Source organism: Cryptomeria japonica, chromosome 1, assembly GCF_030272615.1.
Source record: "Cryptomeria japonica chromosome 1, Sugi_1.0, whole genome shotgun sequence".
NCBI lineage: Eukaryota > Viridiplantae > Streptophyta > Pinopsida > Cupressales > Cupressaceae > Cryptomeria > Cryptomeria japonica.
Window position 1 is genome coordinate 376,795,543 of NC_081405.1, and position 144,179 is coordinate 376,939,721.

Below are 144,179 nucleotides of genomic sequence, written 5' to 3' on the forward strand. Positions count from 1 at the left end.
TGTAAACAAATTATTCTATCATTGCAGTACCTAGGGAGAAGCATCGGGTTTCCTGTAAATCTGTTGACCCTAATGTAGGTGGAGCATGGGTTTTGGATAAACCAACATGCCCACTCTCAAATAATAGCCATGGCTCCTGGGCTAATCTGGTATCTTGTATCTCTTGTTAGTTTAATTATCACTGGGAAAATGAAGGCATCATTAATTATTTTGAAATGAGCATTTGCATTGACTAAAGGGAGTTGGGAATAATATTCCCATACCTTCTTTTGTCCTTCCTCATCCCCTAATTGACCCTCCACCTGTAATCCTGGAAACTTTCCAGCTCTGGTGGCCATCCAAATGACATAAGATGTGAAAAAAAAATTCTTAGTCTAGTGGTCCTGTTTCATTTGTTTGTAGATGTTGTCGGAGAGGATCTGTGGCCAATCAAAATGTTGTTTTCCCACCAGGATAGTGGTCATGAATTGAAACATCCACAGATGGAAGTGTTTACAATCGGCCTTACCAAAGGCCCCACATAGCATAATAATCAGGTGTCTTTGGGGCTCCTTGAAGTCTGCCCTCGCGATATATGTTGCCTTGAGACCTATTTTTCTTTCCTTTGCCAACCAGTTCTCATTCATATTCCTCTTGTTCATTTTAAATTTGTCGTTCCACACCCTAAAGGCTTCATCCTCGGTCAAGAGGAATATCTCATCTCTCGTCGGGATACCAAACATGAATCTCAGCATGTCAGGGGACAAGTCTATAACTATTTTTCCTTGTGTGTCAGTCCATTTTCTAGTATCTGGGTCGTAGAACTGGGCAATTGTCATTATAAACTCAAGTTCTTGGACCAATTATGGAAAGATGGTTGCCTCTACTAGCCCTGATCTTTTAATTCTCCTCTGTGGGGCCTCTAATCTGGGGTTATCCAACTGGGTTCTGATATCTTCTATCTCAATATGTCCAATTTCAGTATCAGTAACCCACCCGATTTGATCTTCCAACTTTAAGGCATAGACCTGTCCTTGATAATGGTATTTCATGGTTGCTGGAAGTCGATCAATATCTTTGCCTCTTTTCTAGAAGATGAATCCATCTAACTGCTTGAACCTGCAAAAAGAAAATGAGGATCAATTCTTTATCAAAAACATTAAAAGTTCATTCACCTCGGGACTTCGGGGTTCTAGAGACCTGGGGTAAGAAGTTTTCCTTTTAAAATAGGGTCCAAAATTTTGGGGTTCCAAGGTTCTGAGCTAGACAACTTCAAAATAGGATTTGGAACTCTGGGGTCTCGGGGTTCCGGTCTGGGCATGCATGGATGAAGTTCGGAACTCCAGGGTTCCGGGGTAGAAAGTTTAAGCTCATCTTAGGACTCCGGCATCCCGAGCCAAAAAAAGATACCCCATAGGATTTAGAAAGGTGAGTTGTAAAGGTGGACCTCGGAACTCTGGGAGCTTGGGGTTCCGGGGTGAGTGGTAGCAATTCCCCAAAAGGGATAATCCAGAACTCTGTGGCTCTGAGGTTCCGAGCCTAACACATAATAAAGGATCGGGAACTCCAGGATTCTGGGGTTCCGAGCTTCTTAAAGGTGGGTTCAACAAAACTCCTAAACTCCGGGGTTCCGGGCCTAACAGATAATAAAGGATCCAGAACTCCAGGATTCTGGGGTTGCGGGCTTCTCAAAGATGGGTTCAACAAAACTCCAAAACTCCGGGGTTCCACGGTAGGAAAGAAGAAGTGAACCTGAAACTTTGGGGAATCGTAAAAATTAAAGCACGAGGGAACAAACAAGAAAAGAAGAAAAAGAAAACAAACAAAAACCCGCGACAAAGAACAAGATCTAATCTGAAAACAACAAAGAGGGCAAAGAAAATCACAAACCTGGTGAAACAAAATGCCCAAGAATGCAAGGGAAGCTCGAAAGTTTGGAGGCTCACAATTGAGGGCAAGGAACCAAGAGCTCTGAAGATGAAATGCACAAATGAGCTTTAAAAATCTTACTATTCATATTTATACCCCCCAAACTTGCCCGTATAAATGTCATAAACAGGACCTCGGGAGTTCAGGGTCTCAAGGTTCTGAGCTCGAAAACAACACCAAACACCTCACCTCGGGACTCTAGGGTTCTGGAGTTTTGAGATGAAGAAAAAGGAAAGAAAGCACACAAGGATCAATTCGGGGTTCTGAGGTTCTAGGATTGATCCACAAAACAAACAACCGAAGACAATGTTGTTCACCAAAAGTGATTAACCCAACATCACCTGCAAATCAATCTATGAGTAAGCCAATCTCAATCAATGAAACACTTCAGGGCTTGGACAACATAACATAGGATCCTAATGATCTTCCTACACTTTAGGTTCTGTAAGACCTAGGGGGGGACACCCTTTGATGCATTGAATCAGATTCATTTACCCGCATATGACAGCATCAACAAAAGCAGATAGATCTCACCAGGGCTTAACAACTAGGAGGTTATTGTAGATGGGTTGGATCCACATTGACATCTCAACTAAGTTGAAGCATGAGATGGATGAAACATTCCCACAGAACATAAAACAAAGAAAGATATCCTGACTTTTGATTTTAAATCTCTGAGAAAACCCCAAAATCTGCAAGATCAATGCCTTATCCAAGGGCAATAGAGTCATACATCAAACTAAAAATGAAAACCTATATTGCAAATCCAAATTATTATGAAAGATATCCCTATATTAATGTCTGACATTAATACATTCTAAACTCAGAGAGAGGATTATACATATCCAGACATTATCCTGAATCCAAAATGATTGCTCATAGAATTTAAACTCTTACTTGAAGAGTACCTAAAAACAACCCTTACACTCCCACTTTGAGAGGATAAACCCAAACTCCCTTGAAGACTGGATTTATTGAAAATAGAGAATGCTTAGAGACAATCCAGTAAATTGTGCATATGCCTTACACATACATGACTTGCAACAAAAACATTTACAGCAAGAAGATACTCTATTACTGAAAGAGAAGCACTGCCCAATATAATCTTGAAGAATCCTCATAATTGGAAGCCATGAAATCTGGAGCACTTCCTCCAAAATTCTGGAACCCTTACAATGAGAAGAAAATGGGAATAAGAAGGATAGGGAAAAACATTAGGTCTGCAACCAAAATTGCCAAGTGTCTTTCTTTCTAACTGAATTTCACTTCCTTCATCTTTCCCATGGAAACTGCTCCCAAAATATCCAAAATTTGTTAAAATTAATTGCATTATTGGATTCCTTATCTCGAGAGCTTTCCGGCAATATATAATACTTGCCATTTTGAATAAAAATAGACCTCTAGCGAATTAAACTTTGAATGTGCACACCATCATTTAAATTTTCATTTTTCCTCAATAGTTTCAACTATATATTTAACTTTAATTTTTCTCAATTTTTGGCCTGATTTTTCATCTGACGCCCTGCCACCTGATAGCCTGTGATTCGCTCACAGGGTCTACTAGTCGCCACGTGTCTGTCGGGTCTACCACGTGTCCGTCCCCTCAGCAGTCTGGTCTCAGTCTTTCGATGGAATTTCTTCTTCGACGAGCGGTCTATAGGTCTCATCGAACAGGCACTTTCATCAAAACCGTCGGGCCCACCATGGACCGCCACCTCAGCAGTCTGGTCTCAGTCTTTTGGCAGAATTTCTTCTTTGGTGAGCGGTCTCAGCAGTCTGGTCTCGATCTTTCGGTGGAATTTCTTCTTCGATGAGCAGTCTATAGGTCTCATCGAACAAGCACTTTCATCAAAACCATCGGGCCCACCACGAACCGCCACCTGAGCATCATGTCACTGCTCTGTCATCACCACCCAGACCTACCACTGGACTGCCACCTAACCAGGACCAGCTTGCTGGACTGCCATCAGACCCGCCACCTATCTTTCGCCATTTCGTGATGGCTAACGAGCTTGCATCTTTGGGTCACGAAGTCACGTCGGTCGTCGATCTTCATGGAACTTGCTCACTCTTTAATCTTTTGCCATTTTGTGATAGGTAACTCTCGATCATCTGGTCACCACTTGTCGGCCTCCTTGGTCACCTCAGGAAGCGTGTCCGTGCGTGTGGAGTCCACTTGGACGCCCATCAGCACCATCCATCAAAAACCTCTTGAGGCTTTGACATATTACTAGTGTGGGGTTTTGGTTATAAATACAAAAATACCTCATCGCCCAACCAATGTGGGATATATATTTTTTCCTATTTCACTGGTTTGTTCACTTGCCTAGAATTTTTAATGGCTTTCTTGCTGCCAATATGCATTTACACTTGCCAATGCAACTTGCTTGAAGCTTTCAAATCCTTTTAAACGCCACACTCTACAGGGAAAATTAGCTTTTCATTTAATTTATGTTTCAAACCCTTCAAACTCCTTCAGGCACATTCTGCGTAGAGAGGAATGTTGGCAAAGTCACGTGGAGCTGGGCAATAGACCTATAGATGCATCTAATTGGAAATCTTTGTTTCTCCTCCACTGCAGTTCACCTCACTCCATAGCCACGTACAAGGAGTTTAGACTTTGGGTGAACACTAACCAATGGCATTAACTTCTGAAATTTAATGCCCATTTACATGCCACGCAGGGAGGAGGATGTTGTTGCTACTCGCACTTTGCTCAGAATTTTATGCTTTACCAGACACCATACCACGTGCCATGCTACAACAGAGAGGGAAATTGCTAAGTCTTCAATGCCTCTCCTCTGAACACCACGAACGTGAAGGGAGGAAAGACTGTTGTTGCATTGTTTGTGGGGGCTTGTAAATACACCTGATGTTTATACTTTGATTTAAAGGTTCCCATGCTGCCCTTGTCACCATGGTGACTACATGTATTGTCTTGGGGTTTTCTACATGCTCACGCAGAGGAAAGGATGAGCCTTTGGCCTGGCAGAAAATTCTTTAAACTTCATTCATATTCTCCTCACTCTCCACATAGAAAGGGGAAGATGGCAGTCTCTTCAATGCCACAGGGAAATGCTTCAGAATGCAACACGTGGGGGCTTTGGACTGTTGTTACATAGTTGAAAGCTTCTGCAGAAATGTGAGAATAATTCCACTCCATTCTAAACAATTTGTCCACCGCCATTGCCTGCAAGTTGCATCGCTTAGAAGTTTCAATGACCTTTCTCAATCTTCCACACCACAATTGATGAGAATCTCTTCCAGACCAGAACATGTACGGTGCAAAACCCGGTCCACATAGCCTGGTCTTCCAAACTAACTTGATCTATATCCAGTGGTAATGTCGCAGTAACAAAAAAGATATTGTGCAGCCAAGGGTACAAAACTCGTAGCAACAGTTGCCAATTTCTTGTCTATACTAAGGCAATTTAATCCATCACCTGCAATTGGCACATAAAAGAAGGATGAATCAATAGATATTGCAACCATGCATGATATCATAAAAAATATGTTCCGCCTCTGAAGGACCTCATCTTGAGGATCAAATAACCTTTTCTCTTTTTTGAACAATTTAAGATCCTCTGGAAAGACTACTCTGGACACTTCATTTACCAATGAACAACCATTTAAAAATTCTGAAATTCTCTTAGTGAACCAAGTCGCCAATAAAATCAATCCGCGAGCATAAGCCAGGTCGGGCCCCAAAGTGGGTCTAACTAAAAAAAAATTCGGTTTCATGCAACTAACCTCTGAAATGCCTTACAAACCTTAAACATACATCTGGCAACGATCGGCACCATTTTCGGATCATCAAATTGAGTTTTGCAACATTTAGGCACTTACGCCACATTTTTGCATTTAATCGCGAAGACGTAATTTTCAAACCAATCAAAACACCTTTCTGGACCTCGCCATCTGACAGGCATGTACTTTGATATACAAGCATGAACTCTACCAAATGGTTTCTCAAAATGAATCCTGAGTGAAGAGATATTAATTGTCAAAAATGACCAACTGGCTTTGTCGACACTGCAGACCTGATGAAGTCAATGTTCAAGCAACACATGATGCCTTTCTTAAAAATATCAAACGACCTCCGTAGACCCTTAAATTTGAGACATAGGTACTTTGAAGTACATATCAAAACTTAGAATTCTCAGTTCGACCAAAATTCTGACTAGGTGCAAATGGTGCGCTCATGAGAACGGCTACTTTAATTGATATAGCACTGAAAGTACGGATAACTGAAACAGATGGCCTAAGAAACCCTTTTGAAAACCAATCAAACAGATTGGCAAGAGCTTGAAACTGGAAACATAGATTATCATTTATACCAATAATATCCTGGAAAAAAAATTTTGACATGACATTCACTGAGGCAACTTTCACACTTATGCAAAATAGGGCTCCGACTAGGTCCTGAAACAGGGACTTGTCAAACCATACAAACTGCAAACGGATTGATCTTTGAAAACTGAGCAAATGGATTCATAAAGACTTGAAAATTTACATGTATACTCACTTTTATGTGTATAATTGAATCCATTTTGAATTTTACAATGATGATCAACAACGAAAAAGATATAAACGCCCAAAGTAGGCTACTTAGTAAAATCTGCATTTGTGCCTAAAATGCACTTTCAGTTCACCCCTTGAAATGGATACCTGATAAACTTATCCAAACTGAATTCTGAAAGTTGTACATCACTGCATAGGCCAAATGAAAGTTGTAGGACACAATTCCCAAGCCTTACCCTTTGAAAATCAACCGGCTCCATTTTACCCTCTCTGACTAGGCCATTCAAACTGACTCACTTGGAAATGTAGAGCAAAATTTGAAATGGGCCTCAAAACTTGACTCAAATTTAATGAGTCCCAACACATAACACACCTCGGTACTTTGGGGTTCCAGAGTTCTAAGGCAAAGAACACAAAACACATAGAAGGAGACCAACCTCGGGACTTCGAGGGTTTGGAGTACCGAGGTGGACAAAGCAAAGAAAACAAAAAGAGAGAGAGACCTCGCAACTCCAGGGTTCCTAGGTAAACGAAACAAAAATGAAAAGAACAAAGCAACATAAAGCAAAAACAAGGGACCCGTATTTCAACACAAGAAAACTAATGGGGAATAGATATGCAAGGCATAACAGGACCATGGTGCATCAACATCAAAAAAGGGATAAAAATGTGCAAATCTTTTTAGGCCTCCCCTAGGATTTTCCACACCTGGAAGCTCTAGTAATAAGTCATCTTCATCTAGCAGCCAAACACAAGGATCCCTAGAACAAGGCCTACAAAATGAAATCGATATGTCAGAAAAGGAAAAAGGGAGGTTGATGTTATTATAGAGGAGAGATGAAATAGACCTTGAAGTTGCCTGCTTATCTGCACAACCAGTATCCCATGTCTCTACTCAGATACATCAGACCAAGCCCATGACTAGAAATTTTTCATACTCACTAATTACTACTTCCACCCCATATGCCTGACAATATAATCAATACACCATGTCAATGACCTCTGCTCCTATTAGCAGCTCTGTCTGTAGACACCTAAAAGTTGCACAACAATTTAAGTGAATTTTATTCATTTAATTATCCCTATTTCTTCCATTTAATAAAAATTAAGATTTAATTAATATCCCTATTTCTCTAAATTAGCCTATTAATCAGATTAAAGATTTGATTAATATTCCCCTTCTTCTATCCTAGTCATTTAATTAAAATCTCCCTCATAGCCATTTAATTAAAGTTCCCCCTCTGGCCATTTTAATTAAATCTACATTTAATTAAAACCCCTTTTACATTTAAATAAATTTAAATCTATTTAAAAATCCCCTCACTTCCAAAATCCTTCAAATGCAAGTTGCAACCAAAATTAAAATAAATTTATTTTATTTTAATTAAATTCTTTTTTCCTTCACCCACTTGCAAAATGCTACATCTCCCACTTGCCTCCTAAACCTCTTCTAGAGCCTTCTAGATTCTTCTAAACCCTTTTGATTATCCTAATCAACTCCTAATCATGTCATTTCCCTAAATTTGAGGAGGTCACTTCTCAAATTTGGAAGAAAGTCTTCTAAATGCATTTAAGATTTTATTTCCTTCAACAAGCTAACTTGTTGAGTTCCCCCAAATTTGGAAGGACTCTTACAAATTTGTCCCCAAAGTCTTCTTAATCATTAATGGTTAACTCAACCTTCCCCTCATGCTTAGAGACTTTCTCTCTAACTTATCCCTTAGCTAACCCAAGGGTCTCATCAAGCACAAGGCTTTGACCCTAGTTGTCCTATTTAACCCTTGCACAAGAGTTTACCCCTTGGGTTAAAGCTTTATCCATTAGTTATCCACTAACCTAGCCATAACCTTACCTCCTAAGGTAACCTCCATGTCTCCTCAGACATTTAATGCCTCTTACACCTCCTCTCAAGCCCTCTCAAGGTGACATTTGTCAACTTGAGATTGGATTGAATCCCTCATATGGATTGATAACTTTCTATCTTAGCCCTTGTTGAGATTATTCAATCTCAACCCTCCATTGCCCTATTTTCCCTATAAATAGAGCTCTCATTCCTCATTCTCCATAATCAAGTCTTTTGTGCATCTAAATTATAGTCACATTGCAGGTTAAGGATCTCTCTTTATTATCAAGAATCCATATCATAAGCATTTTTAGTTTCATTTAGCTTAGATGCATATCCTTTTCTAGCTTAATTAACTCATCTTAGCTTTCAATTTGGAACTCATCTAAATCTTACTCATCTAGTTTTGCATTTCATCTTCATTATCTCATATTAGCATTTCACTAAGATCTTAGTTGCATTTCCATTTAGATCTTAGAATCATCACATATCCCTCATTCTTTTGGTAGTCATCTTATAGATCAAGTTCTCTTCCAAGCTGAGAGCCACCTTGATTTGAAGGATCCTTGGAGATAGAAAAAAATGAGACGCACTTAAGATCTTTATTTTATTTGTTGTTCTAATGATTTTTTATCTCTAACATAATGTCCCATTGGTGTGTTTGTTTTGTTTGCCTCTCTCATGCAGGAACCACAATAAAGGTGATCAATACAACAAGGCAGGTCTCTCAGGTGTGACTATCTCCTAAGGCAGAAGGTCTAGAAGCATATGTCCCAGCTCACGGATCTCCACTAGATGGATCATGTTGTTTCAGCCCCATAATGCCTCTTCTCTCTGTCCTTGCATGACTATGTCCAGATCAAGTGGATGCCACTACAGTGTAGCTAGGAGCTATATGCTCTCAAGGGACCATATCCTCATACAAACACCTATAATAATCAGCCTCCTTAGTTGAGTATTACATCTCTCTCAGTGTGTTCCAAGGCAAAGCACCTGCAGTGGCTCTATCTAACCTATCAGCAAGGGCCTCTACTCAGTCATGATGCTCTAATGTTATATCCCTCTCTACTTGCAGTTGTGCAATCTGTCGTTGCTACGCTAGAACCTGTGCCTACAACTGATGAACCGAAACCTGTAACACCCTAATCTGAGCATCTTGTTGGTAGGTCAATACCCTAATCTGAATAGGTACATGTGTCATGGTCCTATCTGTACCTGTCACTATCTGAGGCATTGGTGGAGGCAGATTGTCAGATCTCCTCCTCTAGGCAGGTCATCGACCACCCTCTATATCACCCTCCATCCCTCCCACAGCAGCTAAGACCACCCCTATCCCCACACTAATCATGAGACTACCTCTACCACCCCCTCCACCTCCATGATGAAGATATGAAACTAGGTCAATTCCAAATTGAAGATTAAATGCTACTAGATGAGTTAATTAAGCTATAAAAGGATATGCAATTAAGCTAAATGAAACTAAAATGCATGAGATGAATGCTTGATGCTTGAAGATAACAAAGAGAGCTCCTTAACCTGCAAAATGACTATAATTTAGATGCACAAAAGACTTGATTATGGTGAATGAGGAATGCGAGCTCTATTTATATGGAAAACAGGGCAATGGAGGGTTGAGATTAAATAATCTCAACAAGGGCCAGGATTGAAAGTTATCAATCCATGTGAGGGATTCAATCCAATCTCAATTTGACAAATGTCACCTTGAGAGGGCTTGAGAGGAGGTATAAGAGGTATTAAATGCCTGAGGAGACATGGAGGTTACCTTAGGAGGCAAGGTTGTGGTTAGGTTAGTGGATAACCAATGGATAAAGCCTTTACCCAAGGGGTAAACTCTTCTGCAAGGGTTAAATAGGACAACTAGGGTCAAAGCCATAAGTGCTTGATGAGACCCTTGGGTTAGTTGAGGGTTAAGTTAGAGAGAAAGTCTCTAACCATCGGGGGAAGGTTGAGTTAACCATTAATGGTTAAGAAGACTTTGGGGACAAATTTGTAAGAGTCCTTCCAAATTTGGGGGAACTCAACAAGTTAGCTTGTTGAAGAAAATATAGTCTTAAATGCATTTAGAAGACTTTCTTCCAAATTTGAGAAGTGACCTCATCAAATTTAGAGAAAGGACATGATTAGGAGTTGATTAGGCTAATTAAAAGGGTTTAGAAGAATCTAGAAGTCTCTAGAAGACATTTAGGAGGCAAGTGGGAGATGTAGGAAAATGCAATTGGGGGAATTTACGATTTTAATTAAAACAAAATTGCTCTATTTTAACCAAAATAGATGCAACTTGCATAAATACATGTGGGGGGATTTAATTAAATGTAAATTTAATTAAAAGGAAGAAAGGAGAATTAATTAAATAAAGTGATTTATTTAATTAAAGGCTAGAAAAGGTTTAGGTGACTTTAATTAAATAAATTGAATAATTTATTTAATCAAATAGATGAAAATGAAGAAGTTAATTAAATAAAATTTAATTAATAGGGGGATAGGGTTAAAATAAATATTAAATATTTATTTAAGAAAGTGGTCAGATTTATATGTCTACATTTTGCCCCTCTTTGAAGTGGCGTGTGTGCACATGTTGATTCAAAGAAAATTATGCTTTCCAAAATTTGATCGATATGATGTTGTGTGCCAAAATGTTCGGTATGATGCCCAAGATGTAGATTTGATGAACGATATTGATGATGCCCCCTCGGGAGATGAATCAAGGGTATGGTGAAAATTTATCAATTTTATAATCATTTTTGAATTGATTGTGATATGAGAATATTGACTGCGTTGGATACACATTATTGATTCATCTCTCGAAAAAATGATGTGGATAAGGTTAATAATGAAAAAGTGGGAGTAAAATACATGCCCCACTTATTAACCCTTTGATTTACCCTATTAAAAGGTAAAAAGTTATTTTGAAAAATCATTTGCACACTTGTCTTCTTGTGTTGTTTAATTAATGTATACTCAAATTGTGGTACCTGCATGAGAGAGGCAAACAACACAAACATGCCAATGGAACATTATGTTAAAGATCAAAAATCATTAGAACAACAAATGAAATAAAGATCTTAAGCACATCTCATTGTTCTCTATCTCCAAGGATCCTTCAAACCAAGGTGGCTCTCAGCTTGGAAGAGCACTTGATCTATAGGATGACTACCAAAAGAACGAGGGATAAGTGATGATTCTAAGATCTAAATGGAAATTCAACTTAAGATCTTAGTGAAATACTAATATGAGATAATGAAGATGAAATGCAAAACTAGATGATTAATATTTAGATGAGTTCCAAATTGAAAGCTAAGATGATACTAGATGAGTTAATTAATCTAGAAAAGGATATGCATCTAAGCTAAATGAAACTAAAAATACTTATGATATGGATGCTTGATAATAAAGAGAGCTTCTTAACCTGCAATGTGACTATAATTTAGATGCACAAAAGACTTGATTATGGAGAATGAGGAATGAGAGCTCTATTTATAGGGAAAATAGGGCAATGGAGGATTGAGATTGAATAAACTCAACAAGGGCTAGGATTGAAAGTTATCAATCCATGTGAGGGATTCAATCCAATCTCAATTTGACAAATGTCACCTTGAGAGGGCTTGAGAGGAGGTATAAGAGGCATTAAATGCCTAAGGAGACATGGAGGTTACCTTAGGAGGCAAGGTTATGGTTAGGTTAGTGGATAACCAATGGATAAAGCCTTTACCCAAGGGGTGAACTCTTCTGCAAGGGTTAAATAGGACAACTAGGGTCAAAGCCATAAGTGCTTGATGAGACCCTTGGGTTAGTTGAGGGTTAAGTTAGAGAGAAAGTCTCTAACCATCGGGGTAAGGTTGAGTTAACCATTAATGGTTAAGAAGACTTTGGGGACAAATTTGTAAGAGTCCTTCCAAATTTGGGGGAACTCAACAAGTTAGCTTGTTGAAGAAAATAAAGTCTTAAATGCATTTAGAAGACTTTCTTCCAAATTTGAGAAGTGACCTCCTCAAATTTAGGGAAAGGATGTGATTGGGAGTTGATTAGGATAATTAAAAGGGTTTAGAAGAATCTAGAAGGCTCTAGAAGAGGTTTAGGAGGCAAGTGGGGGGATTTAGGATTTTAATTAAAATAAAATTGCTTTATTTTAACCAAAATAGATGCAACTTGCATAAATACAAGTGAAGGGATTTAATTAAATGTAATTTTATTTAAAAGGAAGAAAGGGGAATTAATTAAATAAAGTGATTTATTTAATTAAAGGCTAGAAAAGGTTTAGGTGAATTTAATTAAATAAATTTAATAATTTATTTAATCAAATAGATGAAAATGAAGAAATTAATTAAATAAGATTTAATTAATAGGGGGATACGATTAAAATAAATATTAAATATTTATTTAAGAAAGTGGTCAAATTTATATGTCTACACTGTCTATTCAACTTTGATGTCCATACCCTTTGGAACCTGTATAGCCATGAGCCATGGAGGGATAGGCTATAATTCATATAGACCCGGATATTATAATCCCCCTTACAATTTTGTTGGAAACTATCAGAATTATCATAATAATAAAAATTATTATCAGAACTACCAAGTGCCACCACAATATCAATGCCAGTATGAAAGTCAATATCAACATCAGCAAAACACATTCACCAGAGGTCCCATGAATGTGGATAGATACAAGTAGATGGACTTCACAGGAATCTTTGAGTATCCAAATCCCATTAGTGATGAACTTAGGAAGGCAATACCCAAGTTCTCAGAAAGTGGAGAAATGTCAGGAGAAGATCATATAAGGAGTTTTCAAAACACCCTAGATGACTTTGATGTGCGAGATGAAGATGTTTTCATGAGATTGTTCATGCAGTCCCTTATTGAGGATGCTAGATATTTTTATTAAAGCCTACCAAATTCATCAATTCATAATTGGGATGAATTCAAAATAATTTTTATTGAACAATATGGGAGTCACATAGATCCAAAATTTGCTCTACATGAAATTGCAAATATCCAAAAGGGCTACAATGAATCAGTGTCTAGTTTCAACGTGAGGTTCACAAAGTAATTAAATAAATTACCCCCTCATCTTAAGCCCAATGATTTAATGAACCAATCATTTTACATTGATGCTTTTGACCCCATTACAGGATATGAATTGGGAACAAGAAATCCCCCTAATCTATCTGAAGCTTTTAAAACCGCAATAATTATTAAGAGCAACAGGAAGGCTTTTGGTAAGACGGGTAGGAGAGATGATGCAAGATTGTATAATCCAAAAAAAAAAACAAGAAAACCAAGGAGGAAGATAAAATGGACAAGGTCATAAACACCCTAAAAGACCTTAGACATAAAGTCACAAAATAATGATAGGCCACAGTTTCAAAGGAGTGACAGGCCAAGACTACATGACATGTCGTACAAAACCAATTAGAAAGATGGTAGACCCATGGATGAAATAATGAGACTCCTGATCCATTGAAGAAGCAAAAAAATCATTTTGTGGAAGAAACTCCTTGTTGTATGGCATGCAATTTGTCACACTTTCCACTGCAGTGTATTGTGGCTCAGAAATTTCAGTATGATGAAGAAAGGTACCATGAAAGTGGAGTATGACGGAAGCCAAAACATAAATATGTTGTCTGAAACAGGAGGATATGAATATGATGTTTCTTACCAAAGACAAAGTAAGCAATGGCATCACAAAGTGGTATTCTCATATAGTGATGACAATACTAACAAAAAAGCTTGGGGATGAAATGATGTGATATCATTAAGGAGGCTTTTTGAAGAATAAATTAAAGCCCTTACTGTTGTTGTTGTGGAAGAGCCCAAGAGAAATTACAACTTGAGGAATAGAAAAATCAATCAGGATCAAGGTAAGCAAACTAGCATGTTCATAAAGGAGAAGAATCCAAGAAATATTGAGGGGAGGGAGATTAAAAATAAAGGGGTGTAAAAGGTAACAATTACCAAACAAAGCCCAAATGCATTAAAAACCCAATAACCTCAAACAAAGGATTCTCCACAGGTAGAAATCCTTAAATCAGTAACACCATTTGACATAACAAATGTTTTATCACAAATGAAGATATCGGCACCTTTACTTTAAATGATGAAGATCCCAAAATATAAAAGCAGCACCATGACATTAATTTATGAAGTTCCTTCTGGTTTAAGTGGTATAAAGCATGAAAAGAAGAATAAGTCAGTAGATTCAGGAGAAAATAAAGAGGCTCCTGAAATATATTTAGGAACTACTCTTCCCAATGATCCATTTTATTTGACATTGTTGATAAATAACAAGTTGATGAGGAATTTCATGATTGACTTAGGAGCAACTATATATCTGATGCCTTTAGGAGTTATGAAGGAACTTGGGCTATAGGTTGATGATCATTATGGCACCTACTATGTTATGGACAACCGCTCAATCCCTATTGTAAGTCTTGAAAGAAGTGGAAATAAAAATAGCATCATGTCCAAAATCCACTTATAAGATATATATCACAGTCATTGATGTACCCCCTAGCTATGGAATGCTTCTTTCAAGACAATGGATGAGACTAGTACGAGGAAGGATCCAGTTGGACCTAACATATGTCATAGTGCTAGTAAATGGAAAAGAAGTGTGAATTAAGAGGGAACCAAGATCACCCCATATCATTGAATATCCCAATAATGATCCTATGGTGAGCTTTTGTGATACTAAAATGGGGAATTTTACTATGCAAATAACATAACCAGAATTGCAAAAAAGTGATCTGATTATAAATTAAACTCAAAAATATTTTGAAGATCTCTGGTAGATATTCTTTGATAGGGCATGCAGCAAAGATGGAAATGGAGCTAGAGTGATCTTTGTCTCCCCTGAAGGAAAGACATTTAGGTATTCTTTCTTACTATCCGTTGAGTACACAAATAATATTGCAGAATACGAAGCCCTTTTGATAGGATTAAATTTAGCAATCAAACATGGGATAAAGATGTCAACTATTTTTGGAGATTTTGAATTGATTGTCTCACAAGTAAAATCCAAATATCTATAAAAAAATAAGAGGCTCGAGAAATATAAAAATAAAACTCCTTCTTAGTATGTTCTGGTAGCCTTGCAAGTGATTGAAAGTAGTTTGTCACTTTTCATCGAGCATTTCAAGCTCTTGCAATCTTGCGACTTCATAGTCTTCCTCTGATATGATGTGTTTTAAGGAGACTCTTAAAGAAGGTAGTTCTATTTCAATTAGTGGAATTGCTTTTGTACCATAGACTAATGAATAAGGTGATGCTCCTATATGTTTGTGTACTCATGTTTTGTAAGCCCAAAGATCAGGATTTAACTGGAGATGTCAGTCTCTTCCTGCATCAGTGACAACTTTCTTCAGGATCTTCAATATTGTTTTGTTTGTTGCCTCTTCTTGTCCATTACTTTGTGGATAATATGGTGTTGTATCTAGAATTGTTCACATAGTTCTCTCATTTCTTGATTTTTAAATAGATGTCCATTATCGATCACTATACACATCGGAACCCCATATCGGCAGATGATGTAGTTAAGCATGAATTTTGTTACCTGCTTACCAGTGGTGTATGTTAGAGGGATTGCCTCAACCCATTTGGTAAAATATTTGGTAGTCGTTAAGATAAATTTATGCTCATTAGATGAAGTAGGATTGACTTTACCAACAAGATCTAACCCCCACTGTGAAAATGGCCATGGTGATGTGATAGGTTGGAGATCCTACACTAGTGCATGAATAAGGTCTCCATGCACTTGACATTGTCTACATTTTTGTACATATTTGTAGGCATCCTTTTCCATAGTAGGCTAATAGTACCTAATTATCAGTAACTTCTTCGCTAATGCAGGGCTACTTGAATGTGTACCACAAATTCCATCAAGTACCTCTTTTAAGGCAAGTTGTGATTCTTCAAAATTAAGACATCAAAGAAGTGTTCCATCAAGGCTCTTTCTATACAATGTGTTAGGAATAATGGTATGTTTGGATGCTTGATGAATGAGAGTCTTCTTTTGATTTCTTGACAGATCAAAAGACATATACTGATTATGTAAGTATGTGTATATCTCATTATACCATTGGGATTCAGGACCCATAATTACACACACATATTCTGATGAGAGAATCTCATATTCATGTACCATCAGTTTTTATATAATGAACTCAAACTAAGTTTCATTGTTAGGAATGTCTAGGAGAGACCCCACTGTAGCCATGACATCAACTGCCTTGTTATGCATTCTTGGAATTTTCTCAAAAGTGATGTTGCTGAAATGTTGTTTGCAATCTTCTACCATTTGCTTATAAGGCATCAGTTTATCATCTTTTGCATTATAGTCATCATTGACTTGATTGATAATCAGTTGTGAATCACCATACACTTGTAGTTCTTTTATCCTCCACTATATAGCAGAATGAAGTCCTATGATGAGAGCTTTGAATTCAGCTATATTGTTTGTACAAGGAAAATTGATTCTAAATAACTTCGGGATAGAATCACCTTGAGGGGTGATGAAGGTAATCTTAGGGATAGAATCACCTTGAGGGGTGATGAAGATAATCCTGGCTCCTGCTCCATGATTTGTGTAAGAACCCTTAAAGTACAATTTCCAAATGGTGGATGTTGTCAATGTAAACACAAATTCATTAGGAAAATCCACTAGAAGTGAGTGAATGTCTTACAAGGGAGATTCTACCAATTGATCTACTATAATTTGCCCTTTGATTGCCTTTATGTTCATGTATTCTATGCCAAAATCACTTAAAATCATGATCCACTTGGCCAATCTTTCAGTTAATGTTGCCCTTCTCAATAGATACTTGAGATAATCAAAGTGTGCTATAAGTTGAACTTAATGACTCAGCATATAGTGTCTAAGCTTTTGAGATGCAAAGATCACTGCTAGACATGCTCGTTCTATGGGAGTGTAATTAAGCTCGTATCCAATAAGGGTTCTACTTATATAGTAGATTACTCTTTCCTTTCCTTGATCGTCATGTTGTGCAAAAAGAGCTCTCAAAGTTGAGTTTGTTGTTGATGTATACAGTAATAAAGACTTGCCTGGGATAGGTGGAATTAATATTGGAGTAGTCAAAAGATAATCCTTTAAAGCTTGAAAAGATTCTTGACACTGATCTGTCCATTTGAAGGTGACTCTTTTCGTTAGTAAATTTTCTAATGGATGACATCTATCTACTAGCTGTGCTACAAACCTTCTTATGGATTGTAATCTTCCTTGTAATCCCCTTAACTGCTTGAGTGTTGATGGTGGTTGCATATCAATGATTTCTTTGACCTTTGCTGGATCTACCTCAATTCCTCTATTAGAAACAATAAAACCTAGAATTTTTCCGGCTGTGACACCGCACACACACTTCTTTGGATTTAATCTGACATTATATTGTTCTAAGCGATCAAATATCTTAGCAAGGACTTCTAGGTGACCTTCTCTTGTTTTTGATTTAGCTATTAGATCATCAACATAATACTCCATGATACTGTGGATCATGTCATGGAATAATATTATCATAGCTCTTTGATATGTTGCTCCAGCATTCTTAAGACCAAACGACATCCAGTAGTATGTTCCCCATGGATAGGTAAATGCAGTCTTCTATTGATCTTCTGGTGAAATCCTTATTTGGTTGTATCTTGGGAAACCATCCATTAGTGAAATAATTTCATTCCCAGCAGTTAGATCAACTATCATGTCTATGCTGGGTAATGGGAATCATCCTTAGGACATGCCTTGTTTAAATATCAAAAATCTGTGCAAATTCGTATGCCCCCAATGGGTTTGGTCACAGGTGCTAGATTAGATATCCACTTTGCATATTCAATAGATCTAATGAAGCCCACATCTAGAAGTTTCCGCAGTTCCACCTTTACCAATAATGTGGTTTGGGTATGCATCTTTCTAAGTTTTTGCTTGTATGGTTTGATTCCTGGTAACAATGGCAAGTGATGTAATAGCAACTCTAGGTCTATTCCTGGCATGTCTGCATATGACCAAGTGAAATTGATTGGGCATTGTTTGAAGAATTGTATGAACTTGGACTTTTCCTTATGATTTAAGGACTCAGTTAAGTGGATATTGTGTATAATCTCTCCTTCGACTATATTGATTTCTTCAGTCTTTTCCACAAGCAATGCAAAATTTTCTTGTTCAATAGGGAGATTGTCTAACTTGCTTTTCCCATTGGTATCACTTTCATCCCCATATTCTAACATAGAGGAACTTGCCTCCCCAAATTATGTTGTTCTATCCAAGTCTATAGCAAACCATGCCTTATAATCAACATAGGGAAACCCTTCTCTAACACCAAGGAATTCTACAATAGCTTCAACATTTTCAAACAAGTCCATACTTGGTGACTCTTCTTACCCCCAATCAATTAAATGTGAATGTATAAGGGGTGAATCCTTGCTTTCCTCTATTGGAGATTTCTTTGACATCATGCACACCTGGTTATTCCGAACATATTTTACTAATCTTCGGTGAATTTATATATCCTTGTACACAATACCATCATCAATAAGTGGTTGATTGTCATATGTCGTGTCTATTTTTTGTGGGCTACTGTTGTGAAGAGATATAAATTCATAGTCATGAGAATCTATTACACTTTCTATATATGTTTCACTATCTGATGTTGTGTCATTTATCTCATATTGTTCCTTAATGGGTGATAAGGAAACTTCAACTATAGTAATAAATAGTGGGATATGTTCTTGATTTGTGGACCCTCTTTTTGTGCTAGAGACTTCTCTCAATCTTGGTATAAGATGTTCTAGTCTTTCTTCATCTAACTCATTTGGTAGAGCTAGGTTTGTTTCCCTTGGTAGAATTATGGCATCCATTGGTAGAATCCCAGTAGACTTATTTGCAAGTGTTAATCCAGTTTTTGTTACCACGTTTGTAGGTGCTAACCTAGTCTCTATTATCACATTTGCTTATGAAGATCTTTCAGGTACCATACTACTGAATGATGTCACATTAGTTTCTTGTAAAAGGAACTTGAGATCTTCACCATCAGATTCCTCACAAGGGTATGTTTTTGTTTTTTCACTTCTATGAGATGGAGGAAATACCTGCATTGATGAATGACTTTGAGGTTCTTTCTCTGAAGCTAGTCTAGGCCTATTTAATATGTCAAGGAGTGAACCCACAATAGTGGGTTACACTTTTTTGCCAACTTTTACACTGCAATATTCATTTTCAGAAGAAAAAAAAAAAGGATTCAGACACCTATTACTTCTAAACTGTAAGGAATTTGTAGATGATGTGAACTAGTGATTTGTGTCATTTTCTATGTAGACTCTAAAAATATTTTTTTGATCATTTTTGGAATCAATTTGCTTCCATTTTTCTATTTCCCTCAAAAACTAGTTTTTTTCGAAAAACAACATTTTTAAAGAGTGGTACTCACTCTGTATAGCATAATGTTTTTTCTATAATAGATATGAACGTGATTCTTTAAAATTTGGTTTTGTAACATCCATATCTAGTGTTTTCAATTGGTTTTGTGACATTATCTTCAATATTTCATATTTTATTAAGATTTGAAGTTGAGTTAACTATAATTTTGACATATCTCCATTTGATATTACATAACTTGTTGTATATGTAGCGTTTATCAATTTTTTTGTTGTTGTTGGAAAGAGGACTTCAACACCTAGTGCATAAATATTTTTTAGAATTTTTTGGATGACATTTACTATGTTTCCATAAGCATTGAACAAAGAAGTTCATGTTTGGTGAAAACCCTACATTCATAAGAAATAAAATAAAAATATATTAATTAAATTAAATATATTAAAAAATATACTATTTGGAAAGCTTATAATAAGGGCTAAATACTTAAAAAAACAAAACTTCTAAATAAATTCATTTCACCCCCCAAAAGGTAATGTAAAATTGGTTTTCTATCAACATTTGATAGATACAAAGGAGACTCCATTGCAAGTATGATTTAGAAGTAGAGAGGTTATATCCAAGAAATTTTAATCTAAGAGCCTTTGATCTAACTCTCTTCAATTAATTACTTAAAATGGGACCTCTTAAAGCTTAAATTATTATATTTTTTTTAAATGTATGATTTCAGCAAAAATCAGCATGTACGAAAAAGTGGAAACCAACATTGTGAGTTCACCCCGTCGAGTGTTTGTTGTCTTGCCTCTGTTACCTTTGTGATGTGTTTGTATCCTAACCCTTGATTCTTTGGGTTCTCCTGAGGTAAAATAGGTTTTATTCTTCCTTGTTTCTATGATCCCAAGCCTGTGGTACCATCATACCCATGTTTCTATAGCATTTTGAAACCATTGCCATACTAATCTAAGGGTAACTTGGCTATTGTCATGTCATCTTCTTCTTTATATAACCATTCATTGAAACCTTCATCTAGGGATTCCTCCTATAAGTCTCCCCATCTAATGAATGAGCATGAATCTTATTATTTAACTATCTCTTTTCCTTTATCTTGTTTTATTAGAGTAGTCTAAGGTTTCCCAAAAGATTTAGAAGAAAAAGATAGTTGTCTGACATTTCATGTACCTATAATGGAATATTCCCCACATTCAATTTCTTTAATCTGTAAAGAAGGTGTCGCAGGTGTAGCTTTCTATGTTTCTATAATTATCAATGAGTCCATTTGTATGGTGAGTGGGGCTGCTTGATTGATAGGTACTTGGTTATCCACACTTCCCTTTAAGTGATTACTGTTAGAAACTAGAAGGACAACTGAGAGGGGGGGGGGGGGCGGGTGAATCAGTTGTCAGTTAATTTCAACCCAATTATAACTTAATGAAACTTGATACTTAATACCGGTAAACCAAACTTAATGTCGGTTAGCAGATTAACAGTTAAAATCAATACCGGTGAAACTTAATGCATGAAATAGAAAGAGAAACAACATCCACAACACATAACACAAATATTTTTGATGTGGAAACCCAGTAAGGGGAAAACCCACGGTGGGAAACCTTACCCAGAATCAGATGATACTACTGTGGATAGTATGTGTATACAAATGGGGTCTGCACATGCAGAAAGGCCAACCTCCTATAGCACACTTCTCAAATGGGAGTCGCAATGACTACAGTTGGATGGTTAAATCCTAGAATAATGTACTGCTCAAAATAGCATCTCCAATGCTGGATTCAGTACCGGTTAAGCTCTGATAAACACCTTCAAAAACCTTCCTTGAACCTTCTCTATGGTCTGCTCATATGATCTTCAATATTCGCACATGCCATGTTATAATACCATACCATAACCTTACATACCATGTTGTATCTCACAAAAGAGATCTTACATATATACAAAACCTAAGACAAAATGTGTAGGTCAGCTCACTAAGAATATTACAATAAAATCAATTACAAATAAGTCTTGATGCAATGCATCATGTCGGCTCAATACATTTACAACAATATCCAATGACTAAATCATCTACATAACGTGTCGTGTTGATCTGGAATAGATAACGCATACTAGTCTATAACCTAGACCAGTTTGTCGGTAATAGCAAATATGTCGACCCGATTAGACCAATAACCAAAACATCAAAACCAAGTATCCAAACCATGTATTTGACATAATAAAGTGATCTCCAAATGATAACAAATCATCATCAGTACCAGTGAATCATATAACGTGTCGGTGAACAATATATTGGTGACTATGCATAAGTCAGTGAACTTGCCAGTGAACACAATGTGTCGGTTCAATAGTAAACCAATATAACCATAGTGCCAAATCAATAATGTAGATCTCCAAAAGGATAAGTGTTGACATCAATGACAAAACTAATGCAACACATCCATAATACCAACAATTACAATGTTGGAATGGGTTTGGATTACCATGGATGACGATTTTAATGCCATTGTATGGAAATTTAACACATTGGTGGAATGTCAAAGGTATGGCTTGCATGGCATGGATCCATGGGTGACCTAATAACATGTTATATCCCAGCTCTCTATCCAAGACATGAAAGGTAACATCTGTTATGATAGATCCTACTTGTACTAGTAGTGTAACCACACCTTTTGAAGGGCTTTCTTCATCATCATATGCCTTGATGTTTATTTTCTTTGTGGGATCAATGTGAAGTTCAGAATAGCCCAATTCCTTGACCAAATTTAGTGTACAGATGTTAAGAATAGCTCCTCCATCTATGAGTACTCTTTTGACTTTTTTCTTATGTATATAAGCCTCTAGATGTAGTGGATCATTGTGAAAAGGCCTATCACTAGGAACATCTCGCTCTGTGAAAGTAATTCGGGTAGAAGCATCCAAATTCCCTACCATGGATTGAAAAGTATTTTCATCTATGTTCCTGGCAACTACTAAGTCTTGAAGTGCTTTATCTAGGATAGCCCTATGATTTGGTGATATACGCAATAATTCAAAAAGGGATATTGTGTTGGGGTTTTCTTCAGTTGCTTAGCCACATTATAGTTTCCTATTGTTGGTGAATGGGTTGATGGTACCCCTATAAGGTCACTTTTGATTGGGGCGTGATTACTGTGCAAATATATGTCTCTTGGATTTATTGTGATAGTAACAACTATATTATCTCTTGTGAAGGATTTTACTCCTTCAAGATATGTTGTGCTATCAAGGTTTATTTCATATCCCATTTTATAATCATCATGTGAAATTGTGACACCCATGAGTTTTTCTATAACCTCATCTTCTTCAAACCATCCTGAATATGGTGGTTCATCCTACCCCTAGTCTATAAAATAAATATTATCATATTTATCGTACCTTGGTTCTTTTGACATCATACAAACCTAGTTATCATAGTTATTGATCCATTGACTTTTCTCATCATCATTTATCCCATCATCAAATTTATCTATTGGGTCAATTTTTATTGCATCTTCTGCACTAACTGCATGAATGGTATAGTTGTATGAGACCTTTGTATAGATAGCAGTGGTGTCTTGTGTTTGTGATGTTGATGCCTTGTATTTGTCATGTTTGACAAAAGGGTCTTTAAAGATGGTGCGGTATGTGTTTGTCGAACCTTTGTTTGTGTCCATTGTGATATCACCTTGGTCTATCAAATCCTGAATTAGGTTCTTCAACTTATAGCAACTTGTAGTCTTATGAGCCTTTGTGTGATGGTAGTCAAAAAAATCATTATCATTCCACTAGTTTGGTTTGAAAGGATTTGGTTCATACACTCTAATCTCTAGCAAAGTGATCACATTTGTTTGTATCAATTTCTTTAATGCTAATTCAATGGGTTCTCTCAGTCAAGTGTAATTCCTTCTTGGAGTATTCATCCTTGGGAATCTTGTATTTGTAACTGGTGAAGCATTTGTATTTGTTGATAATGTATTGTTTTCAGAATACGGAATTTTATTCCGAAAGGGTAATTGGACAGGTCCTTGTAAGATATAGTTGGTTGAGCCTTGTTCACTATACGAGCGTCCACAACACCGTCATTAGTCACATTCATGTTTCTTGACTAGAACTAAGGTTTATCATTGTTTGTGTTGTTTGTAGCACCATATTTTATAATACCTTGCTCTACAAGACCTTTCTCACATTTTAAGGCTTTTTCCGTGATTTGTTTGAATGAGGTCAAAAATTGCATTTGTATTGGGTATTTAATCTTTGGAATTAAGTTCTCTAAAAAGATGTCAACTTTTTCAGTTTATGGAATATGACTCTAGCATCTTCTATAGAGAGATCTCCATCTTTGTAAAAAGGATGTGAAGGTTTCATTTTCCTTTTGTTTTGTAGCGCAAAGATCAATCAATGTAACTAGGGTATCAATGTTATGTGAGAAATTTGCAATGAATTGTTCAGCTAGTTCACCCCATGACGTGATCTTTGGTGGAAGGTGTGAAAACCATTCCAAAGCAGAACGTCTAAGACTCTTAGGAAACAATATCATCAGATAGGTGTCCTCATGTGTAACCTCTATACATGTAGTAAAAAATTCTCTGATGTGATCCCTAGGATCACCTTTCCCTCGGTATCTATCAAATTTTGGTGTTTCAAAGTGTGGAGGGAAAGTGAGAATGTATAGTGTATGATCAAAGGGATAAGGATGTAAGTCCTACATTATATAACTCTTTTTGTCATTATCGGTTTTCATAATTGTCACTTGTTGTTGGAGATTATGTACTTGTTGGGTTAGAATTTTCGTTTGAGTTAATGGTGCACTTTGTGCGTGTATATTCCCCAGAAAAGGATTAGTGGTAGTGTAAATAGGATCTTGTTGAAATGTACGATAACTATAATTTTGCATGTGACTTCCGCTAGGTGTTGTGAAATAAGAAAATTGTGAACCAATGTTTGGTTGAGTTGTACCCATTATATTAGCAGAACCTAGAGTTGTGTTCTGATGACTATATATGGAACCTATTGAGTGAGATACTGGAGGTTGTGTTGCACTTGTCATATGGGAAACATGTGAGGCTTGTGTTTGACTTGGTGCAGAAGCACTTGATATTGTTGGTGTGGTTTGAGAAGCTATGATAGCCTACATTTGTGTGCTAACATTCATAGTTAAGGATGATGCACTTGCTTGAGAACTTGTGTTTGACACCAAAGTTGCTTGAGTTGATGATGTTGATGCATTTTGGGAGGAAATTGAAGTCATAGCTTGTGTTTGTGTTACATTTGGTACTTGACTGTTGTTTTGACTTAAGGTGATTCCTGGTGGTAGGATCGTTGTGACATCAAAATCTTGAGGTAACTTGGTACCATTCTATAATAACAAAGAAAGATACATCTCTGTCATTATTTATAAGAGCATTTAGAATCATGAGGACATGTGGGTCTTATTGAGCAGCCTCAATCTCTTCACGTGTCAAGTTTTGTTGTAGCTCTTGTATTATTGGCATGACATAAGGATTCAACTATTGATAGTTCTGACTATTTGATAGATCCATGTTTCAAGTAGGGTTAATCAACGGGTCATTATTTGGATCCATTTTACCCTTTTCTTTTTGTGACCTTTTGACAGGTATTTAAGACTACTGTATGAGGACACTAAGACGACCTAGGGTATGAATGCAAGACTTTATAACAAAGAGAAGTTATGTATGCAAAACTAGACCTAACTCAATTGGGGATTAGGACGAGGAACTTGTTGAAGACTTTGTTGAGGTGTTTGTAATGCAAGTCTCTCAAGTTATTGTTGAAGGAGTTCTGCCGCAATTTCTTTATCAATTCTACAAGCAATCTTATATTCTCGATCTAGTTCAAACATAACTCCTATGTATTAAGGTGCGCTTGTCTTTAATTCCCAAGACAAGTTATCTAAGACGTCAAGGATTTGTCATTGACTGTCATTTGGCACCAGATTAGGTTGCCCAAAAGGGAGCAAACCATCACCCGGTAGACCTATTATGACACATGATATGACCTTCTAAGATTATAATGTAAATGGTGGCAGACTGTGATAGACGTATATGGAGCCTAAACAAGGACCAAAATTAAGATTATGATGCTACTAGAATGAATATCTATGTAAAGATCTATGAGGATGCTGATGGGACACAAATGAGGATCTTCTTATGCAAGGATCTATATGAAGATTACAATGACATATATATGAATTCTATGAAGACATAGATGAAGACTATGCAAGGACTGATGTAAATGAGGATGTAAATGAGGACTATAATGAGGACATATGCAAGGACCGATGTAAAGTAAGGACTATAATGAGGACAATAATGAGGATGATGCAAGGACTTATGCAAAGACTGATGTAAAGTAAGGATGTAAATGTGGACTATAATGAGGACTTATGCAAGGACTAATGTAAAGTAGGGACTATCATGAGGACTATAATGACGATGATGCAAGGACTTATGTAAGGACTGATGTAAAGTAAGGATGTAAATGAGGACTATAATGAGGATGATGTAAGGACTTATGCAAGGACTAATGTAAAGTAAGGACGTAAATGAGGACTATAATGAGGATGATACAAGGACTTATGCAAGGACTGATGTAAAGTAAGGACATAAATAAGGACTATAATGAGGACAATAATGAGGATGATGCAAGGATTTATGCAAGGACCAATGTAAAGTAAGGAAATAAATGAGGACTATAATAAGGACGATAATAAGGAAGATGCAAAACCTAAGAACTCTCAGAAAATCTATGGTCACAAGTATATAAGGTGTCTTTATTGTGAAAATTCTAGACTTTTTTGGACTTTTTGATGTTTCAAGATAGACTTTTCTTCAAGTAACTTTGTTTGTGGGACAAGTCCTTTTTCAATAATGAGAACACTATCTCGGGATAAGTATAGCTGGATGAATTGTGTTCTAACAAAATCTGAGAATTTAGAGCTATGCAAGGTAGGGCATAAAATAGCCCAAGATCAATACTAACTCAATATTGGTTTAAAACAACAATAAATACAAAAACATAGCAGACAATCTTAAACTGCATATTGGAAACCATTCAAAGAGGCCTTTACACAATACCGAACCAAGATGAACAACTAGAGAGTCTGGAAACACTGGCTCCACTCTACGGCACACACTTCTCGGGCATGTCAATCTCTCTTACCCCAAATATCCTGAGATCTTATAACCGAGGGATTTTTGTTTCATAATGCAAGGTAGATGAAGGGTATCTATTGGGTACAATCCGCACTCCCAGAATCAATGAATGTGGGATTTGGGCTACTAATTTGGTTCTTATTATAAATTTTGAGGGTCTTTGATCCAATGATGGATTCTCAGAGAAAACCACTTAAGGCTTTAGTTAAGCTTATTAGTGTAGAGAAGGCCTCCACATACATCTAATTCACTCAACACTCTAGCTGCCTGACCAGTATATTTATATAGCGGCTCAAAAACCCACTCAAGAGTATGCTAGGAGAGATGATTTCCCAACACGTCCTAGTTCGAAATACTTATGTGGGGTGATGAAATCCCCAGTCAAAGATATCCTTCAACTACTAAAAGAAAAAAGTGGGTGTCGTTATCCTTTCCCTCTCTCCCAAGACCCCGAAGGTGGGTGGAAAGGTACTTAATGCAACAATGGGTCCACCCAAGACACAAAAAAGTTATTTTTCCCTTATATATCATAATATATGATTTATTCTATTGATAAGGAAGATTCATGTCAATTCTAAAGCCCAAACTGAGGTGTGAGATATGCATGTGCATGTCTATTTTAAACACCAAAGTGAAGTGTGAGATTATGCATGTCAATTTTAATCCCAATATTTATTTTAAGCACCAAGATGAAGTGTGAGATCATGCATGTCAATTTTAAACCCAAAATCCAAAAGTGAGTTAACCCTAAAGGATCTTGCAATCAAATTATTAGTAGTTTCAAAATAGTCTGGGATGATCAAGCCTTCTCTATAATTTCACCACACGCTACAAACAGGGAATCAATAACCAGAAAACCTCATAGAAAACAAGAAAATAGAAAGTCAATTATCTACCAAACGAATGCGGTACAATAAACCTACGAATGCATAAACTTGACTGAATAAATGCAGAATTCTAGCAGGATGATTGTGTAACTCTATCAGGACGATTACGTGATAGTGACAAGATGAATGCGACATAGAAAAAAGAAGAGAATTAAAAACCTAACAGAAAATAAACACAAACCATAAACATGCAAAACTGAATATTAACCCCTAGGTAGATCTCTCATCAACCAGTCTATGTTAATCAAGTTGTATTTCACTGTGTATGATAGAACAAGGTTGTCCAATCTAGAAATAGCCACTTGGTCTTCTAGGTCTTGTATTCTTATTTCCACTTTCAGGATTCACTGGTAATGTCCGACTTGCCTTTTTTGTTTAGTCATTCTTTGAGCACCTGAAATCTTAAACTTCACTTTGTGTGCCATGAGATATTATATTTAAAGAAGCATACAAAGATAAACTCTTCAGATTTGCAGAATTTAATGATGAATTAGACAGAATAGAGAACAAAAAATTGGGAAAACATAATTGATAGCATGTAAAATTAATAACTACGAATGCATAAAACTATTTGGACTAATGCGTAATCATATCTGCACGAATGTGTGATACTACCTAAATGCATGTGTAAATCTATCTATACGAATGTGGTAACATGTCTGAACGAATGCGAAATAATTAGAACCACCTGCGGAATCCATACAAAACCTGCAAAAATTCTCAAAATCCATACAATTCTGCAAAAAACACAAAATAAACATGGAAGGATAATTAGTTGTGATTCACATCGAGTTCACCAAATGTTTATGTGTGAAATTCATCATTATATAACTAAATCAAAAGGAAATCATGAATCCCTATCTAATTAAATTATTCTAAATAAACCAATGAAATATTGCATGCATGACAATAAGGATGTAAAATATCTAATTAAAACTCCCTATTCCATAAATGTAAATGGCTTCCATTGTTCTTCTACTTCTTGTGGTATGATGGCTCTTAAATTGTGCTGCTAACCTGTAAATGACACAATATTTTGAAGTTCGTGAATGTTGAAAATGGAGAATTGATCTTGAATTTATAGAATTTTGAGTGAGATTGAATGAGAGGTGGAACTCGAGTGAGCTCAAAAGTTGATTGATAGTTGAACTGCTGATTTGGAGGTGGAACATAATAGATTGAATAGATAAATGAGTCAACTGATTGAGAAAAAAGTTGATTGAAAGATGAAAAAGAATGATTGGAGGATAATTGAAAAATGATGCAATTAATCAATTAATTGAATTAAAGAATTAAAATAGACTGAATTGTGGAAAAAACCAAAGTGGAAGATATAAATAGAGATTGAAAAGATAATTGATTTAATTAATCAATTAATTGAATTGATTAATTTAGCACATGCTTGAACTTGATTTAGATTTTCAATTTAATCTTTGCATGAGAATTAATTTAAATATTGAATTAATTTTAAATTCAACTTGATCTTTGAATTCATGCAAACTTGACTTAGAAACTCAATTTGATTTTTGAGTGTTAATTGAATTTTGATTTCGAATCATGAAATTGAAATGCACATGTAACTCAAATTAAATGAAATTGGAAGAATGTGAATTTAAATTTGAATTAGAAGAATTAATGAAATTAGATGAAATTAGAATTTGGGGATTTGGAATTGGAATTTGAATTTGAATTAGAGGAATTAATTAGTTAATCAAAATAATTTAAAGAAACTATTTAATTATTTAGAAATAGACTTTAATTAATAATAAAAATTATTTAAATTAAAGGATTAAAATCACAATTAATTAAATAATTATTATTTAATTAATATTTAGAAAAGGGTAAATGATTAAATGGTGAGAAATAGAAATTGAAATAGTTAATAAGATAATGAAGAAATATGAATTTAGAAGTATAAGATTAATTAATTAAATAATTAAAGAATTATTTAATCAATTAGATGAATAATTAGTATGTGATTAATGAGACCTTTTTAGGTGTCTACATTTTTAGGTATTTTGTTAAGCCTCTGTGTCAACTTCTAGGTCGTTCGTGCAATTACGCTCTAACTCTAGAAATTCAAAAGTTTCCCAAGCCTGAAGAATATGATGAGCGACAATTAGTCAATCACAATTGGGGAGACTGGTAATGCCCTCAAAGATTATACAAAGATCGAGTGTATGGATTTTAGGGTGCCCCTCTGCTGTTCCTGAGAACGGTGCCAAATAGAATTGCTTACTTAGAGATTATGAGGCAACTTGCTAAAGCAAGCTCTACACATTTAGGAGCACATAGGAAATAGTCCCTCATGCCTGGATACCTATGTTTTGGAGAATTTACAGTTTTTGCTGCTAAAGTATATGATCTCATCAAAAAAAAGTTGGCCTATTATGGCCTAACACAAGATGAACCTAGGGTTAGTTTCAACCCTGAAGGATTCATGTTGTCACGAACTGTATTTTCGATAATGAGTAATTAGGAGAAATAATGTAGGTTTTTATTTATGAATTGAAATTCAAACAAATATGAACATTCATTTTGATGATAATGCAGTTTGTATGCAAATAATAAGACATGATGTATGCATTTTACTCATGCAATATGCAATTAGATAGCTAGTATTATCTTAATTGGGGATCGTCATTACTAATGAACTATTGAGTACAAGTGATGCAGGGACAGGTGAACGAAGATGAAGGCGAGAACAGGACTCAGGTAGAGTTGTTTTTAGCTTATGACTTTGGTAGACTAGAGGAATCTCACACACCACAATAGAAAAATTGTTTGTATTATGACTTCGTCGATGCGTTATTTTAAATTGAAATGATTTGAGTAAAAAGTAGTCATTACGTTGATTTCATATATAAAAATGACTATTAGTTGAAAAATTAGACTTAATAAATTAGCAACTTAACATTCCTATTAAATATGATTTAGAATGCAAATTTTATGTTGACATGATTGCAATCTTATGAAGTTGATTATTGTTTTAGAAGTTATTTTTCATTTGAAAATGAGAATAATGTCTCGTCGATTTAAGTAATAGTTTATGAGTATAAATTTCATATTTAATTTAATTAAAGCGATCAATATATGTATATGTATTTATATATATATATATATATATATATATATATACATATATATGTGTGTGTATATATATATATATATAGATATATATATGTATATACATATATATATATAGATATATATATATATGTATATACATATATATGTATGTATATACATATATATGTATGTATATACATATATATGTATATACACATATATGTGTATATACATATATATGTGTAGATACACATATATGTGTATATACATATATATATAATTAGTTTATTAATATCATAGAAGATCAAATTAGAATTTAATTCTATTGAACTTTTAATGATTAAAATGTAAGTGTTAATTATAAATATGTTATCATTTATGTTAAGTTAACATTAATGTTTGTTTCACCAAAGGTGGCAGTGGCGGTTTATAGGTCGACTAGTAGAAGTCGACAAAGTCGACTTCCCCACCAAATGGCAATTACTCCCCACGAGCTGCAGATCACTCCACCAAACTGCAAAACGACCATCACTTAATGGCTCATGACCGATGGGGGACAAAGTAAATTGGCACATAGTGCCATGGCATTAAGAAATTGAAGATCTCTCCATTAACCATGGAGGTAGTTGGAAGACTGCAGTCTCCATGGTGATGGTGGAGAAGACCAACCACCTCTTCCATGATCCAAGGCCAATCACTTCAGGAAACATCACTTGGCCTCCCACCACTCCAAAACATGTTGATAAGAGAGACAGATAGACTAGAAATACCTTGGGAAGGAGAAGATGTGGAGTAGTTAAGTAATAGACCTGTCTATAATGCATCCAAGATGACAAAATCATAACAATAATTGAGCCATAGATATAGCAGATTACATAGGAGAAAAATAGTATATATAGAGGCATAGGCTCGATAGAGAGAGGGCAGAAAAGATATAGAGAAAGATAGCAAGTTGGAGCAGAGAGAAATAGAGAGAGAGCCATTTAGAGTAGAGATAGAAGGAAAAATAGAGAGGTGATTAGAGGAAGATCCGATAGAGAACTTTTGAACCATCAATCAAGAAAGAAGTAGGTTGATCTAGAGGAGGCATGCAAGAGTTCACTCCAAGCCAGTATCAATGCGTAAGGAGGTAGGATCTTTATTTCATTTTGGTTATTTTACATTAAGAAATGATTGTGAAATAGTGTTATGGTTGTAGCATAAGATTTTATTTATGATATTCCATGTTTATATTGAATTTTTTATTATTATTCTTTGAATGGTCATAGAGGGAAAACATTGGGTGGTACATGGAATGTAACAGCTAAGAAATGCATTTATATTGTCTAAGAGTGGTAAATAATGCTAATGGGTTAGGATCGATATTCATTTAAAGAATGTGTACTCAAATTTAACTCATTTATATGAAAAGAATCATACGTGCATTACACCTTCTTCTTATTTTTGTACTTAGTTGATTTATTTGATGAAATATGTTTGCTTATCAAAATTATGAAATTGTTATTTTGTGAAAGATTGTTTTTAAATAGGTGAAAGTAATGAAATAGTGCTTTATCTATGAAAGTATTAGGAAAGATGTTAATCCTTTAAGTCAAAATATTGTATTCTTTATGGAAATGTATTCTTGTTTTATGAGAACCAAGCAATATAGGCTTGTGTATGGAAAGTTACCTTCCAAGATAGGTGCCGAATATGGAATCCTAGAGAGAATAGTTGCTTTTTCCAAACTATCTATTTTTGCTATGCATGGCATTATACTCGGTCGATTTATGAATTGAATTATCCATTGAAATAGATGGAATTCTTTTATTTATGCTCTCTACCATATCCTTGATTGATATTGCTTGTTTCTTAAAAGAATTAGAAAAATAAAAATGATTTTATCATCTACGCATGCACCAGATTCCATCTTGTCTTTCGAATTCTTTTGTTAAAGCAATTCGTGCAGGGTTGGGTATTCTTGACTGACCAAGAATTCTAGGGAAGCGTAAGCTTCAAGGTTGGGCAAAAAAAGCACCTGAATCTTGTTCTCATCTTCATTCGATGGACTGAAAAGAAGCGACTTAGATTGGAGATCAATGAATGTATCTCACTTTCTTTATGTTTGTTTAAAACTTAAGGCATTAGAAAGCCAAAGTATGGTATAATGATATGTAATGAGAAATTTGTACCTTCCATTGTATATGAAAATTTTATTTAACTCCTTGATATCTATGATTGTTATAGAAATTTATTAAACTTGGTTTATATTATGTATGAAATAGACTTATTAACTGATTTATGAGTTCATTTATGAATAAAGAGTAGATTATGTCATATAGAGTAATTTATGTCTTTACACATGTGTTCAGCTAAGCAATCACATAAATTACACTCTTATGAGCATGTACCACTTGAATAGGAAGATTTGATTAGAAATTTGGGTGAGCTATAGGCTATGGACAAATTGGAAGCATATGATAAGGTGACTAACACTAAAGAATGGAGAAAAAATCACAACTTATTGGAGTCTAGTGTTTATTTAGACATCCAGGACCCCATTGCTCACATCAATGAAAAAATTGTTCATTTCGATGAAATAATTGGAGTCCCTCTGAGTTTTCTAGACATAGATACAAGGAAGCCTCTAGGAAGAAGTATACAAGTTGTGACACCTCTTATAGATTTATCACCGTAGCCTATCCCCTTAATACAAACTGATACAAAGGACATCCAAAAGCATGATTCATCTCATGTTCCAAGAGGAGAGGAGGTTGTCGCAGAGTCTATAGAAGAAAGAGAGGATATTAGATAGCTCATTGTGAAAATTTTATTTTAGATGATGAATTTATTCACTCTCACGAGTTCAAAACATTCTTGTATAAGTACAAAGGGAAAATGCCTAGACGACAAGTTGGTGAAGTCACACAGGAAAATGAGGGTGAATTGCTTGAAAAATTGCAACAAGATGTTGATAATTAAATTTCCACCATGACCCCTATCAAGGGAAGACATCTTCTATAGGATGTCGATGTACTTATTATGCCTGGATGGGATATGAGTTCTGCTATATTATTTGATAGTTTTGAAAAGAACCATGACATTCAAAAGAAAATGTCACTACAAGATGTTGATAAAATTTACTCTGGTTCTGGTTTCGATCCAGACAAAAAGTTGTTCTTACAATGGGCCTTGTACCCAAGAAATAGTATTCCACCTTAGTAGATATTGATAGATTATTTGGTCATCGTATGGTCTAGAAGGTTGGTGAGACAGACCCATTGGAAATAGCAGACTTGAATGTGTTGGGGAGGTATACTCAAAGAGAGTCAATCCTTTATCGAAGGGCAGTCAAGTGTTGTCCTAGTGGGCTCCCTTATTTTTTCTCTAGTATATCAATCAAATTATACATCTCAACTCTTTAGGAGTTCTCCCAATGAGGAAGTGCTCACTGGTTGCTCAGGCATGGTTGAGATTCACAAGGGTAAATCCAACCTTACACTCTCAACTCTTAACAAATGTTTGTAGGGATTTTAGCAGGTGTCTATGAGGTTTTCCAAGGCCAATCAACTAGTTTTGAGTTTATATTTGATCCATTTCTCCATCGCTCCTTTCTTTCACTATTTTCTAGGCCTAGTAGCCCTAGAGCCCCAATTATCCCTACCTAACCGATTTTTGTGGATTTGTTCACAATTTCCCCAAAAACCCACACAAACTCTTTGGTGAGCCAACTACCCTTTTGGAAGTACTTTACAAATTGTGAAATGAGAAATCTCAGTTTGATCGTACAGGTACGGAACCCAAGAATGGCTTGTTTTAAGGGGTTTTAGGTTTGTTTTGGTCTTTTTCCAAGGGTTTGGTGTCTTCCTTGATCTGCCACAGCTCCAAACTCTCACATATGCTCTACCATACCCCACTTGTTCATAAAAAACACTCTTCAACTCCAACCCTGCTCATCCTTGCAAGAACTTTCATAATTTCATTCATTTCCTAACCGAGCTATGACTGAACTCGCCTAGGAAATGATGGTCATTGGCCTTTCAATGACCTCCAAATGAAAATAAAGACTATTTACACTATAAAAAGGTTCCATGGCTCAATTCCCGAGGGTTATTGAGAAGAACTCAAAGGACTTCAAGTTGGAACCATGTTTGGGCCTCTCAAACCCTTACTCAGGCCAAGAGCTTACAAAATTAAGAACTCAATTCAAACCTGCACCAAAAATAATCAAAATGCTTCTTGAGAACAACCAGAACATGTACAAAACAATGATCAAATAAAATCAATGCAATCAATCCATTAAGTATGGATTGTTGCTCTAATTATTAGAAAACACAAGGTAAAAAGTCAAAAATGGTCCCCAAACTGTATTCAAATCTGCTCCAGGAATTCACCAACCTCATTACATTCATTATCAAGGAATTTATATGCCATTTTTGGCCTAACTAACTCTCCATCGGTTTCGTAACTAACCCTTTGCTCAAAAATGCAAAAAGTTGCTCTACGTTGTAAAAGTTGTCAAGCAACTTTGACAACTTTTGCCAAAAAGTGCATTTTTGCATTACATGCTTTATTTCCTTCTCCAAAACATCTAGGATGACTAAAAACCACTAATTTAACATTTCCCAATGCCAAAAAAGGCTATTCAAGACATTTTACATCAAAATGCAAGATTATGCCATTTTAGGCTTACAAAGGCTTACAAGCCAAAATTGAGCAAATGCATTGTCATATGGACATCCAACCTATCAAAGCATTTAAAAAACATATGAGGACCTATGAGATGACTCTTATTCACCATCCAAAACCAAACTATGAACAAACACACCAAAATGAATAAATTGCACTCAAAACTAGGTGCTCATGCACCATACTTCGCCAATGAAAAGAAGTCAAGTGACTCCTTGAGGCAAAAAAGAAAGGGGAACTCCATGATTAGAGAAGTTTTCCTTAGGTATCCAAGTAGCCTCTGATGTTGGAAGTTTCTTCCATTTGATCAAGTTCTCCATATAGGCGGTATGCCTTGTTTTCTTCAAAACTCTAGAATCTAACACCTTCTCGGTTTGGGGAATGGGTGTAGCTCATAAGTGCATATTTGAAAGTGATTGAGAGACCTCTGAGACTCTACTATCTTATGTTGGAAGTGTTCCCTTATACTGCACCAAATATGCCACACTCAAAATGGGTGATAAAGCCATATCACCGGGTAAGTCTATTTTGTATGCATTGTTGCCATATTTGGCCAAAACTTTGCAAGGACCTATCCTCCTCATCTAAAGCTTGCTAGGGACACCTTTCTGAAGCCTTTCCTTGTTCAAATGAACCATCACTATGTCATCGACAGCAAATTGGATATCCTTTCTTTTCTCATCTACTCTTTTCTTGATCCTTTCAGTAGTGTCCAATAGCGTTGTCTTAACCTGCTCATGAACCTCTTGCAATGATTGAGCCATGTCTAAGGCATGTCCACTCTACTATCCCATCCTTCCCACATCTCTGAGCTCCAAAACTTCTCTAGGATGAATATGATACACAATCTCAAAAGGGCTTTTACCGGTGGACCTATTCACACTATCAATGTAGGCAAACTCAGCTTGATGGATAATCTGATCCCAAGCTTGACCATACTCATTTATCAGGCATCTAAGAAGATTTTCAAGTTTCCTATTGACCACCTTAGATTGGCCATCCATTTGGGGATGATAAGATGAACTGAAAGACAAATTAGTACCTAATATTTTCCACAAAGTCTTCCAAAAATGACCAATAAACTTTGCATCCCTATCTGACACAATGGTGATAGGTAAACTAGGGATTCTAATAACCTCCTTGAAAAACAAGTGAGCAATGTGACTAGCATCATGAGTGACCTTGCATGGAATAAAATGAGCCATCTTACTAAACCTATCTACCACAATATAGATGCTATCAAAACCTGATTTGGTTTTAGGCAAACCAACAACAAAATCCATACTCACACATTCCCATGGCCAGTTGGGAATAGGTAAAGGCTGATAAAGACCAGCATTGGAAGATGTACCCTTAGCTCTTTGACAAACCACATATTGCTCCACATATCTTCTGATATCTCTTTTCATTTTAGGCCAATAGTAGAATCTTTGGACAAGTTCCAAAATCTTGTTCAAACCAAAATATCCACTCAAGCATCCATTGTGCTTCTCTTGCATTAAGTTTTCTCTCATAGACCCTTTAGGCACACATAGTTGTCCTCCTTTGAACAAAAGGCCATCTTGCAAGGTGTAATCTGCATATTCACTATGAAAATGGTTTCCAAACTCTTGGCAAACCTTGTAGGTAGCAGCAAAGTCTTCATCTTCTTCATACAAATTCTTGAAACTATCCACTCCAATGCTTTTGAGTTGCACTTCTTGCACTATTAGTAACCTCCTACTCAATGCATCAGCTACCTTATTACATTATCTTTTCTTGTGTTTAATGGTAAAGGTATATGATGGCAAATACTCTACCTATTTAATATGCCTATGGTTTAACTTTTCTTGAGAATTAAAAAAGCTAAGAGCTTGATTATCAGTGTAAACCACAAATTCCTTAGGCAGCAAATAATGCCTCCATTTCCTAAGAGATTGGAAAAGTGCATACAATTCCAAATCATAGGAGGAATACCTTTTATTTGCATCATTGAGCTTCTCACTGAAAAATGCAACCGGTCTATTGTCTTGGCTCAAAAATCCTCCAACCTCTATGTTGCTTGCATCACTTTCAATGGTGAAGAGCTTGTCAAATCTTGGTAGGATAAGTACCAATTGAGTAGCCACATTTTTCTTCAAGAGATCAAATCCCCTTTGTGCTTCCTTTGTCCAAACAAACTTGTTTCGCATACCTCCCTTGATTGTCTCAAGCATGGGTGCACACATTTCACTAAACCCTCTGATGAACTTTCTATAAAAATGAGCCACGACATGAAAACTTCTTACTTCACTTGTTGTATTAGGTGTAGGCCAGCTGATTATGGCTTCCACCTTAGAGGTATCCATCTTCAAATCACCTCTTGAGACTACAAACCCAAGATACACCAATTCATGTTTCATAAACTCACATTTCTCCAAATTGATGGTTAGTTGCTCATCACATAGTTTATTCAATACAATTTATATATGCTTAAGATGTTCATCTTTAAACTTGCTAAAACTTAAGATGTCATCTAAGTAAACAACAACAAATTTACCAATGTAGTCCTTGAGTACTTCATTCATGAGTCTCATGAATGTGCTAGGAGCATTTGTGAGTCCAAACGACATAACAAGCCATTCATAGAGTCCTTTTGTAGTCTTGAAGGTTGTCTTCCATTCATCACCCTCCTTTATTTTTATTTGGTGGCAACCACTCTTGAGATCTATCTTGGTGAAGTATTCAGCACCTCCCAAACATTTCATCAAGTCTTCAATTCTTGGGATGGGATATATATACCTGATAGTAATCTGGTTTATGGCTCTAGATTCAATGCAAAGTCTCCAGGTACCTCCCTTCTTTGGAGCTAAAATGGTAGGTACTATACATGGGCTGATGCTCTTCCTGATTAGACAATTGTCTAGGAGTTCTTATATTTGGTTGGCTATCTCCTTGTTCTGATCTGGTGTCATTTTGTAAGCTTCCTTATTGGGCAATGAAGCTCCGGGTATAAAAACAATTTGGTGACTTATGGTACGTTGAGGAGGCAATGTAGTTGGTGTTCCATCACTAATGATGTCCTTAAACTGATTTAGGACATGTTGTACTTCTTTAGGAATGTACACTTTCATCTCTTTGTTGTCTTCTTTTGGCTTTACAACAATGGAAAGCCCCACTCCTTCTCCCTCCTTGAGTGTGTTGATGAACTCTTTCTCACCAACTAGCATCACATTAGAACCTTTGGATCTCCCCTCTACTTGATCACCTATGGACTGAATTTTGTAGGTGGTTCCATCCTTTTGAAAGGTATAAGCATTCTTCTCTCCATGGTGTATTGCTTTTCTGTCAAACAGCCATGGCCTACCTAGGAGTAGGTGGCAAGCATCCATGGGTAAGATATCACACAATATTTTGTCCTTGTAGCCTCCTATAGTGAACTCCACCCAATATTTTTCATTCACAAGAACATGTTGCCCCTTGTTGAGCCATGTAACTCTATAGGGATCACTATGTGGTATTGTTGGCAAATTGAGTTTACTCACCGCTTCCTCTAGCACTATGTTGTCTGTGGATCCTAAATCCACCACCACTCTACATACCTTTCCCATGATCTTGCATTTTATTCTAAATAAGGATCTCCTTTGGCTTGGTTCCTCCTTAACCAGTTCTTTAATCAAGACTCTTCTTATCATAAGGTTCTCTCCAACCTCTGAATCCAAACTCACTCATGATGCTTTCATGTTTGTTGCATCCTCTTGAGCATAATTTACTCTCCTCTCACCTCCTTGGGATGAAGAAGACTTTTCAGGGCATCTATAGGTCAAGTGTCCAAGTTGATGGCAATTGTAGCACTTCATGGTGGTAAAATAGGACCCTCTTCCTGATTCACTAGACCTTCCTCTACTAGAGTTGCTAGATCCCCTTCCTCTATAGTGTTAGGCCCAATATGGAAAGCTAATGTACTAAGAGGGGAGCGGTGAATCAGTACTTCAAATCTTTTCTTCAACAATAACTTTAATGTTAAGCATAAACCAAAAATTGTTGTAACATAATATAATGCTAAAACAAATAAATAACAATCATTCATGATTCACTCCATAACACATATATTTTGGTTACGCAGAAACTCTTGGTTAGAGAGAAAAACTGCGGTGGGGATGACACCCACAACTTCACTACTGCAATAATAAAGGTTGCTCGGTTAGAGCTACATGTTTAGCTATTTCTAATAGCTTACCCTATTAGGAGTATCAAGATCTTTAGATCTACCTTGCTAAAGGATTTTACAACACTTATTCTAAAATGTTGCACCTGGTTAAAGGCTTACAATTTATAGACTTTGTTAGAGTCTTTTACCCTGTTAAAGGTTTCTCTTACAACTCAAAATATTACAATCAAAATCTTACAAAATATCTCCAACTTCACATCTGAAATGTTATAGCAGATTCTATGTGCTCAAAATGAAATTATCTTGCTTATAGCATACCTCGGTAACCCATAAATTTACTCGGTAAACCTTTCTGTTTACTTTGTTCCTTGACTGTTCTCTTAAATCCTTCTCAGTGTCCTCTATGTATCTCTATCAATCATAACAGTCATAACACTCAGTGCTTTCCCATGATTTTTCTTTTCACATATGTCTTGCTTCACACACATGTTTGATCCTTAATTCATGTTGTATAAATAGATCTCTTGTAATGGTGATCTTGTTCATCCTTTGATCTTAAAAACATGATTCATTAAATGAATAACCATACAAAATTATTTCATTGGATAGATGTTCTCAAAATCATACAAAATCTTAAGGTGCAATTTCCAATGTGTTAACAGTTTCTTGTTCCTCGATCTTTGTAACACATTTCCCATATGTGTCTAGGTTCAATGAATCTGGTAACACATTTTACTCGGTGTGTATGAGCTCGGTATACCATCTTCGTTGCTCGGTAGTCATAGAACATTACTCGGTAGATAGCTTGGTGTATACTAAACTTTGTGACTCCTTTCTTCTATAACTGACTGCTTTGTGCTTACCGACTTAATATTTCGGTAGTAATAACAGACTAGAGTATATAGAATGACTTTGGACATAAAACTAATGGCAAATTAGTAAATAGTAACATATAGTTTCTCTTGCTATTGGAATCCCCACTTTGCTCAACCAACTTCGATTCCCCCTTCGATTCCCCTTGGGATCTTTGGTCTACACTTATTCCACCAAATCTACCTCTCTGACCTCTACCATCTCTTCCCCTACCTCTGCCTCTGTTGCTTTGTTCTTGTTTCTTCTTCCTCTTTTCCTCCACTTTCAGTGCCAATTGGTAGCACTTATGCATGGTATTAGGGCATAAAAAACTTAATTCCTCTTGAATATTACATCTCAAGCCATTCAAGTATCTGGCTACTTTGATGCTCTCATCCTCTACCACCTTGGATCTCAGACACAACTTCTGAAATTCCTCAGTGTAGCTGCTCACATCCAAGTCTCTTTGTCTCAAATTTTGTCTTCTCTTGTGCAACTAAATCTCATAATCTTCAGGAATGTATGCTTCTTTCACCTTGGCTAACATGCCCTTCCAAGTAGCTATGGAGTTCTTACCCTCTTTTTGCCTCTCTTCTTGGATAAATTTCCACCAAATCAATGTTTCTCCTCTCAATATAGACTTGGTCACCTTCACCTTTTGTGCCTCACTACTTTCATCACATTCAAAGTGATACTCCAATCCCTCTATCCATTCTAGGACTACCTTAGGCTCCATTTTCCACAAAAGAGTGGCACTCCTTCTAGGGATTTTCCTCCTAAGGCTTTGATTTCTTTAAGGAAAGGTTCTTCAAGTAGAATAGGGTCTTGTTTAGGTGTCCTATCCTCTTCTACAACTTCTTTACCCTTCCCTTCATTGACCTTAATTGTCACTTTCTCAGTTTTGTCTTCAACTGCGTCTAGTTTGCTCTCCGGTTGTAGTAATCTTTCTCTGGGGAGCCTATTTTCTTCCTCTTGATCTTCTACCTTCTTGGCTAACTCTGCATTGGTCACCATCCATATACTATTCTCTCCTACTGATTTAGTGGTTGTCATGTACTGGCTTCTTCCCAAATCTTGGAAGCTCTGATACCACTATGATGGGGAGGTATACTCAAAGAGAATCAATCCTTTATCAAAGGGCAGTCAAGTGTTGTCCTAGTGGGATCCCTTCTTTGTTCTTTGGTCTATCAATCAAATTAGACATCTCAACTCTCTAAGAGTGCTCCCAATCAGGAAGTGCTCACTGGTTTCTCAAGCATGGTTGAGATTCACAAGGGTAAATCCAACCTTACACTCTCAACTCTTAACAAATACTTGCAGGGGTTCTAGTAGGCGTCTATGAGGTTTTCCAAGGCCAATCAACTAGTTTTGAGTTTGGGTTTGATCCATTTCTCCATCGCTCCTTCCTTTCACTATTTTCTAGGCCTAGTAGCCCTAGAGCCCCAATTAGCCCTACCTAACTGATTTTTGTGGATTTGTTCACAATTTCCCCCAAAAACCCACACAAAATATTTGGTGATCCAAATACCCTTTTGGAAGTACTTAACAAATTGTGAAATGAGGAATCTTAGTCTAACCGTACAGGTATGAAACCCAAGAATGGCTTGTTTAAAGGGGTTTTAGGCTTGTTTTGGTCTTTTTCCAAGGGTTTGGTGTCTTCCTTGATCTGCCACACCTCCAAACTCTCACATATGCTCTACCACACCCCACTTGTTCATACCAAACACTCTACAACTCCAACCCTGCTCATCCCTGCAAGAACTTGCATAATTTCATTCATTTCCTAATCGGGCTATGACTAAGCTCGCCTAGGAAATGATGCTCATTGGTCTTTCAATGACCTCCAAATGAAAAAAAAGACTATGTACACTATAAAAAGGTTCCATGGCTTGATTCCCAAGGGTTATTGAAAAGAACTCAAAGGACTTCAAGCTGGAACCATGTTTGGGCCTCTCAAACCCTTACTCAGACCAAGAGCTTATATAATTAAGAACTCAATTCAAACCTGCACCAAAACTAATCAAAATTATTCCTGAGCACTACAAGAACATGTACAATATAATTATCAAAGAACAACAATGCAATCAATCCATTAAGTACGGACTGCTACTCTAATTCTTAGAAAACACAAGGTAAAAACTCAAAAATGGTCTCCAAATTGTATTCAAATCTGCTCCAAGCATTCACCAACCTCATTACATTCATGCTCAAGTCATTTATATGCCATTTTTGGCCTTACCAACTCCCATCAGTTTCCTAACTAAGCTTTTGCTCAAAAATGCAAAACGTTGCTCAACGTTGCAAAAAAGTTGTCAAGCAACTTTGACAACTTTTGCCAAAAAGTGCATATTTGCATTACAAGGCTATTCAAGACATTTTACATCAAAATGCAAGATTATGCCATTTTAGGCTTACAAAGGCTTACAAGCCAAAATTGAGCGAATGCATTGTCCTATGAACATCCAACATATCAAATCATTTCAAAAACATATGAGGATCTATGAGAAGACTCTTATTCACCATCCAAAACCAAACTATGAACAAATACACCAAAATGAGGAAATTGCACTCAAAACTAGGTGCTCCTACACCAGAATGTCAATGTGGCGGAGTTTACCAAAGCACAAATCAAACATGTAGTTAAAGAAAGGGATGCATAGAAGGAAAAATATGAGAAACCGAAAGAATAGGTTCATCAGCTTGAGGAGAAATTGAGATTAATCCCTAATAAGGAAGAATTCTCATATGAATGGGCACAATAGATAACTTAAGTGCTTCAAGATACATATTACTAAAGGTACAAGGTAGAAAAGCTTCAGAACACATTGAAGAAAAGGGAGGAGCAAAGGAAAAGAACTACCTATGACATGATAGCGGATTGGTCACCCATGGATTCAGTGAAATGATGCAATATGCAAATGATTATTGGAAGACTTACATAAGAACCTTTAGGGAATTGTAGGAACATGCTAGATTGACAAAAAGAGTAAGGGAGATAGTCGACAAAGCACAGGATCCTGAATCTTCCAAATTTCCTAAGGACATTAGAAAGTTATGGTCAAAACATATAGAGTACAAAGAAGAACTGGAAGATCATATGAGTCGACTAGATATAAAAGACACAGAAAGTCTCCCTTCATTGTTGAATAATGAATATGGTACACCAATTTCCCAGGAGCAATATAAGGAGTTGTTGTCACAAGAACTCCCGCAAGCACTAGATGAGATCAGTGACAAAGATCATATTCTTAATAGCATGAAGATCATCTTGAATAGGCTCTATAGGAAACAATATGTTATAAGTCATTTTGTCTCTAATATTGCTACTTATAAAGAGTAGGTATATGTAGATCACTTAGGGGTTGTTAATTTGTTTCCCTTGAATCGTTAAAAGACTTGATTGGTTAGTTACACTATGTAACTAATGTTTTATTTTCAAAAGACATGATGTTTCATATGTGTTTGATCTTTCCTTATATAAAAGGATGATCATTTATTTTATGCAAAGACGTGATTAAAAAATATATACTATATCTCTGCCAGTAATATAGACTAGCCTGCTTTTATTTCCTATATTGTGATAAGGATTATTGTGGATGATTTTCAATTCGATCTTGTTATTTTGATGTTGAGAAATCAAAGGTTGTTTATGTTTTTCTATATATTGTGGTTGTTTCACTATTTTTTCAGACTACTACATTGTTGTCTAGAGTGAACGAGATAAATTATATTCTTGGATCAATTACTGTATAAGCCTCTTTCTAGGAAAGATTAAAATTGCATGTATGGTAATTGTCAAGGTGAAATTGAATCACTAAGTGTGGAAGGATTAACAATGGATGGTTATTTTAACTATCTAAAAAGGAGAATATAAGAAAAGAAATTCATAAGACTTTGAACCCAATAGGAAAAGAAGGCACCGGTCTAAATCATATATTTATAGTCTCATAATTTCAGTCAATAAGATTTCATTTTCAGTTTCATAGAAGTATAAAGTAGGAGTATAGGTTTCAAGTCATATCAAATCTTCATGCCAATTTGAGACTAACCTTAGGACAATTTTATAATTATAATCTACTTAAGTATCAAAGAGTAAAGATACTTGGTGCTAAGGTATAGCCATCTTGGTTTAGCAGAACCAAAAGAAGTAGGGAATTGACAACCTTGAAGGTTCATTCCATTAGTTGGCCAAAATTCACTGCCTAGCTTTATCATAGAGTCCAACATCCTCTTAGAGTTTGGCAACCTACAATTTTGAGCTCCAACATCTTGGAAAAATGATGATGAACAATGTGAAAATTTTGCTTCGATTCGGACACAAGAGAGATAAGGGCGATGAGGAAAAAGGACACACAAAGAGTCAAAGAAGAGGAGTGTAATAATGAACCTAAGCATTGGCTAAAACCACTTAACAACAAAACTTAGATTTGCATTAATTACAAAATGTGTAAAGTTGAGACATGAACTTTGTGTTTCAAAACCTGAAGTGCAAATTCATTCGATAAAAATATATATCTCAAGTTTTACAACCTGAAATACGTAGGACTTTGAACAATGTTTATTTTGGGTTTTAGAGCCCAAAATACATATTGTATTGTCATAAATTGTCACCAGGCCAATTTACACCTCATGTTTGTGCCCCTACTTTACTGTGTCCCCTCCTCATCACCTATCTAGGTCTATATTATGCCCAAACTCCAGTTCTGATGCCATGTACACCCACTGATGAACTTCCTAAAGGGGTATCCTTCTCTCTAGGGCTTAATTATGGTCCCTTCTAAGAAGGACCATGGCACCCAATGCCTTGGTCCCTCTTAGTTGGGCCCAATTTTGAAATGGGGTGGGGGTCTTATCTCTCTGGCAGGAATTCAATTACGTGGTTGGGCATGACCGTTGGAGGTTGACCTAATTAGTAAATGACCTAGATACCCCTGTATAAACACATTTCATAAAATTAATTTCATCTATCCATCCATCCTATGTCTCGAAGCAATTAAATATGTGCATTCGTGAAGCATTCATTATCAAGCATTTTTAGAAATCTTCAAGGCTACATATTCTTGGTGCAACCATTGTGGAGCAAAATTACATAATTCATATGCAAACATGTGTGTGTGATTATGGTTTTGTCATGTTCATTCCATTTCATACAACATATGTGATTACATTCAAGAAGAAAAGCATCATAATCAACAATTGCAGATCTGAGGTATATCTTTCCATTATTTATTTCAATATAATTCCTAAACTGCGGTTTGACTTAGGAAAACCCCTATTCCCAACAATTTCCCCTTTCTTTCTATGTGTAGGAAATAGGTATAGAGCTGAAATTTTTAGGATCGACATAATTCATAGAGATGAACAGGTTCCTTTTTGGACGACAAAAAAATTCGGAGGACCAAGGCGATCGGCACCCTAGTCCCGACAATTCATATCAACCTTCTAGGAATAGATCCAAACATTCACATATTGCTTAGATCTATGTTTGTGGCTCCATGCGACAATTTTAGCTCATTGTTTATGCTTGATCTCTTCAACATCCACATATTTACCCTAATTTCAACATCTTCAACAAATTTAAATCAAATCAACTCAAGGGAAAGAAGAGGCAGATCTAAAACCCTTGGAATCTGATAAAAATCTAGATCTATTAGGTTTAGATCTATCAAATTCCTATCTTTCCCTAATGTAATTTGTCCATAAGCAACATTAGTGATTTTACTACATCTAGTGGTGGAAACCCTAATTTTCACCACATTACATTTTGGTGAACCTGACTTCTTACACCTTTATTTCTTATTTATGTTCTCAGATTTTATTGTTTATGCATTTTCAAATTCAAATTTACATTTACAAGTTTAATTTTTAATTGAATTACATAAATTTAGAGGTTAAGTTCACACAAAATCTAATTTATAATTCCAAAATTGAACTTGTGGGTTGTCTAATTTGGATTAATTATCGTAGATCTAATTTGGATTAATTATCATAGATCTAATTTGGGAACATTTTCATTTTACATTTTGCATTCATAGATCTTATTTTAATAAAATTACATAAATTTAGAGGTTAAATTTGTAAAAACCTTAATTTATTTATGTTAATTTGATTTGTGGGTTGCATATTTCATAACTTTTATTTTCAAATCTGATTTTAAACATTCATAATGGAAATTAATAGATCTGATTTATTTTCCATTTCACATATCTGATTTATTTTCCATTTCACATATGATTACATTACTTTTCACTTATATTTATCATAATCATGTGTTGGATAATGGTTTCTTTCACTTCACACTACTTCTTTTCAATCATAGCATTTTAGCATATTGCATTTTTAGAATTTCCAAGTTGCTTCCAATAAATCAATTAAATATTCAAGCTTTTATCATAGTGCATATTGCTTTATGGTGATATTTTTAGGAAAATACATTACATATGTAGATCACATAAAATATTTTGTAGATCCTAATCCTAGAAATGTTAATAAAAAACCTAATAGTTGTACCTCTCCCAGGATATCTAATATGAATGAAGAAAGAGCTAATACTCTTATCAATGATCTCTCTAATGGAGAGAAAGCATTGAAGAGAAGCATGGCACCATCTTCTTCTCATACCCTAGTGCAAGAATGACAAGACCAAAATGTTGGTGTTTCAATCTCTCTAGATACCCCTTATTCTCCTAGTGTAATGTCTGCCAAAATACCCTAGAGAAATAATCCAAAATCTACTAATAAATGGAGATAATAAAAAAAAAATTCCTTTAAGCTAACTATCACTTCTATGCTATTTCTTACATTCCATTAATGCAACATTCTACCAATATTCATCAATGCACCATTAACAATTTACATGAATGCATAAATCAACATGAACATATCCATAGAATCATATTACGCAAGCAGAATGACCATTTAATCATTAACACAATCTCTATATAAACTCATACAATGCAAATCTATTCCCTAGGGTATCTGAATGCCACTACTTGACATAAACCTAACACATCACATATCCATCTAGAACATCATATACTATCATTCTACTTAAACATTTACTTCCCATACAACTATGATATATTATTAACACATATGCATAACTCTATCATATTTCATACTCTTTAGATTCATTTTAAGATACCAATCAATTGTTCCTAATACCCATCTTTATTCCTTATTCACTTAACACATCATGAATCTAAATGCATTTATTATTGTCCTATACATGGAACTATATTATTTCCTCAAGCACAACCATTACATAAATCATCAAGATTTCTATCCTTACGCATATGGAAGATTACAACAACTGGAACTTAATCTCTTCCAACTAGGATACCATACTACTAAATCATTTCAAGAATCACATAATGCTATAAGAATAAAGATAATCTAATCATTCAATCCCCTAAATCAATATAGAACCTCAATCCCAACATAATGAACATTTCTTCAATTTGTACCTCATAATAATACATCATCTTATTACATGATCATAGTTTCTACAACATCAAGTACAAATACATAAGAGCACATGGAACAAGCACAAAATATCTTTTGCTATATCACATCCTAATGCTTAATAATAAAATTTATGTAAGTACATATTCTTATTCCACATTTACAGGTCATCATGATTGATAGGGTCTGTCTAGCTTGCTCACACTTCACCTAGTTGGTGTTGCTCAATTCCACCAACCCCTCCAGGTCTAGTTATGCTCCAAGACCTCTAATTCCTTCTCAATCTCTTCTAGGACTTTGTCTTTTCCAATCTCTAGGTGTTTGCAACAAGTGTTTGACTAGGAACCCTACCATTACCAAGTGCCTTCCATATGCTCAATGTTACTATCTTGACAACAACTTGTCAATTTCACCCCCAGACTGTTGTGAGTCATTGTAGAGGTGTAGAGGTTGCATTTACCATGGAGTGAATTAATTTTTGTCCATTTGTGGTTTGTTATTCACTTTCTTCCGTACCGATTTCTCCAATTTTCCTAGAAATAGAGCTACAAGGAATGAGCCCCTATTAGGCCTCCAAAATCTAGTTTTCAAGGGTTTTGAGGGAATTGGTCCAAAAGACCCTGCAACAAGTTTTGTTTTTCTTCAAACACTCACCCAATCCTAAGATATTTTTTTTGTTTTAGTCTTCCAATTCGTCGTATAGTGCCCTAACCCAAAAATGAGGGTTTGTTAGGGTTTCTAGGTCTTTAACCGAGAGTGACTAATCAATTTAGTGAAATGGGCATCTAAAGGTCTTTTCAACACTTATCCTTGTAGTGGAAGCTCTGTATGGACCTCATTAATCTCTCCAAATGATTTGGCTAAGGTTTTGTGTCCACCTCTGCACTATGCATTCAAGTTTCACCTTGTCTTCTCTAGTCGGGTTGCTCCTGGACTCGCCTAGAACAAGGTGGTAGCCATATTAATATCCACTTCCAAAACTCCTCCTTGCATATTTACACTTTAAAATGGGTTTCCTTCCATGTCCCAATAGGTCGTGATGGTATCACAGAGGTATTTTATGGGGCAACCATTTTACATGAAATTTCTATTTACAAGCCAAAACTGGCTGATTGGAAACAAAACAAAGAAAGTACTAACACACACTAACTAAAAAGAATCAAATGAATCAAATGACACTGTAACACACCAAAGAACTACAATCCAAAATTGTATCAATGGATTCAATCCATTAGTGTTCACATTTTAAGAAAAATAAGCCAAAAACAATGATAACAGTCCGAAAATGAGTAGTTTCAGATTGTTAATCATACAAAATCCAACTTCCAACCTTGGTAACCATGAAAGAGGAGGTTTAAATAGTATTCCCCATGTGTGGAGGCATTCTAGGGAATTTTTCTATCCCTAACTCCACCGCTAAGCTCTTTAGGACCAAAGTTGTCATGACAACTTTCATAAGTTGTCATGGCAACTTTTACACCTTTTCACATTTTATGTTTCCAACCTAAGAAACCTATTTCAAGTCATTACTCATGAATTTTTAAACATTCCTAAGACTATTCTAAACCTCTCCAATTCTCATGCCAATTCATGCCTCTTTTGACCATCAAGAAGGCCATTTCAACTACTCAAACTATCACCTACTCACAAAGTGCAAACTTAGGAAGAAAACCAACTCAACTAGGCCTACACTTAAATCAAAACAAACATCACACACACACCTTGGACCCTCCTGGAGTACTTATTAGGAACCTAACTTGTCTAAGGTCAATACAAGCCAAAATTGTAGAAGGACTATGAGCCTAAGTCCTAGGTGCTCCTGCACCATTCTCCCAAACAAAAGAAAACTAAGTCACCTTTGTGGGGATCAGTTTTTGATCAATGCCTAACTTCTTAAACTTTGTCTCAAGCACCCATGTAGCCTTAGCATCATCCATACCCTACCACTTGATTAGGTGCTCCCAATATATTTGGTGCCTTGTCTTCTTAGAGATCCTTGAACTCAATACATTTTCAGCCTTTGGATTTGGTTTTGCTGGTACTTGAAGGTTATTTACATCATCTGATACCTCTAAGTGACTGCAATCTGAACCTTGAATTGGGCCCTTTTTAAGCAACTAAGTTTGCTATGTTGAAAACTGGTGACAGTCCTATGTCACTAGGTAGGTCCACCTTGTATGCATTTTATCCATACTTGGCTAGGATGGCAAATGGACCCAACCTTCTCATCTGCAACTTATTAGGTACTCCTTTTTGTAGCCTTTCTTTGTTTAGATGCACCATGACAACATCTCCTACTTAGAATTGTAGGTTCTTCCTTCTCTCATCAACTTTTTGCTTAATCTTACTTGTGTTCTCCATCAATGCTTGCTTGACTAATTCACGTACCTCTTTCATTGACTGAGCAAAATCTTCAGCATATCCACTTCTTGTTGTTGCATTACCTAAGTCCCTTAGCTCCAATATACCCCTTGGGTGAACACCATAGACCACCTCAAAAGGACTCTTGCCGGTGGTTCTATTTATTGTGTCATAGTAAGCATATTTAGCTTGTGATAGCACTTGATCCTATGTCTGACCATAATCCTTGGTACAGCACCTCAATATGTTTCCCAAGCTCCTATTAACCACTTCGGTCTGCCCATATGTTTGTGGATGGTAGGCTGATCTAAAAGATAGGTTGGTGCCAAGCTTTTGCCAAAGTCTCTTCCAAAAATGATTCATGAACTTTGAGTCCTATCTGAAACAATACTCATGGTTAAACCATGTATCCTTATCACTTCCTTGAAGAACAAATGAGGTATATGGCATGCATCATGAGTAGTCTTGCAAGGTACAAAGTGGGCCATCTTACTAAGATTGTTCACTATGACATAAATGGTGTCAAGTCGCTGCTTTGTCCTTGGTAAACCTACTACAAAGTCCATACTAATGCACTCCCAAGGTCTATTTGGTATGGGAAGAGGTTGGTATAAATTAACATTTGAATAAGTACCCTTGGCCTTTTGACAAACAATACAAGTCTCCACATACTTTTTCACATCTTGACTCATCCTAGGCTAATAATAATACCTTTGAACTAACTCTTGAGTCTTGTTGACTACAAAATGACCACTAAGACTGCCATTATGCTTCTCTTGTATGATATTTTCTCTCATTGACCCTCTAGGCACACAAAGTTGTCCTCCTTTAAACAATAACCCATCTTTCAAGGTAAAATATGAATGCTCACTATGAAAATGATTTTGATACTCTTTGCATACCTTGTAGGCATTTGAGAAGTCTTCATCATCTGGGTATAGGTCTCTAAAACTATCAACACCTATGCTCCTTAACTAAATTTCTTGGACTGTCAAAAGTCTTCTGCTCAATGCATCAGCAACCCAATTTAATTAACTTTTTTTATGCTTGATTGTGAAAGTGTAGCCTTGCATATACTCCACCCACTTCATGTGTTTGTGACTGAGTTTGTCTTGTGAGTTTAGAAAGCTTAAAGCTTGGTTGTCTATGTAGACTACAAATTCATTAGGAAGGAGATAGTGTCTCCACTTCCTCAAAGCCTGCACCAAAGCATATAATTTCAGGTCATATGAGGAGTATTTCCTCTTTGCATCACTTAGCTTCTCACTATGGAAAGCTACTGGTCTTTCTTATTGGCTTAGGATAGCACCTACTACAACATTTCTTGCATCACATTCCACGGTGAAGAGTTTCTCAAAACTAGGCAACACTAACACCGGTTGAGTAGCTATCTTTTCCTTCAAGGTTTCAAAACCTCTATTTGCTTGTTCATTCCACTAAAACTTTGCATTCATTACACCTCTAATAGTGTCCAATATTGGTGCACATATAGCACTGAATTGCCTAATGAACTTCTTGTAATACTGAGTTAGTCCATGGAAGCTTCTCACCTCTGTTACTGACTTAGGAGTGGGCCAATTTACTATGGCTCCAACCTTGTTGGGATCCATCTTGAGGTTTCCTTGATACAACACAAACCCAAGTTAAACCAACTCCTACTTAACAAATTCACACTTGTCCAAGTTCATGGTTAGCTTCTCTTCATACAATTTTTGTAGCACAATTTGCAAATGATTAACATGATCTGCCCTATCCTTACTGAAAATGAGAATATCATCTAAATATACCACCACAAATTTACCTATAAATTCATTCATCACCTCATTCATGAGTCTCATGAAGGTGCTTGGAGCATTAGATAAGCCAAATGGTATTACAAGCCATTCATAAAGACCTTTTGTTGTCTTGAATGATGTTTTCCATTCATCACCCTTCTTAATCCTAATTTGGTGGTATCCACTTTTAAGGTCAATCTTGGTAATGTATTTGGCTTCCCCTAAACAATCCATTAGGTCTTCTATTCTAAGAATTGGAAACCTATATCTAATGTTGATCCTATTTATAGCCCTAGAGTCAATGCACAATCTCCAAGTACCACCTTTCTTTGGGGCTAAAATGGTAGGTACAACACAAGGGCTAATGCTTTCCCTAATCAGGCCTTGGTCTAAAAGCTCTTGGATTTGTTTGGAAATCTCAACATTTTGTTGGGGATTCATCTTGTAAGATACCTTGTTAGGTAAAGATGCTCCAGGAATAAAGTCTATTTGATGGCTTATGGCTCTTTTAGGAGGTAAGGTGGTTGGATGTCCATCACTCACTATTCCCTTAAACTTCTTCAATAGGTCTTGAACCTCTATTAGCAAATCTGGTTGTCCTTTCTTGTCTTCCTCTTTAGGCTTCATTACTAATGCAAACCCTATACCTTCACCTTCCTCAAGTGTCTTCAAGAACTATTTTTCACTCACCAAAAGAACATTAGGACCTGCTGCCCTCTTTTCACCTTCCTTAAGGATAGATTGGATCTTGAATGTGACTCCATCTTTCTTGAATGAGTATGTATTCTTGGCTCCATCATGAATAGCTTGTCTATCAAATTATCATGGTCTTCCTAATAGAAGATGGCATGCATCCATGGGTAGGACATCACATAACACTTTGTCCTTATACCTCCCAATGGTAAAATCCACCCATGCTTGCTCATTGACTAGGACATGTTGGCCTTTGTTAAACCAAGTGACTCTATATGGGTTGTTGTGAGGTATCCTTTGCAATTTAAGCTTACTCACTGCCTCTTCTAACACAATGTTGTATGTTGACCCTGAATCAATGATCACTTTGCAAACTTTGTCCATAATCTTGCATTTGATCCTAAATAATGACCTCCTTTGGCTAGGCTCTTCTCTGACAGGTTCTTTTATCAAAGTTCTTCTTATCATCAAGTTGTCACCTACCTCTGATTCTAAGGCAACCTCTGAAGTTTTTCTGCTTGAAGTCTCTTCTTGAAGATAGTTCACTCTCCTTTCACTACTTTGTGATGATGATCCCTTCTCTAGACACCTATATGCTGGATGACCAAGTTGGTTGCAATGGTAACACTTCATTGAGGCAAAATATGAGGAACCTCTACCTTGTCCACTAGACCTTCCTCTAAAACCATTGTTTGACCCCCTTCCTCTAGTGAATCCTCCTTTACCAGTGCCACTTTCTTGCTACTCAGTGAGTTTAGACTCACCTTGTGTTCTTTTCTCTGAGTTTCTTCCTCCAAAGCCTCCCTTATGGCCTTTATTTTCTTTTCCTCTACCCCTGCCCCTACTACTACTTGAATTATGTTTTATTTATAGTTTTTCTTCCACTTTAAGGGCAAGTTGATAGCTTTGATGAACTATCTTTGGGCTGATTAGACTGAGTTCCTCTTGGATGTTCCACCGTAGTCCATTTAGGTACCTAGAAACTTTGAGACTTTCTTCAACCACCGCATGGGATCTAAGACTAAGTTTTTGAAACTCCTTTGTATAACCACTTACATCAAGGTCTTTTTGTCTTAAGTTTTGTCTTTTCCTATGAATCTGCACTTCATAGTCATCAAGGAGATAGACTTCTTTGATTTTGACTAACATCCCTTTCCAAAAAGAGATGAGTGTTTTACCCATTTTCTTTTTCTCATCTTGCACAAATTTCCACCATGTGAGAGAAGCTCCTCTCATCCTAGACTTGGCCACTTTAACTCTTTGAGCTTCAATTATGCCTTCACACTCAAAATGGTTCTCCATGCCCTCTATCCATTCTAGAACCACTTCTGCCTCCATCTTACCAATAAACAATGGCTATCCTTCCAGTGATTTACCACTTAAGGCCTTCAATGCCTTTAAGAAAGGTTCTTGCTCTAAGACAGGATCAGGTTCAAGTACTTTGTCTACTTTTGACACCTCTTTACCCTTCCCTTCTACTCCTTCAACCTTTACCAACACTTCATCTGCCTTGGTTTCAATCTCACCAAGCTTACTTTCCAATTCAATCACCTTTTCCTTTAGGAGTCTATTCTCTTCCTCCTGATCATCCACTTTCTTTGCCAACTCTACATTGGTCACCATGGTGGTGTCTCCTACAAATTCCACTGAGGACATCTACTCACCTGGCCCAAATCTTATAGGCTCTGATACCAATTTGATAGGGTCTGCCTAGCTTGCTCACACTTCACCTAGTTGGTGTTGCTCAATTCCACCAACCCCTCTAGGTCTAGCTATGCTCCAAGACCTCTAAGTCATTCTCAATCTCTTCTAGGACTTTCTCTTTGCCAATCTCTAGGTGTTTGCAACAAGTGTTTGACTAGAAACCCTACCATTACAAAGTGCCTTCCATATGCTCAATTTTGCTATCTTGACAACAACTTGTCAATTTCACCCCCAGACTATTGTGATTCATTGCAGAGGTGTGGAGGTGGCATTTACCATGGAGTGAATTCATTTTGGTCCATTTTTGGTTTGGCATTCACTTTCTTCCTTACTGATTTCTCCAATTTGCCTAGAAATAGGGCTACAAGGAATCAGCCCCTATTAGGCCTCCAAAATCCGGTTTTCAAGGGTTTTGAGGGAATCAGTCCAAAAGACCCTGCAACAAGTTTTTTTTTTCTTCAAAAACTCACCCAATCCTAAGAGATTTTTTTTTTTTTAGTCTTCCAACTCGTCGTATAGTGCCCTAACCCAAAAATGATTTCTAGGTCTTTAACCGGCAGTGACTGATCAATTTAGTGAAATGGGCATCTAAAGGTCTTATCAAGGATTATCCTTGTAGTGGAAGCTCTATATGGACCTCATAAATCTCTCCAAATTATTTGGCTAAGGTTTTGTGTCCACCTTTGCACTATGCATTCAATTTTCACCCTGTCTTCTCTAGCCAGGTTGCTCCTGGACTCACCTAGAACAAGGTGGTAACCATATTAATCTTCACTTCCAGAACTCCTCCCTACATATTTACACTTTACAATGGGTTGTCTTCCATTTCTCAACAGGTCTTGATGGTAGCACGGAGGGATTTTATGGGGCAACCATTTTACATGAAATTGTTATTTACAAGCCAAAACTGGCTGATTGGAAACAAGACAAAGAAAGTACTAACACACACTAACTAAAAAGCATGAAATGAATCAAATGAAACTAGAACATATAAATTAAATACAATCCAAAATTGGATCAATGGATTCAATCCATTAGTGTTCACATTTTAAGCAAAATAAGCCAAAAACGGTGATAACAATCTGAAAATGAGTAGTTTCAGATTGTTAATCATACAAAATCCAACTTCCAACCTTGGTAACTGTGCAAGATGAGGTTTAAATTATCTTCCCCACATGTGGAGGCATTCTCTGTAATTGTGCTATCCCTAACTCCACCGCTAATCTCTTTAGGACCAAAGTTGTCATGACAACTTTTACAACTTTTCACATTTTGTGTTTCCAACCTAAGCAACCTATTTTAAGTCATTACTCATGACTTTTTAAACATTAATAAGACTATTCTAAATCTCTCCAATGCTCATACCAATTCATGCCTCTTTTGACCATCAAGAAAGCCATTTCAACTACTCAAACTATCACCTACTCACAAAGTGCAAACCTAGGAAGAAAACCAACTCAACTAGGCCTACACTTGACTCAAAACAAACATCAAACACACACCTTAGACCCTCCTAGAGTCATTATTAGGAACCTTACTTGGCTAAGGTCAGTACAAGCCAAAATTATAGAAGGACTATGAGCCTAATTCCTAGGTGCTCCTGCGCCAATGATTCAGTATTATCTCTAATACATAGAAAGCAGCTCCATAGGTCAACCACACATTGAAGAGTCATAGAATCCATACATATCTACAAGATAACCAACATTGGAGATTAACATCTTTCAAATCAATTCATACATGATCGTTAACATATTAACTACCAATCACAAGATATACACAAGACATTGCATTCATATCTCTCAATCATTTAATTCCTTTCTAATCAAGAATTATGTTTATAATTGAATATCCATTTACAACAATCTCATTCAATACAACTCATCCTGAAATCAACTTGCTACAAGACCTATTATATATATTCCCGAAATACTGATTACATAGTCTTCTCTAAAATTGCATCCTTCTTGAGTTACATACCACATCATATCAATTCTAATTTCATATATTATTCTCCAAGATCCATTCATGTGAGGAGATAATATAAAATCATGTCCAAGTACACAAGCATCCAATGAAGAACATTCCAATGGAAGAAGGCATCAAACCACCCGACCATGTGGAACCTAATAGGAACCACCCCTCATGATAGGAGATGGCATAAGGTGCCAACTCACACTCGAGACCTAAGCTGACACCTATCAACCATAGGATACAACATGACATCACAAGACTCCAACATAAGAATACAACATCAAATCACATCACATGGCTAAATCAAAGCAATCAACCTCCGGACGCATGTAGGGAAAGAGTGTCATCACATGCTACCCTCACAAAGAAGGGGTCAAGCCTCACCTTGATAGACATGTGGAACCATCTCAACCTTGGAGTCATTCAAGGGAGATCAGTTTACCACTCTAACAGTCTTCCCAAGCTCATCCCGAGCATACATTGCTTCTAGGACTATGAGGTGGGGCCACAAAAACAATTATTCTCTTGTTTAGTGAATTATTAAATACCGAAACCCACTAATCAATTATTAATATCATCACTTGCATTTACAAGTAAACTCTTCATGTGGTTCCATAGGTCTAGACCCCCTCCTAGAGATCTAATGCTTATGACCTTGGTACTACACATGCAAAAGCCCACTCTCCCAACCATGGACCATAACCATAGGGTAAAACATAACAAGAGACATCATAATAACAACATGAAGCTCATCATAAAATGCATAACAAGGATCATAAATCCAACAACACAAAAGATAACCATCAGCATTCCACAAAGGGCTAAACATCAAGAATCAAGTCATAATCTCATAATACCAAAATGCAACAATAAAGAGAGCCTCAAGAATGTCAAATACACATATATAAGGGAAATACATGAATCCAATAATATAGAATGATCCTCCATAGCGAGGCACAACATATTCTCTCGCTGGAGCTGCAAATAACCTTCCTCAACACTAAGGACAAACTCAACTTGTTGGAGCAACATAATGAAACCTCAACGGACAAGAACAAAACCACTTGCTGAAGCCCAAATGGATTCATACACATCACAAATGAATGGTATAAATCCCAAAAACCATCAAACATGATAGAGAAAGCCTATGGAATGAAAATCAAGCCAAAAAGACCAACCGACGACCTCAAAACTTTGATGCTTTTGCAGCCTAGAGTGGCGCTTTTGCACTTAGTTTTAGCACTTTTGTTTCAGGGATACAACATTCAAAAAATGAGATATAGAGGTGATCAAACTTGCCCAGATTCGGGCACAGTCTCAATCAAGGTCCAAAATCAACCCATACATCATCAAAAGTCAACATGAAATTAGAATAGGGTTTACATAAGATCAATAAGTCCAATCATCCAAGAATTTCAACTTTCATTAGCAGACATATGCACAGGAAGAGTCACAGACAACCACATCTAACCAAACCACGCCAAATGGACACCAGACATCAAAAGATCCTGAAATAGGATAGATAAGAGAAATTAAAGCCTCAACAAAATCCAAACAATGTCTTAGATTACCACATGGGGAATTAATCCAGAGAATAAGACAATCCCCATATCCCTTTCTGGCAATACACAAAATTACAACCATAAATTGCAACATGAATGCATTCCCACTAAATTTTCCTTTCAAATCAATATTATGCAAATAATATTTCCCCAATTTTCCCCAAACATTATTTTGACAAACACCTGCAAACAATCTTTCCTATAAATCAAAACTGAGAATAAGGCAATCATATCCAACCTAGAAAAAGAAGTAATAGAGATGAAATCTGAAGAAGAAAGCTCCACATCCAACAAGCTCCCAAGCACAATTGAATCCAAAACAAAAGACAAATATTTCAAGAAAACTCTCATAACACTCCCGAAAAAACCAACCTCTATGAATGCACACAAAGTCCAAAAATATACTAAAATTAAACTCAAAACTTTATTAAAAGCCACCCAATCAAAATAATCTCCAAAACCATATATTTTACCAACCCTCACATAGTTCGAGGGAAATAATAAATAAATATATTATTTACCTACCTTCCTCCATTCAACCAATTAGATAAAAGGGTAGGTAGTTTCATAATAAATCAAATAAACCAAAGAGGGGTAAAAAGACAATTGATTAAATAATAGTTTGCACACCCCAAGATGAAATATTATTCATGAATAACAATATTATTTATTCACCCAATAAATAATAAACCACAACATAAATTAAATAAATAACCATGGATAATAATATTTATCCATTAATAAAATATTAATTCCTTGTTTAAATAGTATTAATTAATTAAATAACAATAATTAAAAATATAACCATAAATAATAATAATAATAATAATAGAAAATCCAAAAAAGCATCATTACAGTAAATAAAATAAAATAAATATAAAATCCAATAATCAACACTCAATAAAACTCAATTAAAATATAAATGAATAAAAGCTAATTGGCAATAAATAACAATAAACAATAAATAATAATTAAGTTCTCGATAAACAATAAATCAAATGTTAAATCAGTTAAATCAATTAAACAATAAATAAACAATTAATCAAATAAATCAATAATTCAATTAATTATATCTAAACAATAAATTAAATAATCAATTAAACACTAAATCATAAACTGAAGTAAAATAAGATAAACTTCAGAACCCAATAAATAAATAATCAGATAATATTAATATTCCAATCTAGCCACTTAATAAACTATGCAATAGAATCAATTATTAAATTAATTAAACAATCATACTCACAAGACCACATAACAAAGGTCCTAACAACCACAATGCGCCACAAGATAATACTAATATGACTCAACTAACAAGGTGACAACTTAAGTCTAGAGTGTGCGAGGGAAACACATTCCATCTCCAACAACTTTCCATTGGGATAAAGACACGCTCAAACCTGTGAGACCAAGTGGAGTCGATGTCTAGTACCTGCAAACCTGCATCCACCACTCAACACAGCATATACAATGCATATACATCATAATAATCAGACAGGTGATAGAGAATCGCAACGTCACATCATGCTCACTATGAGTGATATGACATCATCTCTACTCACGAAGACAGTCACACAATATAACATCAAAGCATCGCATAAAGTCATGATCATGAAATAGGGTTAGTACCATCATAAGTCATATAGTCCACATGAATAACAAACACATATAGATTCATAAATCATATAGATCCATCCATCATGGTGATTCCATGTGCTAACATCTATAGGAATCATCAAACGGCACATGTCATATAGTATGTCTAGCACCATCAGTCATATAAATCTCCAAACAACATGAGTCATATCAAATAGCATAAATATACATAGAGTAACAAACATCATCGATACCATCTAAGATAGCAGTACAGTCATAAATAACCATCTAAGAATCAACCATATGTCTAAATAAGTCTATCATTATGTAGATAAAATTGCAAGCCTAGTAGGGGCACTACACCTAAAGCCTATCTTAATCATCAAAACATTTGTAGAGAAGATGATGCTATGCATTTCATTCATGATCTATCTCCCCACATAATATTAAGTAACTATGAGGCCTTAGATGATAAGTATATTCCTTTCCAACTCATCAAATAGGATATGCATGATGATAGAAATGAAAATCTCCCTACATAATATATTCCTTCTTCATCTACTTTTCCCTTTGCTCCTTCTAAATGCACTTACACTAAATTTTTTAAAAAGATTCATTATAATGTTCCTCCTTCTCAGTTAAAAAGCTCCTATAGGAGTGGCTATAACATAATATCAAAAGAAGGTTTTAGAGAACAAGGACTTGGAAATTTTGAGCAAGGAATTAGATTCCCTATAAACCCTCCTACACAAATTACTACTGAAGGGCTAGGACAATATCATGATTCACCTATGGATTATCTCCTTAGAATTCAAAACTTTCAGGAATATCTTGCAAGGCATATAACTTATCGTCCATCTAAGGGTGCTTCTTCATCAAACACTCCTTTTTGTTCATAACATCAAACTCATGACCATCATGCTAATGATTGGTTGGATTTTCAAAAAAGTATTCAAGAACTAGTTGATAGTGGAACTATTAAAATCATAGATGACAATCCATCTTCTTCTAACAACCCTTGTCCTAAATTGCAAAAGATAAGACCTACTCCTATTGATGGCCAAGAGAAATTAGCCACTAGAATCTTTTGGAGATTGAAGTATGATAAGAACATTGTTTTTCCTTTCATAAAATTTATCAGTAAGTATAAGGAAGGTAATGAACATTGTATCTTTCATCATTGTTTCTCTCATTCTCTTGAAAAAAGTAAAGCATTTAAAACATTTGTTCAAGACTAATATGATAGGGCTCACATAGCTCTTACAACTGATCTAATATTGTTTCTTAGTGAAGAGGTAGTGCCTTAGCACTCCATTCACCCTTCATGTTTCTCCCCGCCCTATGAAATTAGTGGTTAACTTAATTGGGTGTTCTTTATCATAATAGGCGATTTTTTTTCAATATCAATCATCTTGGGGAAGCAACATAATTCATTCTTGCTTCTATGCTTGGGGGACAAGAATATTATCCTATTTCTTCTCTCTATATGAGGTTTCACTATTCCCTTTAGGGGTTGTATTTTTCATATTTTGATGTCCTTTCTTACATATAATGGTATCTCTTATGATTGATCTCTCCTTTGGGAGTTTGTGATCTTTCATCTAATTCTTTCTTTATCTCTTTGAAGATTACCTCTTATTTAGAGTTGCATTTTACATATATTAATGTCTTTTCTTGCATTGAATATTCCTTCATGTGATTACATTGTGCATTTTTTTATGTCTAAACTCTCATTAGACGTTGTATAATTCTTCTCATTGTCCCTATGCTTAGGGGGCATTAATCTTTCTTATCCTTTCTAAGGAACCATTTTTCCAATGTTGAGTGGTGTTTCTTATGATTTAATGTTATTCCTTATGTGAAGTTGATGTTTTCTCAAGGATTCTCTCTTATTCAAGAGGTGTGTATCCTTTACTATAACCTTTTTTACACTACGCAATGTATATCTATTATAAACTTACCCCTCACTCAAAAGTGTGTCATCCTTCATCAAGAATCCCTTCACCTAGCAATAGGGGGAAAGTAGGCATTCTTGTTCTCATTTTCTTCTTTTGGTAGAAGATATTAAGTTTGTTCAAAGAAAATCCTCTTGGAGGTAGATGTCTTTTGAGAAAAGATCTCTTCTCCTCCAAGGATTCCCTTTACACTTGTTGCAAGACATCTCTTTTTCAACTATCTTATCCTTGCTTAAAAGAGTACTCCCTCTTTAGCTTATTTTTATGAACATTGTTTCCTATAGGATCTCCTTTGTGTTGAAGGTGGGTATCCTTGTTTCTAGCTTCTTTAAGACATCAACATATGGCTACATTGACATATTAAGTGGGGAGGCATACATATCACCCTCTTTGTACTATAGTATATTTTTTGCATGTCTTAAATGGGTTGTTCATTCTCAAAACCAAAGAAAACAAACTCTTACACAAGATGCTTCATGCCTGAACTAGACACAACATTGATATATGTCTTAGATGAGGTGTACATTTTTGAAACTAGAGAAAAAAAACTCTTACACAAGATGTCCTCAAAACCAGGCATATATTTGTCTTACACGAGGTTACACATTCTCAAAACTAGAGGAAACAAACTCTTACATGAGATGTTATCAATACTAGACACACCTTTGAATTTTCATTTTATGTCTTACACAGATTGTTGCATGCTCGAAAATAGAGAAAACAAACTCTTATACACGATGCTTAACACTTGAAACCAAACATAATATGAACACACACACGAGGATGAGTGGAACTATAAAAATACAACTATACTATTCCTACTCTCCTCCCCAACATGGTTCGCCTAGAAAAACACATCTAAAATGTGTATCCATGTCCTCTCTCATTCTTCTTTTCATGGATCACCTAGAAAAATGTAAGGAAGTTAAGTAGCAGAAACAACTTCCTACACTAACCTTGAGAGGAAGGTAATGCAAAACTTTTTCAAATCGTTACAACAGTTACAGAAAAATAGAAATAGATATAATAGCATTCATACCACAACACAGTGATTTACGTGGGGAAAACCCTTTCGGAAGAAAAACCCCACACTCCAAAAGCAACTCAATATTTTATTCAGCAATCAAAAACAGATTACAACATACTTGCAGAGCAAGCTCTTCGCAGGAGTACCACTAATCAGAGATTCAGAGGCAACTAAATAGCTAGAAGACTCTCTTACACCCAACCTCTATCTCACACACCTCATAAATAGGAGATACAATACAAGAAACCATCAAACGGTATTACAAAACCATGGGCTAAAACCACCCAATAAGGTGTAGCCGACCTTATCTCCCTTCTAGATTCCCTATGACATGTTAAAGCACACATAAACACATGTCGCTCCCTTTTACAGCTCATTTATGTATCCGATACAAATTATTTTTCCTATTTCAGGAGTACAAACTTCTGGAGGCCATAACTTGAGAATCGGGTGTCCGATTGACGAACCGTTTGAAGCGTCAGAAAGCTCGCAAAGTGCTCTATCACCTCGTAACCTGCTGCACTGGTTACGGACACTTTTCAGGGCATTTTGGAGCCTCTAAATCCCCCAAAATTAAGTTTAAACATTTTATCGCACCCCTCCAAGACGAAAACTTTAATATCTTCAAAACTAGCTGTGACCTTGCGACGCAACTTTATTGGAATGCTTATCTAGCCAACCAAAAGCTTTAGGGAGAGTTTCGCACCATTTTGTGCTCAAATGAAAACTTACTATAAATAGTAACCTCGCATAAATGCAAGGTTGAGACACCATTTTTCCCAACAAATCTCCCACTTGGTGAACACCTTGCAGGAGCGGAAGGGAATGTCAACACAATGAATCAATTGCTAGGGGCCATAAGGCCCATAGACTCTGAACACCATCTAAACTTCTATGTGCTCACAGCCTTAGTTAAATCATCTGCAACATTCATCAAAGTTTCCACCTTAACCAGCTTCACCCTACCATCTTCGACCATATCTCTAACAAAATGATACTGAACATCAATATGTTTGGTCCGGGCATGAAATGTCGGGTTCTTAGCTAGGCTAATTGCACTTTGACTGTCACAGTAAACTGTCACTATACCTTGTTTTATTCCAATATCCGAACACAGTCTCTTAAGCCAAATGGCCTCTTTACAAGCATGAGTAGCTACCATATACACTGCTTCAGTAGTGGATAAAGCAACCACAGCCTGTCACTTACTCATCCAACTAATTGCACCACCAAACAAAGTAAACATATAAGCACTGGTGGATCTTCTGCTATCAATATCACCTGCCCAATCTGAATCCACATAACCATGGATATCAAGGGAAGTCATGTCTCCAACTGAATTACCATGACAACACAAAGAATACTCTGAAGTACCCTTCAAATATCTGAAGACTCTTTTGACTGCATCCCAATGAACTCTACCAGGATTAGACATATATCTAGAAAGTACTCCCACTACTTGGGCAATGTCTGGTCTAGTACAGACCATAGCATACATCAAGCTTCCAACCGCACTCTGGTAAGGCACTCTGCTCATGTCTTCCATCTCCAATGGGGATGTAGGACAATTTGAAACAGATAGTTTCGTTCCAACTGTAAAAGGAACACTCAATGGTCTACAATTCTGTATGTTGAACCTCTGTAACACTGAATTCACATACTTACTCTGGCCTAGCCATAGATTTTTGTTCACCCTATCTCTTCTAATTTCCATCCCAAGAATGTGCTTTGCTACACCAAGATCTTTCATTTCAAATTTAGCAGCGAGCTAAGACTTCAATTCTGAAATCATACCTTTCCCTTTACCAATGAATAACATATCATCAACATACAATGCAATGAATAAGAAATGATCACCATCAGATTTATAATAAACACAGTGATCTGATTTAGAACGTTCAAATCCCAAACTCAACACATATGTATCAAATTTGTGGTACCACATCCTAGGACTTTGTTTGAGGCCATACAAAGATTTCTTCGATTTACAGACCAAATTACTTTTGCCTTTCACCACATAGTGCTCCGGCTGTGTCATATAAATATCTTCTTCCAAATCACCATGAAGGAAAGCAGTTTTCACATCCATTTGCTCAACCTCTAAATCATAAGCAGTAGCAATAGAAAGCAAAAATCTAATGGACATCATTTTTGCAACAGGAGAAAATATCTCACCGTAATCAACACCCTCAACCTGAGAGTAGCCTTTTGCAACCAACCTTCCTTTATACTTCTCAATGCTTCCATCTGAACCAATCTTTTTCTTGAACACCCATTTACAACCAACAGGTTTTCATCCTTCAGGCAATGGTACAAGATCCCATGTATCATTCTTTTTCAAAGCTGCCATTTCTTCCTCCATAGCAATCTTCCAGGATTCTGCATCATTCATACCTAATGCCTCTTCTATAGATTTCGGTTCATCCACACTAGTATTCAGAGCAAAAATACATCCCCAATCATTAGGTGAATACCTTTCAAGTGGTTGTCTATGTCTTGTAGACCTTCGAACAAGCTGAGTTGGAGGTTCTTCCTCCTCTTCTAAAGATTCAGAGCTAGACGAGCTCTCCTCAACTTCTTGCCTATCTAGGGGTCTCGATTCAACTCTTTCAGGTGTAGAAGGAAGTTGAATCACATCTTCTTTTTTAGTCTGTTTTGGCTGCAATGTAACAGAAGGAGACTTAATTTCTCTAAAAATAACATTTCTACTGTGAATTACCTTTTGTGCAACAGGGTCCCAAAGCTTGTATCCTTTCACACCATAACTATACCCGGTGAAGATACATTTCACAGCCTTGTTCTCCAACTTTGTTCGCTTCTCCTTTGGCACATGTGCATATGCCTCGCAACCAAAAACTCTAAGATGTCTCAATGAAGGCTTGTGACCTGACCATGCTTCCATAGGCATTTTATCAACAAGAGCTGATGTAGGAGACCTGTTAATCAGGTAGCAAGCAGTGGCAACAGCTTCAGCCCAAAACTTTTGTTTGAGACCAGCACCACTCAACATACTCCTAGCCTTCTCCATCAGTGTCCTGTTCATTCTTTCTGCAACTCCATTCTGTTGTGGAGAATATGGAGTTGTCTTCTACCTGTTAATTCCATAGTCTTTACAGAATCTATCAAAATCATTAGAACAAAACTCACCGCCATTATCAGTTCTCAAACATTTTATTTTCTTTCCAGTCTGCAACTCAACCATTGCTTTAAATTCTTTAAAATGACTAAAAACTTCAGATTTACTCTTTAGAAAATAAACCCATGTCCTTCTACTAAAATCATCAATAAATGAAACATAATATGTGGATTTTCCAATCGAAGAGACATCTACTAGACCAAACACATCAGAATGGATAAGATCCAAAACACCACAAGTTTTATGAGAACTCGAGTAAAACTGAACGTGGTTTTGTTTTCCATAAATGCAATGCTCACAAAAATCAAAGTCAAGATTACAATCATTCAAACCTTCAACAAGGTTTTTATTTTTCAAGGTCCTTAGACCCTTTTCTCCAATGTGGCCAAGTCTCTAGTGCCATAACATAGTCTTCTCTGCAGGTAAATTTGCTTCAGACGAAAGAGCACCCTTAGGTACCCAAAAACCATTTCCATCTGCTGAAGGTGAAACCTTCAAATCTTCCAGTGAAGTATCCGCAGATTTACATTTTATAGAAGTGCTATTACACTCAACAGTGTATGCTTCAAGCTTATACAAAGTGCCAAACTTGACACCTCTAGCAACTACCATAGCACCCTTAATCATCTTACATCCTGCTTCAGAAAAGACTACCTGCACACCCGCATCTATCAGTTTGCTCATAGATAACAGGTTTCGTTTTAATCCAGGGATATGCAGCACACCATTAATCCTTTTTATTCTACCATCAGAAAACCTGATTCTAACTTTACCTCGACCAACAATGTCTAGAGGTGAATCATCACCCAAGTACGCCTTACCTCCATTAAATCCTTCATATTCAGAAAACCAATCTCTATTGGAAGTCATATGAAAAGATGCACCTGAGTCAATTAGCCAGGCATCATTACCTGCATGAGTCGCCAAAGCCGCAATAAATGCATCGCCATCTTCCTTGTCGGACTCAGAATCAGAATCGAACTTTTTCTTTTTCTTCTTCTTCTTTTCTTCTTTGCAGTCCTTACGGATGTGACCTGGTTTACCGCAGTTCCAGCAAATGACTTTGGACTTTCCAAGAGATTTCGATCTCCCTTTGGATTTGGACTTGTCGCGCTTCTCATTCTTCTTGCCTTTCTCCTTAGGTCTTCCACGAACGGTTAGGGCTTCCTTTGAATTGATGGATACCTTCCTTCGCATCTCTTCACCGAGTAGGGCACCCACCACGTCTTCGGATTTCAAAACAATAGAAGTACTACCGATAGCCATAACAAGAGAATCCCACGAATCAGGCAAAGAACAAAGCAAGATCTGACATTTCTCCTCCTCGTCTATCTTAACACCGACGGATACTAATTGAGCCACCAACATATTGAATGCTTCCAGGTGGTCTGCAATTCGTCCACCCTCTTCCATCTTCAAGGAATACAATTTCTTTCTTAAGAAAATTTGATTTAATAAAGATTTCGCTTGATACATCTCACCAAGCTTAGTCCATAGCTTCTTTGCAGAGTTCTCTTCATGGACATTGATTAGAACAGAGTCTACGACGCACAGTCTGATTAGACCCTTGGCTTTTCAGTCCATAACATCATACTGAGTTGCCGCAGTAGGATCTGAGGGCCTTTGGACATTCGCATCAATAGCATCCCAAAGATCTCGATCTATTAGCAGATCTTCCATCTTCAGCTTCCACATCTCAAAATTACTTCCATTAAATTTCTCCACCTCTATTCTCCCTGACGAACTCGCCATCTGAATATTCCTGCAACAAGATCAAAAAGCTTCTTCTGCACAAGCTCCCACTCAAATCTAGATTAGTTCAAAAAACCCAACTGCCCACAATTGAAACCAAAGGTGATCAGGCTCTGATACCACTTGTAAGGAAGTTAAGTAGCGAAAACAACTTCCTACACTAACCTTGAGAGGAGGGTAATGCAAAAAAATTTCAGATCATTACAACAGTTACAGAAAAATAGAAATAGATATAATAGCATTCATACCACAACACAATGATTTACGTGGGGAAAACCCTTTCGGGAGAAAAACCCCACACTCCAAAAGTAGCTCAATATTTTATTCAGCAATCAAAAATAGATTACAACATACTTGCAGAGCAAGCTCTTCGCAAGAGTACCACTAATCAGAGATTCAGAGGCAACTCAATAGCCAGAAGACTCTCTTACACCCAACCTCTATCTCACACACCTCATAAATAGGAGATACAATACAAGAAACCGTCAAACGGTATTACAAAACCATGGGCTAAAACCACCCAATAAGGTGTAGCCGACCTTATCTCCCTTCTAGATGCCCTATGACATGTTAAAGCACACATCAACACGTGTCGCTCCCTTTTACAGCTCATTTATGTATCCGATACAAATTATTTTTCCTATTTCAGGAGTACAAACTTCCGGAGGCCATAACTTGAGAACCGGGTGTCCGATTGACGAACCGTTTGAAGCGTCGGAAAGCTTGCGAAGTGCTCTATCACCTCATAAGCCGCTGCACTAGTTATGGCCACTTTTCAAGGTGTTTTGGAGCCTCTAAAGCCCCCAAAATTAAGTTTAAACATTTTATCGCACCCCTCCAAGATGAAAACTTTAATATCTTCAAAACTAGTTGTGACCTTGCGACCAACTTTACTGGAATGCTTATCTAGCCAACCAGAAGCTTTAGGGAGAGTTTCGCACCATTTCGTGCTCAAATGAAAACTTGCTATAAATAGTAACCTCGCATAAATGCAAGGTTGAGACACCATTTTTCCCAACAAAAAACACATCTAGAATGTGCATACATGCTTCCTCTCTTTCTTCTCATGAGCTCATAGCTTTGTTATTTGTAGTTCATGGATGATGTGTCCTCTTTCTATTTGTATATGATCACTTGTGTTCTTATGATAGCATTTTCAAGAATGATATTCGTGGTTGAGAAATTTTGATATCGAGGTCTCTTTGGCTAGTTGACTTGAGATCTTGTTTTAGGTTTTTAGCTTTTGTGTGTTGTGTGTCTTTTTTCCTTTTGTCTTTGTTTGCCTTTGTTTCCCTTTTTTGTTTTGTCTTATTTTGTGTACCCTTGCATGCAATTGACTAAGTTAAGATCCTAAGATTGGGGGCTTGGTTCCTCAAAATTAGTGATGTCTTATACTCCTTGTGATTGCACTCCTAATTTCTCATCTCTTGCATCTACTTTACCACAAGTGTTTGCATAGGCTCATACTCTCATTAAAGTGGGCACTAAATTTTGCATCGTAAATTGTTATTAGACCAATTTACACCTCATGTTTGTGCGCCTACTTTAGCATGTCCCCTCCTCATCACCTATCTAGGTTTGTTTTGTGCCCATACTTCAATTTTGATGCCATGTACACCCACTGATGAACTTTCTAGAGGGGTGTCCTTCTCCCTAGGGCTTGATTATGGTCTCTTTCAGAGAAGGAACATGGCACCTAGTGCCTTGGTCCCTCTTAGTTGGGCCCAATTTTGAAATGAGGCGGGGGTCCCATCTCTCTAGCGGGAATTCAATTTTGTGGCTCCGCATGATTGTTGGAGGTCAACATAATCAGTAAATGGCCCAAATAACCCTAAATAAATATATTTAATCAACTTAATTTCATCTATCCATTTATTCCAAGATTCCAATCAATTAAATCCTTATATCTATGAAGCATTCATTATCAAGCATATGTGATTACATTCAAGAAGCAAAGCATCATCATCAACAATTGCAGATCAAAGGTATATCTTTCCATTATTTATTTTAGTATTTGAATTATTTCATTCAAGTTTAATTCCTAAACTGGGGTTTGACTTAGGCAAACCCCTATTCCCAAAAATTTCCCCTTTCTTTTTATGTGCAAGAAATAGGTTCAAAGCTGTAATTTTCAAGATCAACATAATTCGCAGAGATGAACATGTTCCCTTTTGGATGGCGAAAAGTTCGGAGGACCCGATCCTGAAAATTCAAGTCAACCTTCTGAGAATAGATCTAAACATTCACATATTGCTCATATCCAAACTTGTGGCTCCCTGTGATGATTTTAGCTCTATGTTTATGCTCGATCTCTTCAAAATCCACACATTTACCCAAATTTCAACATCTTCAATGAATTTAAATCAAATCAACTCAAGGGGAAGAAGAGGCACACCTAAAACCCCTAGAATCTGATCAAAATCTAGATCTATTAGGTTTAGATCTATCAAATTCCTATCTTTCCCTAATGTAATTGATCCCTAAGAAAAATTAGTGGTTTTACTACATCTAGTGGTGAAAACCCTAATTTTCACCACATTACACATATCATTGCAAAGGAATGCAATATTGGGGAAAAACCCTAAAATTACACAAAAATAGAATATATTAACTTTACAAAAATGACTTTTTGCAAACTCAAAAGGGACCAAGAAGAGATCCAATTGAAATAACTTTCAAGGGGTTGGACCTACACATTAAAGCAATTGATAGTCATCTCATAAATCATTTCATAGGGTTTATCCCACAATTAAGCAAATAAAAAATCAAGCATAATAACTAGCTCTAACTTGGGAACTTCTTACAATCATTCTCTGAAATGATCGAAGGGAGTAAAATCCTCTTAACTCTAAGTGCCTTCCTCTATCCATTAGGCTACAAAGTTAGGTGGCATAGTCTTTAAAAAGACAAAAAGAAAAAGACAAAAAAAATAATACAACTATGTACAAAACCTATCTGATGCTTCACTAAGTAAATAGCTTCAAATGTTGTGCGTTATGATGTAGTGTAAATGGTGTTCTATCATGGTATGCCAGAATATAACTATATTCATCATAAATTTGATGAATGGTGAAAGGGCCTCTCCATAAAGAGTTAAGCTTTCCATGCATTAGCTTTTGTTCTCTTCTCTTATCCCACGGTAGAACTAGATCTCCAACTTGGAAATCTCGGGATCTTGTTTTTTTGTCAAAGAGTCTCTTCACTCAACTTTGGTGTTTTGCAATGCAATCCACAACCTATATATGATTCTCTTCCAATTCATAAAGGAACATAATGCACTTATCAATCTATGGCCTTAAGCCAATTTTAAAGTAGGCAACTCCAATGTGGTTGGGATTTTTTCGTTCAGGCCATATAAGAGCTAAAATGGATACATGCCAATTGCCCATTTTGGGGTAATATGATCTGCCCATGATACATCATATAATACTGTGTGTGGGAAAAGCAGTTATATGAAACTTAAAATGCAAAAATGCGGTCTCAAAGAGGCTTCTTCACACACCCATGGGACTTCTTGGTGCAAGTTATGGAGTCATGAGGAATGACTCAACTTCCCAAGGTTGGTTCCATGGTTCTCTATCTCACAAGGTCCCTCAAGCCAATGCCTTTGCTCTTAGATCACTGAGAAAAGTGGTTTAGGGATGACGAATGCAAGAACGAGGGATGCTTTATGATTGATTTTAATTATGAAATGCATCCTATCTATGCATGATCCTACAAATGCAATAAACTAGATTATAAGATGACAAGATTAGTAGCAATACTATCCTAACATGATATACTAGTTGATGATTTAAGCTAATGATAAAGGAAATAGTCTAAAGTGCTTATTAGATTAATTCCTATTACAAAGAGAAGCTAGATGTATTGATAAATTTGAGCATAAATGAGATACTAAAAGATTGCATGGATCCTCAAAATGGAGGAATGAGAGCTCTATTTATAGTGAAAATAGGGCAATGGATGGTCAAGATTGAAAGAGTTAATCAAGGGTTAGGATTGAAAGTTATCAATCCATGTTTACAATTTTCACCAGTGAAATGGTGACAATTAACATAAGACTGATTGAGAGGAGATGAAAGAAGCATTAAATGCTTGAGAAGACATGAAGGTTACCTTAGGAGGTAAGGGTTAAGGTTAAGTTAGGGTTATCCAATGGATAAAGCTTTTATCCAAGGGGTAAACTCTTGTGCAAAGGTTAAAGAGATAACCATGGTCAAAGCAATGAATGCTTGATGAGACCCCTAGGTTAGATGGAGGTTGAGTTAGTCAAAAAATCTCTAACCAAGCCACTAAGGGTTAGTTAACCATTAATGGTTTGAAGACTTTGGGGACAAATTTGTAAGAGTCCTTCCAAATTTGGGGGTATTCAACAAGTTAGCTTGTTGAATAGATAAAGGCTTTAATGCCTTTTGAAGACTTTACTCCAAATTTGAGAAGTGGCCTCCTCAAATTTAGGGAAAAGGGATAATGGATGGGTTTGGGTTAATTGATTAGGATTAGATAGATTCTAGAAGAAATTAGGAATAGGGTTTAGGATGCAAGTGGGAGATGTAGGAAAATGCAAGTGGGTGAGGGATAATTTAATTAATTAAAATAAAATGCTTTATTTCAATTTGGTTGCAATTTGGGAAATTGAATAAATTAGATTTATTCAATTTGGCATAAACTATTAATTAAATGTAAATTTAATTAAAAGTAAGAAGAAGGGATTTAATTAAATAAAATGATTTATTTAATTAAATGATGCAAAGGGATTTAGTGAATTTGACTAAATAAATTCAATAATTTATTTAATTAAATAGAAGAATATGCACGATTTAGTTAAATTAATTTTAACTAAATGGAGGAATGGGAATAAAATGAACATTAAATATTCATTTAGGAATATGGTCATTTTTATACATCTACATTTTTCCCCTCTTTGAAGTGACGTGTGTGCACATGTTGATTCAAAGAAAATGATGTGTCGTCATGATTAGTTATGATCAATTTTTATGTTGTTTTGCGATTTTCACATCGTGCCCCAGATTTGATAAACGATGTTGATAATGCCCCCTCGAGAGATGATTCAAATTTTTTGAAAATTTGATTTGATTTAGATAAATTTGATAAATTTTATTGCATTGTAAAATTTTGTCTATGTTGAATGCGGTAATTTGATTCATCTCCCGATATTGACATTTGGTAGGGTTGTAGGGGACACCGCGAGCAATTTACATGTCCCTCCATGTAACCCTAATTTTGATTTACCCTATAAAAGGGAAAAAGTGATCTATTTTGTCTCATTTGTGCTTGTTGACCTTGGAGAAAGTGATTTTTGGAGAGAAGTCAACATGTCGGTTCCTTATGCTTCTCATCAATTCAAGCGCGTTCGAAGGTATCGCAGACCTGTCGCATATGGACCACCAATAAGTCAACCTTTTTGACCCCTTTTGGATTTTTTATTTTGTCATTTTTTATCATGTTTTTCAAATTTTCCATGCGGATTTGTTGGTTTAGTGCGTTAGAGTCAAAGCGTAGCACATACGATAGGTTTCGTAGCGTGTAGGTTTTAATAAAATAGGTAGAGTCCGAAAATTTTAGGGTAGCATGGCGGTAAATTAGGGTAGCGCTTAGTATTCGTTTAGCGCACCGGGATCACAAGGTAGCGCAAATGGAAAAATGGGTAGTGCTTAGGAGATACCTAGCGCATAGGTTTTCTAGGAGGTCGCATTGGTAGGCTTAAGTAGCGCGTAGGTATACCCTAGCGCAGCGAAGAAGGGTTATAGCACAAAAGCCAAGTAGGATAGTGCATAGGATAGGTTTAGTGCTTGGGGTAGGTTAGGTGGCATAGAAATAGAATAGGATAGCGCGTAGGTGCTGGCTAGCGCATAGGATGGATTGGGTAGCACTTTGCGAGGATAGGGTAGTGCATAGTAAGTAGTTTAGCGTGCACACAAGTTTGTTTAGCGCATGGGGAAAATTTTTGGTAAAGGGTGATTTTTGAAGGAAGAAAATTTGTAGGTTGATGCCAGTTCTGTCGAGATAGGTGCAAATTGTCAGTCTGCGTGCCTACTGTCTTTGTTTTGATAAGTTTGTCCAATAGGAGTTTCGATATAACTTGATTGGATTTGCAATGTTTCAAGTTGATATTGATTTGATGTTGATTTGATATAATGTAAGTTTTTTTTTATAGGGATGGTGGATATGAACTTGATTTGATAGGAATTGCTTCAAGTTGATATATATGTTGAACTTGAGTTGTTTTACAAGATGCAATGATTGTGGAACTTGAGTTGTTTTTCAAGTTGATATGGATGAAACTTGAGTTGTTTTACAAGTTGCAATAAATGTGAAACTTGATTTGTGTTACAAGTTGATATGAATGTGAAACTTGATTTGTGTTACAAGCTCATATGAGTTGATATGAAAATAGATTGATTTGATGTGGAACTTGATTAGATTTTCAAAGTTTCAAGTTTTGATATGCATTTGATTTTGATATCTATGTTTTGATGAGGAAACTGATATTGGACTTGTTTTGCTGTGTGACAGGAGCGCATTGGAGTGGTTCAGTCGCGAGAGAGATTTTTGAGACCGTGGTCATTGATACCATGATTGACACAGGTGGATAGAGATATTATTGAGAGGTGTGGCTTGTCTTCGTTTTTAGAGATGCCTCGATTTATCATGAACTGTGGTTTATTGACAGCATTAGCTGAGAGGTGGCACAGTGATACAAACACCTTTCATTTGGCGACAGGCGAGATCACAATCACGCCTGAGGATTGCTATCGGATTCTGCAGATTCCTATGGTAGGGGAGTTATTACCCTATGAGAAGACTGAGGAGGGTGGTACAGAGGCACTTCACCAAATTCTATAGGATGACATAGTTTGCGGATACAAGATCCCTTGGTAGGAGTTCTTAGATTTGGATTACACTCCCCTACCATCAGTGCTGGCGGATTTCATAGGTGGTTTCTTGTGTCCTGACCGTAGGTCGAAGGGACTATAAGTGGGATGGGGGTTAGTTCTAGAGGACATGGTGACGTAGGGTTGCCACTTTGCATGGGGGTTGGCTATGCTAGCCCACTTATACAGGGATTTGCATCAAGTACTATACCTGGGTTATAACAGTTTATCAGCTGGAGTGACACTACTACAAGTATGGGCATGGGAGCATATTCCCGCAGTGAGGCCATTGACAAACAAAGATAGGCCTGTTAGGTGTGCGTACACATATGGATACCGAGGGATAGTTGTCCAGCATAAGCTGGGCAAGCTAGAGCACTGGAGGAGAGTTCTGGATGATATTGATATGGTCGTGTGGGGACCATATACAGGTTGCGAGGTATGGGCAGAGGATGGGATGGAGATGCCTTATGTTTACATGTCCAAGTATCTGATAGGGTGGACGCCCTTTGTTATTGAGAGGTTTCTGCATAGCCGGGTGTTGCGGCAGTATGGTCAACAGCAGGGGATTCCACAGGGAGCATGTCTATATGCTCAACGGAGATAGGACATTCTGGATTGGGGACCTATGATTGATAGCGCGGTAGTCATGGAGGAGTTATTTCATTTAGCCGGCCAGATCTGGGATTATGCCCCTAAGATAGTGGATGTAGGGATGACTGATGAGTTTGTAGCACTCTTTGCAGTGCATGCAGTGGCTAGGATATCGGATCAAACTAAGATGATGCCCATTTTTTATGATGATGAGGATGATCAGCCCGAGAGACTAGGGAGATGGGGAGAGGCGGGTGAGGATGTAGATGAGGGAGGTGGTGATGGAGGAGGAGACAATGGTGGAGATGGTGGAGGAGGTGGCCGAGGTTGGCGTGGGTATAGGGGGAGATTGGATCGGGGAGGAGAGGAGATAAGGGTGAAGATGGTGGTGATAGAGGGATGTGGGTGGAGAGAGCAGTGCGGCAAGCTGTGATGGATAGAGGGAGAGGAGGTTTGGCTATCCGAGCCGAGGGTGAGGAGAGGGTTGGTGAGGTGATAGCGGCAGTGGGAGGGTATGATGACAGACGATCGGCCCAGAGGAGGAGGTCAGATGTTCTACCTCCACCAACACTGAGGGCAGGCAGAGGGATAGGGGGTACCCCTTCATAGGTACCCCTATAGATGTGGATTTCGACGCATCTGGATGATGTGTAGATTAGATCTCTGCAGTTGTCAGTGTAGCATTTGCAGACATAGTTGTTGGCACATCAACGTCAAATCATTCAGCTGACCACAGAGTGTGATACTAAGATAGAGTGGTGAGGTCAAGCAAAGGAGCTCGCAGCAAGTTTGCAGAGAGTGACAGTAGGTGGTCCAATGAGAGACACCTTGAGAGAGCTGGCTTTGAGAGCTAAGGAGGTGGAGTACTACCGGCATCATTATGAGGATGCGGTACCCAGGGAGCGTCGAGTGCAGAGTTTCACAGCATCGAGATCGAGTCGATCTTGAGAGACTGGGTCGAGGACAGAGAGCAGAGGCGTGATAGGGCCTCCTAGACAGGATCCACCTAGAGATCCGGGTGCTGGGACATCTATAGCGAGACCGTCTCCCTCAGGAGATAGTCATACTAGAGAGACGTTGTCTCTATTGTATTTTTGATCATTTTATTATATTGGCACAGACATGACATATTTTGTATATTGATCATTCTTTGAGATATATATATATGACACCATTTTCTTTGATCCTCATGTGATGTGTTATGGATGATGCTTTCTATATGTTTGTGATTATTTTATGATGTTGACAATGCTTAGATGGATGCATGTGATGTGATATGTGATGATGTTGTGAGATGTATGTTGAAAATGAGATGTATGATATGGATATGTTGTGAGATGTATCTTGAAAATAAGATGTATGATAAAGATATGATGTGAGATGTATCTTGAAAATGAGATGTATGATAAAGATATGTTCTGAGATGAATCTTGAAAATGAGATGTATGATAATGATATGCTGTTTATGCAAGATTTTAAAATGATATGTGACTAATTGATTTGATATGCAACTAATTGATTTGATATGTAAAATGATATGCAACTAATTGTAAAATGATATGCAACTAACTGATTTGAGCATCCTCATTTTGCATTCGTCATCCCTATATAGCCACATGTTTGCTTTCTTGATAGGTATCATCATTGAGCATTGATTTATTTTCGGATATGTTGAAAATTTATACAAGCATAATGGTACAATTGAACCATAATGACCTGAGAAAAATTTACATGATTTTTGATTTTGCAAGATAGCACAAGCATCAAGGTATAATTGAACCAGAACGACCTAAGTGCAGAAAGCGTATAAACAGACAAGATTAAACCATTTGTATGCGTAAATTGGAATCATGTCTTCAGTGATATGATGTGAATCACATCTCGAGACAAGTATTTACATAGAACAAATGATCGCCTCACAGACAGAAAACTAACAAAATATTGGAGTCCCCATGACTTTCTCTAGCTTGATGCATTGTTGAGAGAATGTAGAAGATCCAATAGTTCAAAAAGTTCAAGTGCAAGAATATTCAAAAATTTATGCAAGATGCAACATTTGATACTTCAGAAAATCATCCATCATATTGTGTGAATCCCGTTAAGTGATCAATGTGTGGTTTTTGTGATTGTTTGAGTTTTGTTTGTTGGATATGATGTTCAGAGTTTGCGACAAGTTTTTGACGGCTTGAGTGTGCTGCAAGTTGTGATTAATACTACCCCTAGCTGAGTGTTCCTCTTAATGTGGATATGTACAGGGATTACCAAGCCATGGTGAGATGTGGTGAAAGGATATGATGATAAACTAGGATAGTGACTACGCTAAGTATGTTCTGGATGGATATTGTGAAAAAAATGTCGGGCGATGGCCGATAGTGTTTTACTATAGATATAATGGTATGGATATAGATAGAGGAGTTGTCCTCTCACAATAGCACCTATTTGCCAGGTTTTCACCAATTTCTTTTACTGTACCTCTTTATTTGCTTTTTCCTGATGTTTTTGATATGTTTTTTATTTTTTGACTTTTTTGTGCATTAGATTACTCAAGTGTAGTATTTCTTCAGATGGATGATGTTAGTTGGTTCATCAAGCACATCTCCCTCTGAATTTGTTAGCTGATAGGTGCCTGATCCATAGGCTAAATGATGATATAGGGACCTAACCAATTAGGTTCAAATTTCCCTTTCTATTCCTGATCTTGCTAATTCCTAGGATTTTCCTTGAGTACTAGGTCACCAATTTTAAAAATTTTGGGAATGACCTTGTGGTTGTAGCTCCTGCACATGCATTGCTGATATGCTTTGAGATGAGTGTAGGCATGTTGATGTCTTTCATCTAGAAGTTCGAGCTCTTGCAGTCGGTTAACTTGATAGTCTTCATCTGGAATTAGGCCTTTTAAAGAGACTCTGAGAGATGGAATTTCTACCTCTAGGGGTAAAATTGCTTCGGATCCATATACCAATGAATATGGTGTAGCTCCCGTTGGTGTGCGGATGCTAGTTCTGTATGCCCAAAGTGCTGGATTGAGTTGTACATGCCAATCTTTGCCTTCATCATTCACTGTTTTCTTTAGGATTTTCAATATTGTCTTGTTGGATGCTTCTGCTTGACCATTTCCCTGCAGGTAGTAAGGTGTAGAAAAACGATGTTGGATTTTGAATTTTTCACATAGTTCTCGCACATCTTGGTTCTTGAAAGGTCGTCCATTATCTGTGATGATGGAGCTTGGAATGCCATATCTACAAATCAGATAATTAAGGATAAAAGAGGCTATTTGTTTCCTAGTTACTATGGTCATGGGGACCGCTTCAATCCACTTGGTAAATTATTATGTTGCAGTTATAATGAACTTGTGTCTATTTGAGGATGAAGGATGAATTTTTCCAACCAAGTCCAGACCCCACTGGCAAAAGGGCCAGGATGTTGTGAATGGTTTCAGTTCCTGTGCTAGTGCATGTATAAGATTTCCATGGATTTGGCATTTAGGACACATCTTTGCAAAGTGGTAAGAGTCTTTTTCCATTGTCGGCCAGTAATATCCCATTCTTAGAAGCTTTTTAGCAAGAGTAGGACCACTTGAATGTGTGCCACATGATACCTTTGTGAAGCTCTTGTAAAGCGGAGTCAGATTCATTACGATCAAGGAAACGAAGAAGAGTACCATCTAGACCTCGACGATACAAAGTATCAGAAGTAAGAGTATAACGGGCGGCTTGCCGGATAAAGTTGCATTTTTGGTTTCGAGATAGGTCAATGGGTAGGATATTTCTCTTAATATAGTCGTATATTAGTCCATTTAATGGAGAGTCTGAACCGGTCAAGGCATAGATAACGTGGTAATCAGAATGGTCATAGGTTGGGGAGAACAATTGCTCTACCAGAAACTCGTAACGATTCTATTGCTCTGGAATTTGTAGTAGTGAAGCGATAGTAGCCATTGTATTAGCTACTCTGTTATCCAACCTTGGTATTTGCTCAAAGGTGATGTGTACAAAATATTGTTTAAAATCATCCACCATTCGCTTGTATGGTAGCAGCTTGTCGTCCTTTGTCTGATAGTCATTGTTGATTTGATTGATGACTAGTTGTGAATCTTCGTAGACTTTTAATTTTGTGATTTTCCATTCTATGACCATTTTGATGCCTATAACTAGTGCCTCATATTCAGCAACGTTACTTGTGTAGGGAAACATAAGCTGATATGATCTTGGTATGGTGTTCCCTTCAAGAGTGATGAACAGAATGCCAGCCCCTTAGCCATGTTGAGTATAGGATCCATCAAAGTATAGGGTCCATTGTTTGGTAGAGATAGAAAGAATGTTTCTATCTGGAAATTTGATCTCCATAGGTTGTTTTCCAGGTAGGGGTGCTTCAACTAGTTGATCTGCAATTGCTTGTCCTTTGATAGCTCATCGTTCTGTGTAGTGGATATCAAACTCACTAAGAATCGTGACCCATTTAGCCAATATGCCCGTAAGAGTTGCCTTGCTGAGTAAATATTTGAGAGGATCAATTTTTGCAACTAGCTTAATTGTGTGAGCTACCATGTAGTGTCGGAACTTTTGAGAGGCAAATACCACTGTTAGACAAGCCTTCTCAATGAATGTATCGTTGAGTTCATATCCATTCAATGTCTTGTTGATGTAGTATATAGCTCGTTCCTTGCCCTGTTGATCTTCTTGTGCTAACAATGCTCCTAGTGATATATCTGTTGTATGCTAATTGAGCGATGAATTGCCTAATTGATTAGAGTCATCCTTGTAGAGACATGAGTTGACTAATGTTCTTTGGTGGTGGCATCTCCATAATGGCTTGTACCTTTGCTGGATCCACTTCAATACCCTTAGTTGAAACTATGTAGCCTAGTAATTTGCCTGACGTAACCCCAAAGACACACTTCTTAGGGTTGAGCCTGACTTGGAATTTCTCCAATCTGTCAAAAATCTTTTCTAAGATGCTTAAATGATCTATTCTGATGAAGGATTTAGCTAGTAAATCATCCACATAGTCTTCCATGAAGGTATGCATCATGTCATGAAAGATAGTTGTCATAGCTCGTTGATAAGTTGCTCCTGCATTCTTTAAGCCAAAAGGCATGATATTCCAACAATATGTTCCCCAGGGACAGGTAAATGTTGTTCTATCTTGATCCTCTGGGGCTATCTTGATTTGATTATAGCCTGAAAAACCATTCATTAGTGATAGCATTGCATGGCCTACTGTGAGGTCTACAATTATGTCAATATTGGGTAAAGGAAAGTCATCCTTGGGACATGCTTTGTTGATATCTCTAAAATCAATGCATATTCTGATAATGCCATCTGATTTTGATACTGGTACAATGTTGGAAATCCATTCAGCATACTCGATAGGTCGAATGAACCTGACATCTAATAGTTTCTTCAATTCATCTTTAACCATGAGTGCCAAATGTGGATTCATCTTTCACAGTTTTTGCTTGACTGGCTTAGCTCCTAGAGTAATGGATAGGTGATGCATGATCAATTATGGATCAATCCCAGGTATATCTACATATGACCAAGTGAAGTTGATTTTCTTTTCTTTAAAAAAATTGATAAACTCTGATTTTTCTTCATTTGTCAAAGACTCTGCAAGGTGTATAGTTTTGGCTGCTTCTGTAGTACCAATGTTGATTGATTGAGTGGGCTCAATCAATATGGGTGATCGCTCATGATAATTTTGAGGAAGAGTGTCAAGTCTCCCATCCTTAGGTGCCTTAAAAAGGTTTTCACCCTCATATGCATCCTTTGTTTTTACTTTTTTGTGATCTATTGCTTCCATTGAATGGTTTTCAGCAATAGAACTTTTATTTTGTTCATTTTTGTGATTGAGAGACTTGGCACTCCTTTGATTGTAGATGTCGTTACTTTGTTCACTCGTAGAGTCTATCTCTGGGTTAACGGTACATAAGTAATGGATAATGGATTCATCATTTAGGAAAATTGGTATATCATGAGTTTAAGGTTCGTCCCAGTCTATGAGGTCAGGAAAGACAAGTGGTAGGGAGTCGTTTGGTGGATCAAGTTCTACTTATGTAAGTATCAGGATGGAGGTATCATCATGATTGGCCTGGGTGTTAAAGAAGTTAAGGATTTCATCGAGGTCTTCGATGGTATCATCTTCCATATAGACTTGCTCATAATGTCACTGCTTGTTTTCCTTGGCGTCATAGATATTTTGTGGACTAAATTCAAGTGGTCTATATTCTATGCCGCGTTCTTCTTGATAGATGGGTGTATTACTGTCATTTGCACAAATATATTCAGTAACATTAGAACAACTGCCCCATTCATATTCATTGGAATCAGTCTCAGAGGTAGTATACCAAATTCTAGCAGTGTTGTGGATGGGTATGTTGTAGGGTGAGAACAAGTTTTTGATGATTGATACAAGTTTGATAGTTTTCTCTGATTCTGTGTTAGATCCTACTTCCACTCTTCGCATTTGTTCATATACTATCTCTCCTCAGGGAGGAATGATGTTATTGGGAGGTGATTTTTCTTTGTTGGATATTGGTTCTTGAATATGATGTACTTCTGCAGTAGATGTTTCTTTCTTTTGATTGATAGGTTGCCTTTGATATTGCTTTTGTTCTTGATTTTCACGTTCCTTACGTATTGTCTCAGCTGACTCAAATAGTGCCTCCTGCTAGGAGTCTTCTTTGTATTTCTTCTTTGCTTTCCACTGAGGTTTTTGATATTTGTGTGGTGCCCTCTTTGGTAGTAGAGTGAGTTCAAATCCCAATCCCTTTTTGTCTTTACTGAATTGTGAAGGAGGATCCAATGGTTTTGTGAACCCTTCCTGACACTTACCAATAGGTCATTTGCCCTTGTATCCCATTTGTTGCATGATTAAGTAGCCTTTTCCATACAAGTGTGTTGGTATAGCCACCTCCACAGTAGCCGCTATATCTTCTTCTTCATCTTTGTACAACCAACTAAGGATGTCATTTTCCTCTGATTCATGTGCTAGAGTGCCTAGTTGAATAAATGTGCCATTAAAACTTGGTGATGGGCTGGGTTGCTTGATGCGTTGATGTTGTAGGTAATCCATGAGATTTAGGTGATGTTGGTAAGTTGGTCAAACACATGGGTTCCAAAGAGTATTCTCCCATGCCTTGCTCTTTGATTTTCATTTTCTTCTTGAAATCCATAGACAGTGATGTAGACTTTTCTTGCTGAAGATCTGGTGTTGAGTTACTTTGTTTTTCTCTATTATGTAGAACCAAGTTGTCTTGGGCTGCCCCCATAGAATTACAATGTTGAAAAGGATTATGATCTGCTGATATGGAAATCTCTTGTCCATTGTAGGGAAACTTAACACACTGATGATAAGTAGAAGGTACTACTTGCATTTCATGTATCCAAGGTCGACCCAATAAGATATTGTATGTGAGGTCTATGTCCAAGACTTGGCACATAGTGTCCTTTTGTATTGGTCCTACTTGTATTGGCAACATTACTGTTCCTTTAGATGATCTTTCTTCATCATCATATGCTTTAATAGTGATCTTTTTGCATGGATCAATAGATTGCTCAGAGAAGCCTAATGCATGGATAAGTTTTAAGGTATAGATATTGAGTCCAGCTCCCCCATCTATTAATACTCTTTTGACTCGATGCTTGTAGACTAAGACTTCAATGTGGAGTGGAGTATTGTGTGGATGGCTTAATGAGATATTATCATGCTCAAAAAAAGTAAGGTTATGAGGCCCTGTCATATGAGCTACCATGGCTTGGAATTTGTCAGCATCCAGATCTTGAGGTACATCTATTTCTAGTAACTCTTGTTCCAATATATCTTTGTGTTTTGGCAAAAGTCTCAGCAACTCTAGTATAGATATTTGAGCAGGAGTTTGCGCAATTGACTGACTAGATCATATTGAACTTTGGGTGCGGTGTGTGTTGCTGACATATGCCCTTTCAAGACATATTTTTGAGCTCTGGTTGTCACATTGACAGATTCATGTTCAGGCCTATCTTTGATTATGATGATGTTTACTTGATTGTCTTCAGTTGATATATGATTGAAGGTGTTATTGTATATGTGATTGATATGAGCTCCACGTGTATCATTTGAGGTTGAAGCTCCATCCTTGTTGTAGTTTGGAAGAGGATTTTTAAAGGCTCCATGGTCACCATTTGTCTTGAGACCATCGACTGTTAAATCACCTCTATCAATCATGTCTTGAACAATGTTTTCCAGTCTCATGCAATCATTGGTTTGATGACCTTTGTTACGATGAAAATCACAAAAGTGTGAGTCATTCCACCGGGTTGGTTTGATTTGGGGTTCAAAGTTGCTGATTGTCGGTAAGGAGATAATTTTTTTTGCCAGGAGTTCTCTGAATGCTGACTCTAGTGATTGCCCCAGTGGTGTGTAAATGTGTTTTGGAAAGTTGTTTGCATTACCTCGTGAGTTTGGATTAGGTCCTCGATTGGTGTTGTTTGTGTCGAGTTGATCTTGATTGGTATTTGGTGCATAAGTGTTAGTGCCTTGGTTAGCACCTTTGGGATTCTTTGTAGCTTGAGGATCACCTGATAATGTGAGCATAGGTTGCTTTGATTTTGGATCATTTGATTCATTGCCTCCTTCATTTTCATTGTTTTTGTTTCTAGTCCAAAATCTGGATTTGTCTAAGTTGTTGTTGTTTTGGTTGTTGTAATTGGATGAACTTGTTCCTTCTTTGAAGAATTTTAACGTTCCTTTCTTGACACATGCCTCTTCTACTTGGATGCCATTCTCAATCAACTTGGCAAAAGATGGTACGCATTGGAGTTTGAGTCTATAACTCATCTCACTATTCAAGTTGTCGATAAAAAAATTCATCTTTTCCTTTTCAGGCACATCTCGAGGATATCTCGAAACCATACGGCGCCAACATTGAAGGAATACCATGAATGTTTCATTTTTTTCTGCTTGGTATTACAGACATCTAGCATATTGATAGCATGTTGAATGTTATAGGAATATTGAGTTATGAATTTGTTGACTAGTTCATCGAATGATCTGACAGGAGGTGTGGTTTTGGATAACCATTTCATTGTTTTCCCTCCCAAGCTTCTTGGGAATAACCTCATCAAATAGGTGTCATCATGGGAAAATTCAAGACTCATTGTACAGAATTCTCAAACATGATCACGGGGATCACTCTTCCCATCATATTTGTCAAATTTGGGAACATTTGAGTTTGGAGGAAAAGCTAGCATGTTTAACCGTATGTCAAAAGGATAAGGACAAATTTCAGTTAAGGAGTACCATACTATTGTCCCTTGTTGCATGTCTTCCATTTGTCTTTGTAACATTTGCATTTTTTGAGTGAGAGCAATCAAAGGTGCATTATTTTGCCGAGGGAAGAGTTCTTCCCTTGCATTAGTTCTAGGCTGAAATGGTGTGTGAAATGGTATGTTTTGCTCTGGGATGTTTTGCTCGGGGATATTTTGCTCAGGGATATCTTGCTCAGGGTCACATGTTTCTTCCTCTCTTTGTCGTTCTTGATATTCATAATGTCAAGATCTCGTTCTAAAGATGTCTGTGTCCAAATCTCCATGAAGTTTAACTCCTTTGCTTGTAAGCATGAGCAGATATTTTTCGTCATTTTCCATGAGCCTTTCAACAAGCCTTTCAAATGAAGCGCTTTCTTGACACTCTTGAAGGGGTTCCTCAATCATTTCAGTGTCCTCTAGATGCGGACCCTTGAAAGGATTTGATAATCTCTAATTCATGCTAGATTTTGGTTGCATGTCACTTTGTTTGTTTCATTGAGAGCGATTAACAGTGGGCATCTAGTAGAAGCTTTATGTGACAAAAGGAATGAACTCTTCTTCAATGTTTTGTTCAGGGGTTGGTGGTTCAAATCGGGGTATATTATAAGTGATGCACTCTTCGGGAAAGAAGGCTGGATTGATCTTGCCTCCTTGATTTATGTGTTGACTAAATGTTGATTTTTGACAGAATGCCCTACTCCTCAAGGGTTCCTTGTCAAATTTGTTTGTTTTGTTTTGAAGATATAAGCGTATATGACGAAGGAATGTGTGATGAGATTTGAAGAGTTGGCAATTTATGTATAAAAATTTATTTCGTTTGGCAAGTTTCAAATAACTGGGTTGTTGTTTCTTCAACTTAGTGTTATGATAAATAATCTTTCATCTTAGAATATGAGGATTAGTCATGCACAAGCAATCAATGGTTTTCTTTGATTTGTTTTGGATTTGGTTTAGCTTGTTTTGGAAACTCAAGTTTTACTTTATCAAAATGAAGGTTTAGATGCCCCCTCACTACAAAGTGTGTCAAATGATATGGAATACGAGCTTTCCCAATATGGAAACTCGATTTGACAACTTGGAGTTTTAAAACAAGTGTTTTTTGGGATAGAAATTCATTTGATTGAAGGACCTGTTTGATACTTGTGATGATGTTTCCTGATTTTGATAGGAGAGATATGTTTATCCTGCAACTAGTTTCAGAATTTGGACAACTTTGCTTGGAAATTTTGCTTTAGAAATAGCTTTTGATACTCTATTTTTGGTTTTTTGCTTGATGAAGTTCAGGCTGATGAAGGAAAGCTTTCGAAATTGTTTTCAAAATTTTCAAATTTGACCTCTGTTTTCCCCCTATTTTTCCGGTTTTTGCTATGCACTAAAACAGAGATGCAATGTGCTATAGAAAGTGCTCAATGCGCTAGCGGAAAGACTCCACGCGCTACGCTACCCCCTGATACGCGCTAACTGGTTTATTTTGATTTTGCCTTGGTTCAAAAGGTTATGCACCAATATGGGCCACCTATGCGCTAACTATTAAACCCTACGCGCTAAGGTTTGGTTTCCACGTGCTAAGCTGATGCTTCGACGCGCTAAACTGTTTTCAAAACGCGCTACTTGAAAATGCTAGTTTTGGTTTCCTATGAAGCGCTAATGGTTACACTTGATAAGCTAAGTTGAAGGTTTAATGCGCTAAAAGATGGTTTCCACACACTAAGAAGTTGCTCTTACGTGCTAAACTGCCCTGATATTTTGACTTGGTTGTTTTTTTGTGATTCTTGAAATTTTGTTTTGAGTTTTTAGTATTGATAGATGATTTTCTGAAGTAACAAATGAAAGCACGGCACCAAAGATACAACCATTTTTCTTAATCTAAACAATAAGTGTATGTTCTGCGAGGATGTGTTCAAATCCCCAATGTTTTGACAGGATTAGATACAACATGCACTTCAGTCGGACTCTTTATTCAAGGGTCATAAGCAATATCATAGCCCACTAGTCTCGATACTTTGTCAACTCAAACAGCCGTGTCACCCCCTAGGGGGTGCCCTTTTTTTGCCTTTTGTTAGAAATTAACTCAAAGTGAATTGCTTCACAATTGAGTAGTTATCTTGGGAGATATATGGTGAGCGATCTTGGGGGCGGATTCTTCCCCATCCTTGCACTATGATATTGTAAATGTCTGGATACTGACTTGGCTCAAAGTTTCTATGCTAAGGTTTGTAATCAGGCTTCCCATTCGACCATCAGTGATAAAATCCCTCAGGAGGCTTCCCAACCTTTAGAACAAAGGCTTTACGTATCTCAAGGATACTGGGGGAAGGCTAATCGCTGCGTGCAACCGTTGAAAAGGACTTTCATCACTTTCCACTTTTGATTATAGTGGGTTGGAACACTTGGCTTCAAAGTCATTTCCCACTTAGGTCGTTCCCTTCACACCGACCAAAAATGGCTTTAAGAGTCTTTCAACCCCTCGAGAAGGCAGACCTACTAAAGGATTTATTGCTTGAAATAAAGAAAGCTTTAAGAGTGGTTTGGCTTTTTGATCACCTAATTAAGAGGAGAGCATATACCTTCCACTTTCGAGACAAAGCACACAAGTTTTTTTTAGCCTTTTAAAGTAATGATTTTCTAACTCTATATGGAGATGTTGCTCCATGAAAACATGGTGTTCCTTTTAACCTTTCATAGCAATGATTTTCTGATCCACTTAAAAGGGAACTTGGTTAACAAAATAAATGTGATGCTTTGTCAACAAAAGAAAACGATTTGAAAGGGGAAGATCTTCCCTCTTTAGTTGTAAACGACCTTTGGAATTTGTGTGATTCTTTATCTTGCAAGAATTTTAAAATGGATCTTTTTATGCACCAAATGATGGTGAAGTTCTTTTTAAGCCATTTGTTTGCAAAACTTGAAAAAATGAATTGTTGTTTTTAAGATCCAATTTGAAAAATTCTCTCCTAGAAAAGCAAGGAAAAATTGTTTTGTTTTGTGGTTCTTTTCAAAGCCCAAACCATGTGAGTTCAATTTTATCCAACAAAAAATCAAAAAGATTTATATTTTGACTAACTTAACTAAGTTAGTAAAAATTTAAACTATTTGATCCTAGAAATAAAATTAAGCTCCCATCTGCAAGAAACTTGTTAAAAACCCTGCAAGATACCAAGTAAAAATTGTTAGAAAAAATCTATGGGTTCGGTGGACTTCAACAAGTCTAATTTCACATTCGGTTACAGTTTTTAATTTTGCCTCTATCTGTGATGCGCTACAAAAAAGACTATACGCGCTACAACATAGTCAGGATGTGCTATCGGACAGACCCGATGTGTTGAACTCTTTTCCAAATGTGCTACTATGTTATTCTCCCGTGCCAAGACCTACAAGAAAATGTTATTGAGGATGATGCGCTAAGGTATGGTCTACACGCGTTGGGGAATGAGTCCCATGCGCCAAATAGTGAGTCGGATGCGCTGAAAGATCAACCAAATGCGCTAAGGGATGTTCCCTACACGTTGATTCCTATTTCCCACGTACTTGCAAAAGTGTTTATTTTTAAAAACCGATTTGATTAATGGGGTAGTGCCCCACGATGGGCGCCAGAAATGTGTGCAGGAAAAGTGAGTCGATGAAACTTAAAATGCGAAAATGCGGTCTCAAAGAGGCTTGTTCACACACCCACAGGACTTCTTGGTGTAATTTATGGAGTCATGAGGAATGACTCAACTTTCCAAGGTTGGTTCCATGGTTCTCTATCTCACAAGGTCCCTCAAGCCAATGCCTTTGCTCTCAGATCACTGAGCAAAGTGGTTTAGGGATGACGAATGCAAGAACGAGGGATGCTTTATGATTGATTTTAATTATGAAATGCATCCTATCTATGCATGATCCTACAAATGCAATAAACTAGATTATAAGATGACAAGATTAGTAGCAATACTATCCTAACATGATATACTAGTTAATGATTTAAGCTAATGATAAAGGAAATAGTCTAAAGTGCTTATTAGATTAATTCCTATTACAAAAAGAAGCTAGATGTATTGATAAATTTGAGCATAAATGAGATACTAAAAGATTGCATGGATCCTCAAAATGGAGGAATGAGAGCTCTATTTATACTGAAAATAGGAAAATGGATGGTCAAGATTGAAGGAGTTAATCAAGGGTCAGGATTGAAAGTTATCAATCCATGTTTACAATTTTCACCAATGAAATGGTGACAATTGTCAACATAAGACTAATTGAGAGGAGATGAAAGAAGCATTAAATGCTTGAGAAGACATGAAGGTTGCCTTAGGAGGTAAGGGTTAAGGTTAGGTTAGGGTTATCCAATGGATAAAGCTTTTATCAAAGGGGTAAACTCTTGTGCAAAGGTTAAAAATATAACCATGGTCAAAGCAATGAATGCTTGATGAGACTCCTGGGTTAGATGGAGGTTCAGTTAGTCAAACAGTCTCTATCCATGCCACTAAGGGTTAGTTAACCATTAATGGTTTGAAGACTTTGGGGAAAAATTTGTAAGAGTCCTTCCAAATTTGGGGGCATTCAATGATAAAGGCTTTAATGCCTTTTGAAGACTTTACTCCAAATTTGAGAAGTGACCTCCTCAAATTTAGGGAAAAGGGATAATGGATGGGTTTGGGTTAATCGATTAGGATTAGATAGATTCTAGAAGAAATTAGGAATAGGGTTTAGGATGCAAGTGGGAGATGTAGGAAAATGCAAGTGGGTGAGGGATAATTTAATTAATTAAAATAAATTGCTTTATTTCAATTTGGTTGTGTAGACGTATAAAAATGACCATATTCCTAAATGAATATTTTATGTTCATTTCTCTATTTAATTAAATCTAATTTAATTAAATCACCCACATTCTTCTATTTAAATTAAGTAAATTATTCAATTTATTTAAATTAAATTCACTAGTCTTCTTTTTACCATTTAATGAATAAATCATTTTATTCAATTAAATCTCTCCTATCCACTTTTAATTAAATTCAAATTTAATTAAATAGTTATCCTAAATTGAATAAATCAAATTTATTTAATTTCTCCAAATTGCAACCAAATTGAAGAAAATTCATTTTCAATTAAATCCTATTATCCCTCCATCCACTTGCAAAATCCTACATCTCCCACTTGCCTCCTAAATCCTATTCCTAACCCCCTTCTAGACTCTTCTAAACACTTCTAATTAGCCTAACCCATTTACTAAACTTTGTCACATCTCTAAGCAAGGGGAGGTCACTTCTCAAATCCTCAAAGTCTTTGAAAACCTTTAAAGGCTTCAACCACTTAACTTTCCAAGTCTCCCAAACCATTAATGGTTAACTCAACCCTCTAGCATGATTAAAGAATTTTTTCTAACTCAACCTCCATGTAACCCAAGGGTCTCATCAAGCATTCATTGCTTTGACCATGGTTATCCCTTAATCATTTGCACAAGAGTTTATCCTTTGATTAACTCTTAAACCAATGGGTAACCTTAACTTAAGTTTAACCCTTACCCCTAGGATAACCATGAGGTCTTCTCAGGCATTTAATGTCTCCAACCCCTTTTCTCAACCAGTCTTATGTTGACATTTGTCACCATTTCATTGGTGAAAGTTGCAAACATGGATCCCCAACTTTCAAACTTAGCCCTTGATTAACTCTTTCAATCTTGACCATCCATTGCCCTATTTTTGCTATAAATAGAGCTCTCATTCCTCCATTTTAAGGACCAAGCCTTTAGCATCATACTTATGCTCAAATACATTCAAGCTTTCACATATCATTTATGCTCATCATTTAGCCTCTCTTTTAACTAGGAATTAGTCTAAATATGCATGTTTAGAATACTTTCTTTATCATTTAGCTCAATCATAGACTAATATATCATGTTAGGATAGTATTTATACTAACCTTGTCATCTTATAATCTAGTTTATTGCATTTTAAGATCATGCATAGCTTAGGATGCATTTCATTCTAAAATCTATCAAAGCATCCCTCGTTCTCACATTTGTCATCCCTAAACCATTTTGCTCAGTGATCTGAGAGCAAAAACATTGGTTTAAGGGACCTTGTGAGATAGAGAACCATGGAACCAACCTTGGGAAGTTGAGCCATACTTCATGACTCCATAGCTTGCACCAAGAAGTTATGTGGGTGTGTGGACAAGTCTTCCTAGAACTCCATTTTTCACATATTGAGTTCTAACGGCCCGTTTTTCCCGCATACATTTATGGTGCCCACCGTGGGGCATTACCCCATATATCTAATCGGTTTTGAAATATAACCACTTTTGCAAGTTCATGGAAAACGAGACTCAGCACGTGGGAATCATTCCCTAGCGCATCTGGTCAACAGCCTAGCGCATCAAGTTCACTGTTCAGTGCGTGGGGTCTATCATTTAGCACTTCAAGTCCATTTATTAGTGCATAAGAATATTAAAAAATTTCTGTAGGTCTCGACGCTGGAGAAAAATAGAGAAGCGCTTTTGGCACACAGAGTAGCGCATCCCAACAATAGTGTAGCACTTCACCACCTTCTTTTAGCACATCACGGCTATTATGTAGCACATATAGTTTGTTTTGTAGCGCATCAAAAATGAACAAAAATCAAAGTTTCAAAATCTATAACTGGGAATAAAAAAATAGACTTGTTGAAGTCAACCAACCATCTAACATTTTCAACTTGTTTTCTTGCAGGATTCTAACAAATCTGTTGCAGATGGGAGCTTAAAATTTTAAAAATATTAAGATAGTTAGGATTTTCACTAACTTAGTTAAGTTAGTTTAAATTTTTAAACTTCTTCTATTCTTAAAAATTGAACTCACTTATTTCCTTTGGGCTATAAAAAGAATCACTAAACCGAACATTTCTTTCTTTCATAAGAGAAAACCTATTTTTTGGCTCTAAAAAGAACAAGACAAACATTTTTTTTTTGCAAAAATAGAGCTATAAAAGGAACCTCACCATCCTTTGGTGTATAAAAGGATTCATCTTTAATTTTTGTGCAAAGGAAAGAACCTCACCTAAAAAGTTTTGTTGCAATCAAAGAGGGAAGTTATTCCCCTTTTGTTTACCGATTTTTCTTTTGTTGACCAAATCGAACCTTTTACTTTGTTGACTCGGTTATTTCCTTAGATTAAATAATCACTGATTTGGGGAAGTAAAATTAACACCATGCTTTTTTGGAGCAACATCTCCAAGTAGAGGTTAGCAGATCACTGAATTGAAGGCTTAAAAAGAACCTTGTTTGCCTTGTCTCGAAAGTGGAAGGTATATGCTCTCCCCTTAACTGGGTGATCAAAAAGCCAAACCATTCTTAAGCTTTCTGTACTTCAAGCATTTACATCCTTTAGCAGGCCTGCCTTCCCGAGGAGTTGGAATCAACTCTTAAAGCCATTTGTGGCCGGTGTGAAGGGAATGACCTAAGTGGGAAACTGCTTTGACGCCAAGTATTCCAACTCACTATAATCAAAAGTGGAAATTGATGAAAGTCCTTTTCAACGGTTGCGCACAGCGATTAGCCTGCCCCCAGTATCCTCAAGATACATAAAGCCTTTGTTCTAAAGGTTGGGAAGCCTCCTGAGGGAGTTTATCACTGACGACCGAATAGGAAGCCTGATTAAGAGCCATAGAAATAGAAACTTTGAACCGAGTCAGTAACCAGACATTTATAACATCATAGTGCAAGGGTGGGGAAGAATCCGCCCCCAAGATTACTCACCATATATCTCCCAAGATAACTACTCAATTGTGAAGCAATTCACTTTGAGTTAATTTCTGGCAAAAGGAAAAAAAATGGGCACCCTCTAGGGGGTGACACGGTTGTTTGAGCTGACGGAGTATCGAGACTAGTGGGCTATGATGTTATTTATGACCTTTGAATAAAGAGTCTTTCTGAAGTGTATTTTTTGTATCCAAACCTGTTAAAACATTGAGGATTTGAACACATCCTCGCAGAACATACACTTTTTGTTAGATTAAGCAAAAATGGTTGTCTTCTTTGTGTTGTGCTTGCATTTACTACTTCAGAAAATCATCCATCAAGGCTGAAAAACTCACAATCAAATCCGAAAATTGCAAAAAAAAAACCAACCAAAGGAAAAAACAGGGCAGATTAGCGCATGGGAACAACTCCTTAGCGCATAGGGTATTTTTGTTAGCACATCTAAGCATCAAGTTAGCACATTTGTTCAAAACAGTAGCGTTCTATCCAAATTCCAAAATAGTGTTAAACAATTAGCGCATCGGGAAAACAGTCTAGCATGTTGAAGCATCAGCTTAACGCGTGAAAACCAAACTTTAGCACGTAGGGTTGAACCGTTAGCGCATCATAGACCCATACTAGTGCATAGCCTTTCAAAATAGACAGAAAATAAAATTTTAAACAGTCAAAACTTTAGCGTGTGGTTGGGGGTAGCCTAGCGCGTGTGGTCATTCTTTTAGCGCGTAAAGTAAATTTGGTAGTACATCTTGTCTCTGTTTTAGCGCATGACCAAAAGCAAAAAGACAGAGGGCAAAACAGTGAGGAATTTTTTAAAAATTGAAAACATCTTCAGAAGCTTTTTTTCATCAACATCATTTTTCATCAAAGCAGAGCAGCAAAAACAAAACTTTAAAAGCTATTTCTTGAGCAAAGTTTGTGTCAAAACAAACATTGTAAAAATCCAAAATTCATCGCACGGTAAAACATATCTATCCTATCATAATCCGGAAACCTCATCACAAGTATCAAAAGAATCCTTTACCATCTCACGGATTTCATCTCAAAAACACTTGTTAAAAATTTCAGGTTGTCAAATCAAGTTTCCATATCGGGAGACTTTTATCCATATCATTTGACATGCTTTGTCGTGAAGGGGCATCTAAACCTTCACTTTGATAGAGTAAGACTTGAATTTTCAAAACAAGATCAACTAAATCCAAACAAATCGAAGGAAACCATTGAATCACTTATGCATGACTAATCCCCATATTCTGAGAAGAAAGAATCTTTATCGTAACATCACGTTGAAGAAACAACAACCAAGTTTTTCCAAATTCCTCAAAAGAAATAAGTTTTTATACATCAATCGTCAACTTTTCAAATCTCATCGAACATTTCTTCATCACGTTCAACGCTATATCAAGAACAAATCCACTAAATTTGACAGGGAGCCTTTGAAGACTAGAGCATATTGCCAAAAATCCGCATTCAATCAACAAATAAATCATGGAGGAAAGATCAATCCGGCATTCTTACCCGATGAGTGCATCACTTACAACACACCCCAATTTGAACAACCAACCCCGGAACAACATATTGAAGAGGATTTTGTCCCCTTTGTAACAGAAAGCTTCTATTAAGATGCCTGTAACTCACTCTCAACTAAACAAACAAAGCGAAGCAACACCAGAATCAAACATGACTCAAAGGTTATCTAATCCATTTGAAGGACCACATCTAGAAGAACCTAAGATCATGGAAGAACTCCTTCGAGAATGTCAAGAAAGCACTTCCTTTCAAAAACTTGTAGAAAGACTCATGGAAAATGACAAAGAGAAGTATCTACTTATGCTCACAAGTAAAGGCGTTAAACTTCCCTAAGATTTAGATGCAAACATCTTTAGAACCAGATCTCGACAATATGCATATCAAGAACAACAAAGAGAAGAGGAAACTCATAACCTTGAACAACACATACCTGAGCAACACATTCCAGAACAACGTATACCAGAAATGCGTATACCCGAGCTAGAAACTCCAGAGCAAAATATACCATTTAACACACCTTTTTAGCTGAGAACTAATACAAGGGAAGAGTTTCTTCCTCGGCAAAATAATGCACCTTTGGTTGCTCTTACTCAGCAAATGCAAATGTTACAAAGACAAATGCAAGACATGCAACAAGGAACAATAGTGCGGTACTCATTAAATAAAATCTGTCCTTATCCATTTGACAGAAGATTGAACATGGTGTCTTTTCCTCCAAACTCAAACGTTCCTAAATTTGATAAATACGATGGGAAAAGTGATCCTCGAGATCATGTTCAAGAATTTTGCACAATGAGTCTTGATCACTCATGATGACACCTATCTGATGAGGTTATTCCCAAGAAGCTTGGGGGAACAAACAATGGAGTGGTTATCTAAGATCACACCTCCTGTTAGATCATTTGATGAACTAGTCAACAAATTTATAACCAGTATTCCTATAACATTCAACATGCTATCACCATGCTAGATGTCTGTAATACCAAATAGAAAAAAAATGAAACATTCATGGCATTCCTTCAACGTTGGCGCCGTATGGTTTCAAGATATCCTCGCGATATTCCTGAAAAGGAGAAAATGGAAATTTTCATCGACAACTTGAATAGTGAGATGAGTTACAGGCTCAAGCTCCAATGCATACCATCTTTCGCTAAACTGATTGAAAACAGTATTCAAGTGGAAGAAGCATGTGTCAAGAAAGAACACTAAAATTCTTCAAAGAAGGAACAGGTTCATCAAACTACAACAATCAAAACAACAACAACTTAGACAAATCTAGGTTTTGGACTAGAAATAAAAACAATGGAAATGAAGGCCACAATGAACCAAATGATCCAAAATCCAAGTAGCCCGTGCTCACATTATCAGGAAATCCTCAAGCTACAAAAAATCCCAAAGGTGCTAACCCTGACACTAACGCTTGTGCACCTAATATCAATCAACCAAATACCAATAACGCAAACAATACCAACAATAACACAAATCAAGGACCTAACAATAATTCACGGGGTACTACCAACACTTATCAAAAACGCATCTACACACCACTGGGCCATTCATTGGAGTCAGCATTCAGAGAACTCCTGGCAAACAAGATTATTTATTTGCCTGCAATCAGCAACTATGAACCACAAATCAAACCACCTTGGTGGTATGACTCACACTTTTGTGATTTTCATCACAACAAAGGTCATCAAACAAATGATTGCATGAGATTGAAAAACATTGGTCAAGACATGATTGATAGAGGTGATTTAACAGTAGATGGTCTCAAGACAAACGGTGACCATGGAGCGTTCAAGAATCCTCTTCCAAACTATAACAAAGATGGAGCTTCCACTTCAAATGATACCCGTGGAGCACGTATCAGTCACGTTTACAATAACACCATTAATCATATATCAGCTGTCGACAATCATGTAAACGTCATCACAATCCGAGACTAGCATAATCATGAATCAGTCAACGTAACCACCAAAGCTCAAAAATATGTCTTGAAAGGACATATGTCAACAATAAACACTGTACCCAAACTTCAATATGATCTAGTCAACCAACTGTGCAAAACTCCTTCTCAAATATCCATACTAGAGTTGCTAAAACTTTCGCCGAAACACAAAGACATATTGGAACAAGCATTATTAGAAACAAATGTACCTCAAGATCTGGATACTGACAAATTCTAAGCCATGGTCGCTCATATAATGGGGCCTCATAGTCTCACTTTTTCTGAGCATGACAATATCTCATTAAGCCATCCACATAATACTCCTCTCCATATTGAAGTCATTGTCTATAAACATAGAATCACGAGAGTATTAATAGATGGAGGAGCTGGACTCAATATATGTACCTTAAAACTTGTTCATGCATTGGGCTTCTCTGAAGAGTCTATTGATCCCCGTAAAAAGATTACTATAAAGGCATATGATGATGAGGAAAGGTCATCTAAAGGAACTGTGATGTTGCCCATTCAAGTTGGACCAGTGCAAAAAGGTACTATATGTCAGGTCTTAGATATAGATCTTACCTACAATATTTTGTTAGGTCAACCCTGGATACATGAAATGCAAGCAATACCTTCTACGTATCACTAGTGTGTCAAATTTCCTTATAACGGACAAGAGATCTCCATATTTGTTGATCACAATCCATTTCAACATTCTAATGCAATGGGAGCAGCCCAGGACAGTTTGGTTCCCCATAATAGGGAAAAGCAAAGATCCTCAACATCAGATCTACAGACAGCAAAGCCCAAATCATTATCTAGAAATTTCAAACAGCAAATGCAAATCAAAGACCAAGGTATGCGAGAATACTCTTTGGAACCCCTGTGTTTGGCCAAATTACCGACATCACCCAGATCTCATGGATTGCCTACTGCATCAACACATCTAGTAACTCAGCCCATCACGAAATTTGATGGTACCTTCATCCAACTGGGTACTCTAGCACATGAATCAGAAGATAAGGACATTCTTAGCTGGTTATACAAAGATGAGGAAGAAGATAACAGAGCAATTGCTCTAGACATAGTTCTACCGACACACCTATATGGAAAAGGATACTTAATCATGCAGCAAATGGGATATGATGGTAAAGGACCTATTGGAAAATGCAAAGGAGTCACAAAACCCATAGATCTTCCTTCATAGCCCAATAGAGACAAAACTAGATTAGGTTGTAAATTCTCTTTCCTATTAAGAAAGACGCCACACATAACTGCAAAACTTCAATGGAAAGCAAAGAAGAAGTACAAAGAAGAATCCTGGCAGGAAGCACTATTTGAGTTAGCAGAAACAATCTACAAGGCATGTGAACGTCAAGAACAGAAGTTACATCAGGAAAAGCTTCTAAGCCACAAGAAGGCCATATTTGCAGCAGTAGCTCATCTTCAAACACCAATATCTCAAGAACTGATAAAATCATCTCTTGATACCATTATTCCTCCCCAAGGGGGCACAGTTTATGAACAAATACAGAAAGTAGAAGCAGGATCTGACACTGAATCAACAAAAACTACCAAAATGGTATCCATCATCAAAAATCTATTTTCACCATACAACATGCCTATTTACAGCACTGATAGAATCTGGGATGATGCCTCAGAGACTGATTCCAATGAATATGAATGGGGTACTTGCTCAAATACTACTACAGATATCCCTAATAATATTGGCGGCGTACCCCTTTCTCAAGAAGAACATAACGCAAAAGATAGACCTCTTGAATTTGGACCACAGCATATCTATGATGCCAAGGAAAGCGAACAGAAGCATTATGAACAAGTCTATAAGGAAGATAATACCATCAAAGACCTCGATGAAATCCTTGACTTCTTTAAAACCAAGACCAATCACGATGAAACCTCTGTCTTAACACTTAAAGTAGCAGAACTTGATCCACCAAATGATTCCTTACCACTTGTCTTTCGTGACCTCATTGATTGGGACGAACCCGAAATACATGATATACCAATTTTCCCAAATGATAAATCTATTATCCATTACCTATGTACCATTAAACCAGAAACAGGCTTTACCAGTGAACAAAGTAATGATGTCTGCAAACCAGAGAGTGCCAAGTCTCTCAGTCGCAAAAATGAGCCAAGTAAAAGATCTGATGCTGAAAACTAATCAATGGCAGCTCTAGATCACAAAAAAGTAAAAATAAAGGACGCATCTAAGGGTGAAAACCTTTTCAAGGAACCTAAAGATGGGAGACTTGACACTCTTCTAGAGCACTTTCATGAGAGATCACCCATATTGATTGAGCCCACTCAATCAATCAACATTGGTACCACAGAAGCAGTCAAAAACATATACCTGGCAGAATCCCTGACAAAAGAGGAAAGATCGGCATTTATCCTTTTTTTTAAAGAAAAGCAAATTAATTTTGCCTAGTCATATGCCGATATGCCTGGAGTTGATCCACACTTAATCATGCATCACTTATCCATCTCTCCAGGAGTTAAGCCAGTCAAACAAAAGCTACGAAAGATGAATCCACAAGTAGCACTCATGGTCAAAGCTGAACTCAAGAAGTTATTAGATGTCGGATTCATCTGACCCATTGACTATGCAGAATGGATTTCCAATATAGTACCAGTATCAAAACTAGATGGCAGTATCAAAATCTGCACTGATTTCAGAGATGTCAACAAATCTTGTCCAAAAGATGACTTTCCTCTGCCCAGTATCGACATCATTGTAGACCTCACAGCGGGCTATGCAATGCTTTCACTAATGGATGGTTTCTCAGGCTATAATCAAATCAAAGTAGCCCCGGAAGATCAAGACAAAACAACATTCACTTGTCCTTGGGGAATGTATTGTTGGAATGTTATGCCTTTTGGCTTAAAGAATGCAGGGGCTACCTATCAGAGGGCAATGACAACAATCTTTCATGACATGATGCACACATTCATGGAAGACTACGTGGATGATCTATTAGCTAAGTCATTCACTAGAGCAGAACATCTCGACATCCTAACAAAGATCTTTGATCGATTGGAAAAATTTCAAGTTCGGCTCAACCCTAAGAAGTGTGTCTTCGGGGTTACATCAGGAAAGTTACTAGGCTATATTGTCTTAGCTAAAGGTATTGAAGTGAATCCAACAAAGGTAAAAGCCATTATGGAAATGCCACCACCAAAGAATATCAGCCAACTTAGATCTCTACAAGGATGACTTCAATCAATCAGGTGATTCATCGCTCAATTAGCTGATAAAAGTCTACCATTTAATCATTTGCTCCATAAGAATGTACCTTTCCAATGGGAGACCAAGTGTGCAGAATCTTTTTATCAAATCAAACAGTATCTGATGAATCCACCAGTTCTAGTACCACCAGTAGTAGGGAAGCCACTTATTCTCTATATTTCAACAATAGATGTATCACTGGGGGCACTGTTAGCACAAGAAAATCAACAAGGAAAGGAACGGCCTATTTATTACATCAGCAGGACATTAAATGGCTATGAACTCAACTACACATTCATTGAGAAGGCTTGTCTAATAGTGGTCTTCACATCTTAAAAGTTCTGACATTATATGCTAGCACACACAATTAAGCTAGTCCCAAAAATTGATCCTCTCAAATACCTACTCAGCAAAGCAGCTCTTACCGGACAATTGGCTAAATGGGTCATGATTCTTAGTGAATTCGACATCCAATACACAGAAAGAAGAGCCATCAAAGGACAAGTAATTGCAAATCAACTAGCTGAAGCACTGCTACCAGGAAAACAAACTATGGAGATTGAATTTCTGGATAGGGACATTCTTGCTATTTCTACCACACAATAGACTCTATACTTTGATGGATCCTACACCCAACACGGTTCAGTTGTTGGCATTCTTTTCACCACTCCTGAAGGACACACTATACCAAGATCATATAGGCTTATGTTCCCATGCATGAATAATGTGGCTAAATATGGGGCATTGGTTATAGGCATCAAAATGGCCATAGAATGGAAAATCACAGAGTTAATGGTCAATGGAGATTCACAACTAGTCGTCAATCAGATCAACAACGACTATCAAACAAGCTACTACCCTACAAACGAATGGTGGATGACTTCAAACAGTATTTTGTACACATCACCTTCAAGTAGATACCAAGGTTGAACAACAAAGCAGCCGATGCCAAGGCTACTATCGCTTCATTACTACAAATCCCAGAGCAACAAAGTCGTTACGAGTTCCTGGTAGAGCAACTGTTCTCCCTAGCCTACGACCACTCTAAATCCCATGTCGTCTACGCCTTAACTGGTTTGATTCTCCTTTATATGGACCGATATATGATAATCTAAAGAACAATATCTTACCCATTGACCTATCCCATAACCAAAAATGTAATTTTATTCAACAAGTTGCCTGGTATATCCTTACTATTGATACTTTGTACCGTCGAGGTCTAGATGGTACTCTTCTTCATTGCCTTGATCGTAATGATTCTGATTCCGCTTTACACGAGCTTCACGAAGGTATTTGTGGAACACATTCAAGTGGGACTACTCTTGCTAAAAAACTTCTAAGGATGGGATACTACTAGCCTACAACGGAGAAAGATTCTTACCACTTCGCCAAGAAGTGTCCTAAATGCCAAATCCATGGCAATCTGATACATGCACCAGCATAGGAACTGCAACCATTTACAACATCCTGGCCCTTCTGTCAGTGGGGGCTAGACTTGGTTGGAAAAATTCATCCTTCATCTTCAAATGGACACAAATTCATTATAACTGCAACAGAATACTTTGCCAAGTGGATAGAAGCAATCCCAATGACCACAATAACTGGAAAGCAAATTGCGTCTTTTATCCTAAACTATCTGATTTGCAGATATGGTATTCCAAGTTCCATCATTACCGATAATGGATGCCCATTCAAAAACCAAGATGTCCGAGAACTATGTGAACAATTCAAAATACAACATCGGTTCTCTACACCATACTACCCACAGGGGAATGGTCAAGTAGAAGCATCCAACAAAACCATACTGAAGATTCTCAAGAAAACAATAAATGATGTAGGCAAAGATTGGCATATCCAACTCAACCCAGCACTTTGGGCATACAAAACCAGCATTTGTACACCTACAGGAGCAACACCTTTCTCATTGGTCTATGGATCCGAAGCTATTTTACCACTGGAGGTAGAAATTTTGTCTCTTAGAGTCTCTCTAAAAGGCTTAATCCCAGATGAAGAGTATCGGGTCAACCAACTACAAGAACTAGAACTATTAGATGAAAGACGTCAGCATGCTTACACTCATCTCAAAGCATATCAGCAACGCATGTGCAGGAGCTACAATCACAAGGTCATCCCTCACAACTTCAAAGTTGGTGATCTAATCCTTAAAGAAAATCCAAGAAATCAGCAAGATCAAGAAAAGAAAGGGAAGTTTGAACCTAACTAGTTGGGTCCCTATGTCATCATCGCAGTCTATGGATCAGGTGCCTATCAGCTCACAACCTCAGAAGGAGATGTGCTTGAAGAACCAACTAACAGCATTCATCTGAAGAAATACTACACTTGAGTAGTCCAAATGCATGGAAAAAAAAAAAGGTACAATAAAAGCAACTGGTGAAAACCTGGTAACAGGCGCTATTGTGAAAGAACGGTTCCTTCATCTATATCTATAAACTTGCAGTAAAGTACTATCGGCCATTGCCCGACACTTAGCAAATATCCATTCAGGACATACTTAGCGTAGTCACTATCCTGATCTATCCATATATCCTTTTACCACATTCCACCATGGCTTGGTAATCACTGAACGTATCCACATCAAGAGGCACACTCAGCTAGGGGCAACAAATCATCAATACTTGCAACACGTTCAAGACATCAGAACTATTTGCAAAACTCAGAAACATCACATCCAGCGACCAAAACTTCACTCCATCATAGAGCAAAACATTGGATCACTAAAACAAGAATCACAAACATGATAAGATGGATGATATTCTGAAGTACTAAATGTTGCATTATCGTATAAAGTCTTGACTATTTTTGCATTTGAACTTTTTCAATTATTGGATTCTCTACATTTTCTCACTAAATGCTTCAAAGCTAGAGATCATGGGGAAAATCCAATATTTTTCTTAGTCTTCTGTCTGGGAGGCGATCATTTGTACTGTGTAAATACTTGTCTCGAGATGTGATACATCGAATCTCACTGAAGACATGATTCCACTTTACGCATACAAATGGTTTAATCTTGTCTGTTTATACGCAATCCACACTCTGGTTGTCCTGGTTCAATTATACCTTGACGCTTGTGCTATCTTGCAAAATCAAAAATCATGTAAAGTTTTCTCAGGTCATTATGGTTCAATTATACCATTATGCTTGTATAAATTTTCAACATATCCCAAACAAATCAATGCTCAATGATGATACTTATCTTGAAAGCAAATAACATATGGTTACATCAGGATGACAAATGCAGAATGAGGATGCTCCAAAAACATAATTGCCTATCATTTTACACATAGTTGCATATCTTTTTACACATAGTAGCATATCATTTTACAAATAGTTGCAAATCATTTTACAATTAGTTATTAGATACATCTCATATTCAAGATACATCTCATTATCATACATCTTATTTTCAAGATACATCTCATAAATCAAGCATCATAGCACATATTCATCCTACATTTACATCTATCAAAGCATTACATCATCATAGAATAAACAAACAACATATAGAAAGCATGAATCCATAACACATCACATGAAGATCAAGGAAAATGGTGTCGTATATATATATATATATATATATATATATATATATATATATATATATATATATATATATATATCTCCAAAAATGATCACAATACAACATATGTCATGTCTGTCAAAAACAAATACAATGATCAAAATACAACGGAGACAGCATCTCTCAAGTATGACTATCTCCTGATGGAGATGGTCTCGCTACAGAAGTCCCCACCCTTGGATCTCCAGGAGGATCATGTCTCGATGGCCCTGTCACACCTCGGCTCTCTTACCGTGACCCGGTCTCTTGAGATCGACTAGATCTGGACTATGTAAAGCTCTGTACTCAGTGATCCCTAGGTGTCTCAGGGTGTCTCTCATCAAACCACCTACTGCTGCTCTCTGCACACTCGCTGCAAGCTCCTCCGCTCAACCCCGCCACTCTATCTCTATGTCTCGCTCAGTGGTCAGCTGAGCAATCTGTCGCTGATGTGTCAGTAGTTGTGCCTACAGCTACTGTACTGTCATCTTTAGGGTCCTAATCTATGTGTTCTCCACATGAGTAGGGATCTGTACCCGTAGGGGTACCTGTGAAGAGGTATCCCCTCTCCCTCTGCCTATCCTCAGTGTTGGAGGTGGTTGCACATCAGTCCTCCTCCTCTGAACTGGTCATGTCACCTCGTCAGTCCCTCCCACTGCAGTTATCACCTCCCCCACCATCCCCTCACCACCTGCTCTAATGGTCAACCCTCCTCTCCCTCTATCCATCACAGCTCGTCTAACTGCTCTCTCCAACCCTCTATCTCCTCTCCTCCCTCTGTCTCCTCTCCTCGCCCGATCTCCTCTCCCTCGTCGTCCTCCTCCACCATCTCCATCATCCTCATCATCTCCACCTCCCTCGTCCTCATCATCATCAAACGCAGGTCGCATCTCCTTCGGATCTGATATCCTCGCCACCGCCCACGCTGCGAACAATCTGGCGAACTCATCTGTCATCCCAGCATCCAAAATCTCTGGGGCATAATCCCATATCTAGCCCGCTAGGCTAACAAACTCCTTTACAACCGCCGCATTGTCAATAGTCAGACCCCAATCTAGTATGTCCTGCCTCCGGCGCACATACAAGAAGGCCCCCTGTGGTATACCCTACTGCCGACCAAATTGCTGCAAAACTCTAGTGACCACGAATCTCTCAATCACAAACGGGGTCCTCCCTATCAGGTATCGAGTCATAAAAACATAGGGTATCTCCAGCCCGTCCTCCACCCATACCTCGCAACCTGTATACGGTCGCCAAACAACTGTATCAATGTCGTCCAAAACCCTCCTCCAATGCTCCAGTTTGCCCAGCTTCCACTGGACAACTAGACCCCTGTAACCATATGCATAGGAACGTCCAACGGGCCTATCTCTATTTGCTAATGGCCTAGCTGCAGGAATGTGCTCCCAGCACCATACCTGTAGGAGCGTCACGCCAGCTGATAAACTGTCGTAACCCAAGTATACCACCTCATGCAAATCCCTGTACAGATGGGCTAGCATAGTCGATCCCCTCGCGAACCTGCGGCCATGTGTCACCATATCCTCTAGTACCAGCCCCCATCCCACAGATAGTCCCTTCGCCCTGCTGTCAGGACATAGCAAACCACCTATAAACCCTGCCAGTACTGATGGAAGAGGTGCATAATCCAAGTCCAAGAACTCCTGCCAGGGGATCTCATATCCACAAACTATCTCATCCTGGAATATACGGCAAAGTGCCTCTGTCCCGCCCTCCTCCGACTGCTCGTAAGGTAGTAGTGAACCTACTACTGGTATGCGCAGGATCCTGTAACAGTCCTCTGGAGTAACTGTCATCTCCCCAGTGGCAAAATGAAAGGTGTTCGTATCGCTGTGCCACCTCTCTGTGAGCGTTGTAAGTAAACCCCGGTTCATAGTGAACCGAGGCATATCCAATAGGGAAATCAGGCCGCATCTCAATAATGTCAAGGTCAGCCTATGCCAACCATGGTATCGATGTCCAAGGTCTAGGAAACTGCTCGTGCAACTGAACCACTCCCAATCGCTCCTGTCAAAAAGCAAAACAAATCCAATATCAGTTTCCTCATCAAAAAATAGATATAAAAAAAAAATTGAAATCACAAAAACTTGAACACTTGGAAAATCTAATCAAGTTCTACATCATTTCCAATCCATATCAACTTGTAACACAACTCAAGTTTTCAAAAATCATATCGAACTTGTAACACAATTCAAGTTTCCACATCACATCAACTTGTAAAACAACTCAAGTTTCCAATCCATATCAGCTTGTAACACAACTCAAGCTCCACAAATTCATATCAATTTCACATTAATATCTATACATAGCTTGAAATATCACAAATCAAAACAAGTTATATCAACACTCATATTGGACAAACTAACAAACACCATGACCGCAGACATAGCAATGAACAAATTACACCTATCCTGACAAAACTGGCCTTATCCTATCACTTTTTCTCATTCACAAAATCGTCCTATCTCACAAAATTTTTCACGATGCGCTAAAACACATCCACGCACTAAACTTTTTTCTTCACGTGCTATCATATCCACCCTATGCACTAGACTAACTCTACGCACTAACTTATCCTACGGTCGCGCTACTTATTTAACCTTATGTGCTAGACCTAACCTATGCACTACTTCCTCCTACCCATGAGAGTCTCTGTGCAGCCTATGCGCTAGGTTAACCCGATGCGCTAACCTTTTCACTTTGAGCGCTACCCTGTGTCCCTAATGCGCTACTCCAAGACCATGCGCTAACCTAGGAACCCAAGGCGCTAACCTAGAAAACAGATGCGCTACCCTAAAATTTCGGATGCACCCAAAATTTGAACCCCCATGCGCTACAACATTTTTCGTATGCGCTAACCTAAGGCCCCTTTGCGCTAAAACGTTGAAACCGAATTTCCAAAATCAAAAACTGACCAAAAATGACAAAATAAAAAATCAAGAAGGGGTCAAAAAGGTTGACTTACTGGTGGTCCATATGCGGCAGGCCTCCGATACCTCTAAACGCGCTCAAAACGATGCCTGGTATAAGGAATGGGCATTTTGACTTCTCTCCAAAATCTCTTTCTCAAAAGTCAACAATGCACAAATGAATCAAATCAAAGCACTTTTCCCCTTTTATAGGAGAAAAATGAAATTAGGGTTAGGGAAATGGGCATGTAATTTGCTCACGGTCTCCCTTATACCCTAAAACGCGTCAATTATCAACAGATGAATCAATTTACACATTCCACCTAGTCAAATCTTTGCAATGTAAAACAATTATCAAATCTAAAACAAATTTTCTAAAAAAAAAAAATTGATTCATCTCCCGAGGGGGCATTATCTACATCGATTATCAAAACTAGGGCATGGCATATCTCAAAAGGACATAAAAAATTTTATTTGATCATAAATCACAAGGACACATCATTTTCTTTGAATTAACATGTGCACACACGTCACTTCAAAGAGGGGCAAAATGTAGACGTATAAAAATGACCATATTCCTAAATGAATATTTTATGTTCATTTCTCTATTTAATTAAATCACCCACATTCTTCTATTTAAATTAAGTAAATTATTCAATTTATTTAAATTAAATTCACTAGACTTCTTTTTACCATTTAATGAATAAATCATTTTATTCAATTAAATCCCTCCTATCCACTTTTAATTAAATTCAAATTTAATTAAATAGTTATCCTAAATTGAATAAATCAAATTTATTTAATTTCCCCAAATTGCAACCAAATTGAAGAAATTTCATTTTCAATTAAATCCTATTATCCCTCCATCCACTTGCAAAATCCTACATCTCCCACTTGCCTCCTAAATCCTATTCCTAATCCCCTTCTAGACTCTTCTAAACACTTCTAATTAGCCTAACCCATTTACTAAACTTTGTCACATCCCTAAGCAAGGGGAGGTCACTTCTCAAATCCTCAAAGTCTTTGAAAACCTTTAAAGGCTTCAACCACTTAACTTTCCAAGTCTCCCAAACCATTAATGGTTAACTCAACCCTCTAGCATGATTAAAGAATTTCTTCTAACTCAACCTCCATGTAACCCAAGGGTCTCATCAAGCATTCATTGCTTTGACCATGGTTATCCCTTAATCATTTGCACAAGAGTTTATCCTTTGATTAACTCTTAAACCAATGGGTAACCTTAACTTAAGCTTAACCCTTACCCCCTAGGATAACCATGAGGTCTTCTCAGGCATTTAATGTCTCCAACCCCTTTTCTCAACCAGTCTTATGTTGACATTTTTCACCATTTCATTGGTGCAAGTTGCAAACATGGATCCCCAACTTTCAAACTTAGCCCTTGATTAACTCTTTCAATCTTGACCATCCATTGCCTTGTTTTTGCTATAAATAGAGCTCTCATTCCTCAATTTTAAGGACCAAGTCTTTAGCATCATACTTATGCTCAAATACATTCAAGCTTTCACATATCATTTATGCTCAGCATTTAACCTCTCTTTTAACTAGGAATTAGTCTAAATATGCATGTTTAGAATACTTTATTTATCATTTAGCTCAATCATAGACTAATATATCATGTTAGGATAGTATTTATACTAACCTTGTCATCTTATAATCTAGTTTATTGCATTTTAAGATCATGCATAGCTTAGGATGCATTTCATTCTAAAATCTATCAAAGCATCCCTCGTTCTCACATTTGTCATCCCTAAACCATTTTGCTCAGTGATCTGAGAGCAAAAACATTGGTTTAAGGGACCTTCTGAGATAGAGAACCATGGAACCAACCTTGGGAAGCTAAGTCATACTTCATGACTCCATAGCTTGCACCAAGAAGTTCTATGTGTGTGTGGACAAGTCTCCCTAGAACTCCATTTTTCACATATTGAGTTCTATCGGCCCGCTTTTCCCGCATACAGGTTGCAATTTGGGAAATTGAATAAATTAGATTTATTCAATTTGGGATAAACTATTAATTAAATGTAAATTTAATTAAAAGTAAGAAGAAGGGATTTAATTAAATAAAATGATTTATTTAATTAAATGATGCAAAGGGCTTTAGTGAATTTAACTAAATAAATTAAATAGAAGAATGTGGACGATTTAGTTAAATTAATTTTAACTAAATGGAGGAATGGGAATAAAATGAACATTAAATATTCATTTAGGAATACGGTCATTTTTATATGTCTAGAAATACCTTATGCCAGGATCTTTGATTTTCATCCACCAACTTCTTGATTATAGTGACGAAGTTCTTGTTGCTTGATTTTTATTGACCATTCCCTTGGGGGTAATCATCAAAAGAATGAGATATACTCAAAATAAAATTGTGTTATTTTATAAAATGAGAAGTAGGTAGCATTTTCTTCTACTGTCTTATTTATAACACCAAACTTTTGTGATGTTTTTTTCTTTAAGGAAACTACATACCACTTCAGAGGTAGCATGCTTGACCGGAATGACTTCCACCCACTTGGTGAAATAATAATTTGTAGTGAGAACATAGTTGTGTCCTACAATTGATGGTGGATTTACTAGGCCAATGAAATCAATACTCAAATACTAGAAGGTATCTTCAATCACCACTAGCTTAAGTGGTAGCTCTGTTAACTTGGGTCTTCCAACAAACTACTGACATAACTCACACTTATGTACCTAGTTGTACGAATCTTGAAATAGTGTGGACTAGGAGTACTTTGCTTGAAAAACCTTGTGAGTAGTCATTGGAGCTGATAAATTCCCCACACATGCTAAGTTGTGGAAAGATTCCAACTTTTCTTATTGTGCTTTGTCCACACAATGCAAGAACATGTCATCTAAGCCCCTCTTGTAAAAATCATTTTCCCACATAACATGGTTTGTAGCTTTGAGCTTAAGTGTCCTTTTCTTCTTATGTGACAAGTGATTAGGAAATTCACCATAAGTGAGGAAGTACACAATATTGGAGTACCACTCATCTATCGTGCTTATAAATAAGATTGTAGGTACACTTTCAAAAATTTATTCCTCACCTTCAGATACTTCTTTGGGTTTATTATCAATGATAAATTGACACAAACCTTTCCCATGAACCAATTTTGTGAGTTTAATTTTCATATCATACTCTTGGATTTTGGCAATCTAATTACCTCTCTTGGTCCCAAACTCCTACTGAGTCAAAATGGACTTGACTATTAAATCTAACACTAGTCCAATAACATGTGAGTTGAGGATGTAAAACCCAAAATGTTTCACTACTTTGACCACAACATAAGCATGTTTCTCCATAGGTGAAGTATTTGAGCTCATGAGCTTTAAGAGGATAATTCATGAAAGTTATAGGAAATTCAATCCCCTCATTTTTTTCTCTACACAAGGATGGCAGATAGAGTATGCTTTGAAGGATAAATATACATGATGAAGTCCTTAGTATAATCTAGGTAGCTCAAAACTAGAGCATGAGCAATGACCTCCTTTATCTTGTTGAAGGCAACTTTTGTTGGCATTATTGTCATTGATGTCAAGGGATATGAAATGGTTGCAGAGAAGCAGGTAGATGTCAAGGGGTGTCTAGAGATTGCAATGATGTAGGTAGCAGTCACACAAAACATGTCATGTTATGCTACAGGGGTTTTGACCAGTTTCATCATCTGGGTTTTTGACCAACCAATTCATCTTCACATATTGGTTGTGTCGGCAACAGTCATGGATTCATGTGTCATGATTTCCATATGGCAGCATTTTTTTGGTTCACGTGCATCCTTGCATCTGAGCGTTTCGTGGTGTGTTCGAATGAGGGTTAAATAAACCTGCAGGATAACATTGTTGGTTGGTCAATCGAGCTATCCTCTTATCCTGCGGCATTCTTGAGAGAGAGTTTTGACCTTGTGGGATAGCACTTGTGAGGTGCACATGATGTTTGTTCTTATCCCGCAGCATGTTGGTTGAGCATTGTGGAAAAGGCCATAAGCTTGTCGCGTGGGATAACATATGTTCAATGAACAAAGTGGTTCCTCTTATCCCGCGGTATCAAATGTGACCCTCAAATATCACGCAAGATAACTTAAGTTTGTTTAGTAAAGTAGTTCCTCTTATCCCACGATGTTAAAAATGACCAACAAATATCGCATGGGACAAGAAACCTAAGGGAAGTTTGTGCATTCCCTTATCCCACACATGCTAAGATGTATATTAAATATTGTGTGGGCTAAAAAGTGAAAGCTACCATGAAGAAAACCTTATCCCGCACAAGACAGAGGGTTATGCGGTGGTCCCGCGGGACAAGGAAAAATGAAGGCAAAAGAGAGAAACCTTATCCCGCACGAAGTAAGAGGCTACATGAGGTTCTCACGGGATAACAAAAGTAAAGGCGCCTCCTTAGCCCCTGTGGTAAAATTTGGAGAGAAATTTTCTCGCAGGAAAAGAAAACAAAAGTAAATTGAAGGGCCTGCTTATCCCGCATGACCAAGCAAGGATGAGAAGAGACTCGCAGGATAAGTAAATGAAAAAGTCAAAGGCTTATCCCGCATGAGTTAAGCTACCATGCTAATGTGGTGCAGGCTAACAAAGAAAGAGGAAGACTTCTTGAGAATAACAGAAGCTTATCTCGCGTGTGTAGAACATGCATGAAGTACAATAGATCTGAGCAGCTCGATTGTCCACATGGGCATTGACCAAGTTTGACCCAACGACGTGGCATGTATGGAGTGAATCAGAGTACACCAGAGGACACCTATTGAAATGATGAAAGGATATTTTGTCAACAGAATTGAAGGTTGTGATCGAATTTGTGGCATGTCTGCAAAATGATAATCTCAGAGGTCCACATGGGCGATTGACTAGGATTGACCAAGTGACTTGGACACTAAATAAAAAGATTTATGCATGTCGATAGGCATAATGATCTACATGGAGGTCGACCAACCTTGACCATCTAATCTGGATGAAGAATATGAAGGCATAAAGCTATCAGAATGAACAAAAAATGAATCAAATTTGCAGAAGTCGGTGACGGTGGATTTCAGTGTGGTAGTTGTCAAACTTTTCAGAGAGGATGGAGAATGCATTAATGGTGACTGAGTTGCAGATGGTTGATGGGCTCGAGGAAATTAATTTTGTTAGATAGATTGGGGTTGCTAAAAATAGCAACTTGGTACAAAAAATGATCAAATGAAAGATCGGATGCATTTACTACAGACGGCAAGTATGAGATCATATTCGGGACAGAGAATGAAATCTCCAAAGTTGCAGATCTCCAAGACAACTGACTTGAATAAAATATTCAATATTGTTGTAGAAGAAAAATATGATGTGTACAGAGTCAATCTAATCCAGCAGTAGTTGTGAATGTGATTCGACATTGGTAGGTGTGGTCGTTGAGATAGGTACTAAGGTGGAAACAAAGATATCTCCACTAGTTGATGAACATATATACAGCTGAAGTGTGTTGTTGCGGTGAAATATAGATAGGTGTAGCTGCTAAGAGAAAACAAAGCAAGAATAGAGAATTCTAGAAAGTAATGTTGTAGCAGAGAGAAGAAAACAATCAGACAAAGGGAGAAGAAATAAACAGAAGAAGAATACTAGCAGGCAAAGAGAGTCATTCTCAAGATATGAGAATTTTATAAGTGTTACAAAATTCATTAGTAACAGGGCTTTGTCATTGCATTATAAACTTGAACAATCATTGTATTTCTCTAAATAGGTTCTCAAAGGAGGGATTGGTGCTCCTTGGGTTGGTGCCCTAAACATTGTAAAATGTTATTCACTGTGAGGCTGGATTGGAGTAGTAGACTCTAGCAACTATTCTCACCGAGGTTTTTCCCACATTGTGTTTTCCTCGTATATCTAGTGTTGTGGTTTGTCTTTGTGTGTGTGTGTGTTCTCAATTAATTTGCAATAACAGTATTAGCACACATAGTTAAAAAATTTAAAATACACTGATTCACCCCCCTCTGAGTCTCCATTTGTGTTTTTCAATTGGTATCAAAGCATAGGTTCCCCTACAGTAAAATTCTTTCTCTAGCTTGGGTAGATCCTGCTTAGTGAACACAATGGCTAGAAATGAATCCTTCTCTAAAGCATTTATCTTTGATGGCACCAACTATGCCTTCTAGAGTAGAATAATGGAAACTTACTTGTCCTCTTTGGGTTTTGATGTCTGGATGTTAGTGAAGAATGGTTACATTGTTCCTCAAGTTCCTGCTACCGATCCTGATGCTAAAAGGGAATATGAGAACAATGCTAAAGCTAAGAATGCAATTTTAAGTGGTTTGTTAGATACAAAGTTTGTCAAATTCATGTGTTGCACATCAACAAAAGAAACTTGGGACAAGTTGTAGAGTGTATATGAAGGAGATACCAAAGTAAAAGAAGCCAAACTACAGAATATAAGAGCTTAGTTTGAAAATCTAAAAATGAAAGAAGAGAAGATAGTTGATTACCTGCAAAGAGTGGATGAGACTGTGAGTGCTATAAGAGGGCTCGGAGAAGAAGTCAAAGATGAAGTTACTGTCAAAAAGGTTTTGAGATCATTAACCTCAAAGTATGATACAAAAGTATCAACTATTGAGGAAGCTGGGGACTTAAAGACTTTCTCCATGGATGAATTGTTTGGCTCTTTATCTACCTATAAAATGAGAACAATAAGTGTTGAACCTTCAAAGAGAGAAGTTGCCTTCAATACCACAGAGATAGGAAAATAACAAGCCACAAATGAGGATGAAAATGATTCTGATGTTGTTGTAGCAAATTTTGTTAGGAAACTCAAAAGAGGCTCAAGAAAGTACAAAGATAAGTTGCCTTTCAAATGTTTCAACTATGGCAAGATTAGACATTTTGTATCTAAATTCCCTTATGAAAAAAAGGATGAAGATGGAAAGAAAACCATGAAGTCTTTTGGCAAGGAAAAGATGAAGAACTCTTATAAACCAAGGAGAAGAAGTTTTAAGAATAAGAGCAGCCTTTACACTTTTAAAGATGACGCCTCTAATGAAGAAAGTGTCTCTGAATATTGTTACAGTGAAGGTGAAAGAGAAGTTAATCTCTTTATGGCACAAGGAGAGTTATCTGATGAACACACTGTTGATGATGAAGAAGAGGAAATACAAGTTGAAGTAGACCTTGAAGGTGAACTTGTGAGTGCACTAGAAGAACTTAGAAAAGTAAGAAAATAATATAATAAATACAATAATGTTGTTGCTGAAGAACAAGAGCTATTAAACAAATCTCTTAAGGAATCAAAGAAAACAATTTTTGATTTGAAGATTCAATTGGAAGAAGCAAAGAGGATGTATGAAGTAACAAAGTCAGATTTAGAAAGAAAGGATAAAGAGTATCAAAAGTTAGAGGAAGAGATTATGAGTCTAAAAAAAAAACTTGAAAAGAAGAAAGATGAACTAAACATGAGGATTAAGTATGATGGTAGCCCCGAAGCATTAGACAAAATGTTAAGTAAGCAGAAGCACAACAAGGACATCAATGGAGTTGGATTTGAAAATGGACAATGTTCTAACGGTAAAGATTTGTTAGACAAGGGGATACTCTTCACCTCTTCAAGTAAAAATGAAGTCAAACAAACCTTCACAGTCAGCAAGCCCAATGAGAAGAAAACATATCCTGCTGCTACAAAGAATCAGTCAAGGAACCAACATGTTGATCCTAAAAGAAAAGCCAATGTTGATAATGGAGGCTTCACAAAGGTCAAGGATACACAAAGGGTGAGCTCAAAAAGACTGAACTATGTTGCTCCAAGGAAACAAATGAGAAACAACTTCAATAATGATTGGTATGTACCTCAATTCCATGACTACTACTATAAATGTAATACTTATGGTCATAGGATTGTTGATTGTAAGCTTATGCATAGGTCTCCCCCTAGTTTTGAAAGTAGAAATCAATTTGCTACTTTGAGGGATATGAATGTTATTTGTTATTATTGTAATGGGTATGGTCATAGAAGTTATGAATGTAGGAGAAATGTATCTATCCTTCAATAGATTTTCAAACGCATCATTCAATTTTATCATTGTTAAAACTTGGGTCACATTTCAAAACACTATAAGCTTAGGATAGATAAGCAAAAGAAGACAGTGTCAACATCTGAACCTAATGCAAAACCAGAACCGAATGGGATAGTAGAAAAGAAGAAAGAAACCAAACAAGTTTGGGCATAAAAGGATAAAGATAAGATTGAGTCAAGTTTGATTGTTCAAACTACCCTACATGTTGAAAGGAAAAATTTGTGAGTAGTAGATAGTGGTTGCTCCAACCACATGATTGGTGATAAGAAGAAATTCATCAAATTAGAAGATTGGAATGGTGGCTCAGTGAGGTTTGGAGATAATTCATCCATCAAAATAAAAGGCAAAGGTACTCTCAATATTGATGGTAAACTGAAAGCACATGATGTATACTATGTGGCAGGTCTGAAACATAATCTGCTAAGTGTGAGTCAAATGTGTGACAAAGGATAAAGTTTACATTTGATTCAAGAGGATGTGAAATCAGAAAGCAAAGCAGTGACAAACTTGTTGCTGGAGGCAAAAGGATAGATAGAAATATGTACAACTTGAAAGAATGCTTTGAGTCCCAATTCTTGATGGGACAAGTGTTGGCATTTGATCATTTGAACTAAATCGATAATGTGTGTTTGCTTGATGCAACCGGTATATGTTTGTTGTGCATAGAGATTAGATTTATGTATGATGACTATTTTATATGTTGTCATTGATGGTAACTATGTTTCTTTAAGTCATCTAAGTCCTATAATTCAATTGGAAAGGCTTAACCAGTTAGTAGAGATAGTTTTTATCAGAACTGGTTATTAGGACTTCAACCGATAAAAGACTGGCAGTGTTACATTCCGACAACCGGTATGTGAAAATCATGAAGAATGAGATGATGTGGTTTTGTAGTAGCATTGAACACTATCAGATGAAGATATGTGTGTGACTGCATGTACAGATTCGATCAAGTGAACGAGATTTGTTTGATAAAATAGATTAGTTGATGGAGACTTAACCGATAGTTATGAAAATCACTCAGATTGGTAAAATGGCACGGGATTGGATTTGTTATGTCGGTGGCCCACATAACTAAAGTGTACAATGCAAGATTGTCTAGATGCATTGAACCTAGAAAATTGTAACAAGGTTCTAGCCAACCTTATGATGATTTTAAATGTGCGATGAGGTATGAAAGGATATATATATATATATATATATATGTGTGTGTGTGTGTGTGTGTGTGTGTGTATGTGTGTGTGTGCTTGATAGTGTGAAATATGATGAGCGAATTTTGTATTTTCTGATAGTGCAATGATTAGAGGAGTTGAGAGATGAAGTCTGTGATGTTGTAATGTTTTGAGGCGGATCTTATCAGACACTAAAGGTGTTATACTAAGATCATTTGTGCTTGTTGTCTCCCTAACAGTTGCAACAAGAAAATCCTCTTACAAGGTCACTTCTAATAGGGTTCAGTTGGATACTAATAGGTCTAATCATTAAATCCTCTAACCAAGTGACACATTAACTTGTGTTTGCAAATCCCAGTAACTTGGCTAGCTCCTAACAGGACTGGTCCTCACAGGCCTTTTTATAAAGCTCTTAACCGAGCTTAGACACTTCTAACAAGGTGTGCCCCTAACCGGGTGTTGTAGACCTTAACCGATTAGATCTCTATACTACAGATAGTGGATCTTGTGGGTACTAACTCCCACCGTGGTTTTTCCCATTTGGGTTTTCCATGTATAAACTCTTGTGTTATGTGGTTTATGATTTATGTGGTGATTGCATACTTGGTGTTATTTCTTATATGCCTATTGAGCTTTAAGTTGGTGAAATTAATAATCAGATTTATATTATTTTTACTATCACTGATTCACCTCCCCCCCTCTCAATGCCTTATAAGTTCATCAATTGGTATCAGAGCCTAACTTCCTTAAGGCTTAACCACTTGGAAGTAATCTCTAGTCCTAAGGAAAATATGGGGGAAGGAATGAGCTATAGAGAGATGGCTAGAGAACTTGTTGAAACCAAAGAAGAACTTGAAACCCTAAGAGGCAAATACAAGACATCACTAGCTAAAACGAAAGAATTGATCAAACATTTTTTGGAGATCTCTGACAACATCTCTTCAGATAACACAAACATTTATGCACTACTTGAAGAAGTGGAGAATTTGAATGGTGAGAAAACTAACTTGAGAAGAGAGTTGGAAACACTTACAATTCAGATGAGTGAGGAACTTGAAGCTAGAAGAAAGGCTGAGGATCGGATCCGAGATAAAGAGCATGAAATCTTTAATATTAAGTAGGAGAATGTAACTTTGTATGAACATTGGTATGAGGAGAAGAAGAAAAATACGCATTACAGTGAGATCTTGAAATGGGAATTTCTCTTAGAGAGACCCTCATGAAAGAAATGAAGATCTTACAGAGGAACTTGCTAAGGCCAATGAGAAGCTTGATAAAATCAACAAGAGTTCCACTATGCTAGATGAATAGATCCAATCTCAGAGGATGAAAGGTGATACATCTGGGTTAAAGGATATAATACATCTAAGAAGGGAGAACCTTCCGATACCAAGAGCAACATGCATGAAGGTAAATATACTCCTAAGGCTCAAAAGCCTACCGATAAGAGAGCTTACAAACCTATTTGTTTTAACTGTCATAAACCAGGACATACTGCTAATATTTGTAGAAGCAGATATGATGCTAATATTGGTTATAGACCTAATGCTAGATATGTGCCTAGGAAATTTGAAGGTTACTATTATACAAGCAACATGTATGGGCATAGATCTATTGAATGTAGGTATGGAGCTAATTATCCAACACCTCATATGAATCCAAGAACTAATGGTAATTGGAGAAGAAATTCCGTTGAGCAAAGAAGCACTAATTGGTAAAGACCCTATGTTAAACGGTCTAGTCCTTATGAGATAGAGAAGAGAGTCAATGTGATTCATTCAATCTGCAACAATTTTGGACATGTGGCAATGAACTACAAAAGAAGAATAGGTAGAGGCAATGCAGGACCTTAGAGAGTATCTAGAATGGCATGTTATCATTGCAATGAAGAACCAACCGGTGAATCATCCTGCAGACTGGAAAGGAAAGAAGAAAAATGATATTGAAGAAACTAGAGTTGAGATGAATAGAACCTGGAAGAAGAAGAGTGATGACAAACCATCTGAGGAATCGAATTCTTCACCTAATATGGAGAATCCATCTCCCACAAACTAAGTTGTTTCTACAACTTGGGGTGAGATTATTGTCAAATCTTGAGTTGAACCCCTGGATGATGTATTGTAAGTTAAATCTGCATATTATGATGCATTTTGATGTTTTGATGTGTTTTTGGATCATAACCGGTAAATATCATTGAGCTTTTGATACCGGTAATATGTTGTAGAGTATTTTAAGGTGTTTTAGGGTTTTGTCGGTAAATGCATTTATTGCGGTAGGGAAAGTGCAAATAAAAGGAACATTTTGAATTTCATTGTCACTTTGCGATCTTGAGTACATCTGGTGAGCAAGCAAAGCAGAGATAAGTTTGTGCTAGCAGCATTCAAACCATTTACCAGCAATCTGAGGCGATCGAAGTAAAGTTTGAATTGGTGATCGAGTATTGAAAGTTTTTGACGATTGGAAACCCTAGTACCGAAGCAAAAGAGGTATTATCTAAGAAATTATACTCTTTTCTTGGTTATTTGCATATTTGAAATGGATACACCTCATCTTGTTGATGTAACTAAGAGGGAAAGAACGGAATTCAAACGACATCCATACAAGTCAGAGGAAATTGACCCCGTCGATGCCCTATCCGGTGTACCGAATGGTGTTTTGCATGTAGAAGATGTAAGATCCTTTTATCACTGCAAACTTGAAGACTTGGGAGTTGCAATTATTCATGAGCAATACGGATCTATGTGTAATGAACATAGAAGATTGAAAGAATAGTTTAGAAGCGTCATTGATAAAGGTTTTCATCATGCGATCAATTTCATTGATGATTTTGATGATGAGTTGATAATATGTGTTTTAAGCTGGATTCATGATCAGTTCATGTGGCTGGATAGACCTCATAATATAACAAAGGAAGTAATCCATGTAGTAACTGGATTCTGCTTAACTGGTGAGGTGTCATTACTGAGGTTAATACCTAAAAATGATGTTGAGAAGCTAACAAGATCTAGATGGGATAGAAGAGCCATGACTGTGAATGTTATTAATGATCCTACAGTTAAATTTGCATCTATGGTGATCGGCTAGAATCTTCTATTCAAGAAGAATGAATAGTATACTGGCAACAACAATTCACACTGCATATCGGATTTTTAAGGAAAATGTGGAATATGACTTTACTGAAGCTCTAAGGAGTCAATTAGTGGCAAATTTGGAAGCAGTCAAGAAGGACAAGAATATTAGATTCAAGTTTGGACAGCTTATCATGGGCTTATTCTTTTATTTCCAAAACTTTTTCCCTAGTATTGGTGATGTACAATGTATAATCGGGACACCTACCCTGTTGCAGATGAAGAACAACATTAGGATGTTGAATGAAAAGTTTGATGATATTTCATGGGGATATTTTAAGAAATTTTAGAAGAAAATGTATGCTAGGGAACACATACCGGCAGAGGTAGTCAATCGGTATGAGGATTCTATCTGTTTTATGGTAGACACAGATACATGCTTGATGGAAGCTATTATTCCCAGGACCACATGGATAATGCCCATGGGTTATGAAGTAGATAAATATCTACTTGTTTCTTATGATGATCATTTGTTAGCTCAACCGATCGATACCATTGCTAAGAGGTTTGGAACCTACAAGGAGAAACTACTAAAAGTGCACTCTGAATTATAGCAACCGGTGATAGCAAAGAAAGTAAGGAAAGAGGTAGAGGACTTTGTTGAACAAGTTGGATTCACTAAGGAGCAAATAACAGCAGCAATAGCCAAACATGAGGCTAACCAAGGTGGAACTTCTTGTGTACCAACCGGTACCTCCACTGGTAAGACAAGAGCAGATAAAGTAGCAGAAAAGAAGAAGGTAGAAGAAAAAAAGGTAAATCATGTTGAATCCCAAAGAGGTAAACCCTCTAAAATATAATTTAAGAGGAAAGGTAAACCTATTGAACGTCATGTTTTGCCTACCCAAACCAGTAAAAGAAAGAAGGAAAAGGCTCATAAACTAGTGATAGATATAGAGGAGATAGAATCAGAAGAAGATAAGAGGGCACTAAGGGAAAGTGCTAAGAAACATAAGACTACTGGTAAAGGTAAAGCATCTAAGAAACTATTGACACTTGAATATTCTTTCACTAGAATGGTTTGAATAATTAAGGAATATGGGATATACAAAGGTTTGAACATATTGTTTACTCATTTATCTAAAAGCCAACAAAGAGAAATTGAAGATGCAGTTATATTTAGTATGAACAAATTTACTAGAGCCCTCATTGAATTACAAGGGAAAATTCCATATTCTTTAAATAATTTGATTGATGCAAGGTAGCAAGGGGCAATTAGCCTAGATAAAGAATTTATTGATTATACACTTAAACACTTGCAATCGGAAGCAACTGGAGAGAAAATTGAATAGATAAAGGTTAATACAAAAGCATTGTTTAGATCAAAGAAAAGATTAACAAGAATTCTTGTTGGAGAGATTGAATCAGTTCAAAAGGAGACTGAGATTTTGATGAAGAGGAAAAAGATGAAGAAATTGAGGATAATACTCCTATAAAGTCAAAGTCAGAAGAACTTCCTGAAGGTGTAAAGATCACAAATTTTGAGCCAGACAACAAGTATATGTATGATGACCATGTTGATAATGAACCGATAGATATAATAGATGATGATATCGGTGATGATGATAATGTTGCTAACACTTCTAACAATATAGATGTTTTTGAAGTTGATGTATAGATGTTTGAACATCAATAGGAACAAGTTGAGAACAAAGGAGAAGAGAAAGAAGTAGATAAAAGCTCAACTGAGAAACTGGTGAATGCACAGTCAACAAAGACTCAGAATGCACTGGTCAATGTAAGTGTAAATACAAATGTAAATATTGCTACTAAGGATAATCAAAAGGATAAGGAAGAACTGGTAAAAGAACAAATTGTTGAAAATTCACCACTAGTCAAGGATACCACTAATGAAGAGAAGATAGAAAAAGACGAGGAGAGGAAAGAAAATGAAGATGAAAAGAAGGAAGAGAAGAAAATAGATGAAGAAAAGACAAAGAAAGAGAAGAAAACAGAGAAGGTAGAAGAGGAAAATAAAACATAACAGAAGAAGAAGAAATCAATAGATGATGATGATGACTCAATCAGCATAAAAGGTCCAACAGACATGGATAATTTGAGTTCTTCAGAGTTAATGGAGATTGCTATTGCAATGCAATCTCATGCACAAAAGAAAAGATTGAAGGAAAGACAAAGAGAAGTAGAGACTATAATGACCGTTGTTGATATTTTGTCAAGTCTCCTACTGGAGACTGATACAGGACATTTTTCTACCCCTATTGCCAAACTTGGACAGTTAGTTGTTGATGACGGTGAACAACTTAAAACCCTTGAAGAAGTTGCATATATTTTTGTTCAAAAGGATTACAAGAAGAAAAGGGGAGAATAATTAATGGTTGAGATAGATAAAGGCAAAGTAGCCCTAACAGTGAATAAAGCCTTGTTGAAGACCAGATTGGAAACCGACTATAAGATTTTGGCTACTATCTCCCAATTTTCACTATTTTATGCTGACTTGAGAAAGAAGAGAGTTGATACTGAGAAGGAGATACAAAAATTAAGTGAAACATTCACACTGGTATAGGACTCGATAATCACTTTTGGTAAAAAGGTTGTTGATGTACAACACCAACTAGAACTATATGAACATGAACAAGTGAGACAGGTCAGATCACTGAAAGAACTCCAGACTCAACTACTTCCAAAAGTAGATATTCTTCAGAGAGAATTCACAGAGTTAGAGGCAATTTTGGCTACTCCAAAGATGAGCACAGTTGATGCTATGGAGGAGTTCACAACATAGATAATGAGACATGTTGAGATTACCAAGACACTGTTAGAAATTTGGGACAATGATCTAAAACAGTTGAAGTTTCATTTCAGTGATGTTTTCTTGAGAATTGCATTGTAAAGACCTTAACACTTTTATCTCTATATATTCATGCAGTTTTGATGACAAATTTTGATGTAATGTATGTATTTTACTTCTTTATTTGACATTGTTGTCAAAAGGGGAGAAGAATTAGTTTAAGAGTCAGTCAAAATTTTGTATGTACTATTAAGGGGGAGTAATGATTTCATTTTTGTAAGAGCATGCAATTGCTAAAGGGGAGTATATGTCATGAAGTCAATTTTTATTTTGCACACTTGGTTGACAAACTTTTCCTAAGTGTTGCCATTAATGCCAAAGGGGGAGATTATTGGCATTTGATCATTTGAACTAAACCAGTAATGTGTGTTTGCTTGATGCAACCGGTATATGTATGTTGTGCATAGAGACTAGATTTATGTATGATGACTATTTTGTATATTGTCATTGATGGCAACTATGTTTCTTTAAGTCTTCTAAGTCCTGTAGTTCAACTGGCAAGGCTTAACCAATTAGCAGAGACAATTTTTATCAAAACTAGTTCTTAGGACTTCAATCGGTAAAAGATTGATAGTGTTACATTTCGATAACTAGTACATGAAAATCATGAAGAATGAGACGATGCGGTTTTGCAGCAGCATTGAAGACTATCAGATGAAGATATGTTTGTGACCGCATGTACAGATTCGATCAAGTGAATGAGATTTGTTTGATAGAACATATTAGTTGATGGAGACTTAACTGGTAGTGATGAAAATCACTCAGATTGGTAAAATGACATAGAATTGGATTTGTTATGTCGGTGGCCGACATAACTACAGCGTACAATGCAAGATTGTCTAGATGCATTTAACTTAGGAAATTGTAACAAGGTTCTAGCCGACCTTATGATGATTTTAAATGTGCGATGAGGTATGAAAGGTGTAGTGTCGTAATTTGTACACCCTTGCTAGGGTGGTACAATTTCACACTTAGTTTAACACCCGCCTTAGTGTGTTTGCATCTTGCATTCTTATTTCCCTTTAAGCATTTAATTAATTAATTTAATTAAATCTAAAGTCATGTTTCATCACTCCTCACATCATAAAATTGGGCCCCTTACCCTAAGTGTGCCCCTTTTTACTTTATTCCTCCAATAAATCATTTAATCATAAACCCTAATAATGTCCTATTTCGACCTTTAAGGCCCAATTTCGCATATCAAAACACCTTGAAATTAGTTGTAACTTTGGGATTTGCTCTAATATCATCATATCTAATAGCCCTAAAATTTGGTGAAAAGTTGGTTGAACCGTGGTGGGAATGCACATGGTCCTCGACTTTTTTCCTAAAATTTCGGGAGCATAATTCTATGATATTATAATGCCTAACCCCAAAAGATTGGTGGGAAATTCAATTCCTAGGTCGGCCTAAAGGCATAATTATGTCAAAATTAAGATCTAGGGTTTCATACATAAGAGCTCTTTTTCTTCATTTGAAGGCAACTAAGATCTATCTAATCTAAAGGAGTTTTCAACAAAGCAAGCATAAGGAGCCTTCTATGTAGTGAAAGAGAAGCCTATGTGGAGTCTTCAACAACATTCAAAAACATTCAACAACATTTCATCAAGCATTCATCATCAATTAGGAGCCTTGAAGACATTGAAGAGTAATAGAAGATCTAGTGGCAATATCTCTCCCTTGGGGATTGGTATGATTTCATGTTATTTTCATGTTTTTGTATGAGCTACTTTACATCAATTTGCCTATTTACATTCATGCTTTAGATCATTTATCATATTTGGTTTAAAGCATTTTTATTTACATTCACATTTATATTTAGGGTTTACTCTCATGCGTAGGGTAGCTCTAGTTTATTTCATTTTAGGATCTTGCATACACACAAGGTTCTAGCACACACATTTTCAATACATTATTGGCTATTTGTGGAGGTGGAAATCACCAGCACAGGGTTTTGACTGAGGCAAAACCCTATATAGCCATCCAAACCCTATATTTTCAGTTGCAGGTGCAGAAACAGGCATTTAGAGGTAGTTTCAAATCTGGAAAAGGCATCAACACCACCCAGAAGTCTCAAAAGTGTAGAAAAATATCAAAAACAGGGGCATGGTGCCCTGGTCCTGCCCTGGATAGGAGTGTGGAACCTTGGTCCCTCCACTTTGTAGTGAAATTTGATAGGTTGTAGCTTTAGGATCTTAGATTTGCAGTTTCTTAGTTATAGCTCTCTGTCAATCCATCAGGGATAGTAGCGTGGCACCTTGGTCCTAGTTAGTTTTGTTCAATTTGAAGCCTTAGGTACACATCCATAATCCTCCCCCTTTCATTCTTTAAGTATCTAAATTTCAGATCTGCAAGTTTGTTCAATTTCAAGTTCATTTGTGCTTCATTTTGTATCTCCTAGTCTAGGTGATCATTCAAACCCTAGTTTTTCTCATCATTTGCAACAAGAGAAATATAAACCCTAAGAGGTAATCCTTGGCTCACTCTTTCTCACAAGATGTAGCCAAAGTGACTTGTCTCCCTAGGCTCTTTCATATTCCCAATGTGTTGGCTAAAGTAGGATTAGGTCCTAGTCACCCGGTCTCACTTTTCCCTCCCCCACAAAAGGATATATATATATGAGCTTGCTAGTGTGAAATATGATGAGCGAATTTTGTATTTTTTGATAGTGCGATGATCAGAGGAGTTGAGAGATGAAGTCTATGTGATTTTTCAATGCTCTGAAGAAGATCTTATCAGACACTGAAGGTGTTATACTGAGATCATTTGTGTTTGTTGTCTCCCTAACACTTGCAGCAAGAAAATCCTCTTACAAGGTCACTCTTAACAGGGTGTAGTTGGATCCTAACAGGTCTGATCATTAAATCCTCTAACTAGGTGACACATTAACTTGTGTTTGAAAATCACAGTAACTTGGGTAGCTCCTAATAGGGTTGGTCCTCACAGGCCTTTTTGTAAAGCTCTTAACCGGGCTTAGACACTTCTAACAGGGTGTGCCCCTAACCAGGTGTTGTAGACCTTAACCGGTCAGATCTCTATACTGCAGATAGTGGATCTTGTGGGTACTAACTCCCACCGTGGTTTTTCCCATTTGGTTTTTCCATGTATAAACTCTTGTGTCATGTGGTTTATTCTTTATGTGGTGATTGCATACTTGGTGTTATTTCTTATATGCCTATTGAGTTTTAAATTGGTGAAATTAATAATCAGATTTGTATTGTTTTTACAATCATTAATTCACCCCCCCCCCCTCTCTCAGTGCCTTATAAGTTCATCAACAAGTTGATGAAATTTGGTTCTGGCATAGAAGACTAGGTCACATCAATTTTGATAATCTTGTTAAAGTAAGAAAGAGAGGGTATGTTAGGCACATACCTCATATTATCAAACCAGCAAACACTTTCTGTGATGAGTGTCAAAGAGGAAAACAAACTAAAGAGAGTTCCAAGACAAATGAGTACTCAACTACAAGACCTCTTGAGCTTGTGCATACTGATTTGTGTGGGCCTAAAAGAACAAGAGCCCTAAATGGAGAAAGATACTTTATGTTGCTCATAGCTGATTTTTCTAGGATGACATGGGTCACCTTCCTGCAAGACAATTCTCAAGCCTATGGAAGATTCAAAATCTTTAGGAAGATGGTTGAGAAGGAAAGTGGATACAAGCTGAAATTCCTAAGGGTAGACCATGGAGGTGAGTTTACATCAAATGAATTTGAAGATTATTGTGAGACACAAAATTAGAAGGCAATATTATTCCCCTAAGACACCACAACAAAAATGGTGTTGTGGAAAGGAAAAACAAGACAGTTAAGGAGATGGCAAGGACAAATGAAGCTAATCTACTTGATGTATACTGGAAAGAAGTAGATCATACTGGTGTATACACATTAAATAGAGTTCAATTGAGAGTGAACATCAAAATGACACCTTATGAGTTATGGTATGATAGGAAACCATCAGTCAAGTATTTCAAGGTTTTTGGTAGCAAGTTCTTCATCAAAAGAGATGAAGATGGATTAGGTAGTTTTGATTCAAGAAGTGATGAAGGTATCTTCTTAGGGTGCTCTACTCATAGCAAGGCCTACAATTGTTTCAATAAAAGACTAAAGAAGGTAATTGAGAGTGTACATGTGAAAGTAGATGAAGATTTACATAAAGGAAGGAAAAACTCAATTACTCAAACTAAAGTACCATATGTTGAAGATGAAGATCAATCTGAGAGAAAACATGAAGAAGAAACATCTAGCAAAGCCCCAAACAGATATGTTCAAAAGAATCACCCTAAGGATCAAATTATTGGAAACAAAAATGATGGTGTACAAACTAGAAGGAGAGCAAGGAACGCTCAGCAAGTAAATTTTTGTCTTATGACTGAGATGGGACCCAAGACATTTGATGAAGCCAACAAGAGTGAAGAGTGGATGATGGCAATGGAAGAAGAGTTGCAGCAAATAGAAAAGAACAAAAGATGGGAATTGGTTCCTAGACCTGCAGACAAAAATGTCATTAGGACAAAATGGGTCTTTAGGAACAAGATGAATGAAGAAGACAAGGTAATAAGGAACAAGGCAAGGTTAGTATGTAAGGGATATGCTCAAGTTGAAGGGATAGACTTTGAGGAGACATTTGCACCAGTTGCAAGACTTGAAGCTATAAGGATGTTATTGGCATTCTCACCACATAAAGGATACAAAGTACATCAAATGGATGTCAAATCTGCATTCTTGAATGCCAATCTTGAAGAAGAGGTCTACATAGAGCAACCTGAAGGCTTTCAGTTGCATGTAGATAAAAACTTTGTCTGCAGATTAAAGAAAGCATTATATGGTCTAAAGCAGGCACCTAGAGCATGGTATTATAGGTTGGATAAGTATCTCCATCAGTAAGGTTTCAGAAAAGGAAATGTTGACAACAATTTATATATCAAGGTAGATGAAGACCACATGATCATAGTTGTAGTATATGTAGATGACATCATCTTTGGAGGTAACAAAGATGTTTTATGCAAAGAATTTGCTGATCATATGCAATCAGAGTTTGAAATGTCCATGCTTGGAGAATTATCATATATTGGTTTTCAAATATCACAACAGAATAAGGGCATATTCATTTCTCAAACCAAGTATGCCAAAGACACATTGAAGAAAATTTAAAGGGAATACATCAAACCGGTTAGTACCCCATGGTAACAGGATGCAAGTTGAGCAAAGATGATGAATCACCTAGTGTTGATCAGACCTTGTATAGATCCATGATTGGAAGCCTATTGTATCTTACAGCTTCAAGGCTTGATATAGTTCAAGTTGTATGCATGGTTGCAAGTGTAAGGAAGTTAAGTAGCGGAAACAACTTCCTACACTAACCTTGAGAGGAGGGTAATGCAAAACTTTTTCAGATCATTACAACAGTTATAGAAAATAGAAATAGATATAATAGCAATCATACCACAACACAATGATTTACGTGGGGAAAACCCTTTCGGGAGAAAAACCCCACCCTCCAAAAGCAGCTCAATATTTTATTCAGCAATCAAAAACAGATTACAAAATACTTGCAGAGCAAGCTCTTCGCAGGAGTACCACTAATCAGAGATTCAGAGGCAACTCAATAGCCATAAGACTCTTACACCCAACCTCTATCTCACACACCTCATAAATAGGAGATACAATACAAGAAACCATCAAACGGTATTACAAAACCATGGGCTAAAACCACCCAATAAGGTGTAGCCGACCTTATCTCCCTTCTAGATGCCCTATGACATGTTAAAGCACACATCAACACGTGTCACTCCCTTTTACAACTCATTTATGTATCCGATACAAATTATTTTTCCTATTTCAGGAGTACAAACTTCCGGAGGCCATAACTTGAGAACCGGGTGTCCGATTGATGAACCGTTTGAAGCGCCGGAAAGCTCGCGAAGTGCTCTATCACCTCGTAACCAGATTCGTCAGTTACGACCACTTTTTAGGGCGTTTCGGAGCCTCTAAAGTCCCCAAAATTAAGTTTAAATATTTTATTGCACCCCTCCAAGATGAAAACTTTAATATCTTCAAAACTAGCTGTGACCTTGCGACGCAACTTTACCGGAATGCTTATCTAGCCAACCAGAAGCTTCAGGGAGAGTTTCGCACCATTTCTTGCTCAAATAAAAACTTACTATAAATAGTAACCTCGAATAAATGCAAGGTTGAGACACCATTTTTCCCAACAAATCTCCCACTTGTCGAACACCTTGCATGAGCGGAAGGGAATGTCAACACAATGAATCAATTGCTAGGGGCCATAAGGCCCATAGACTCTGAACACCATCTGAACTTCTCTGTGCTCACAGCCTTAGTTAAAGCATCTACAACATTCATCAAAGTTTCCACCTTAACCAGCTTCACCCTACCATCTTCGACCATATCTCTAACAAAATGATACTGAATATCAATATGTTTGGTCCGGGCATGAAATGTCGGGTTCTTAGCTAGGCTAATTGCACTCTGACTGTCACAGTAAACTGTCACTGTACCTTTTTTTATTCCAATATCCGAACACAGTCTCTTAAGCCAAATGGCCTCTTTACAAGCATGAGTAGCTGCCATATACTCCGCTTCAGTAGTGGATAAAGCAACCACAGCCTGTCGCTTGCTCATCCAACTAATTGCACCACCAAACAAAGTAAACACATAAGCACTGGTGGATCTTCTGCTATCAATATCACCTGCCCAATCTGAATCCACATAACCATGGATATCAAGGGAAGTCATGTCTCCAACTGAATTACCATGATAACACAAAGAATACTCTGAAGTACCCTTCAAATATCTGAAGACTCTTTTGACTGCATCCCAATGAACTCTACCAGGATTAGACATATATCTAGAAAGTACTCCCACTGCTTGGGCAATGTCTGGTCTAGTACAGACCATAGCATACATCAAGCTTCCAACCGCACTTTGGTAAGGCACTCTGCTCATGTCTTCCATCTCCAATGGGGATGTAGGACAATCTGAAACAGATAGTTTCGTTCCAACTGTAAAAGGAACACTCAATGGTCTACAATTTTGCATGTTGAACCTCTGTAACACTGAATTCACATACTTACTCTGGCCTAGCCATAGCTTTCTGTTTGCCCTATCTCTTCTAATTTCCATCCCAAGAATGTGCTTTGCTGCACCAAGATCTTTCATTTCAAATTTAGCAGCAAGCTGAGACTTCAGTTCTGAAATCATACCTTTCCCTTTACCAATGAATAACATATCATCAACATACAATGCAATGAATAAGAAAAGATCACCATCAGATTTATAATAAACACAGTGATCTGATTTAGAACGTTCAAATCCCAAACTCAACACATATGTATCAAATTTCTGGTACCACATCCTAGGACTTTGTTTGAGGCCATACAAAGATTTCTTCAATTTACAGACCAAATTACTTTTGCCTTTCACCACATAGTGCTCCGGCTGTGTCATATAAATATCTTCCTCCAAATCACCATGAAGGAAAGCAGTTTTCACATCCATTTGCTCAACCTCTAAATCATAAGCAGTAGCAATAGAAAGCAAAAATCTAATAGATGTCATTTTTGCAACAGGAGAAAATATCTCACCGTAATCAACACCCTCAACCTGAGAGTAGCCTTTTGCAACTAACCTTACTTTATACTTTTCAATGCTTCCATCTGAACCAATCTTTTTCTTGAACACCCATTTACAACCAACAGGTTTTTGTCCTTCAGGCAATGGTACAAGATCCCATGTATCATTCTTTTTCAAAGCTGCCATTTCTTCCTCCATAGCAATCTTCCAGGATTCTGCATCATTCATACCTAATGCCTCTTCTACAGATTTTGGTTCATCCACACTAGTATTCAGAGAAAAAATACATCTCCAATCATCAGGTGAATACCTTTCAGGTGGTTGTCTATGTCTTGTAGACCTTCGAACAAGCTGAGTTGGAGGTTCTTCCTCCTCTTCTGAAGATTCAAAGCTAGACGAGCTCTCCTCAAATTCTTGCCTATCTAGGGGTCTTGATTCAACTCTTTCAGGTGTAGAAGGAAGTTGAATCACATCTTCTTTTTTAGTCTGTTCTGGCTGCAATGTAACAGAAGGAGACTTAATTTCTCTAAAAATAACACTTCTACTATGAATTACCTTTTGTGCAACAGGGTCCCAAAGCTTGTATTCTTTCACACCATAACTATACCCGATGAAGATACATTTCACAGCCTTATTCTCCAACTTTGTTCGCTTCTCCTTTGGCACATGTGCATATGCCTCGCAACCAAAAACTCTAAGATGTCTCAATGAAGGCTTGTGACCTGACCATGCTTCCATAGGCGTTTTATCAACAAGAGCTGATGTAGGAGACCTGTTAATCAGGTAGCAAGTAGTGGCAACAGCTTCAGCCCAAAACTTTTGTTCAAGACCAGCACCACTCAACATACTCCTAGCCTTTTCCATCAGTGTCCTATTCATTCTTTCTGCAACTCCATTCTGCTGTGGAGAATACGGAGTTGTCTTCTGCCTGTTAATTCCACAGTCTTTACAGAATCTATCAAAATCATTAGAGCAAAACTCACCGCCATTATCAGTTCTCAAACATTTTATTTTCTTTCCAGTCTGCAACTCAACCATTGCTTTAAATTCTTTAAAATGACTAAAAACTTCAGATTTACTCTTTAGAAAATAAACCCATCTCCTTCTACTAAAATCATCAATGAATGAAACATAATATGTGGATTTTCCAATCGAAGAGACATCTACTGGACCAAACACATCAGAATGGATAAGATCCAAAACACCACAAGTTTTATGAGAACTCGAGTAAAACTGAACGCGGTTTTATTTTCCATAAATGCAATGCTCACAGAAATCAAAGTCAAGGTTACAGTCATTCAAACCTTCAACAAGGTTTTTATTTTTCAAGGTCCTTAGACCCTTTTCTCCAATGTGGCCAAGTCTCTGGTGCCATAACATAGTCTTCTCTGCAGGTAACTTTGCTTCAGATGAAAGAGCACCCTTAGGTACCCAAAAACCATTTCCATCTGCTGAAGGTGAAACCTTCAAATCTTCCAGTGAAGTATCCGCAGATTTGCTTTTTACAGAAGTGCTATTACACTCAACAGTGTATGCTTCAAGCTTATACAAAGTGCCAAACCTGACACCTCTAGCAACTACCATAGCACCCTTAATCATCTTACATCTTGTTTCAGAAAAGACTACCTGCACACCCGCATCTATCAGTTTGCTCACAGATAACAGGTTTCGTTTTAATCCAGGGATATGCAGCACACCATTAATCCCTTTTATTCTACCATCAGAAAACCTGATTCTAACCTTACCTTGACCAACAATGTCTAGAGGTGAATCATCACCCAAGTACACCTTACCTCCATTAAATCCTTCATATTCAGAAAACCAATCTCTATTGGAAGTCATATGCAAAGATGCACCTGAGTCAATTAGCCAGGCATCATTACCTGCATGAGTCGCCAAAGCCGCAATAAATGCATCGCCATCTTCCTTGTCGGACTCAGAATCAGAATCGAACTTTTTCTTTTTCTTCTTCTTTTCTTCTTTGCAGTCCTTACGGATGTGACCCGGTTTACCGCAATTCCAGCAAATGACTTTGGACTTTCCAAGAGATTTCGATCTCCCTTTGGATTTGGACTTGCCGCGCTTCTCATTCTTCTTGCCTTTCTCCTTAGGTCTTCCACGAATGGTTAGGGCTTCCTTTGAACTGATGGATACCTTCCTTCGCATCTCTTCACCGAGTAGGGTACCCACCACGTCTTCAGATTTCAAAACAACAGAAGTACTACCGATAGCCATAACAAGAGAATCCCACGAATCAGGCAAAGAACAAAGCAAGATCTGACATTTCTCCTCCTCGTCCATCTTAACACCGACGGATACTAATTGAGCCACAATCATATTGAATGCTTCTAGGTGGTCTGCAATTCGTCCACCCTCTTCCATCTTCAAGGAATACAATTTCTTTCTTAAGAAAATTTGATTTAATAAAGATTTCACTTGATACATCTCACCAAGCTTAGTCCATAGCTTCTTTGCAGAGTTCTCTTCATGGACATTGATTAGAACAGAGTCTGCCAGGCACAGTCTGATTAGACCCTTGGCTTTTCGGTCCATAACATCATACTGAGCTGCCGCAGTAGGATCTGAGGGCCTTTGGACATTCGCATCAACAGCATCCCAAAGATCTCGATCTATTAGCAGATCTTCCATCTTCAGCTTCCACATCTCAAAATTACTTCCATTAAATTTCTCCACCTCTATTCTCCCTGACGTACTCGCCATCTGAATATTCCTGCAACAAGATCAAAAAGTGTCTTCTGCACAAGCTCCCACTCAAATCTGGATTAGTTCAAAAAACCCAACTACCCACAATTGAAACCAAAGGTGATCAGGCTCTGATACCACTTGTAAGGAAGTTAAGTAGCAGAAACAACTTCCTACACTAACCTTGAGAGGAGGGTAATGCAAAACTTTTTCAGATCATTACAACAGTTACAGAAAATAGAAATAGATATAATAGCAATCATACCACAACACAATGATTTACGTGGGGAAAACCCTTTCGGGAGAAAAACCCCACCCTCCAAAAGCAGCTCAATATTTTATTCAGCAATCAAAAATAGATTACAAAATACTTGCAGAGCAAGCTCTTCGCAGGAGTACCACTAATCAGAGATTCAGAGGCAACTCAATAGCCATAAGACTCTTACACCCAACCTCTATCTCACACACCTCATAAATAGGAGATACAATACAAGAAACCATCAAACGGTATTACAAAACCATGGGCTAAAACCACCCAATAAGGTGTAGCCGACCTTATCTCCCTTCTAGATGCCCTATGACATGTTAAAGCACACATCAACACGTGTCACTCCCTTTTACAACTCATTTATGTATCCGATACAAATTATTTTTCCTATTTCAGGAGTACAAACTTTCGGAGGCCATAACTTGAGAACCGGGTGTCCGATTGATGAACCGTTTGAAGCGCCAGAAAGTTCGCGAAGTGCTCTATCACCTCATAACCAGATTCGCCGGTTATGACCACTTTTCAGGGCGTTTCAGAGCCTCTAAAGTCCCCAAAATTAAGTTTAAATATTTTATTGCACCCCTCCAAGATGAAAACTTTAATATCTTCAAAACTAGCTGTGACCTTGCGACGCAACTTTACCGGAATGCTTATCTAGCCAACCAGAAGCTTCAGGGAGAGTTTCGCACCATTTCGTGCTCAAATAAAAACTTACTATAAATAGTAACCTCGAATAAATGCAAGGTTGAGACACCATTTTTCCCAACAGCAAGATTTCAAGTAGCCCCTAAGCAATCTCATGTTAATGCAATGAGAAGAATATTCAAGTATCTGCAAGGCACACTTACTTATGGCTTATGGTATCCAAAGAAAGGAGATTTCAGTTTGCAGGACTATAATGATGTAGATTGGGCAGGATGTGTAGATGATAGGAAGAGTACCAGTGGTGGAGCTTTCTTCCTTGGATATAGATTGATTTCATGGCATAGCAAGAAACGGGATTCTATTTCACTGTCAACTACTAAGGCAGAGTATATTGTTGCTGCCACATGTTGCTCACAGGTTTTGTGGATGAAGCAAACTCTCAAGGACATTCAAGTAGAGTTTTTGGATCCTATTCCCATCATGTGTGACAACTCAAGTGAAATCAATATATCAAAAAACCCTGTCATACATTCTAGGACAAAGCACATTGCAATCAAATATCATTTTCTTAGAGAAAAGGTTGCAAAGAAAGAAGTAAAAGTTGAATATGTTTGTACTGGTGAACAAATAGCTGGTATCTTTACTAAGCCACTTCCCAAGGATAGTTTTCAATACTTGAGAGAAAAATTAGGTGTTGTCTCACCCTCCATCTGCACTTAAAGCATTGATTTGAGATCTATGGTTCGAGGGAAGCATATTGTTTATACACTTACCACCTTTAACCTCATGTACAGTCTCAGGGGGAGATTTGATTTTTTGTAAGCAGTATTGGCACTGCTTTTTATATTGCAATAATGGTTCATCTAGCTACAGGAAGCAAAGGTCAAGAAGTTGTAAAGGAAATTTCTAATGTATTGTAGATGTGTCATAATCAAAATTGGAAGTTCCATTCATTGCTATATAAAATCAAAGGGGGTGTTCATGTATAGTTTCCAGTTAGTTGCATCACCCTTTGCCATTGTTGCCAAAGGAGGAGATTGGTATGAAAATGGAGATATGGTCAGAGACATGGTCTGAGAATGATGTTGCTAGTGTGTTGACATCAATGTCAAAGGGGAAGATTGTTGGCATTATTATCATTAATGTCAAGGGATGTCAAATGGTTGTAGAGAAGCAGGTAGATGTCAAGGGGTGTCCAAAGATTGCAGTGGTGAAGGCAGCAGTCATACATAACACGTTGTGTTATGGTGCAGGGTTTCGACTAGTTTCATCGTTGGGGTTTTCAACTAATTTCTATAAAGGTGTCGACCACATTCATCATCTTCACATATTGGTCATATTGGCAACAATCATCAACTCACGTGTTGTGAGTTCCATGTGGTAGCTATTGTTTGGTTCACGTGCATCCCTGCATCCGATGGTTTTGTGGTGTGTTCGAATGAGGGTTAAATGACCCTGCAAGATAAAATTGTTGGTTGGTCAATCGAGCTATCTTCTTATCCCACGACGTTCCTAAGAGAGAGTTTTGACCTTGCGGGATAACACTTGTGAGGTGCACATCATATTTGTTCTTATCTTGTAGCATGTTGGTTAAGCATTGTGGAAAAGGTAATATGCTTGTCACGGAGGATAACATATGTTCAATGAACAAGGCATTCCCTCTTATCCCACGGTATAATGTGACCCTCAAATGTCATGTGGGATAACTTAAGTTTGTTTAGCAAAGTGGTTCCTCTTATCCCACAGTGTCAAAAATGACGAACAAATGTCACGCGAGACAAGAAACCTAAGGGAATTTTGCGGATTCCCTTATCTCGCGTATGCTAAGATGTACATTAAATATTGCATGGGCTAACAAGTGAAAGCTACCATGAAGAAAACCTTATCCCACACAAGACAAATGGTTATGCGGTGGTCCCACAGGACAAAGAAAAATGAAGGCAAAAGAGAGAAAACTTATCCCGCGTGAAGTAAGAGGCTACACGAGGTTCTCATGCAATAACAAAAGTAAAGGCACCTCCTTAGCCCGTGTGGTAAAATTTGGAGAGAAATGCTCTCGCAGAATAAGAAAACAAAAGGAAAGTGAAGGGCCTGCTTATCCCGCATGACCAAGCGGGGATGAGAAAAGACTTGCGAGATAAGGAAAGGCAAAAGTAAAAGGCTTATCCCATGTGGGTTAAGAGACCGTGCTAATGTGGTGCGAGCTAACAAAGAAAGAAGAAGGCTTCTTGATAATAACAAAAGCTTATCCCACATGTTTAGAACATGCATGAATCTCAATGGATCTGAGTAGCTAGATTGTCCACATGGGCATTGACCAAGTTTGACCTGATGATGTGGCATGTATGGAGTGAACCAAAGTACACCAAAGGACACCTGTTGAAATGATGAAAGGATATTTTGCCAATAGAATTGAAGGTTGTGATCAACTTTGTGGCCATGTCTGCAAGCCGATAGACTTAGAGGTCCACATGGATGATTGACCAAGATTGACCAAGTGACTTGGATGTTGAATAAGAAGATGTTTGCATGCTGATAGGAATAATGATCTATGTGGAGGTTGACTGACCTTGACCATCTGATATGGACAAAGAATATGAAGACATAAGGCTCTCTGATGAATAAGAAATGAATCAGATTTGCAGAAGTCGGTGACGGTGGATTTCAGTGTGGTAGTTGTCAAACTTTTCAGAGAGGATGGAGAATGCATTAATGGTGACTGAGTTGCAAATGGCTGATGGGATTGAGGAAATCGATAGAGGAAAAAGAAAATCTGTTAGATAGATTGGGGTTTCTAAAAATAGAAACTTAGTACAGAAAATGATCAGATGCATTTACTACAAACGACAAGTATGAGATCATATTCAGGATAGAAAATTAAATATCCAGAGCTGCAGATCTCCAAGACAACCGACTTGAATAAAATATTTAAGATTGTTGTAGAAGAAAAATCCAATGTGTACAGAGTCAATCTAATCTAGTAGTAGTTGTGAATGTGATTTGACATTGGTAGGTGTGACTGTTGAGATAGTGACTAAGGTGGAAACAAAGATATCCCCACTAGTTGATGAATATATACAGAGATGAAGTGTGTTGTTGCTGTAAAATATAGAGAGGTGTAGCTGCCAAGAGAAAACAAAGCAAGAACAAAGCATTCTAGAGAGTAATGTTGTAGCAAAGAGAAGAAAATAATCAGACAGAGGGAGAATAAAGAAACAAAGGAAGAATACCAGTAGCCAAAGAGAGTCAATCTCAAGATATGAGAATTTTGTAAGTGTTACAAAATTCATTTGTAACAAGCCTTTGTCATTGCATTGTAAACTTGAACAATCATTGTATTTCTCTGAGTGGGTGCTCAGAGTAGGGGTTGGTGGTCCTTGGTTTGGTGCCCTAAACATTGTAAATTGTTATTCACTGTGAGGTTGGATTGGAGCAGTAGACTCCAACAACTATTCTCACCAAGGTTTTTCCCACATTGGGTTTTCCTCGTATATCTAGTGTTGTGGTTTGTCTTTGTGTGTGTGTGTGTTCTCAAATAATTTGCAGTAGAAATATTAGCACACATAATTAAAAGTTTTAAAATACACTGATTGACCCCCCTCTTAGTGTCCATATGTGTTCTTCAGCTTTACCATCTGTACTTCAATGAAAAGTAGATTTCCCTTTCATCATATCTATAATATGACGAGTCTTCTGTACAAAATTTGGAATGAACCTTCTTAAAAAGTTAACCTTGCCAAAGAAGAATGAACCATTGTATTACTTGAGGTAAAACTAAGACTCTGGATAAATTGGACCTATTCTAGATCAATCTTGATACCTTTGTTAGACTATATTTTTAAGAAGTTTACCTTGAGTAACCCCAAAAATTTCCTTCTTGGGATTGAGAGAAATTTCATGCTATCGACACTTTCCAAGCACTTTTTGTCGATGATAAAAATGAATTTGATGTTATTTTGAAAAGACAGTCAAATCATCAAGATACACTACAATGAACTTGCCCCAAAAATCTCAAAAGCATAAGTCCATCGCTCTTTGAAAACTAGTGTTGACATTTATCAAACTAAAAGAAATTCTATGATATGCAAATTTACCCCATGTAGTAGTGAAATTGGTTTTGTGTTGATCTTTTTGACTCACCTCCACTTGGTTGTAGCCTAAAAAATTGTCTAACATAGACAACATCTATGAACACATCATTGTTTGCAAGACTTGGTCCATTATCGGCAAAGGGTAATTATCTTTTAATGATCCTTGGTTTAGATTTAAAAAATCCACACAGATTTCCCCATTCTTCTTACAAACTAGGACAATATTTTCTATCCAAGTTGAATGATGGATAGGAAAAATGATCCTTGTGTTCAACATCTTCTGCATTTTAGAAAGAATGGTACCTAAAATATTTGGATTGTATTGCCTTTGCTTCTTCTTGTGAGGCACAAAACCTGATTTGAGTGGTATGTCATGTTGAACCTCCTTCAAATGGAAAGACTTCAAGTCATCATATGAGTAGGAAAGCACCTCCATGTATTGCTGTAAAAGTTTGACAAAATTTTCATTTTCTTATGTTGGACAACACTTACCAATATTCACCATTTTTACATACTCTTCATTCCCAAATTGATGTGTTCAACTTCAATAGCTGAGTCAGATCTGAGTTGCCTTTGTCCCTTGACATAGAAATCATGCTTATCAAAAATTTTCTCAAGAGGCACCAACACTTTGGGAATTTTATTCCCTTTCAGTTGCAAAATTTCTTCACTTGTGACTGGATCTACTTCAAAGCTCGAGGAGGAGAATTGCTTCCTTCAAAATATAAGTCATTGAAATTATCTTTTGTCTCTGAAAAGTTGACAATTTGATGATCATCATTGAAAATTTGCAAATTATTAGAAATGCCAGGAATATCGGGTTGAAAAACTAACTCAATGGCATACTTATTTGCATGAAAGTTTTTGTGAGGAATCGGGAGTGCAGCCAATACCACAAAGGAATCAACCCTATCATTATGCTCCCTTTGAACCACAAATATATCAAAAGCATTGAATTCCTCAATGCAATCCTGTATGAGATTATGGTAATGCTTTAACCTCTCATTCTTTGTCTAATACAAATTCCTCACTTGACAAAGAACGAGCTCAAAATCACCTTGAGCGTAAAGGTTCTTGATTCCCTTCTTGAGTGCAAGATTCATCCCTAACAACAGTGACTCATATTCAATTGTATTATTAGTATTATCAAACTATAATTTGAAAGAGAAGGGGAAAATTTCCCTTTAGGGGATATGAGAACTATTCCAGCCCCCGAACTGGTTGTAGAACAACCACCATCAAACTCCAGAGTCCAAACATCATTGGAATCCCCTATATTGACATTTTCAAAACTTTAAGCTTCTTCATTTAAAGAGACAAAATCGCCAATATCAGTCGCATGTGTTCTTCAGTCGCCTCATTACTTGAAGAACTAGAAGATTCATCTATATGGAGGAAATACATAACTATTCCAATTTATTCAAAAAGAATATGTTCTTTTTTATTATTGGACTTAGTGACTAAAAACTTGGCCTACCTTTTAGGAAGTAGTTTATGCATAACACCCTTGACAAGTATTCTAGCCTCTAACCAATCCATGTTGATTTTGCCACCAACATCTTTTAAAAAATTTCATCCCAACAACATTCCATAGGAATTTGGGATGTTAGCCACAAGAACTGTCATCTTGATTCTTTTGTCAAGAAAGGAAATGAAAGAAAACTAGATACATCTTTAATTTGCCCTATTAGGGGTACTTGTTTGTTCTCCATTGAGAAACACTTAACAAAGGTCTTAATTAAGGTTAAACCTAAGGTATTTTCCACCTTGGTTGGCATCACGTTGTCTGAAGCACCCGAGTCAATGACATGATTACAAAGTTCTGATTAATTAAAAAATAAGTTTTCAGGACCTGAAACCTTTACAGCATAGATAGAGAAAAAGCAACGAGAAGAACAGTGCAATAGAGCCCGCAAACATAAAGACTAGCCAAAAGACCAGTGAACATAAAGAATAGCTTAACAACAAAAAAACAGCAAAGAAATAGGGAAGGCGCTACACAACAATTTTCCTTAGCAGATCCTCTGCCTTTGTCACCAACTCGTCATAGGTGGCCCCGACAGCTTTCAGCTCTTCCAGATCCTTGTTCGGTTTCTTTTCCTTCCTCTTGCCTCTAGTGCGGGTTTTGGGACCTTGAGCTTCCCCTATTCCTTTAGCTTCCAGTTCTAAGTCCCGAATTTCCTTTTTGTCATCCATATTGCTGATGAGGGTGTGGGTGTTGTTGGTCGAGATCTTCAAGATACTTAGGCTCTGTTCAACGATGTTCTTCAAGCACTCCTCAATTTTATCAACTTTGGTAACAGTGTCCAAGAGGGTTTTTCGCTAGTGTCTGCAAGGCTTTTTCTGTCCAGCATCTCCTTTTCAATCTTCTCAAACCTGGGGTTGAAAGCATCTCTGTTGTCTTCAGCTTTGGCAATCGTGTTTTTTAGGTCCTCAATATAGTCGGCCATTGTATTCCCCTCCCCAATATTAATGGTTTCCAGAATCAAGACTCTGTTACAGAGTTTCTTGTATTCATCCACAACTTTCTTGTAACCATTAATGAGCCACTCCATTGTTTCCATGAAACCATGCAAACCCTCGGGAGGAGGGCCAGATGAGGGAGCAGCTTTTCCAGGGGTAACCTTTTCTTCTTTGGAGATGTGGAGGGCGGAAATTGTGTTGGCAACCCTGAGAGTCTCTTCCATGGTCTCCTTTTCTAGGCTGTGCTCAGCTTCCAGGGTCCTTGCTTGCTTGTCAGCTTCCGGTTCCTTACCAGTCTCCTCTTTTTTCTTGTGCTTTTTTTGGGTTTGGGTATGGATTTTTGTTTTCTTCTTCAGCAACCCTTTAGGGTTCTCCTTCTCAGAATCATCCGAGTCCTCCCCTTTCAAAGAGATGTTGATCAGGGGTTTGCTTTGAGGCTTTTTGCCTTTGGATGAAGAGGGTCTTTTTTTTTAGTATTTCCTCTTCTTCCCTCTTTCATACTCCGAGTCATCAAAACTATCCTCTGTATCAGATGAAGAGTCTCTATCGGATTCCTCCTCCTCAGAAAAGGTAGAATCAGACATCTCTTCCTCAGAATCCACAGAGGGCTGCATCCGAGCAATATGAGTGGCCTTTAAATGGTCATAAATTAGGACCATTAGGCCTTGGTGCATAGCAGTATCACCCAGAGGATTCTCTTTGTAGGCCTTAAGGGATGCATTCATCAAACAAAGCAGGAAATAAGGGAAATTAACCTTATCATTGTGTCTAAAGTGATTTAACAGAACAAAGTGATACCCATAAACTTTCATAAACCTACCATCTAGAGTGATATAATGCTTTAAAACAAAGAGAATCTCCTGCTAAGGTTTGGCAAAATCCCTAGGCAGGTAGTAGGTTTTGCTCAACTTTACCAGTCATTTTTTCTCTTTCTCAGTTACCAGGTACCTTTCAATAGCTTCCTTGCTGACCTTCCTATCTCTGTAGAAGTTGCAACCTTCCCTGGTGAGGCCCGTGGCTTGAGCAATTAAATCTTCATCGATTTCAACCATTTGATCGCCCATTTTTAACATGCCCTTCGTCCAGTTCTTGCAGAAAAGACTGGTTACCATACCATCTCAGCCATGGAGTCTCTCCATGAAGTTCGAGAGACCACCTTTTGGTAGAATACCCCAAACCTCTTCCTTCTATTTCCATTCTTTACAGCTACTTGGTTCATATCGACTCCTATTTCCGCCCATGTTGTCACTACTCACAGCCAAATTTTGAAACTTACAGAGCTGATTAAACTGAGAGCTTTTTGGAGCTATAACAATTACCCAGAAAGCATGAGAGTTTATGGCATTGATGTTATAATGAGTGATTTTCTCATTATTAAAATAACTCCAAGTACTCACATCAGTACTTTTCATAATTATCATGTCCATCAAGAGTCTTTAGGGTGCTTCTATATCGCTCATTACTAATAATTTGTCTGACATCTTCAGGGAGTCCGCATTCACCCGTCCATGTGGTAATTGCCTCACTTTTAACCACCGCATTGGCAGCCCAATCAATAGAGCCGTTGGCCTCCCGATAGATGTGGGAGATATGGCATTTTTTAAAGGTGCTAATAATGTCAATAGCAAAGGTGATTACAAAGTTTGTGCCTATTGATTAACAAGAAAATATATAAGGGATCTATTCTACTAAGAACATACGATGGAACTGCAACAAAGTTATTTTGGGAAGATTCTTGAATAGGGTGAGCTTATTTTTCTTTGACAAACTTGACAAGTTTTTCAAACTGATTAGAGTTGGCTTGGAGGTATTCAATCCCTGGCATTTGGATTTTTGTCTTCTTGGCATGGTCAATGATATCAAAAGGTTGATATGGGGTTGCCAAAGAAGACAAGATTTTCATTTTGACACTTGGAATTAGGAACACTAGGTCCAGGTACAAGTGAAGAAATAGGAGAATCCAATGTACTTACTTGGTTAGTTCCTGCCATATCCTTTGGTAGAGTAGGCAAAGGAGTCCCTCTTTTGGCAATCGTGACTGGCAATTGAGAGTTATGTTTTGCCTTAACTTTGTCACCAGTTTTTGCCGACTAATTTTGTGTCTGTGAATGGGTAAACACAACATAAGCTTCACCTAGAGCCTCTTCTTCTTGCTCTAAAGCTTCTTCATATTGCATGAATTGAATATTAGAGTCACTAGCTAATTAAACTTCCTACTCTTGAAAGAGATTATCACTACCTTTTGATTGATGTCCAGATTTTTTAAGATCATTATTTTTGGCTTCATAATACCCCACCACTACATTTGTTGGGGGTGCTTCAAGTTTGAGCCTCTCTAGTGGTGAAGGCAACTTGTTTTCATTCCTTGCTACATATTTAGAAACATTATTTGAATAATTTCTTCTTGGAATATCCTTGTAAGGGATGAAAGAGGAACCTTGTAATATTTGCTTCTTGAGAGCTAGCACTTCCTATGCCAGCCTATGCACCATAGGATCAATAGAGTTTTTTGAAGATGATTCCAAGGAAGAATTTACTTTAGACCTATTGGGATCTTTCCTTATCTTCCTAGAAAGAATCATATCATCTTCATCCTTGGTTGCTAAGATTTATGCAACTGCTAGGTCAGTTGGAATTGTGCTTCTCAACAAGAAGCTTACCTCAGGAAACCGAGTGTTAATAAAGAAGAACTTTGAATTTTGAGTTGTGGGTTGAGCCACCATTGGAATTATATTAGCCAACTTATTGAATTTAGCCTCGAACTCATGCATGGGTTCTTGTGGCTCTTTTTTCATTTAAGTGAGTTAGGTTAACAATGCATGAGCATCCTCAGCAGGCTTAAACCTTTATTCAAACTTTATTTTAAGTGTCCCAATTGCTGACAGTTTGAGGTGAAAGATGATAAAACCAATCAACAACAATACCTTGAAGTGTTTCAATAAACAATCTTACTGAAACATCTTCATGATGTACCCGAAGAACACCACAAGCAATATAAAATGCAGCCATGTGCTCATCAAGATGTTGCTTACCATCTCTATAAAACTTGGGAATATTCTTCTGTGAGCCTTGATGAAGTGGATGAAGAGGTGGTGTCAAATTCAAAGGACCAAAATTTTGTCCCCAAGGACCTTCAGAAACCATTCTTCCTATATTAAAAGGTGAAATAACAAAACTTCAAACTTGTGGTATAATCAAAGGCCTAATAGCATTGGAAGCTTCACTTGGCAAAACAGACCTTGTGTTGGTGGGAGGAAAACTCCTTATATGTTGAAGTGGAGATCTCAGTCTTGTAGGAAGTAGATCAAAATTACGCTTCTATAACAACTCAAAAGTATGATTTTTGTCCATGTGTAAACTTCTTTCTACTAGAGTAGAAGCTTGACAATATATATGTCAACAACAAAATTAATTACCAATAATAAGGGGCTGGTATACTTCAACCAAAAGTGCAAGGCATTTGGTTGCGTATTCATGTCCCCAGTAGAGTTGCCAAAAAACTATTGGGTGAATATTTTGTGATCAATTAATTGATTACAAAATGATTAATTTAGCCACACTTATAGTGAGATTGTACCTCTCCTTACAAAGGGGAGGTTTCCTTCTTATTGCTAACTTGAACAACTAGTATCTAAACTAAAATTATATACACTAAGTTACTCATTGGTTGTTACATTCATCATATTCTCTTTTTTTAGAATAGATGTTCTTCCTTTTACAATAATTCATAAATCACAAACTTGTGATGATTACAACATGTATATTACCACTAGATACTAATTAAAACAATAATAGCCAATATATAATCAAGTTACATGAAATAATAATTGAAGATGTATCGGCAAATTCTAAATAACAAAGAAACCCATACAAGCCCAAAGTCTTTCGTTGCTTCTCTAAAATGATCAAAGGAACAAGATTATAATATACAAGTAGCTCAAAGTCTCTCGCATACACCACAATTTAAGTACTCTATGTAGATAATAAAATACAACACAAAGTCTCCAAACTATTACCAAATTGCATGTAATGGCAATTTCAAATATAATAATGTAGCACAAAGTCTACAAAATGAGATTTGATCACCTCTTAAATAAATGATTTTTCCACACTACACAATTCAATCACTTCAAGATAATGCGATAAGAAGGACATGAGAACTATCTCACCATATGGCACGCTAAATCCAAGACAAAGATTAGATGCCAGTTTGCTTCTTTATAGATTGAATCTTGATTTTCACTTTAAATAAAGAGTCTTAAAATGCTTTTCAAATCAACAGAGTTTCGATGCATAGGCTAAAATATGATATTTACAATGGGGCTCCCTCCTTTATATAGAGGAATGCCTTGAGAAAAAATAGGAAATCTACAACTACTTTGACTTATCCAATAGTACAATCCAATTTGACATAGGACTTGTGTTGTGTCTACATGAAAATTCATATGTCCAAAAAGATATCTAAAATATCAATGACAAAACTACAAAGTACATTACTTGAAAAATTGAAAAATGGCTAAGTGTCCAGAGACACATTTTCAACATCCTCTTCTTTTTCAATAACTCCTCAAATTTCTAAAGAGATTACATCTCCGATTCATCGAGTCTCAAGGTGTGACTTGAAATGACTTGAACCCTTGTGATAAAATCTTCTATGTTGATATATCCTTTCGTGTGCTTCTTCATAATGGTCTTTAGGTTATCTAGAATCACCTGAAAATCCTCTAATTTGTCAATAGAATATATTTTGAAATATTTTGCTTCAATCTCAGTTTAAATCAGTGAACTAAATTCTTGGATAATTGTGTCGATGGTAAGAATCTTTTGATTCTCATCAAGTAACTTACAAGGAAGATCATGGACTTTGGCAGCAATGTCAAGCATTTTATCTACACTCTCTTCCTATTCTTCCTACAAATCCTTTATGAATTGCTCAAGAATATCCTCGTGATGCTTCATCGCTTCTCATTGTTCAATTTACATAATCTTGGTGGGAATTACTCCATGATCCATGAACACTTCCAATTTAAAGTCCATTAGATTTGACCAAGCATCAAGCCCTACACTTGTAATTATTGAGATAGAAGATCAAGTGTTTAATCCAATTCAAACTTAAGATTGTTCAAATTATCCAACAACTTAAAGGAAGAACTTAACAGGTGTGTGCCTTATGAAAGCATCATATCAATCCATGCACTTACTACCCTCCTTGTTGAAATGTGGTGACTGATCGGCAAAGTACTGTACACTCAGCACGTATCCTCGCCGGGGTTCGGGGCCAGGCTGGGCCCCGGGTAGGGGTTCGGGGGCGGTAGCCCCCGAGAAAAGCGGGGGTTCGGGGGCGGCAGCCCTCGAGAAAATTTTTTTTGCTGTTTTTTGTTGATGAAAACCGACATTGTAATAAAACCCTAAAAAGGACGACTTTGTATGTTGCCCTAAAAATGCATGTTATAAGCGGCTGGGATGCTTAAGGCATTGTAAGGTTGATGTACTATTTTTGCTAGATAATAAAAAAGATTGGACGGCTGTGTATGGTGGACGTAACCCATTCTGGGTGAACCACATTAAATCTTTGTGTTATCTATGTCCTGTTTTATTTCTTTATCTTTTTGTATTTAAATCTGCATATAATTGTTAGTTCATATTTGCTTCGGATCTGCTTGAAACCCTAACAATTGGTATCAAAGCGAGGTTTTCTGTAAATTGGCAAGACTTTCAGATTTGAGTGGGAGCAATGGAGGATTCCAAATTCAAGGTCGAAAAGTTTAACGGCCAGAATTATCAGTTATGGAAAATGCAGATGGAGGATTACCTGTATCAAAAGGATTTGTGGCGGCCATTGGAAGGAAAGGCAAAGAAACCGACCACAATATCAGATGAAGAGTGGGACATTTTAGATAGAAAGGCACTGGGATCCATTCGATTGTGCCTTGCGTCGTCTGTGGCATTCAATATAACAGAAGCAAAAATGATTGTAGATTTGATGGCAACATTGGCTAAGTTGTATGAGAAACCCTCGGCTTTGAATAAGGTATTTCTTATGAAGCGTTTGTTTAATTTGAAAATG